Source organism: Strongylocentrotus purpuratus, unplaced genomic scaffold, assembly GCF_000002235.5.
Source record: "Strongylocentrotus purpuratus isolate Spur 01 unplaced genomic scaffold, Spur_5.0 spur5_scaffold_2, whole genome shotgun sequence".
NCBI lineage: Eukaryota > Metazoa > Echinodermata > Echinoidea > Camarodonta > Strongylocentrotidae > Strongylocentrotus > Strongylocentrotus purpuratus.
The window spans coordinates 33,530,800-33,674,978 of NW_022145605.1; the positions used below are offsets into that span (position 1 = coordinate 33,530,800).

Genomic DNA, 144,179 nt, shown 5'->3' on the forward strand with positions numbered 1-144,179 from the left:
AGCTCAATACGCTCCAAAGAAAATATGAAAGTTTGCCATGTATTACAAAAACATATAAATCAAATTTGGCTGTGGCTCATCATTTCAACGATTACGAGCCACGAACGAAAGAGAATTGTATAGTAAGGACATATTTATATTTCATTTCATTCATTTCATTCACCGTCACGAAGCTAGTATTCTCATTATAAGGATTCCATATTAGTTCGTGTGGACGGAAATTTGAGGATTGCGCGATCAGTGGAGAGACCGCGCTGTGTGTGGGATAAAAAGAACGAACGTACTGAATCTGGACTATATGGCATGGAGGTAGAGCTACAGAGCTGTGCTTTGAAATCCCCCCGGAGCGCCTGGGAAGTGCCTGGCATGGTCTGGTAGCTAATGTTCTCCAGTGCGACACATCATAGCCTGCGACGGTGTCATGACACTTCTGTCATTGTCAAGCGAGCTGCAGCTGTTGTTACAGTATAGCGGAAAATCAATACCGAACATCAACGTTTATAATGCATCATTTCGTTTGAAATTATAGAGGGAAGAAGAAGAATGTGAAGGAGATTGAGGAGGGAATAACAAAACAAAAAACATGTGAGCAGCGCTATCATTTACGCAGAGAGAAGCGTTTCTCGATCCACCTCTTTGTTTATACCTCATCCATAATAGCTTGAGTTGGAAGATGAGCAACGTCGTCGCAATTTGCATTTGCTTGAAATCACATCATCTTTAAGTCCTACTACTATGGGGACGTGATCAGGATAAACGATAATCCAACATTGCCATGCTTATAACGTTGATGAGAAAGCAGTTCATGAAGAACATTGGCGGATCCTAGGGCTTAATTATACAGCAACTGTAAGGCAGGTATTTACCACTCGTACAATAGAAGCATTAGTATACTACTATATACTGCATGTGTATTGATTCTCATTTTTTTTTCAAACACCTCTGTACAAAACACAACAGAATTCACTCAAAATCGGCACTTAAATAAAAAATGATGACACCTATATAGAGCAGTAAATTTCAATTAATTCAACTCACCGATGTTGGAAAAATATAAATTGAAAGTTTAAATCGGAAATCTAGATTGTCAATCCTGGCGGAGATCAAGCCGCTTCCATGCATTCATTGCATAATTTCCTAGACCAGATGCATTATAGGAATAGGTATTTACACGTTACATGAATTTACAGTTCGTAAAAAGCATATTTACATGCATTGATTTTGTTATACTCTGGAAACAAAGCCCTTTCAAGGGGCACTGCCCCGGCCCCCCCCACTCAGTGTTATTTAGGCATTTGTACGCATATGCGTGTTCCAACCGACCCCCCCCCCCCCTTTTCAGCAAAAGTCCGGTGTATAAAGTCAATACGGCTAGACCTTTTTCTTTTGTATACGAGCCTTTTTCAGCAACCCCCCCTTTTCAGCAAAAGTCCGGTGTGTAAAGTCAATACGGGTCGACCTTTTTCTTTTGTTACGAAAAGGACATTATGGCCACACGCATGGGGTCCGTCCGCACTGCCCTCCGTACCCTAGTCAGAGCGTTGCCCTTGACCCGGACCCCCGTCCGTGTACGCTACGCTCGTTATGCTCTCTCTGCTAACAACAACAGGAAATCCATACGACTCTCATATATGGCATCTTTTCCAGAGGTTACAAGGCGCTATCCCTTTAGTCTAAGGACAAATTAAGAATTATGGAGGTATATTTTCAGATGATTTCTGGAAGAATTCGGGTAAAAACATCAGCAAGCCTTTCTGGCAAAACCATGTAGTCTATTGATAACACGTCCAACACCATCGTTGCGGTTACCTGAAACTTGTAAAGAGCATTGTGATATAGTGATAAGGGTTATTTACTCTCACATGATAGGTTCTGTGTTCGATCCTTACTCGGTGGTAACATCTTAAGACAAGGTTATCTGCCCACATTAAAGATAAACTCCAGTACTGGTAAAAAAAAAAAAAAAATTCTCACAGAATCAAACGAAACTTACACTGAATGTTCAAGATTACAAATAAATGACATGTGCCAAACAATAATTGGAAGAAAATGTATACTGGCTGAGTAATAAGCATAGAAATACAAGGAAATCAAGGTAGTACTAGCCCCGACACCATGTGTGTTGTCCCATATATAGCTTTCTATGTGAGTGCTTGTTACTTTACCAAGATTCGGTCAAATTTATTATGATTTTGATGACTCCAGAACCTTGCAGTGCTCACCAATACTTACATGATCAACTGTTTCTGATCCTTTCCACACCTTTTTTTCACAATGCAATCGCATTACCAGTACTAAAGTTTATCTTTAACCCTATTAAATGGGCCTCGTTTAATAAACAGTCGTGATTGATATCAATCGCAAGTCGCAACTATGCACATAACAGATATAAGATTGCTAACTTGCGATTGATAAGAGGACTTGCGATTGATTTGGATCAATCCCAACTCTCTATAAGACGGGGCCAAGGTGTAATAAATGAGTACCTGGCATTGGGCTTGCAATGTACGGGTAATACAGAGGCCGCTGGAAGAGCAGATTAAAACTAATGTTGCTACCCTATGTGCGAGTAAGACCTAATTTATTATTCATTTAATATTTGAGAATATGAATGCTCCGTTATTGGTGATCATAATTATACCACTTTTTGTTTAGAATGTTCTAATTAATACGTATATTTACAATTAGTTGGTAATGTAAATCGTCATTTCAAAACAAAGTGTACCTTAACTTAACTTTTTTTTTGGTTTTAAATCGATCCTGACCGAATTAAAAAATTGAAAAACATCCAAAAGCTAAAGCCCCAGTCCCATATAAAGCCGGACCAGCACGGACGAGCACGGACCACTCCGGACCATCCCGGACCATGGTCTGGGGTGATCCGGGATGGTCCGGGATGTTTTGTTCAAAAAAGTGTGATGCTTTTAAAGCTACAGTCCCATATACGTCCCGGACCGTCCCGGACCATCCCGGACCCCATCCGGGGTGATCCGGGATTCGGTCCGTGTTGGCACCGGGGTGGTCCTGGATGGTCCTGAATGGTCCTGGATGGTCCTGGATGGTCCTGGGCTGTCAATAACTCACTCCCGGACTGCCACGGATCAACACGGACCGCCCCGGCGCCACTACGGATGACCCCGGACCCAGCACGGTGGCTACACGGATCACCCCGGATCAAACTATTGTCCCGGACCGTCCCGGACCACCCCGGCAGTTTTTGACCGTCAAAAACATCCGGGGTCGACTCCCGGACCGCCCAGGACCATCCAGGACCATCCAGGACCATCCAGGACCATCCAGGACCACCCCGGTGCCAACACGGTGTCAACACGGACCGAATCCCGGATCACCCCGGATGGGGTCCGGGATGGTCCGGGAAGGTCCGGGACGTATATGGGACTGTAGCTTTACTGGCAAGTAGGGCAACATGAGATGACAAATTATATTATTATGCGCTCCTTGTAGGTGACAGTCGACCGGAAAACAATGATTAACTCTCTCTATCTCTCTCTCTCTCTCTCCACTAAAAACCTAGAACTAGCGATTGGCAGACTTTTGAAAAAAGTAGGGTCACCACCGACTAGTTAAAGGTAAAGACCAGTTATGGTCATGCGATTGCATTGTGAAAGAAATGCAGTGGAATCGATCAGAAAATGTTGATCATCTAGCATCTAGCATCTGCAAGGTTCTGGAATCATCAAAATGATAAGAAATTTGGCCCATTCTTCGTAAAGTTACAAGCACTATACACAGAAAGATGTATATGGGACTACCATATATCTCTCACAGACCATGAGAGAAACAAATTTACCATATATGTAACACCCATAAAGTGTGACTATACTGGCCATCATTCCCTCAGCATTGATTCATTTAACTACAGTTGCCTCTCTCTCCCTCTCATCTCTCTCCGATTCCTTTCCCCTCTCTCTACTGTGTGGGGATATACACCTGTTATGCACATAACCCTATAGGCTTCTCTATCCTCCACTCTCTCTTCTCTGACCACCTCTCTCCTTGGAATGTTATCTTTAAGCTACAGTCCCATATACGTCCCGGACCGTCCCGGACCATCCCGGACTCCATCCGGGGTGATCCGGGATTCGGTCCGTGTTGACACCGTGTTGGCACCGGGGTGGTCCTGGATGGTCCTGGATGGTCCTGGATGGTCCTGGATGGTCCTGGGCGGTCCGGCAGTCGACCCCGGATGTTTTTGACGGTCAAAAACTGCCGGGGTGGTCCGGGACGGTCCGGGACAATAGTTTGATCCGGGGTGATCCGTGTAGCCACCGTGCTGGGTCCGGGGTCATCCGTAGTGGCGCCGGGGCGGTCCGTGTTGATCCGTGGCAGTCCGGGAGTGAGTTATTGACCGCCCAGGACCATCCAGGACCATCCAGGACCACCCCGGTGCCAACACGGTGTCAACACGGACCGAATCCCGGATCACCCCGGATGGGGTCCGGGATGGTCCGGGACGGTCCGGGACGTATATGGGACTGTAGCTTTTAAAGCATCACACTTTTTTGAACAAAACATCCCGGACCATCCCGGATCACCCCAGACCATGGTCCGGGATGGTCCGGAGTGGTCCGTGCTCGTCCGTGCTGGTCCGGCTTTATATGGGACTGGGGCTTTAGTCCGCTTATCTGGACATTGCAAACATGTGGTCATTCTCTTTTGCTTCTGAACATTGTGAGGGGAAGACGTATACTGGTGCTGGCTCCCTTTTATAGGTAAGAGAATGATATTCTCACTACTAATTCTCACATTCTCATTCTTGATCTAGAGTGATGTATATATATGTATTTGTTTATTGCTAGATAAATGTATTTCACTTCTTAAAACCTTGTTCACGCGATGAATATCATTTAAGTTTCCATTCTCTGTCAGATGTTTTGTCATTGCAGGGAACTTGTGATTCACTACATAGTCTTAGCATATTCTCTGAAGACCTGTTTATTACCTTGTTTATAGTCTCATGAGTGAGAGTTATGTCGGTCAATGCATAGGCATATAGTACATCTCCTGTGGAGTATATTTGTATTATACGTAAATAACTGTTTGTTAAGAGCAGCCTTGTTAATACAGTATTAGATATAATTATCCTGATTTGGAAAAGCTAGGCATAAAGGGTCTGAATGACCTAGACTAGATGCCAGTTGGTCAGTAGGACACAGAAGGAAAAGTCTGTGTAGAGAAAGGATCTGATTGTTTTAGTACACGTACATGTACTATACTACATGCTTCTGCTTGAGAGGATTTTTATATTCGTTATACATTGCTTTCTCTTATATCTTTGACTATGTTTATTAACTATGTTTCGCCTTATTATGCGATTGCCTTTGAACAATTAATGCATTGTTTGCCACTCTTGTGAAACACTGAATTGGAAAGAGATTATTTTATGTTTTGTTATATTATTATGTCTCTTTTTACATATTGTTATTATCCAAACTAATATGTGGATTCTGGCGTTGATCTGGTCAAATCGGTAGTCAGCCTGCTACTGAGGGCGTCAACGTCAATAAAGGGTATATCTCTGTCCAGTTCAGTTGTTATGTGGTTTTGTTATATATTAATGTATGCCCAGTATACTTGCTTTGTTTTATTAACCTCCCTTTTATAGCCCTTCACTGCGGAGAAACGAATCTTCGGCTTTCTTGAAAAGATCACGCAACTCCATCCCATCAACCCTGTCCATTGGATAACAGCCTCCATATTTAAATCGACTTACATGAACGCTACCCTGAATGAATTATTGTTCTCCAACAATACGCGTTTGATAGCAACGTTCCATATTCGTTGATGAGCGGACAATCTTTTTTTTCTTTATAAACGACCGGTCTTATTAATATAAATCGTAGTGGGCCCTTAAGTATATTATATTTGTTTATTTGATTATCTGTAAAAGTATATTGCCTTAGCTTTATCCACCCTTCGGATAAGCAGATTAAAGGTGAAACAGTAAATCAATTATTATTGTCTTTATTTCCCTTTGTTGACTGTATGCATGATATTGAAGCACGAACCTGGTGTTACATATATGAATTAGTAGGCTGTTTCCTGGCAAATTTTTTATCATCATGTATTAGTCAAAACATATTCTTTCACATGATTGGTAATGAGAGCTTCCATTTCATTTTTTTGAAATTGGGGCGTTTCCAATACTGGTCTTTACCTTTAAGCACTTAGGGGTTAAAAAGCATTATAGAAATCTCATTGTACCTCTCATTGCAAAGAATAAATGGTTAGATAGCGTTTTCCTAAAGCTTAATATTTCATAAGGTAGGCAATGAAGAATTTTGTTTTTCTTCCAAAGATTTGTTAAAACCGAAGGTTCGTTCTTCCTTTGCTTCTTCTTTTTTGTTAAGCAATCCTTTTGATGGCGTATGTATATGCCATAATTGTATCTATCCTTTACCTATATGTTTTGTATTGTTTACCTATATGGCTTTATTACATTATTATAAGCCTATAGGTTCCGTATACGAAATAGAGCGGTAATTGAGCGACGAACTTCTCATCAATGATTCAGTCAATTTTTCGTTTTTTAGATGTCGCTAGTATTCCAATGATCCACGTGAAACTTGTTTAATATTTATTTTTATTATTTCCTTTTCGTCCATCCCAAACCGTGAAATTTAATTATGACCACATACCGGCCACATACTCATACATGTATTGTCCCACCGGAGGATACGGGAAAGGTCGGTACCCCGGTGCCAGGTAAAAATGTCAGAGGTAAAAATGTCAGAGGAAAAAATGTCAGAGGTAAAAATGTTAGAGGTAAAAATGTCAGAGGTAAAAATGTCAGAGGTAAAAATGTCAGAGGAAAAAATGTTAGAGGTAAAAATGTCAGAGGTAAAAATGTCAGAGGTAAAAATGTCAGAGGAAAAAATGTTAGAGGTAAAAATGTCAGAGGTAAAAATGTCAGAGGTAAAAATGTCAGAGGTAAAAATGTCAGAGGTAAAAATATCAGAGGTAAAAATGTACAAGCAAAAAAAAATGAGTGCCGTTTTAATATCTTTGCACTTTTATCACACAGAATGTCGAGACGTAGAGCTGCTGCATGGGCTTGTCTATTATAGTCCTTTCTTCAATAATGTAAATTGTATAAAAGGCTGTTTGTTGTATTTCGTACATGTCCTGAGGATAATACAATGTGGAAAATAGATTTTGAATTTTTTTTTTGTGATCAAGCTTGCATATAATTATATTATGTATGAATGTCTAACATTTTTTGATATTTTGAATTGGTTGATGTGTTAATGTTTGTGAAACGGACCGGTTTGGCCGGTGGCAGCCTACAACCTAGCCCGTGTAACGTCCCAGAGACGAACAAAGTCCAAACGAAGAAATGAAAGTTCTCGACAAAAGTCAAGTGTTAAAGTGAGTAGTGCATTTAGTACAAATAATTACATATAATCACGAGGAATCACGAAAACACGAAATTTTTTATCAAAATGATAAAAACTTTGGCCCAGTCTTGGTAAAGTTACAAGCACTGTACACAGAAAGATATTGATATGGGACTACACAAACATATGGCAAATCAAATCAGGCCTCATTTTAAAGCCGTTACTTGTCATACCTGGGATATGAAGTCATTTGAAATAGATTTTCAGGGAATAACTTTTTTCTTTGATGTTCTTCCACACTTGCATAACAAGAATGATAACAAGCGCTCACAAAATATTATTCACCTTTCCCCAGAACTCAACCTTCTCTTTAATTTATGTAACATGGTCGGCTTTCTGCTTTTTATCGGAGTAACAAAGCTGCTTATTGATTTTCTCCCAGACTATTTTATACCGCAATAGTAATCGACAATATTTTATTGGAACGCGCGCACTTCGGGAATGTGATGGGTTAGCATTGATAACATGGCTTTCTGCTTTGTTTCAGAGTATCAAAATACCAAGCCCACAAGAAAGTGGAATTGTCGGAAATATGCATTTATTGGAAATTACATATAATAGTAGTCATTGCCACGCAGTTAAAATGTCCAACAATCTTCAAAAGTGAAGGAGAAGGGGGGGGGGGGGGGGGGGGGGGGGGGGAGGTTCATAGATATCTGATCCTATTTCGGGGGCTGTACTGACTTTTATTTTCATTTAATGATTACACCATGGAGCGACAACTCAGCCTATAAAACATGGCCAAACTTCTAGATTTTAGAAATCTTTTCCCCCAGAAGTTTGCTCAGTGTACTAATACCATTTGCTTTTACAAAAGCATAATATACCAGTATATAAATATTGAATAAGGCAGACTAATGGGCAGGGCTCAAATTAATTTTTTGTCCACGGGGGCTCTTCCCCCAAAAAAGAGCCCCCGTGAGCCTTCTCACGGGGGCTCTTTTAGTACTGACGGGGGCTCTTTTTTATACAAATTTCCATTGAATTGGTACCTATGATACTCCTTAATTCTTTGCTATTTCATTATAATCAGCATTTTGCCTCTTACAAATTTACAAGCTACATGTACATAGCTGTTACTGACTTTCTTCTCGTTCTGCACATTACTTCCTCCTCATTATTCTGAGCAACCTTTACATTCTTTCTTTACTGAGCGATTCTGTTTTTGGTGCTTTTTTGTACAGGCGCGGATCCACGGGCCGATTCTAACGGCCCGCCCCCCTAGCCTCCCAAACCGGTAAAAAAGTAGGATAATAACGTAAATTTAACTTAACAACCCCCTCCCCCTGACCTGCCAGTGACGTAAATGCGGCATCAAAATATTTGTGCTTCTCTGACCGTAATTAAATGCCTAAAACCCCTGAGCTTCCGGGGCTCCACCCCCTGAGCCCCCCCCCCCCACACCAATTTACGCTCGCTACCCTCTACCTGATCGTAAATACTTTAGCCCCCCCCCACTTTGATAATCAATTTTGGCACAAAAGTCGTACGGGGGCTGTTTCAGTGACATACCGTACCACACTATGACATATCTTCTTCTCCCCTTGCATTAAAGAATGGAACAGTCTGCCTGATGATATAAAAAATAGTACAACTCTTTCTAGGTTTAGAAGGTTATCTAAAACGTACCTACTTGAAAGACTGACATAGTTTTTATTTGCATCTTAGTATTTTCTTATTCTGAAATGTTTTTTGACCACTAAGGACCTACTTGTCAGTGTGTGTGTGTGTGTGTGTGGGTGTGTGCGTGTGTGTGTGAGAGAGTATTTGTATGTTCTATATTCTGTAGCTTAGTATTTTCATCCATTGTATAATCATACACATGTACGTAACATTCTTTTTACTGTAAATGTATGTACTTTGTTGACTGTAGGGCCCCGCTCACAAGCTTAGCTTCTAAAGGGGTCCTAAAACCATTCAGTTTATTATGTAATCAAGTTAGAATATGTTGATTGATGTACTATTACCAGTCTCTTTATTATGTAACAGATTATATCATGCTTTGTGTGGTTTTGAATAAAATGAACTGAACTGAACTGGAACGAGCAAGAAAACAGATCATTAAAAGGGATTAAGCGACAAATAATGATTGTGATTCAAATATTTGTTTGAATAAGCACTGCTATTCACCAGAATCTTCTTTATAAAAACAACTTTTACAAATCTCAGCCATGCTTACTGAGTTGAGACGTTCCATTCAATTTAAAATACTCATTGAAGAAATACACTTCTCCTAATGTGAAAGTGATCTTACAACACAGTGGCAGAATTGCATGGCTGAGATTTTTAAAAGTCGTTTTTACAAAGAAGATTCTGGTGAAAAGCATTGCTTAATATTAAAAAAAAAATCCTTGCATCAATTTGAATCACAATGATCGTTTTGTCCCATGATCCTTTTATTAAATAACCTTGTTTTCTTTTTTGTTTGCAGGGGGAGAAGAAACTATGTCACGTTAAGAAATCACAAAGATCAGTTGTATTATGCGTATATACATATGATAACAGAACAAAATGTTGATTATCAGAATGTCATTTTGGAATACCTCTATACAAATACCCGATCTTACTGTGCCGATACCACATTGTATTTAGCCCGTATCAGTATTAGTATGAGCCAATTTAAAGTTATTATTCTTTATTCAGTTCAGTATAATGCTTTTCCTCAAAAATTGTTCCGCTATTTTTTTAGGGTTGAGACGCTAAGAAATGGTTTCAAACGTACATTACACAAACCCTGAACCATTGCATAATGATGGTGGTTCTCTCTCTCTCTCTCTCTCTATTTATTGTAATCATGCATTATCATCTACATATAAAGCAGCAACACAAAACTTAGGGTTATCTGGGATAGGTGAAAGTGAGAGTTAAAAAAAAATAAAAAATTAGTGGTCCTCCTCTCCAGCATCCCCCCACCGCTTTAATATTCACCGGTCGCCTGAGTCTGCTCAAAAATGTTAAACCCCCTAACCCCCCCCCGTAGATCTGCCCATGTTACCATATCATTCAACAACATCTTGGTCTTCCTCTTCTTCCCAATAGGGACTTTTAGATTTGCGTGGACGTGTTACGTCCTTTTAAGGCACTGGCAGTCACAATCATGTGACGTCCTTTTAAGCACTGGCAGTGCCTTAAAAGGAGGTCACACGTTGCAGTCCACGTTCTCGTCGTGCAAATCTAAAAGTCCCTAATTTTGGTTTACTGGTCGAGGTTCACTATTTGCTGGTCATTTGAAATCACCAGATTTCAGCGGGTATACGCTTTTCACGACGAAAAACTTCTCTATGACCATGTTTCTGCCCTTGCGCGATCGCCTCCAGCTCCAGCAGATATGGGGCGGCAGCGTGAACACGTACCGTTACTAACGGCGCAGTAGGCCTATAACCACTGCTGACTGCAGCACTGCACTGCGAGCTGAATCGTTAATAAATACTCATATAGAACGAGAAATCTTGCACGCTAATCTAAGTTCCATTTCATTGGTTTAAGGTTTGAAAATTGAAACTCAATATTGTGTTAAAGTTATAACAGAAAAGATAATCTTTATTTTATAATTCCACGGGGGCGATTTTAAATTTTGCAATCGCCCCCGTGTATTTTGAGCGCTGCTAATGGGACTACTCCGAGTATGCATGGTTGCTACTCCGAGTTTCACGCCTTGCAAGCGATCATCAGACAACTGATAGCATTCTTCAAAGTACATGATTCCTCTGCACCCTTGGTACAAATACACTCAAAATAAGACTTAACTAATACAATACCTGAATAAAATATAATAAGAATTACTCATGAGTAATTCTAATTGTATTTTATTAGTTAAGTCTTATTTTAGGGGTATTTGTACCAAGGTTGTATAAGATAATCATGTACTTTTAAGAATGCTATCAATAATTGCCTGATGATTGCTTGCAAGGCGCGAAACTCGGAACAGAAACAATGTCCCATTAGTCTGCCTGCTCTGCCTAGGCATTGACCACTGTTCAGAAGGATATATAGCAAAGCATAATATAAGAGGAAGGGGAGAGCAGCCGGGTCACCGTGCCCCAGAAGAAGAATACCCCCCCCCCCCTCGTCTTCCTTCGGCAATAATCGGGCAAAAAGTCACAATTTGGGACCGAAAGGTAAATAAATTTTAACTGGGAAAGTAGAAAATAAAGCAGCGGTGAAATAACGACTGCAAAATATCCCTCGCTGTTCTTTTTCGATAAGCCTAATATATGGCCCGGGTGTAACCTTAACAAACTTGCCACATGATTTTGTTTTTATTTTATACCTCTAACATTTATACCTCTGACATTTTTACCTCTGACATTTTTACCTCTGACATTTTTACCTCTGACATTTTTACCTCTGACATTTTTTCCTCTGACATTTTTACCTCTGACATTTTTACCTCTGACATTTTTACCTCTGACATTTTTTCCTCTGACATTTTTACCTCTGACATTTTTACCTCTGACATTTTTACCTCTGACATTTTTTCCTCTGACATTTTTTCCTCTGACATTTTTACCTCTGACATTTTTACCTCTGACATTTTCTCCTCTGACATTTTTTCCTCTGACATTTTTACCTCTGACATTTTTACCTCTGACATTTTTACCTCTGACATTTTTTCCTCTGACATTTTTTCCTCTGACATTTTTACCTCTGACATTTTTACACCGAGCCGGTACCCCAGTTATGACACTTAACCTGAAATCGTGATCTTTGGATATTTCTTACTCAAATTTGCCAAGATGAGCCTATAGTGTGTGTCAAAACCAAAGACTAATGCGCTGCTCAGTTTGGGTTGACGTCCCAGCACCTGTGTTACAATAAAAAGGGACTTTTAGATTTACACGACGAGAGCGTGGGCCGTGCCCGGTAGTGCCTTAAAAGGACGTCACATTATCTTAAATGGATGTCACACGTGGCAGTCCACGTTCTCGTCGTGTAAATCTGAAAGTCCCTAATGTAGCCCAGGAATTGATTCAGGGTTGCCCAATGGAAGAGGAGTTTCAAGGGTATTTATTTTCCCGACATTGTTAATTTTACTTCTTCCCAGGAACATAACCTCTGAAAACCTGCCACCGCCTAGTCTGGGTCTCGGAGTCAGTATGGAAGGCGTGCATGAGATTGGTTATGAACAAGCAAATTTGTATATAATAAAAAGAAATATCCCATAGTGTTCTCCTCCTCCTTTGTAACAAAAAAAAACAACAAAGAGGGGGGGGGGGGGGCGGGTCCATCGCCCCCCGTATATCCGCGCCTGAGTGACACCCACACAACTAACCTTATTTATTACAGAACAAAAAATGAAGAAAGAGCCCCTCGACACCATAGGTGTAAGTATTCAGCCAGTTCCTACCCCCCACCAATATAAACTTTAAAAGTGATTTTTTTTTCTTTCTAATTTGATACCAGTGATATACAGATGTTGCTGAAATGGCCTAATTTTCCGGGATTTTTCCTCGCTTTTTAGTAAATTATACTTTTTATGCGTTTGTTGGAGAATGACATATATCACAATTTACAGTCAGGCAAGAAAATGTGCTTATTTACTATTTAGAGGCCGACATGTCAGGTCCCGCGGAACGGCGGGCTTGGGGGCTCAAGCCCCCCCTCCCCACCCCCACACTTTTGAAAAAGTATATTAAAGAGAATTAAATAGAAAGAAATGGAAAAGAAAGTATGCTCATGTAACCGTAATTAAATGCCCATACCCCTGAGCTAATTCCGGGGGCTCTGCCCCCTGGACCCCATCTTGGGCCCTAAGGCTGGCCCCTGGATGCTAATCTGACCTTAATTGTAATGCCTAAAACCCCTGCGCCTCCGGGGGCTCCGCCCCTTGGACCATACGCCAATTGGTGACCTGCCAGTGTCATGAATATGGTATTAAAATATGCTCATCTGACCGTAAGTACGAAGCCACGTACAATCGATTACAACAGTAATTGTGGGGCCAATATCACGAGTATGCCTTCATAGAATAAATGTTTTAAAGAAAATATTCACTTCTACTTTCAAAAGGACTGGCCCATTTGCTTTAAAAAATTGTAGAGAGTTATTATTATATAATTTCTAGAAAAAATGCCAACCACATTATTTACAATGAGTCTAAATACATTGATTTGCCGAGTTTCTTCCTTTTATCAAATATACACGTAAAACAATGGGGGGGGGGGGGGACAGACTGCGCGAGCAGAAAACCCGCATATTATGTCCGACGGACAAACGAAACTGGTAGGACAAACGGAGCAGTCACACCGGCACCTGAAGGTTCTCAACTATAGTCTGCAAGCACAGACCCTAATTTGACACTTTATCAAAAAATCATTGTGCCTTGAGAGAAGCCTAGCCCAACTACCTACTGGTTGTGTCATGAGCTTGCAGCTTGCAGCTTGCAGCTGTTTGTGCTTGCAGCTACAGTGCATGGCCTATGGTAGTCTTATAATGCAGACTCCATTTTACGACTGACCAGGGTTTGTGCTTGCAGACTAGTTCTTAACAGCTATCCCTAACCTTCTAAGTATTTGTTCCTGGCTTGTATACATTGTAACATTAACACATTCTTTCAAATTATTATTGACTTCCTCAGGTCTGACTCTCTTCGCAGCAGATCATGGTAGCTGCCGCTGATGGTGATCATTCACGAGATCGTTGGGTTATAAGGGGACGTCAACATGGTGGCTGTCAATGCTCGTGATCGTCCACGTTCGTTGACGACCGTCTTCAAAATCGAACGGTTCATCGCCCTCGTCTTCGCCGGCCTCGAGATCATAATCCACGCTGGGGCCATCTGGGGTTGGCCTTCCTACGTCTACGTTCTCAAGCAGGATGGATTCTTCGGTGACCTGTGCCACACTAACAATGATCCCGCAGGGTATTCGCAGAACTCTTCTCTGGAGAAATCAATTGTAACTGTCATTGATATTGATTTACCATCGCCCTCCGGTGTACCGCAGGGCGTGGGTTGCTATGACCAAGATGCCATGATACAACTGGTTTTCACAGTTTCCATGGGAACGAATCTTGTCTGCTCCTGCTGGCTATCGAACATCATCGACAGATTTGGAATACGGTTTGCAAGAATATTCATATTGTAAGTTATTTATAGTTTTCTCCTTACTGTTCTATATCCTTACAAAAATAAAATATCATTTCTATGAAGAAAAAAAAGAGTTTTGAAGATCGTTGCATCTGAATTAAAGGTATACATTACAAAGTGTATTATCATATTTATTTTTCACCTATCAAGGCATTCTTAGATTTTCCTTCATACACTATGCCATAACCAAGAAATTGAGAAAACTCTGTAACACGTTCTCACTTTCTTATTTCTTGACCATTTTACCAGATAAGAAGTAAATATACCTATTCTTAGGATGGTCAGGGCCCAAGCGAGGCACCCTTGTTTTAAGAGAAAAGAATAGGAATGGGGTTTATCGGTTTTATTTTTCAAGCATGAAGTATCTCCAAAAGTGACCTTCTGTGATGATGCCCCCTTTGTCGTGATATTCTTCCTCCCTTTTCACCGATATGTCTTTGTTTCTTTTGGTTTGTTTTCCTGTCAGCGTTGGCTGTTTAGTGAGTTATATTCTATTTGCAGTAGCCACGCCTGAGACCGCGTACATGTTATTCCCAGCTATGACTATCTTGACGTCATGCGGCACTTTACTACTCACTGTTAACTTACAGGTAAACTTGATCAATGTACTAAAGGATTAGATCTCATTTGATATTCATGGCATGACCTCTAAAACGACACATTCCTTTTTGGTCAAAAGAAATACGGGCAGGCTCAAGGTATTTGGTCAAGTGGTGTCCCATACGATACCGTAGGTAAAAATACATCAGAAGTATGATTTTGCTTTAACTTTGGTCTGATCAGTCCTCTAGCAGGACTATCAACTTTCAAAATTAATCAGAAACTGCAATATTTGTAGTTTTAACATATGGGACAAAACGTATTTTACCTGCCCTGTTGCCCACAAATCAAATAGGCTATGAAGTCCAATATGTTGCTCTGGCAAAATCGAAGCCAGAGCACACGTCGTAGATCCTACGAAAAACGTTCATTGTAAACTCTAATTGTGCCAGAATAATGAGTAAATCATGTTCTCAATGTTTAATCATTATTTCCTTAAGTTACCGAAACCTTTGAAACTGTTGATATGTGGATTCGCCAATTGATTTTAATTGTATTTGTTAGGGTGTGTTGCATCTATGACTGATGCTGTTGTTCTATAATCCATCGATCGGTCTTTTGTGTTGGCACTTCATTACCTGAGAAACATTGGTAGTTTGCAAGAGATTTTATATTTAGTTATTTACTTTTGTCTGGTATACAAATCCGGCACTTTTTTTTTTATTAAAATGGCTTGTGTTATTGACGTCTACCCTTTTCACACAGGTCGGTAATCTTTTTGGTCGAGGTAAAGCTACCGTGATGTCATGGTTAAATGGATGCCTCAGTACATCAGTCATCGTATTCTATCTCGTTAAGGTAAGGTGGCGCTCTATATTCTTACGGTTTACCGTGTCAGATGTGGACGTAGTTCTATATTTGTGAATGACGCTTCCGGTTGTATTTAAATGCATTTAGTAATGATGTATATAATTCTTTCAGCGATTCGTACCAGGGTACTTGAAACCCTAGCCAAATGGTTTCCATTTACGTTCATTGTACATTCTGAAACATATTTACGCAGAGAGTTTCATCCGAAAGGTGGTCGGCCGGATCACATCATTATATCGATACTATCATGACTGTTACTATCACATTTCGTTATTATCCCTCTTTGGTTGTTATCTCAGGTCGCTCATGAGTCGGGCATACCAGCTCGATACTCATTTATCTTCCTGGCCGGATCAACCCTCTTGATGCTCATCAACACCATCATGATGCCCAAGAAACGTATCCCATGGCCCCTCCCGGAAGGATACCGGCTCTTGACTTCCCGGAAGGAGTCTCTGCCGTCAAACAATGCGGAGGTCAGCCAATCGCCAGAGTCGAAGCCCCTGAGAGACGACACCGATCCAGGAGATACTGACGTGATCGAGAAAAGATGCCCAGAGGATGAGATAAAGACTCACACACATTTTAATGGTACTGTAATAACCTTCAATTTCTCAATTTTCAATTTCAATTTATTTGCTCATAAAAATCCAGAAAACACATGCAAACATTCATAAATCAACATGATACAAAGGGTAAAATTCACAAGACAAAATAATAACAAAGTATACATTTGGATTAAGTATGAGAGGACGCTACAAAAAATAACAAATCACTTACAACAACATAAAGGGGGGGGGTATGCCTATACATTTAAACAAACAAACTTGGTGAATACCTGTCTAAAATAAAGTGCCTAGATTTTGACCTTGGGCCAAACCCTCGTTAGTGGGAGTGTCGTGGTCGAGTGGTTTAAGGCGCTTGACTGAAGATGCGAAAGTCGAGGGTTCGAATCCCGAGAATACAATCATGATTTTGGAACTAGGGGATTAACATGGACACAATGCACTTGTTAACATGACCACATTATCTCTTATTCATTCTACCTCCAATGTTTTCAGACTGTTTTCAAAACAATATCATGTTTGTCGATCATAGTTCTATGTAGCTTGATGTCTCATGGTAATTTAATCAATCTTAGCAACAATTTTTGAATTTTAGCGACAATCGTTCGCCATTGCTGCTCTTTAATACTATTATGACGTGCAGTAACAAATTGAAATTTCAGAACTCATGATAAATTCGTTTAACAGTTGATTCTACTTGGTTGATACTATTGTTCGGATTATTTAGCAGAACGAGATAGAAATTGACATTCTCATGTTTAACGACTTTGCGTTCGTAGTTGTTCATCGTCTCTACAATGCTATTTGAACAATATTTGGTGACAAAAGAAAAAAACAGTTGATTCTACTTGGTTGATAGAAATTGACATTCTCATGGCTAACGACTTTGCGTTCGTAGTTGTTCATCGTCTCTACAATGCTATTTGAACAATATTTGGTGACAAAAGATGGCATTTCCATGTAGCGTCTAAAGCCGTCAAATAACAAAAACATTGCAGATAAAAAGATCCTCAGTACTGGGTCTAATAATTTAAAGAAAACTGAATTTGAACCCGGCCATATTCTGTCTCTCTCTCTCTCTCGCTCTCGTTTGTCATTGCCTTCATTTTCCTCGCTTACTTTATTCTTACCACGGAATATGTAATGTTTATGCACGTGTATGCCTCAATCATTGAGAATATACTCACTAATATCGCTGAAATGATTCTTCTCCTACCACTTTTTCTTCGTTTACTTCTTCTTAGTAGTTGTAGTAGTAATAATAGCAGCAGTATCATAATAATCATTATTATTATCATTGTGTTATTGTTATTATTCTTATAGTTATTTGTATGCTTCTTCTTCTTATCATTATTATCGTATACACAATATGTCATGTGCCAAGAATTTATTGCTTCGATACATCCCAGATGTCTACCAAAACTGTCAATTCGTTGCTGAAATATTATCAAGCCAAAAGAAGGAACATTAGAATTTCTATTTTAAATTGAAATAAATTATATAGGAGAAATCAATAGAGAATACAATCATGATTTTGGAACTAGGGGATTAACATGGACATAATGCACTTGTTTACATGACCACATTATCTCTTATTCATTCTACCTCCAATGTTTTCAGACTGTTTTCAAAACAATATCATGTTTGTCGATCATAGTTCTATGTAGCTTGATGTCTCATGGTAATTTAATCAATCTTAGCAACAATTTTTGAATTTTAGCGACAATCGTTCGCCATTGCTGCTCTTTAATACTATTATGACGTGCAGTAACAAATTGAAATTTCAGAACTCATGATAAATTCGTTTAACAGTTGATTCTACTTGGTTGATACTATTGTTCGGATTATTTAGCAGAACGAGATAGAAATTGACATTCTCATGTTTAACGACTTTGCGTTCGTAGTTGTTCATCGTCTCTACAATGCTATTTGAACAATATTTGGTGACAAAAGAAAAAAACAGTTGATTCTACTTGGTTGATAGAAATTGACATTCTCATGGCTAACGACTTTGCGTTCGTAGTTGTTCATCGTCTCTACAATGCTATTTGAACAATATTTGGTGACAAAAGATGGCATTTCCATGTAGCGTCTAAAGCCGTCAAATAACAAAAACATTGCAGATAAAAAGATCCTCAGTACTGGGTCTAATAATTTAAAGAAAACTGAATTTGAACCCGGCCATATTCTGTCTCTCTCTCTCTCTCGCTCTCGTTTGTCATTGCCTTCATTTTCCTCGCTTACTTTATTCTTACCACGGAATATGTAATGTTTATGCACGTGTATGCCTCAATCATTGAGAATATACTCACTAATATCGCTGAAATGATTCTTCTCCTACCACTTTTTCTTCGTTTACTTCTTCTTAGTAGTTGTAGTAGTAATAATAGCAGCAGTATCATAATAATCATTATTATTATCATTGTGTTATTGTTATTATTCTTATAGTTATTTGTATGCTTCTTCTTCTTATCATTATTATCGTATACACAATATGTCATGTGCCAAGAATTTATTGCTTCGATACATCCCAGATGTCTACCAAAACTGTCAATTCGTTGCTGAAATATTATCAAGCCAAAAGAAGGAACATTAGAATTTCTATTTTAAATTGAAATAAATTATATAGGAGAAATCAATAGAGAATACAATCATGATTTTGGAACTAGGGGATTAACATGGACATAATGCACTTGTTTACATGACCACATTATCTCTTATTCATTCTACCTCCAATGTTTTCAGACTGTTTTCAAAACAATATCATGTTTGTCGATCATAGTTCTATGTAGCTTGATGTCTCATGGTAATTTAATCAATCTTAGCAACAATTTTTGAATTTTAGCGACAATCGTTCGCCATTGCTGCTCTTTAATACTATTATGACGTACAGTAACAAATTGAAATTTCAGAACTCATGATAAATTCGTTTAACAGTTGATTCTACTTGGTTGATTCTATTGTTCGGATTATTTAGCAGAACGAGATAGAAATTGACATTCTCATGGCTAACGACTTTGCGTTCGTAGTTGTTCATCGTCTCTACAATGCTATTTGAACAATATTTGGTGACAAAAGAAAAAACAGTTGATTCTACTTGGTTGATAGAAATTGACATTCTCATGGCTAACAACTTTGCGTTCGTAGTTGTTCATCGTCTCTACAATGCTATTTGAACAATATTTGGTGACAAAAGATGGCATTTCCATGTAGCGTCTAAAGCCGTCAAATAACAAAAACATTGCAGATAAAAAGATCCTCAGTACTGGGTCTAATAATTTAAAGAAAACTGAATTTGAACCCGGCCATATTCTGTCTCTCTCTCTCTCTCTCCATCTCGCTCTCGTTTGTCATTGCCTTCATTTCCCCTCGCTTACTTCATTCTTGCCTCAATCATTGAGAATATACTCACTAACGTCGATATATATATATATGGATAGATCATAACGGGAGAAGCATTTTATATAACGATATGAAATCGTGAAAATGCATTCTTCATTGTGTAAATCATAAGCATACGTATCACCTAATTCGTCAAAGTGACGAATTAAAGTCTAGTTAGGTGATACGTAACGAGGTCTACGTTTCACCTTTTGATTCCGTCAAGATTTTTATTATCAGGTGGGCTTTATAACGTACAGACCACCTTATAATTTCGTTAGAATTGCCTTTATTATTTATTTATTTATTATATATTTTTCTTACTTCTAACCACTTTTTTGTTGGCAAGATAACTTGGAAATGGCTCAATCAAATGCCTTAAAATTGGCACACATATAGGCATATGTACAAAGCACAAGGGAAACTTTTTTTTTTTAGGTCTCGAAATTTGAAAATTTGACATTTTGTTCTGTTGTTGTTGAGGTCACCTTTTTTAGGTCAGCCATTGGCATTTTTATTTATTTATTTTTTTTTAAATTAAAAAAACAAAAACAAAAAACAAAATCACAGAAAGGGGGGGGGGGGTTGCTCCAAAATACACACATAAAAAACCGAAGGGGGGAGGGTCAACCCCCTAACCCCCTCCCCCCCCCCCTTCCGTACGTGCCTACTCGTCTCAAAATAGTTTTTCCCCTCCCGCGCAAAGCGCGGAAGCTTTTACGTTTCATTAAATCATTAGAGAAAGAAGGCGATTCGTTGTACCGTTCTCGACTCTTAATCCTCATCTGAATTCAGTTTTCCCCTCCCCCCTCCCACGCGAAGCGCGGAAGCTTTTACGTTTCATTAAATCATTAAAGAAAGAAGACGATTCGTTGTACCGTTCTCGACTCTTAATCCTTGTCTAAATTCAGTTTCCCCCCGCTTCGACGTTTCATTAAATTTTTAGAGAGTGAAGACGATTCGTTGTTCCGCTCTCGAAAATAATTTAGTTTCCCCCACCCGCGCAAAGCGCGGAAGCTTTTACTTTTCATTAAATCATTAGAGAAAGAGGAAGATTCGTCGTACCGTTCTCGACTCTTAATCCTTGTCTAAATCAATTTTCCCCCCCCCTTCCGCGCGAAGCGCGGAAGCTTCGACGTTTCATTAAATTATTATAGAAAGAAGACGATTTGTTGTAGCGTTCCCGAAAATTATCCTCGTCTGAATTAAGTTCCCCCTGCCCTACCCCGCGCGTAGCGCGGAAGCTTTGACGTTTCATTAATTCATTAAGAGAAAGAAGACGATTCGTTGTACCGTTCTCGACTCTTAATCCTTGTCTGAATTTCAAATATGTTCTTTGTCTATTCCCTTTTCTTTCTACGTCCTCTTCCTTTAAACTCCTCTCTTTTTTGGCCGGCGTTTATTGGGGGACCACCCTACCGCCCCCCTGGCTACGCGCCTGCTGTCAGATGAACATATGTTGATACCTTGTCCGCCCCGGAAGCTCAGGGATTTAAGGTTTTAATTTACGGTCAGATTAGCATTCAGGGGTCCGCCTTAGCGCCCTAGACGGGGTCCAGGGGGTAGAGCCCCGGAAGTTCAGGAGTTTAGGCATTTAATTACTGTCAGATGAGCATTATTTTGATACCTAATTGTTACAATGGCAGGTCACTAATTGGCTTAGGGTTCAGGGGGCGGAGCCCCGGAATCTCAAGGGTTTTAGGCACTCAATTACGGTCAGATGAGTATCGAGGGGCCCGCCTTAGGGCTCTTGGTTGGGTCCAGGGGGCAGAGCCCCCAGAAGCTCAGGGGTTTTAGGCGTTTAAATACGGTCAGATGAGCATTTTTGATACCTTATTATTTGTGACACTAGCAGGACACTATTTGGCGTGGGGTCCAGGGGGCAGAGCCCCCAGAAATCATGGGTTTTAGGCATTAAATGACCGTCATATGAGCATCTAAGGGCCCACCTTAGGGCCCTAGGTGGAATCCAGGGGGCAGAGCCCTTAGGATTTTAGGCATTAATTTTAATCATGGTCAGATGAGCATATTTTGATACCCCATTATAATGTGACACTGGCAGTTAACTATTTTTTCTTTCTCGCTCTCTTTCTTTCTATTTTTCTTTAACATACTTTTTCAAAGAAAGTGTGGGGGAGGGGCTCGAGGATCCCGATCCCCGCCGTTCCGCCGGCCCTGATATGTAGGCATCTCAAGAAGCATTTTCTTGCCTGGCTGTAAATTTAGGAATTTGTCATTTTCCAACAAACGCATGAAGTGAGGAAAATTATCTCATTTCAGCATTATTTGTTAACCACCGTTATGGAATTATAAATAAACCACGTTTGAATTCTATTTCTCCAACACCCCCCTCCCCTATCAGTATGCCAGTGCCCCCCCTTCCGATCTACACCTTGTTGGCGGGAAAATTGCATGTGATATCCCTTACCTTTCTTCATTCTCTTTTTTTTCCTTTCCCTTTCTCTCCTCTTTCACTTTCCCTTCCCTTCCTTATCTCTCTTTTAGGTTTGCTGGGGGGGGGGGGGGGGGGGGAGGGGCACGGTCATTTTGGTCCCCAACCCGCTCCACACATTGTGTGCGGGATTAACCGCAACTGATCTCCGCTTCTTTTCTCCCTTTTCTTTTTTTCTTCCTCTTTTTGTTCCCTTTTAGCTCTCCTCTTTTCCTTTTCCTTCCTTCTCTCTTTTTTAGCGGGGACGGGGGGGGGGGGGGGGGAGGCTAGGGTCTTTTGCCCCCCCCCTCGATCCACAACTTTCTGGCGGGAAAATTGCAACTGATATCCCCCTTCTTTTCTTTTCTTCTTCCTATTTTGTCCTTCCCTTTATCTCGTCTTTATCTTTTTTCTTTCCCTTTCGTTCCTTCTCAATTATGTTGATAATCATTCAAATTACAAATATACACAAGCGACCCAAACAGTAATCAATTTACCGACTATAACCGCATACATGTATTCATTCACATCATTCGTCTTTTATTTGTTGTTGTTGGGGACAATTAAGCTCGCAATTAAACAACCATTAATCGTACATAGTCATCTTTATTTCACATTTCATACAGTCGTCACAAAAATTAAAAGGAGGCGTATTAAACCCAACAAAAATAAATCATAATTTATTCTGATCAATATGAACGAGTGTGTTGATTGCCCCCCAAAAACAAAGACGCTCCCACCAGACAAGTTCATGCTGTGATGTAGCCTGTAGCAATGTACATCGCAAAGCTTCCACAATGATTGGAAAGATAATACCCCGCCCGTTACGACGCAAAACGGCGCGAGAAGAATAGATCGCGACGCGAGAAGAATACATCAAGTTTTTACAAACAATGAAATGTTTATCAGAACGAGAACCGGAGGACGGAAAGAAGGCTTTGGCCGACAAATACTTTCTGTATATCAAGTTTAAGCTGTACCGCGCATCACAAGCGAGAACAATGACGGGAGAGATAATCTTCCATCGCCTGGTAGGGCGCGAAAGGGCGCAAGAAGAATAGAGCGGGTTTATACAGTTTTTTTTCATATGCAAGAATCAGGTGAGGGTGACTATTGCGCCCCTTTGCGCCCCTTTGCGCCTCAATGCGCCTCTTGAGACGCGACTGTTCTATTCATGGCGCCACGACGCGTCCGGGCACAGTCGCAACTTTGGAAGGCTCCCCTAAAAACACGGATTATAATTATTATTATTAAACTGATCTTCCTGCAACTTGAATGAGTGTCGCCTTCCGATCACTAATAGTCACACTCTCCTGGTAACGCCACACTAAACTCTCTTTTACCTGTCTTTCCCCCTTCACAGATATCCAGGAGCTGGGAGAAACTCTAAAACGACAGAGGTACCCCAGCTTTCGAGTTTGTGTATTCTCCCCTCTCTTCTGGTTGGTTGTCCTCTGGTTTGGCGCACTTCAACTCAACATTATATTCTTTTTCGGTGCTTTTAATTCTATCATCACAAGACTTGCAGGTGGTGATTTGTCCATTGGTAAGTTGCTGTCGTCTTGCTGTCGTCTTCGTCGTTATCGTCTTTGTCGTCACAGTAGCAGTACAAGCAGCAGCAACACTAGTAGTAGCCTATCCGATATGCGTCGGGCTTTATGGCAAGTGTACTTATCGCGTTATGGAGACAGACATCGGCGCGGGCATCAGCCCGAGCGCCTATCATCACTGGTGGATATTAAAAAGATGAATTTCCTTTTATTTACATTGTTTCGTTCGTAGAAAATCTACGAACCCCCTGTAAAGCTCTTTCATGAATATTTATGTAACATGGACAAAAATAGGCCAATGAGCGTTGAGGAACTTAGGGATGACATTTGATTAGTTGAATAAAAGGGATCGATCACCAAATAAGGCTAGTCTAATGAATCATGCATGAATACGCGCGTCACACAGTTGATGTGAATAATGATGAGTTGACCAGTGATGATAGGCGCTCGGGCTGATGCCCGCGCCGATGTCTGTCTCCATAACACCGTTAGTACACTTGCCATAAAGCCCGACGCATATCGGATAGGCTACACTAGAAGTAGTTGTTTTTGTTGTTGTAGATGTATTAGTTGTAATGTTTCATAGTAGTAGTAGTAGTAGTCAGGGGCGGCGATCCCGGGGGGACGCGGGGGGGGGGGGGGGGCACGTCCCCCCTCGATTTTTGTAGGGGGGATCGTCCCCCCCCCCCGGAAAATTTGAAAAAGTGCAAAAAAATAATGTACAGCAAATACTGACTAAAGACTGTAACACACTATTAGGCTTTGGAGGGCCCAAGAGTGCAGCGTTTAGACAAATAAAAATGCGAAAATCTTCTGGCTCGGGAGCTTTGCTCCCTCGCATAATATCCTTCAAAATGTACAAGTAAATATTGTAGAAAAGGGAAGTGTGAAAACAGTACATTGTTTGTTTTCATACTATAGTTTTGCTAAGGAATATAATTCTGTAATACAACAAAACTTCAAAACCTATGAGGGGGTAATCACTTTCGTCACCTTCACCCCTCTCATTAATTATGCTCACTCACTCGGGCTTGGGGCAGTCCCCCCCCCCCCCCTCCCGATAAAACTCAAACGTGGTTTATTTCTAATTCGATACCAGTGACTAATGTACAAATGTTGCTGCCCCTATACCCCACCAAGGGCCCTAAGGCGGGCCCCTGGTTGCTCAGCTGACCACAATTAAATGCCTAAAACACCTGGGCTTCCGGGGGCTCCGCCCCCTGGACCCCACCAGGGCCCTCGGCGCGACACTGGATGCTCATCTGACCATATTCAAAAGCCTAAAACCGTGAGCTTCCGGAGGCTCCGCCCTTAGACCCCACCAAGGGCCCTAAGGCGGCCCCTGGATGCTCATCTGATCGTAATTTAATGCCTAAAACCGCTGAGCTCCTGGGGGCTTCGCCCCTGGACCCCACTCCGATTAGTGACCTGCATGCAAGTGTCACAAATAAGGTATCAAAATATGCTCATCTGACCCTTATTAAATGCCTAAAAACGCTGAGCTTCATGGGGCTCCGCCCCTGGACCCCACGCCAATTTACGCCCCACTTGCTTTGCTCTATCTGATTGCAAACACTTTAGCCCCCCCCCCCCACTCCCACCTTGAAAAACGTTCCGCGGGGCCTGTATGTAACATGTAAGAGCGGTGATGATGCGGATTTTTTTCTCCCCCCCAAAAAATGTTTTTGCTCATTACGTCACTCTTCCCTCGTTCCTCGCATTTCGTCCCCCCGGTCATGAAAAGAAATCGCCGCCCCTGGTAGTAGTTGTAGTAGTAGTAGTAGTAGTAGTAGTAGTAGTAGTAGAAGAAGTAGGAGTAGTAGTAGTAGTAGTAGTAGTAGTAAGAACAGCAGTAGTAATCATATAAATGAAGTAGAAGTATGAGAACTAGTTGTTGTAGAAGTAATAGTGGAAGGTGTTGTAGTTGTACTTGTACTATTCGTGTTGTAGTAGAAATATTAATGGTAGTAGTTGTAACAATAGTATTAGTAGTAGTGAAGAAAACAGTAGAAGTAGTACTCTGTAAAAAAAGAATTTGTTCATTGGTAATTTTTACGTATTTTTTCCATGTAGAATTTACTTGAAAACATTAGTTTTGCCACTTACGCACTAAATTTAAGTCTTGCTAACTCAAACTTTCAATTTAGTAGAACATACGTGGAATATTTAAGTAAAATCAAATACATAAGAACTTTAAGTAATTTCAGCTTGTATTAATTTAGTAATTTTAACTCAAAATCAGAAATTATACGTATTACTCAAACAATTTATGTTGATTATTCTTATCTTTTTAAAGTAAGGACCGATGCAGTGCGTAATAGAAATATTTACATAATTTATGAATATTCATTAAGACCAAATTAAACTCTTTTTAAATAAAACAATTCTTTTTTGTGGTTGAATGAAAATTTAAGGACTTTAAAACATTTACTAATTCATTTTACATGGCTAAGCAAAGACAAGACAATTTTTAATTGTTACCCAGTTCAAAACAAATCAAAACTTGATTTTTCATGAAATTGTCAACCAATTTTCATTTTAAGATGCTACGATCAAGTATATATAAAATTTGGAGCCTTTCAATATGTGTCGAATTGAAGCGTATGTAATAGTTTGTGATGGTGTTATATATATATATATATATATATATATATATATATACGGTTAAATCTTAAAGTAGTGATAGTGATTAGTGATTAATCTTAAATAGAAGTAGTGAATGATTAGTGGATGTTACTTGTTAGATTAGATTGGTACCAAATCGTGCATTATGTAATCCTATCATAGCTTTTTTTAATTATCTAAAATGATTACAATACTTGAATTATTTACGTTAATGTAACTCGATTTAACTGAGTAAAAATTTATTCAGCAAAATAAGTAAATTCTACTTAAGATGCCGTAGGTAATATTTACTTAATAAAAATAAGGCAATTCTTTTCCTGAATTTTATTGAGTTATTTCGACTATTATTTTTTTACAGTGTAGTAGTAGATGTAGTAGTAGTAGTAGTAGTAGTAGTAGTGGTAGATGTAGTGGTAGTAGTAGTAGTAGTAGTAGTAGCAGTAGTAGTTGTTGTTGTAGTAGTAGTATTAGTAGTACTGGAAGTAGTAGTAGTAGTAGTAGTAGTAGTAGTAGTAGTAGTAGGATAGTAGTAGAACGTCATTAGGAGCAGCTAGACACCCTCTTAATCGAGGCACCCACCCTCACTAATTCATTAGTATATTTAAAAGTATATTTAGATTGTAATATATGCAAAGAAAATCCTTTGATTTTTATAATTATATAGTTAAAGCTATAATGAAATGAACTGCTTTTTTATCATTCTTACAGTAAGTGGCTATACGGATGTGCTTCTGTTACTGCAAACCGTTACTGTGTTTTTAAGCCAACCCTTTGGTTTACTAATGGATCGCAACAAACTCAAATTCTGTCGAAAACAAGGTATAATCGTTATATTTTGTTTTTCTTTCTTTGTTTACTTATTTTTTTATTTAATCATTATAATTGTTATCATTATCATTATAATCATCCTTATCATTAATGCTGTTGTTTATATTATTATAATCATTAGTAGTAGTAGTAGTAGTAGTAGTAGTAGTAGTAGCAATAGAAGTAGTAAAAAGAATATATTTAATTATTATTCATAGCTCGCTATAAAATGAACTATTCTCTACAGGATTTACATCGAAAACATCCATGACTAAAGGATGGACTTTAATGGTTGTATCATATTTTAGTAAATTTCAGAGAAATAGGCATATGTTTATGCTTAATAAACCTACAGGCCCGAATTCACAAAGGAGGTTTGTCGACAAACCTATGTTTATGTGGTTTCTATGACGCACATAAACCTAGGTTGGTCGACAAACCTCCTTTGTGAATTCGGGCCACAGGGTGTATAAACATCATAAGGTGAAAAAGGTAACCTACATGACAGACTCAACTAAGAGTTAGAATTAAGAAAGAGCAGGGTTTACATAATTATGTATTACTTTAAACCCATCATTTAAGACTGTCACAGCTGTTATCAGTATTAATACCATAATGGCATAACATAAAAAAACACATAACAGAAATCAAAATCACCACTATGAAACTTTTTGGTTCAGGTACTAAACGCAGACTGTTTGACGACCTTAAAGATGCATGTCTCCCTCTTGCGTTGACAACCATCGCAACCATTGGTTATTCGGCCTTTCTGGCGGTGCCTCATCTACATGTGCAATATGTGACCTTTACCCTTGTTTTGATCGTCATGTCCGTCTTATGGGGGTACCTTTCAGCTACCACTGCTATCATGTGAGTATCACACGTTTCAATTAAAAATAAATGCTTTGTGTTAGGCATTTCAAGTTGACTGAAACCCTTTCGATATAGAAAAAGGCATTAGAATGTTACAGGAAGCAATTTTCTGTCAAGTATTCTTCGATATCGACCTTATTCTTAAAGACCGTCACCCAGCGAGGTCACTGACAGGTGGCTATCTCATTAACTCAGCTCTCAACTAACATAAGAAAAAGAGGATCATGGGGGACCAACAGGCACCGATCGGGAAGTTTTCTATATAGAGGGAGCAAGTAGCTACAAGTAGGACAGTAGGGGCTTTAAACTTAAGTGGTTACACAAGAAAGGCTCAGATTATCTACGTTTATAGTAATGGCAATTATAACTTGTATCCTTGTTATTTTTCTATCATACGTATTGCTAGTCATAACCATTTGTGTTCGTGTGCCCCACTATACCCCCACCCCAATCCCCCCTCCCCAAATCCCCCTAATTGGAAGCATTATGAAAACCCTGTGAGATTTAAACCAAAATTGCCCATTGAAACGAGCACGATTGTAACGTACATGTGTAAGTGAGTGTTAGAGACGTTCTTGATTCGTTGTCCCAATCCATACTACAGAATCCTAGCTCTTTCCTGACATTGTTTTGAAGTGAAGTAAAATAAAAAACATTAACCCGTTGCCTGCTGGAACCGAGTGTTTCCTGTAATAAGCCTCTGGGAATTATAGAATTTAGTAGTAAACGGGTTTAAAATCTTTACATTTTGCTCTCCGTGTCAGATTCCCGATGAAGATCTTTTCAACTCTTGCTGGGGCTTTTCGGTCGATCGGAGGAATCATCATTTTCCTGCAGTATCCTCTTTTCCGGTTAATACAGAACAGCCTACACAACGATCCTTTCTATGTAAGTATATGATCACAAGAGGGCCATTTCTAATTGAATTGTTACATAAGGAGTATCAAGAGTTTCGCATGGTCTCTGCCTTTATCTTTTCTATCTGTCCGCAAACATTTGTGCATTACTTTGAAATTCGCCTAAACATTGGTAAATAGATAGAAATTATAAATATTTCTTTCCCTTCTTCTTTTTTGTTTTTGACACGTTGGAAAAAAAGTTTTGGAACATCTGTCATCACATTTCAAAATCTGTTACCAATATTCGCACTTGTCAGTAAAAATTGATTCAACCCCCGACATTTAAAATCATCTTGCGACGCCCGTGTTCAAGTTGTTATCTTACTTCCGTGCTATGATCATATCGTTATATTACGAATTGGCTGTTTATGTGAGCACAACAAATATCCGTGTCAGATATACATATTATATAAATAAATTAAACGAAACTTCGCACATCCTATCTCTACATTTCCATCCTTCCTTGTTTTTAATGCAGGTGATAATGGGTCTGATAGTTGCTGATATCACAACGTTCTCGCTTCCGATCTACATTTGGTACTTCGTCAAGAAAGAGGCTGACATCGGCCGCATATCCGCCGTTAAACCTGTTAATGTTTAGGTCTTGAAGAAGGTAATCTCTTTTGCACAATCCATTATTGTATGGCCTCCAGATGATGATGGCTTTGATAATTGCCTTCATAACAACAATTGCTCTTCCGATCTCCATTTTTGATACTTAATCTGGAAGCAGATGAATCCGCCGATGAATCCGCCGATGAATCCGCCGATGAATCCGCCGATGAATCCGCCGATGAATCCGCCGATGAATCCGTTAATGTGTTTGGGCTGAATCCTTTAATGTGTTTGGTCTGGAGGACGTGCATGTATCGAATTTGCAGTCCTTAATGTAATTGTAAGTTGGTTTTAAATAGAGAGAGAGAGAGAGAGAGAGAGAGAAAGTGGGATGCTTGATGTTCCGAGCAGGTTGACTGTTTGTCATTCCAAAAGCAGTCCTCTGTTACTCTAATATTTGTCCACATAGTATAATTAAAAAAAAAAAATATTTAGAAAGCTCACAACTAGGTGTTTTTTCGTTTTCAGTAGGCATCCGGGTGTCTTTAAGACGGCAATTATAATGAAAGTGTTTGAAATCAGGGAAACATTTGTCTTCCTGCATACCGGAATAACTTACTGGACACGGGAACGCATCTATTGAGCTATCCAGAGCCATCGATATACAGAGTTTGGCCAACCCGGTGGTATTTCAGCTTAATATTGCGGCGACTGCTTTGTTTGGCAAGCACAATATGATATGCGCCATGTTGTGAGCAACTGAAACCAAGATGGGCAAACTCTGTGTAGGGCTTTTTCTGTATAACAAAACACGAGAACATAAAAATAATGATATATAGATATGGAAAATGGTAACAGAGTGTAAAATTTAATAGCGTATATATATATATGGGTATATATATATATATATATATATGTATATATATATATTTATTTTTTAAATATATATCTTATTACATTAAACTGAGATTAAAGAGAAGGTTGAGTTCTGGGAAGAGGTGAAAAATAATTTGTGAGCATTACTCATTCTTATTATGCAAGTGTGGAAGAACATCAGTTAAGACATGTTCCCTCAAAAGCTTGGCTCTTCAAATGCCTTCATATTATTCTAAATATGCATGTAACATCGTAAAAATCGGGGGGGGGGGGGGGTCGGCTTTTTACGCCACGTGTTCGTGTAGTCCCATATACATCTTTCTGTGCAAGTGTTTGTAACTTAACCAAGACTTAGCCACATTTCTTATCATTTTGATGATTCCAGAACCTTGCAATACACACAATTCTTATATGCTAGATGATCAACCTTTTAAGATCGATTCCACACCGTTTCTTTCACAATGCAATCGCATGACCAGAACTCAACTTCATCTTTAATGTTCATAATGAATGTTGCACAAGTACGGGAAGGAATGGTTTAATTCATATATATATATATAATTATGATAGTAGTAATTATTACTTTTGTATATATTATTATTACTAAAATTGTGATTGTTTTGAAATTTGATATCTTATTTTTTACAACATTTGCAAGACTATATATATATATATATATATATATATATATATATATACAGTTGGGAAAATTAAATGGCTGGGAGAATTTACTGTTAGAGGGTGTCGCAGGATTTTTTTCTCAGGATTTTGTGCATCTTAGTGGGTAACATTTCATACACAAATTATGCAGATTTTTCACCATCCTTCAACAATGTTACCGAGTCACTGAACGATCCATAATGAAAATTTGAGAATAAATGTCTTTCTTTTTTAAATATTTGAATTTTGCACAAGTACGGGAAGGAATGGTTTAATTCATATATATATATATATATATATATATATATATATATATATATATATATATATATAATTATAATCATGATAGTAGTAATTATTACTATTGTATATATTATTATTACTAAAATTGTGATTGTTTTGAAAATTGATATCTTATTTTTTTACAACATTTGCAAGACTATATTTCGATACACATATTTTTCGTGTACTTTTAAAATTTACAAAGCACGATTGAAAAGAGTTTTTATGCCCATGTGTATATTACTATATTTATAAATATTTGTTTTTTATCAATTCCTGAATGTGATATGATATTATTTCCATAAAATGGAAGCTTTTATTACCAATCCTGTGAAAGAATATGTTTTGACTAATACGTGATCATACAAATTTTGCCGAGAAACCGCCTACTAATATTATTGATATATTTGCTAAATTATTATATCTATTTGGACCTGATAGATATAACGCACGTGTCGCGTAGTCCCATATACATCTTTCTGTGTACAGTGCCTGTAACTTTACCAAGACTGGGCCAAATTTCTTATCATTTTGATGATTCCAGAACCTTGCAGTACACACCAATACTTATATGCTAGATAATACAATTTTCTGATCGATTCCACAACGTTTCTTCCACAATGCAATCGCATGACCATAACTGGTCTTTATCTTTGAGATATTGCTGATTTCATTCAGGCTTATATGTTGCCTTATATATTAAGAACAAGTGCAGTATAATGTCAATATATCATTGACGCTTTTGTTAGAGAGACTTGGTAACATTGTTCAGATCAGAGAAAATGGTGCCAAGGTAGTGACTTCAATGCTAGGTGTACAATTAAAGTTAATCTGAAAGTTTGAGCGAGAACAGACCTTTATTAATGATAAAAACTGAAGAAAACAGATCTGATCGGTTCCTTAATTATCCAAAATATATTAATACAATTTAATTACATTTTGGGTGAATGTAAATCGTCACAAAGCAACGAATTGGCTATATATACCATTTCTGACATAAGAGTTTCGATGGATTTTTTAAAGCCTGTCTTATGTCCCTTTTTCATGGAACTACAGTTGGGAAAATTAAATGGCTGGGAGAATTTACTGTAAGAGGGTGTCGCACAGTGACTCCTTCCAAGAAAACCAAAAATATCTTTGTGGTTTGAGATTTTTTTTCAGGATTTTGTGCATGTTAGTGGGTAACATTTCATACACATTTTACGCAGTTTCTTCATCATCCTTCAACAATGTTACCGAGTCACTGAACGATCCATAATGAAAATTTGAGAATAAATGTCTTTCTTTTTTAAATATTTGAAGGAATGAACTACTCAGGGGTTATAATTATACAGGGTCTGTGTGTATTAAGCAGAGATAATACATGTATATTTTCATCGATTGATATTAATGTATATTTAATTTTAAGTATAAACCATCAGTATACTACAGGGTAATAATCTTCGTGTGAACATGTACAACATTGATTATGCCACGTCTGAATAACTGTTACAAACGCATACCATATATATATAAGATAATGTTTTGCGACGGAGGAAATATCTGACATGGACTAAACAATACTATGAAAGGAACCGTGCAAACGAATGAACAAATATTTTGCCTATAGGGCCTCCTTATGTTATGTGGGTGTGTGTTTTTGTGTGAAACGAAGGATTTTGAGGGAAATTCAATCTTGTTGGCAAATTACTCTAGAGGAAAGCAGAAAATTCAGAAAAGTTCACAGGTGAAGGTTGGGAGGAAATCGGACACAAATTTAAAAGTTATTAAAAAAAAAAAAGTTGTAATCACCATAGGTATGGGCTCGTCAAAAGGCTGAATCAGTAAATTAATGTTTCTGTGATCTAGTGCCGGAAAACTTTCTCATTTGTTTTCAACACACACAATCACTTAAATTTCAATCTTTCAAAAATGTACGATTGAGGAGGGTTATTTTTCTTTAGAGGGAACTATAATAATATGCTATCCATAATATATTTTGAGTAGGGAGAAGGGAGAGGGTACTTGGGAGAAAAACATCAATTCATGACATTTTTGTACGGGAGAGTTATCAACGATTACGTCACATTCCACTGACCAAACTACCAATTTGAGATTAGTGATCTCATAGTTCAAGCATTCATAACCTCTCTGTTATAGAGACTTGGAAAGCGCTTTATAAGCACCGTTTTATTATTATTATTATTATAGGTCCGATTTATTTCAAACTTTCTCCATTCTGTTCGTATATTTTTCTGCTTTCATACTACTTATTACCAGGGTTGGATAGACAGTGTGTGTGTGTGTGTGTGTGTGTGTGTGTGTGTGTGTATTGGGTTTTTACAGACGTGTATCAATCAGATATGATTATTTACGTCTTGGACCGACCTTTAAACGTCACCATCCGAAAGACGTGACTCAGTTTCGAACCTGCGTCCTCGGCTGAATCAGTTTGTAACTTCCACTTTTCAGCTGGATTACAGGCGCACGCCACAACGCCTAGTGGATAGACACCAACCTTTTCTGATATTTATTGAGTAAAATTAAATATTTGCGCATGTAACCTATTTATAAAAGCGGAAATTGTTAGCCATTTGTATGTGACTTGAATGAATTTACTTCATATGCGAATGTAGCTCATATAATATAGAATTTTTCAGTAGATCACCAGGTTCAAGGCGAAGTAATAGCATTAAAGAAAATGCCGTGAGAATTTGATTAAAATCAAAAGTGATAAGGATCGATATATCTTTGGAATAATGAAATTTTTCCGATAAAGAAAGGATGTAATTACCATTAATAAAGAAAAACTATAACACAAACTTAACGTGTGTAATAAAATTAGAAAGAGAAGCAATGTATAACAGGGTCTCGGTGAATTTGTCACAAAGTACTATATAAGCCATCGATTTATAATCGAATATATTTAGATTTTACACGATTCATTTTAAATGGTCACAATATTGACGTTTGTTACGATGTTCTATTTTTTAAAAGCAATGGTTATTATGAAGTATATGAAAATTATTTGAATATATAATATTCCAATTGATTAATTATTTGTCTCTTCGTTTTTTGTGGATGTGCACTGAGTGTTTGCTTTGTAAATACATGTGTATTATGATATGATAGTAGTCGATTCCTTTCATGAAATATCATTTACAAGATAATCTTGAGGTTTGTTGGTGAGATTTTGTATTTGAATACTTGTCACCGAATCAGACGGATATAATCCTGAATGAAAGAGAATTTGAATAAACCATTAGATGATCAGGAACGAGTTATGGCTGATAAAAGAGAGAAAAAAAAGATAAAGGAAATCGAGCTTGTATAGTACGGAACAACGGGACTATTCATTTTTTATTTTTTAATAGGCAGCCTTTTAAGATGCTTCTTGAGATTTTCATTAGTTACTTGCCACATGCAACACATCTTATGCATGTCAATCAATTAAGAATTGTTTCATGCCAATTTCTGTTTTGGAACTGCATTTATTACCATAAACACCAATCTTAAGATAAGCCATTTTATTAAAAAAAGGAAAAGAAGAAAAGAAAATGAAGTACAAGCCAGCGCACAGTGGGCCAGGGAGGAACCAAAGTGTGCCAAAACTAATTTCTGGGGATTTATTTTCTATAAATCCATAGGAAATGTTTGGATGTCCAGGGATTTCCGCTTAAATGGTATTACCAACATTTTCTCTGATATCTAAGCTTTAAAGGTCCACTACACTACTTGTAGGTACTTGCGCCCTCTTACAACAAACAATGCCTAATCGGTGACCATTGGTCCCCCATGATGCTCTTTTTCTTATGTTAACTGAGAGCTGAGTTGATGAGATAACCACCTGTCCAGTGACCTTGCAGGGCGCTCTAATCCCTCCTGTAAACTATGGCAGATAAGCTTTAAGTTGATACCAGATTTGGCTGCCCGATTGTGCCCGTTATTATGTTAGAGCCGTTTTGCTTGCAACATTGCCCCGAAAAATGTGTTTATTTTGGTCCGCGGTGTCAGAACAAGTGTCACGCGCCCCTAAGCGACGTGATTTATGACCGCGAATCCTTCATGATTCAGCCGCGGACTAAAAACAAACATATTTTTCGGGACAATTTGGCAAGGGGAATCGGCTCTAACATGACAACGGGCAAGATCGGGCAGCCAAATTTGGTATCAACTTAAAGCTTAGACATCAGACAAAATAGTGGTATTAAAATATAAGCGGAACTCTGCGGAAATCAAAACGTTTCCTCTGGATTTATAAAAAACATGGATAATTAGTCCATTTTTCAGTGAATAAACCTTTAATATATCATGAAGATTGTGTTTCTATACATTTTAACCAATTCATGCAACGAAATGAACTATCAGGAATATGTGAGAGCAATTTTATATCAATAACTTAAGAACTTCATGTTAAATTGAAAGATTTATAAAATAAGTCACTTTTGCACTAAAACTGTGAATGTGTAGGATTTTGCTGTTTGAAGGACTAAATTTATACCCTTTTTGTGCTTACCGGAATTAAATATTTCACTGAGGTATTCCTCAATGTATTACCTTTCAACTGGTCAAGAAGAGAATTGAAAAAAATGAATCACCAAAAATGAGTTTTGGCGCACTTTGGTTCTTCCCTGGCCCACCGTGCGTTGCCATGGTTACGCGGACGAGCGTTGAATCGGCTGTCGCGGCGTAAACGAAAACAGTACAAATGTGTACCGATTATGCCTAATAATAATCGATGGACGTGGGGAGAAAAAGCGCCTGCACATGCAGTGTAGCAAATTCTAGCAAAAAGAAATACCATACATGGAAAGCTTAGCTTTGGGCGGACATTTTGAGATTAACATCACTGCGGGAATCGGCCGGAATCCTAATAAACATGCTACTTTTATATAAAAATTGAAATTTTTTCCTTTTTTGTGAAATTTAATGCTCATTTTTCCCAAAATGAAGCTTCCATAAATTTGGTCATTGTATTTTCTAATTGGGTTACCAATAGGCAAGAAGTGCACGCAGTATCAAGTTCATTGCTTTTCCATTCATAAATTCTCAACACCTATTGTAAAGTTGCCTCTTTTATCATTTTTGGAGCAACATATATATTTTCCCATATTCGCAGGGGTATATGACACTTTTAAAACTCAAAAAGCTAAATATTAAAATATGGGTGGAAAAATATTCTTTAGAATGTTTTCTTCCCCAAGCGAATGAAAAAAATATAAAAATTCACATTCGCCGATTTTGAATTTTGGCACACTTTGAGGCGATTCTGGCCCACTGTGCAGCGGTTCTTGATAAATAAGAGAGCAGAGAGGTCAAGAGCTAATAGATGGAGAGAGGGTAAAGAGATCGAAATAAGCGATGAGAAAAGGAGAGAAAAAAGACAAAGAAACATGGGAGAGAGAGAGGGAGGGAGGGAGAGAGAGAGAGAGAGAGAGAGAGAAATGGAACAAGTTAAACCAACAAATCAGTCGTTAAAAGTTTGAAACAAATTTTTCAACTGATATGAAAGTTGTGACTTGAAACTAGAGTTCAGATCCTAAATCTATTTGAATCTCAAATTGGCGAATTGGTCATTCTATCTTTTTTTACGTTAGATTTGTTTCGCTGAATTTTACGCTCTCATTAATCAAAACAATAACAGGCACTGTTTAAACAATAAATATTTGTAAAGCATTTCTGACACAGATAGTACAATGAAAAGGTGACGTATTTCCAAAACCGAATCCACCCAGACGTTAAATGCTTAAGCCAAAATATATTATTATCTCCCCCAAATCCGGCACCAAACTATTTCGAGATACCTCAAGCGTAACGTGTAGACCAATAGCGGTCCTTTTAGCCTCGCTTTTGAAAGTAAAGAAACAACTCATCCAAGAAGTCCACTAAAGTAAGCTGTTTTGTCAATAACATTTTGTAGGGAACCATACTTGAGTTCATGCTCATTTATTCTCGGATATTTGGAGCGGCACACCTCCGCCACTTTGGCAAAAACGCAGCATTGAAATTGTACCACGGTTATCAATTCGCAACGGCAAGGGTCATTTAGTATCTCATCGTATATTTCAGGTAAGATATTTCCTTTATATTTCATAATGTACTTATCAATAACTAGGATATTTTCCTTTTAAATTTTAAGAAAAGCTTGATTTAATATATCATTGATTTGTGCCGTATTCCTTTTTTCCCTTTTGAATCGTTATGAATATTTTTGTATATTTTCTCATTCATTAATTAACATGTTGGCGTGGTTTGCGATAACTCTAATGTCGGATGTGGGAATATTTGTGTGCGTATGTGCGTGATTAGAAATTCACTTCCCTGCATATCGAGTTGTGTTATCATAAATTCCAAAAATAAAAATTACTGTAAATGGAAGATTTGATGAACTATACAATATTTAATTTTCATTAACCGACGGCGCTGTACCGTTCTTACAACTGATAGGGGGCGAGGACAATCACCCTTTTTGATAATACACTTTGGGGATAAGTGTATATATGTATAACTTGATATTAAATTACTAGATTGTTAAAATTGTCTATCAAATCGTTATGATAGTACATCCAAACGCAGTTTACAACAAACGAAAAGGTAGATGCCTTTTTTCTTATTTTGTATATAAAACAGGTGACTTGCAGAAAGTATTACAAATGTCCCTGCCCCAAAATATGCAGATCTAGGCGCCGCATCGCCCCCTCCCACTTTAAGTAAAATACAAATTGAAGAGCCTTCTTCTTTAGGTGAAATAAAACCCACCTTCACCTTCACCTTCACGGCGTTCATTACAAAAGAAATTCGGATTTTATTAATCTTTTTCTTTTCTTTCCGTTTTTTCTTAATTTGTGTTCCTTTGCTCACACATCATTCCCTTCCAAAGATACTTAGCTTTTCTCAACTGTAAAGGGGAGGGGCCATCGCCTAAAATCGAGATTGCTGGAATGCGAACCAAATAATATAAATTTATGTAGAATTGTAAAAGAATTCCTTTGTATATTAGACGTAGATTTAGCCCCGTTTGGAATGAAACTCTTCATTTTGATGAAGTGACACGTGAATTTAAAGCAAGAAGCTGATTGAAACGCCTGCGAAGAGGAAAACAAATCTCTCTCTCTTCCTCTCACTCTATCTCTCTTTCTTTTTTTTTCTCTCTCTCTCTCTCTCTCTTGGTTTTTTATATTCATTTTGTAATCAAATTGACAAATTGTGCTTGGCTATTGCCTAACTTTCTATCGAAAGTGAGCCTTTTTGTGGGATTGTGTTGGAAATGTTAATGCGAAATCACGCAATGTAAACGATTTACAGTGTGTAAAAAGAATTTCAAACAATAACACATAAATTAACAGTTTGTTTATTCCATATGCAACCTGTTAATTCTCAGAGATCCCCCATGACCATCATCTATACGAATTTGATTTGCTTATGAAAGGTTCCCTCGTATGCCCATATCCCATAGAAAACCCACGTTGACTTTTATGACAGATTTAATCTCTTAAAGGGAGAAATAACTGGAAAAAAGAGGGGTGTGAGAATGGGATTTAATTTCTTTTTAGGACGCTATGTGATTTCAATGTGTGACTGACAAAAGAGAATAAATCGTTTTGCAAGATATTCAATGTACCGTGCCCGAGGCAATATCATCCATTGAAATCATTTTTTGTGTGTAAAGGTCATCACTCAATCTGATGAGCTAAACATTGTACATAGCAGTGATTTTTGTTTAGTGAGAAAAAGCTGTTTGTCTATAATAGGTTTTAATAAATTACAAAAAACAAACACTATTAAGTTTAGACGGATATGTAATTTGCCAATAAAAAGCAGCCTTGTGTCTGAATGTAACAATCTCGAAGCTATTATAGAGATTACAGCTCAATTATTTAACCCTGCATTCGGGTCAAGTGAATTTAACCTGGTACATGGATTAAAATTTTGACCCCAAACGTGACTAAAGTTGGGCTAAATTATGGATTGTCTTGGTTGAATATTGACCCACTAATCTATTTTGACGTTATGATGAATTCTGCCTTGATAAATACCCAACTTTATGTTTTGATCAATTTTCGGAACATTAAGTTTTTCAAGTTTAGATGTTGACTCGTACTTCTTGCAAAAGATACGATTTTTGAGTAAGATTGATGAATGTAATGATTTTTATTCCCCAAGCTTCCAACATACAACAATATACAATAATAACAGATCATAATTAAGTCAGCTTGAACGGGATAAACGAACGAAACAGATTAAACAGATTAAACAGCCCTGTGGCTTGATAGGATATCACTTTAGCAGTTCGTTGCACTTCTTTTCAAACAAGAATCTTCCCTTTTTCAACCTCATTTCCATTGAGTTCGCTATAAATGGAGCATAGCGGGAATCCAATAGATCTACAGCGCGCAGTGCTTTGAACCTTGCACTGAAAGGCAATGCAAAATATGCAGCTATGATCATGAATAGATGGACGAATCAATTATAAAATAGATTTGAACCAGAAAATAGGTTTTAACCTTTCAAATATTCACCCTACATCATTTAGCCTTGTCCATCATTTTTGGAAGCGTTCGAACATTCCAATGAGATATTATGTAATCAGCAAATGATTTTGTATGGTTATCCATTTAATTATGCTTTATTTATTTATTGAACGTTTTTATTCGGGATAAAAAATAATCAGCACAGGTTCGTTGATTTAAAAAATGAGCTTCATTTGATTGGACTAGGTTATTAAAATTCAATGCTTGGTAACATTCATAGCTCCTGAAGAACTCTCCGAACGCTGCTGAGATATGTGACGTACGTCACATGTTGAACATGATTTGCACAAGCAGACGATGTCTCATGACATCTCACACTTTTTCAGTGCCTGTTTTGTCATCTTCTCTTCAGTTATTTCTCTTACTCTACTACCGCAGGCTAAATGTCTAATCTATTGCCTCACTCTAAACCCCACACATGGTATTATTTTGATGAGAAATGCAGCGATAAAAAAAATAAAGGAATCCGTCGCTTGTAAACAAAATAAGACGCCATTGTATTTTCAGCTTCATACACCGCGGTATATGTTCGGCGTTTCAAGAGGGAACAAATGCCGCCCATGCTATCATTCCGGGGGTTTTTCAATTTGAAAGTGTGGTTCGACTGTTTATAAACCCCTATCATGTGTATTTACAAACACAATAATTTGGTTGGCGGAATCAGTTTCATATCCCTTTTTGAATGGTGTAAATTGCCATTACATTTTTATACACCAAACTCATTATAATTTGAGAAATTATAACATTGCAATTATGTTCTTTCTTTATGGGATGTCGTCTGCTTGGGCAGGATTGGTTCATACACCTGAGACATCATTAAAACGTTGTGATTTTTTCTGGCGAATCTCTCGTATATGCCAGATGCAATGGAGGTGGTTTTATTTGTATTTTTATAAATCACCTGATATGTAGTTGACCTCAAACTTGTACGATAGCCGACATATGTTAGCTTACCAGTTTCTAGTGATACGTTAATTGCCATATTTGTGATTTTCTTTGAACGGGCACTTTAAGGAAAATAAAAATTAGAGCAAAACACCGATTTATTCGAATGGCTGGATGACAATGCCCCGGGCTAGGTGCATTGAATACGGTGTCAAAAGATTCGTTCTCTCTTGTCATACAAGATCATCCCTTTGACCGCCCAAAATGGAATCTTTTTCTCTCTTCGCCTTAATGCCATTAAATCTACCATAAAATGACGTAGGAGTGGTGGATTATTTGTTCATTTGGTCTCCTGATGATAATAATATTTCGTCAACACCCCAGAGCCTCATTGGTTTTTCATATTCATTGCAGACAAAAACATTTGTATAGGCCTGCAATTATAGTTGATATATGATTGGTTGCACACTGGGTCAGTTATTATATTTGTCTCATTACATGCTCTACCGCATAAGTGCTTAATCCGGCACCATCCCGGAAAGTGCAACTATTTCGAAAGTTGAGCAAATAAACACTCCCCCCCCAAAAAAAAACACAAATTAGGCTAAATATCTTCTTTAGTATGTTCCATTAAAAGTGGTTTTAGCGCTGAAGCTATGAAAGCTATCATATATTTCATGAGGCCCACATGGCTGGTCACTGATTCTTTTCATGAGTGGTTCCGAATGTCATTGGGTTCTTTTGTCAGAATTTATTTCGTATACAATTTGAAGTGTTGATATCTGGACCTGAGTTTTTCCAGAGTTGACATCAATGATTCTCCAATATGATTCTGCTGAAGACACAACACCTCATAAGTACAATGATTTGCTAATATAAGATCAGTACTCTAAATATTATTAATATCACAAATAGTTTAGTTCACATATTAGCGTATGCTGTATTGTGATTAAATGTATGGGGACAAGTACTCCTTATCCCAAATTATCTTAGAGGATTTTGTCGGGATAGTTAACATTCCATCAACTTTCCGCAATAATGAATTTTGTATAGATTGAACATTTATGAAGAAATATAATCTTGTTTCAAACAGAACTGCCGAGGGCTTCAAGATTAGCTTGATTCCTTGTGAACCCTGAAAATTGAGTACAAGCAAAACAAGACATGATTCCTGGTGATGCAAAAGTACAACAAAAAGTAGAGAAATCGAGAGAGAGAGAGAGAGAAGAGAGAGAGAGAGAGAGAGAGAGAGAGAGAGAGAGAGAGAGAGATAGAAATAGAGGAGGTAGTGTAGTGAGGATGAGTTAACAGACGATCGTACATGTCGGTGCTAAGCAGATATAAGCATTTATGAATCATCAGTATTTTGAAGCAACAACATTCTTTTCACGGCTGCTTTAAAGGGGAAGTCCACCCTGAAATTAAGTTAGTTTTAAGGAGTAGAAAAATGAGAGAAACAAGTCAGTGAAAGTTTGAGCAAATTCCGATTAAAAATAAGGAAGTTAGGATTTTTGAAGTTGTGATCAATCAAACACAAATTGGCAACTCTATGACGTATCATGCGAGCTCAACTTCCATTTGCTCAGTACTAAAAAAATCTAAAATTTTCATTTTCCCTCAAGAAAAATTTCAACCATACATGCACCCTAAATATAATAATTGCAAATATGTTTCTATACTCCCCCTGCAAGGAACAAATATATATTCCGTCATCAATAACGAAGAAAACATGATTTTATGGAATATTATGCACAAAGCAAATGAAGGAGAGCTCGTATAATAAGTCACAGAATTGCCAATTTGTATTTGATTGATCACAACTTCAATAATTCATAACTTTCTTATTTTCATTCAGAATTTGCTCAAACTTTCACTCACCTGATTTTCTTATTATTCTGCCTCTATCGAAACAAACTTATTTTGGGGGTGGACTTTCCCTTTAATTGCATACTCTGATTGAATATTCATTTGATCCGAAGGAATATAATTCCATTATGTCAGGGCCACTATATATTATTGCGGGCAGCCGATCGTCGTCGCTTTATGATTTAACCCTTCCAGGCCAGCTCTCCCACCTTATCCTCCTCCTTCCTCCCCGAGTAAACGATGCGTGCTATGCCACTTAGTTAAAGGCACACTGTCCTACTTGTAGCTACTTGCTCCCTCTATATTGAAAACTTCCCAAATCGGTGCCTGTTGGTCCCCCATGATCCTCTTTTTCTTATGTTAAATGAGAGCTGAGTTAATGAGATAGCCACCTGTCACAGTGACCTCGATGGCTCGCTATGTGGTCTAATCCCTTCTAGCTGCAGTAGTAACGCCTACCTTTAAGCTATCAAGCAGCTTTAAAGTCAAACTTGAACCTCAAAATATAAAAAAGATCGTTAAAACTTTTGAGAAATCAGGACCCCATGGATGTATTAGGCCAATGTTGTGTTTCGCACTTGCCAGCAGATGCATGACAGAGCCATTGAAATATCAGCCTTTGCTAACGTGTATTTAATGGTTTCTCTGTTCTTCCTTTTTCTTTTCTTTTCTTTCAATTTTCAATATGCATTTTCTTGTGTAGGCTTGGGAAGTCTCAACAGAGTAGGCGCTGTTACGAACTGACTCTGGCTCATCCTAATACTCGATCATCGGGAAAATGAAGGCCGTGATTGCATTCGAACGACTGGTTGCATTGGTATTTGCTTGCTTGGAAAACCTAATACATGGCGCCGTCATCTTTGGCTGGCCCTCACTCGTCTTTGTCTACCTACAGCTTGGCTATTTCCACGACCTGTGTAGCGACAGCAGCGAAAATGCTACATCACCCGTGATTGTAAGAGTCATAAACATATCAATTCCTTTCATTACATGTTTTTAAACATAAGTTTGTGTTTGGAGGGGGTGCAATATCACAATGATAAAACAGTTCGTAGTTATCACATGGAACACATCCACCTATCTTTAAAACATGATGAAGTTTTAAACATGTTGGGCATTTTGAAATAATCACTGATAAATCCATGGTTATCCTTCAAGAATACATTTTGTTTGCCCTCGAGAGAAGAATACTCCACCTGTGTATCATAGGATGTACTATCGCATCGGTGCGAATTCAAAATGATTAATGACCTTTTATGAGAACGTATCCATTATTCGTCTCGGTTTTTTCTTCAAAAAACACATCTGAAAACGTATAATTCCTAATTGTATTCTCTGGGAAAGGCGTGGTTCGTTGGCTCTTAACCTAAGGGTTGCGGGTTCCAATCCCAGCCAGCAATAACGTCCTTTAGCAAGGCATTAATTTGTATTTGCTGTCTCCACCCAGGTCTAAATAGGGTAATAATAATAACAAGGTCCCCAGGAGGAACGGCTTCGACGCTGATGAGGATCCTTTTTTATAAATGATATTATATGATATACCATCCTAGTAACAAAAATGCCTCATCTTTCTAGCTCACTACCACCACCACTGCTCATAACCTCAGCACGGTAGAAGGTCTCGAGTCATGTCCAGAACAGGAGAGCCGTCTTCAGCTAGTCTTCTCTATCGCTGTCGCTTTACAGGCAACATGCATGTTCCCTGTTGGGTTCTTATTTGATCGGTTTGGTACCAGATTTTCTCGGCTGGTCATGAGGTAGGTTTCTATGGCAATCATGTCCAACCCAATCCATTGCAAAGCAATCCAAACCAATCCAATCCAATCTGATCCAACCCAATCCAGTCCTACCCCATCTAATCACTTCTAATCCAATCCAATCCAGTCTTCTGCACTTTATTCCAAGACATTTATCTAATGTAATTCGATCCAAAACCATTCCATCCAGTTCAGTCCAATCTCATTATATCGACAAGGCATCATGTTAATATAGCTGTACACATTTCTCAACCTGGCTGTGCCACTTGGACAAAAAAAGATTGCTCAAATAGATCAAGTGAGCCAGTATTTCCCTAAAACCTTGATCAGATATGCATTTCTTTTAAAAGACGAAGCAACGAGTGATTCATTCGCTTAACATTTCCTCTCTTTTAACATAGAATTGAGTATTTAAGTATAGTGTACGTTTACTGCAGGCAGATGAGATTTGACGTGTTCCTCTTCTTACGTGGTATCTCAATTAGACTTTAGTTTTTAGAGTTGCTTGAAATTTTCCCTAGGAGATCCAAATAATGAGACTGTAGGAGTTTCTTGAACTCATCTAAATGTACGATCTCTATGACATAGCAAAATATATGGTACTTTAAAGGAATATTTGGAACTATGTTTTTGGTTAGGAGGTATGCTAGCTGTATGGTTCCACATCTTTGCAGAAACTTAGAGTATTAAAGACAATGGGGGAATCTGGGTTGTCGAAGCATTGTCTGATTGACGTATACAACTGCCTTTTAAAACTCGACCATCAGTGTTTTAAAATACTAGTTTTTGTACTTGACAAACTTTATCCATGAAAACAACCACAACCGGTTCACGGCCCCTTTCATGGTTTTCTCTCATACCAACAGTATCCTCCTGTTGGTTGGTTACGTATTAATGGCGTTAAGCTCTCCAACGTACCCTATTCTTGTGTTTCCTGGAACCATCTGTTTTACCATTGGAGGAGTCATCATGCTCTTTTCTTCTATGCAGGTCAGTAGTATCAGAGATATAGCGATGTTGAGTACACACAGGCCCACATCCATGACCGTAAAAACCTTAACTTCACGTTTGTCAATCAGTTTTAGTTTCTGAAGCAAATTTTGTGTATTTGTTACGTGATATGTGACAAGAGGCAAACATTTTCATCCTCCATCAAATTTGGCAGCGAAGGAAAAATAGAGAATAAAGTAAATTACTTAATAAATAAATGAATAATTAAATAAACGAATAATGAATAGAACAGAAACTAAATAAATGAATAGATAAATAAATACGAATGAAATAGCCTTCGTCGAAACATATTTCGAGTTACTTTTGTGCTGTTAGTAGTCCCATTTCTAATCTAAACCACAATACCAGTTCTTATCTCATTGTCATTTCGTATTTAAATCCAAATCCAAATCTTGTTCCACTTATATATTTTTTTTTTACAGATTGGGAATCTGTTCGGAGGACAAAAGTCGACAGTTATTACGATTATCAACTCTATGTACGGAGCAGCCGTCATCATGCTCGTAGTTGCGAAGGTAAAATTAATAAAAATATATACTCTATTACACATGTTTTAAGGTTTTCGTGCAATCACTTTCACTACTTTCAAAACTCATGTGTAAAGAGATCAAATCAAAAGGGCCTGTTACAACATACTAAGAAATAATATTTGATATTTAGGGCAGCATATTATTATTAAAAAAAAGAAGATTTATACAGTACCTTTCATTTAAGACCATGAATTTGCCTACAAACTTGAGTTAGATGCAAATATCCAAGGGTCAAGAAATAAAAACAACAATTGCATTGAAAATAATTACTCTATTGCTAGTTCCTGTTTTAATGTTTCGCAGAAGAAATTTTGAAAACTGGCTGGATATAGTGATTCTTTACAATTTTGAATATTTGGATGCCCCTGTGGATGTATCATGAGCACTAGAAAATTTAGCCCCTAAAACACTTCTGCTTTCGAGAAAAATTGAATATCAAAATTTACCGGTGCTCCCGATAAATTTCGATAATCTTCAAATAGCGCCTACACGGCTATACATTGTTTTAAGCTAAATTAATATCTTGACCACGAGAGGGAGCTACACAACGAAAATAGTTTATTATTTACAATTTCATCACTTTAGACTCGATTTCAACCGCGACAATGATCACTGAATATTGTAGGATCGCATACGTTTCCAATAAGTTCAATTGAAACAAATTCATGACCCCATACCAAAACTTTGTAATACCTTTAATCAAAGTAGATCTCGTCTTATCCTCCACGCAGAGGGTGCATGATTCCGGATTTTCAATCAACATCTTCTTTTTCATCATGGCTGCGTCGGTTATCCCTCTAAACATCAACACGTTCCTCCTCTTGCCCACCAAGTACATCCCGTGGCCCCTACCTGAGGGGTACAAACTCGTTAACCTTTGCACCCCTCGGACTACTTCAGGAGCGAAGGACGAACAAGAGAGTGCATCCTACAACAGAGGTTATGTAGGGGACCTTGACTCCGATATGACAGGTGTCGATGGGCACTACAGACAAAAAGGAGTTGAGTCTATCACCAGGGACCTTGACAGAGAGGCGGTAGTTTCTCGAATAGAGACAAGCAAAGACATATCCGAATATGGTATATCTGAAGTCGAAGAGCGCAAAAATAAAGAGTATGGAAGCCTCGGTGCGTGTATCCTGTCGACGCCATTTTTTATGTTGCTTCTCTGGCAGGCGTTCCTTGAGATCGACTTGACCTTCACCATTGGTACCCTCACCTTCTTCTTGACCAGATTGTCCGATGCCGATGAAGATTTAGGTAGGAATCAACTTGAACGTAAAGACGTTTTCAAAAGGAATTCAAGTTTTTGATTTATTTCAAAGTTACTTGATAGACATACTTTAGCAACCCTGACACCTCCATTGCACGCACGAAAGAATGGCTTACGGAACGATGCACACTTTGGCGTCCCTTTGCGTGATAATGGTGGAAGTGGTCATGAAGTGGTCTCTGGGTGCGTGGTAGATGTTGAACTTTTCAATGATTAATCACAACTTAATCTTATGGTAATTTTCGTGAATATTTCATGAACTTAACAGAGTGTAATTTTGAAAGGCAGGTAAACTAGCAGGTATATATTTATATAAGTGGACGTCAGTGCTAGTAGTGATGATCGCGATGGTACAAGACTATCAGCCACATATCATAATCGTTTCCATTATCACTTTTTTTCTCCATTAGTGAGTTGGTACACAGATATTTTCTCCATCACTCGATTCTTTGTCCTCATCGTTGGTCCTCTTGGTGGTCTACTCATGGACAGGAACAAGCTCTCAACCTCCTGCTCATTAACCAGTGAGTACCATGAACATTCGGTGCAGGTCAAAATGTCAGTATGAAAGCCCGACTGTACTACTTGTAGCTACTTAATTGCTCCCTCTATATAGAAAACAATGCCTAATCGGTGACCATTGGTCCCTAATGATCCTATTTTTTATGTTAATTGACAGCTGAGTTGATGAGATAGCCACCTGTCACCGACCACCCTGGGTGGTCTAATCCCTCCTAGATACACTAGTACAGACGGCCTTTAAAATATCAGAGATACAAAATATTTGTCCATTTTACACCTGACAATTTCGTTTTGCTTCTCTATTATTTCACCTGTGACAAGATACTTAGCCAAACTTGTTGTATATTCAATTGTGTGCCGTTTGAGGGCTGTTCCTACATACAGGGCAGTGGTAACAATTGATGCAACTTTATGGTATATTGGTTCATTAATTTGGCTCTCAATTCAAGGTTGCTGGTTCGAATCCCAGCCCGGCAATAACGTCCATTAATCAACAATTGTCACTCTCGACCAAGGTGCAGATGGGTACCTGAAATTTGCTGGGGTAATGATAATCGAAGGACCCTGAGGAAGAACGGCGCTAATGCAGTTGAGGATTTCCTGTGAAAAGGAAATATTTGTTATTATTATCATAACTCAATTCTCAATTCTCAATTCTTTTTATTCATCCAAATTCACAGGAATACATGGGAATTCGTTTTGATCACACATTGTAAAAATACGTAGGATATATATATATAAAAAAAACTATATCGTTGTGTTCATACAGAAGAACCATCAAAATAAAAGATAGACAACATAGCAGTATTCTTATTACTACACATTGAAATTGATGAAAAGGATAGAACATCAGTGTGAAGGAAGGAAGGCGAACCTACCCATTACTTCTCCTATTATTATTATTATATCATAGTCCCAAAATGATTGCATATCCTCTACGTTTTTAAGAAATATTGTTGTCGCTATTGACACAGGGATTGGCGCTGTAAATGTAAAGGTTTAAGACTAAATTTTGACTCTAGCGTGAAATCTTCATATTACTGGTGAAGCGTGAACAGTTAATTAATATGAATCTGAGACTGTTGTATTGATAACCAATGAAGGAAAATAAAAGAAATATCAATTTAAGTACAGAAATTAGGGTCATCGAAGCTTTGGGGATTGGGGGTCTTGGAGTTAGACTGAAACTGTTATTTTGAGGTAAATTCATAGGATAATGAGAATCTCTTTGTCCTTTCATGTTGGACATTAGTAACTTAATTGGAATTTCATATTTGTTTCATGTTGGACATTAGTAAAATAATTGGCATTTCATATTTGTTTCGTGTATGGTTCATATTTAGAGCAACCACAAAAGAGAGGTCCATACGCAGACGTGAGAGATAGCTGTCTACCTCTGGCGATCACTACTTTCGCTTCAATCGGATACACCATTTGTCTTCTGATTCCTAGCCTTCAACTTCAGTATCTTAGTTTTATCCTTATCCTCATTGTGGGATCTCTGCTTTTCGGCGTTGGGTCTGCAGTCGTTGCCGTCGTGTAAGTCACTGTCTTACAGCCGAAGAAATAGGGGCTCAATTTGTGCACCATAAAGGGTACCCTTATTAGCGCTGGAGTGATGGTGTCGTGGTAATTTAGTTGTTCGTACACTTGACTCTTAATCCAAGGGTTGAGGGTTCGACTCTCAGCCCGGCACTAGAACGACCTTTGGCAAGACATTGATCCACATTTGCCACTCACATTCCATGTGTATGTTGGTACCTTGTAATTGATGGGGTAATAATGCTAATAAGGCTTTCCTGGATATATTACGACTACTGGAATATTAAGCGTTTTAAGGTTCAACCCTTTCGCCCTGCATCTTATATAATGTTTTGATTTGATGTTTTTTGGATGAAAGTTTGATATCGTGTCTTCTTTTTTAAAGTTTATGTATTTTTAGATTTCGTGAGTGCAAATTTGTTTCATTCGTTGATAAACACTGAAGGGGAAGAGGAATGCTAATTATTGTTTTCCTTTAGTTCGTTCGAATTGTTTTGATTTGGGGGTTCAGTGTAATATGTTTAAATCGATCATAAAAATAATTCAATCAGACATAAACATAACTTATGCTATCTTGAGATAGTCTTCAATAAATAAATACAAGCTGTAAACAAAGATCGAACGAAATGCAGTTCTAGAAATGAGAATTACAGTAAGTCTATCGATTTCTTGTTGTAGAGTAATGACTAACCAGAAGATATCATTATCGCAGAGCCCTTTTTTATTTTATGGCGTTACAGGTTTCCTATGCAATACTTTACTAGTGTATACGGTGCCATTCGAACCATCAGTGGGTTCTTCACTTTTCTTCAGTATCCAGTTTTCATCCTGCTCCAGAAATACCTCGATGATGACCCTTTCTGGGTGAGCAAAGAACTTCAAAATATCTGGTTGGACCTCATAAAAGGCATCGTTTAACAATGTTAAATATGGAATGCACGGCTCTACGTGTTATCAGTGTCTGTGATATGGTGTAATATTGAAGCCCTAAAAAAAGCGCTTTAAAATGATAAAGAAGTGCCTCAAAAAAGTAAAATATTTGAGTGACCGGTTTTACCATACTCATTTTCCCCAGTAGAATGTATAGTGTTACGAAAAATTTGATTTCGATTTCCAATCATACATATCTTGATAATCAGACAGGCGATCGGCTTGTAAAAGTCACGGGATTCATGCATGACCTAAAGGTTTATAATTATGATTGCAGCATGAACTTAGTAAATCCACGATATTCTTTAGAATCTGAGGCACACCAAGTTATATTGAAATGATATGCATTTATTTATAAAAAAAAGAAAAGCATCACGGAATTTAATCCTTGATACTTATTTCATTTGGATGATTTAAAGAATATCAAACTATGACTTGAAAATGTTGTTTCATTAGAACGAAGTCACCTACGAGAAAAGCTGGTCGAAGGGGCTGTTCATCATAATATTGGACATAAGATATGTGACTTGGGCAACACTTTTGTAATACAATTACATATGGTTATGTTGTTGTACGTTTGTAACTACGAACGCACCCTCACTCGCTCTCTCCTTACGCACCCACACGCTTCCTAGCATCCTACCATGAACAATACGCATTTCCCGAGATCCACATCCACAGCCAAACGCCCTGTGCGCGCGTGAACACACGCACACATAACGCTCGCCCACACACGCGAGCGGCTAAACAGACCGACATTGTGTAATCATATGGCCGTTCCAATATAATTCGATGTATTGAAAATACCTTCTTAATCATGTCCGTGGTGTTATAATTTTTTGTCATCCTAAATACAGGTGTTCGTTGCATTCATCGTGGCTGATGTAATAACACTGGTCTTACCTGCAGTCCTCTTCATTCGTAGTAAGACAAGATCAACGGGCAACAAAGAGAACTAATTTCTTGTCAAATACCATTGACATTCAGACATACGTACGCTAAGAGTACAAGTTGTTTTATTTTCTATAAAATATAAGTCATATTCATATACATATGTATATATATATATATATATATATATATATATATATATATATATACGGGTTACATGGTTATTTTGAACATCTGAATTGTTTTTCCGAGATAAGTGATTAGTGTCTTTCATGTCCTATTGTGTTTATATTTAAAGTGAACTCAGACGTTGTGTGTCCGAATAGTTTGTGTAACTCACAGTCGATTTAAGGCGTTGATTTGAAGAAGTTTACATACAATGATTATCAATCTTTCAAGATTTATGTTAGAAAATACAATAAAAGACAAATATTCATGATAGTTAGTAATATTTGATGCATACTTGTCGTTAAATACTGAGGCAAAATTTAGGGTTTATTTTTGTTGAGCGTCCATACACACAACCCCCTTATATAATATCAAACAATATTACCCGAAATGAATACTTGAAGATAATCTGTATTTCTGGGGCCCGTACTAAAAAGCTGAGCGATTGATCGTACAATGGGTTCTTGCTACTGAATGCACGTAGTGATCAATGCAATCAATCGAAAGAAGAAACAAATCATACGAACTTTAGACATTAGATGATAACAAATATCAGATTAATAATAATAATAATAGGCATTTCTATAGCGCCATCTATCTAGATAATTCTATTCCGAGGCACCAGTAAAATAAAATCTTGCCAAAGATTCTGGTAGAAAAATAATGATCAAAAGAAAGATTATAAGAATAGTTAAGCTAGTGGTACCAGATCATGTACACTATTGGAGGTCAGGCTTTTTTCATTCAATGTGATTCTAAGCAAGTTGTCCTTCGACCATTTATGTTTACAACTGGAAATGATGTATTAACTTTAGTGATATGTTTTTACAATTTTTAGACTGTGAATCTAGTTATTTTCTATTTCGTATTGTCGTCTATTATTGTAACTTCGATAAATCATCTTTAGACATTTTAATACCTCTGTATAATTGAAAACAACTGGCACAGGTTTTTAGAAATATCATTAATGTGAACATGAAACAAAACTAAGAACTGGAAGGAAATACAAAGTTGATAAATTAAGATATATTGAACAAATATATACAAAAGATGATGAATTATAGCCTACCTAAAGTCGTATCATAACTTAAAAGAAAGGGATTGTATCGCGTGACCTGTATGGTCATCTTTTCCCCCCTTTCTTCTATTTTTAAGATGTTCCGCATTATATGTGGAGAACGATAAACAATGAAAATTAAAGGGAGAAAATGTAATGACTTTAAATGTAAACCACCTTTCGCCATTCTCCCCCCCCCCCCAATTTTGACTTTTCGAGTGACTTTCGAAAACTGGTATTTTCTAAATTATTATTTGTATTCTTTTTAATTTGAACTGATATGGATTAGCGATGGGAAGCACAATCATTGACCTGGACCTGGTTTGTGTGGCTATTCCAGTTGGCTGTACATTGTCAATTCTGGCTCTGGGCAACGTTTCACAAAACCGTTATAAGTACAAGTTCGCTGACATCCCATTGAAACGAATGGTAACTTTTGTTTTCCTCGTTTCAATATGATGTTGGCGAACTTGTACTTTACGACGGTTACGACACTGCCCACGTCATCGTTTCATAAAACCACTATAAATTCGTTGACATTGCTTTAAAGTGTGTGGCTATTCCAATAAACACAGAATAAACAGCATGTCTCCTTCAGGTTAAAACTTCTCACATCTCCCTGTTTCACACACTCTCTCTCTCTGTTCATCTATTTTCTGTAGTATGCAGCTTTGTTTTTGTCTTCTTTTGTCCTGTCATGTCTTGTTTTGTCTTGTCCTGTTTATGTCTTGTTTATCTTGTCCTGTTATAAATTGCTTTGTCATGTCTTTTCCCCTTTGTGCCCTTTTTTGTAATTCTGTTCTTCTTGTATATTTCGATTATTTAGATACTTTAAAAAGGTTTATGAAAATGTTATTATATTATATCTATTTAACTGTGATTATTAAGACACTTTAAAATGATTTATGAAATAATGTTCATATTAGATTTATTCTTGGGAACCTACACAAAATAAGATATGCTTTCCAGTAGGTTCCTGTTTCATTTCATAATATTGAACTTACTTTGTCAACTATGTTTTTATTGTGCACACAATTGATGTATGAAATGGAATAAAATCAATCAATCGATCAATCATATAGTGACAAAGTCCATTCTCCCCGCTTCCAGTTTTGAAAGCTTTCCGTCTTCACTGTTAAAGGTAGGTGTCGTTTTGATAATGATAAATCGGTTTTATTGAACAAATAATGGTATATGTTTTGGGAGACCGATATTTCGAGGATCTCATTAGATTTTTTTATTTCATTTCCAGGAACACAAAAGAGTAGAATCAACACTAGTAAAGGATAAGAGAAAACTAAGTACGTGAACACATACAATGACATCAAGTTATCAACTAGGTACTGCGGAACAGCCAAAATATATACAGGCCTTATTTGATTCCGTGTTTATGATCATAAGTCTCCTGCGGGTGGTCATTTATCAGTATATTCAATATTGTTCAAATAAACTTATAAGTGGGTTGTTTTATTACCCGATATTTTCGATGGTCCATAAACGTATTCCTCGTCATCTTTGACAAATATTGACCATCTAACTGCGTATAGCTGGGAAATGAAGAGGGTGGAAGGGGGAGCTACAGGGAAGTTTGTCTCATAAACATTATATTCATCTTTCTCTCTTTATAATAGTATTGGTGATACAAAATAAAGACATAAATATCTGCACAAATATATTTACAGGTGTATCTATGTCCGGCAGCTTGGAGGCTGTTGGAGCGACAATAAAACGGACCTTTAGACACACGTTATGCATACCTTGCTGCCTTCAGCTTATCTACATATAATCTTAATAAATAAGTTTATCTTCGTTATTTTAGTTAATCTATGTCATGAATTTTGTCTGGGGCTGTCGTATTATCAAGCAATCTGCTTACATTGACAGTCCTTAATCTTCCGCAAATAATCTTATAACGTTTGAGGAAATTTAGAATTTATGACAGTTTATCATTTTTTGTTGAAAATAACAATTGTTTTGCTTATTTATGATGCATTGTCAGCAAAATACTTATTATACTTTATATCATTATTGTTATCGAAAAACTGTGTACTAACATAAATGCAGAAGAAAATAAAATAAAAATAGGGCAATTTGTCCCAGATTTTGAATATAATACATCAATAAACCTTTGAGGGAAGGAGAATATAAATATTAGCTCAGAAACAATTTGCACTCAATCATCTGCAACATCACGTTTACATATTTAGGCTCATCAAACATATCTTTTGCCATTGCCGACTCGCTTGATTGCTATTGTAAATACAGCGGTCCTGAAATCACTCTGTCTATATAGACCTATTTCAGATAAGGATCTAGAAATGTGTGTATGGAAAGGAAAGCCTTTTATTACAATTTTCGAAAAACAAAATATTCTTGATAAAGCGACAGCGATATGCTCAGTGAGTTCCACGAAGACGAGAGCCTGATTTTAATTTTCCTTCTTACAAGGGTTGAGATTTAAGTTAAAATTTAAATCGTTGTTGCAAACGATGAGGTTAGTACCCCTTGTGTTCATGAAATCTAAAGGCTATGTTGAATTGTATTCCCGTAGTACAGTAAATACTGTAATGTGTCCTAAAAAACTTAATTAGCCTAAATGAAACACGAGTCTTATAGCCCCTCTGCACTAGTTTAGCAAAGAGGGATTAGACCTCCCTGCAAGGTCACTGACAGGTGGTTATCTCATAAATTAAGTTCTCAATTTACTTAAGAAGAAGGGCATCATGGGGGATCAACGGGTACCGCTTAGGCATTGTTGGCTGTATGAGGGCGCAAGTAGCCATAAGTAGTGCAGTGGGGCTTTAATATAATAAACCATAATGTCATGTGAATGCTTATGCCAATGTACAAAATAAGATCGTTACATTTTTGGTAGATATCAAGTAAACAAACAACAACATATAATTTGAGGTATCCTCTTATTTCATATCTGAACTTCATGCTTGTTAGCATGCACCATATATTTTCATATCTTTGTCAAATTACGTACTAACTCCAATTTTCAATATGTAAAAAGTATGTACACCTGTAGTGTGAAAAGAATCGCAGAATGATTGTGCATGTTATAATGATAAAGCCCTTCCATGCCATGATCGGCAAACTCCAAATTTGAGTTTAAAAAATGGTTACAATTTTCTTCTTGAAACAGGAACAATCCATTCATTGTGAAACTTATCATGAATAAACTGCACGGAAGTGCGGAAAGTAAGCCATATATTTATCATTTACTACTCTTATCATGTACTGCATACTTATTAAACATGTGATAATGATGTTTGCTACGCGTTTTCCTTTATTAAAAATATTGTTAATGCTTGAAGTCTTTAGTTGTGGCGTTTTTGGTGTGATTTATAACACGTTTTCGACATGCACTGATTGCATGGCGTTCATTTTATCAAGATTCGCTGAAGCGACTATATTGACATGGTAACACCCACTGGTACCGACATCTCTAATACCAACTGTTTATTCATAATACTACGGTCGGTGTTAAAAAACAAACAAACCAAAATTCTAACGTTAACCACATGTACTGCAATCCAGGATCTCCCCAGCTAGTTATTCAGAATATCACTTCCTAATAATGATTTTCAATTCAGAATATGATTAATGGATGATAATAATATTGTTAATAAGAATGTCGTTTACACACGGGAGCCTGATCGACTTCAATGCTGTTATTTCTAAGGGCCGTGCAATTGCTTATACCGATCGATTGCCAGGTATGCATTTACAGCCGGGTGGAGATTGGCAACTGTGGATTAAAGTCTTGCAACAGGACATTAGTGCCGGACTATGAATCGAATCATCAAACATTGAATAGAGAATTCATTTAATGAACGACAATATAGTGGTGAAGTGTGACGTAATCAAAAATCTATTTTTGGAATTTCTCAATTTTTTTCTTCATTTTCCGGAAAGCATAAAAAATAACGTCCAAATGTCGAAAGCCAATTGAATATGTTAAGTATGTGCTGAGATATGACCATCTGAATAAATAGGTTTCATATAGGAACTCATTGTTATAGTGTTCTGGTTCATAACATTACGAGCCAGAGCAATAACATTGTGTCATGATGTCACAGCTTTGGCACTCCACGACAACTCCCATTAGGAGCATATGCACCCCTCAAAGCTAGTGCCCCTCCTGTTTAGGGTTCCCGTGGATACTGCTTGTAGTGGGTATACAGGGTGAATTGCCATTTAGTCCACAACAAATCCGCCTACTACCCGATTAGTCTATTTCCATATGGTCTTCACCCATCCCGTCTACTATCCAAATGGTCTAATAATCATTTCGTCTACTTATCATTTGGTCTAATGACCATGAAGGCTAATAGTCATTTGGTCTAATTTCCATATGGTCTAAGCTCCAATTATTCTCCTAACCATTTGGTATTTTGTTCATTTAGTCTTATTACCAGTTAGTCTGAATTCCCAATTTGTCTAATGCCCATTTCGTCTTTTTATGGTCTAATAACCATTCAATCATAAATAATCATATTCAAGTGATTATAAGACCTTATGGATGGTAGACGAAATGGGCATTAGACAAACCATGAATTAGACCAAATGGTTATTAGACAAAATGAACAGTATACCAAATGATAAGAAGACGAAGTGAAATTTAGACCATGAAGATAGTTGATGGGCGGGGTATAGGCCAATATGGGAATAGAACAATTGGGTATGTAGACAAAACGGAAATTAATCGGTATACAGCTGTCAGTGAGGCTCATACTAAAATAAATGCAGCAGCCCCTTGGCCAACTCTCATCATTTTCTGCATATGCCTCTGAACTTTTTTCCAGACTTCATGTGTTATTATCATTGTAAATAAGCGACAATATTGATTAAGAGATACCTGAAGCATGACTGCATACCAGACGGCGCGGGACTTTGTTCATCGCCCATGACACCAAAAGAAACAATTCATCGGGGATGGGAGCAAATATGCTGTTCGTGTCAATAAAAAGCGGGGTAGACCCAATTTGAGTTCATAGTTAGTGACTGTTACGATTATTGTCCGGCTCACACTTACATGTATATTCTGAGAGTACTTTTGCTGTGTTGGGAAGTCACCATTGACATCTGCCCTGTGCAACCGAAGATCACACAGTCTTCAAAATACTTACATTAAAATTCTGGTAAGTCATATTTTATTATGTTTCACATTTCTCCTGGTAAATTCATTCATAATAAATTACCTTACACACAAGAACTCACTTCAATTGCTCAACGCAAAAACATTTAGGCTCACACATACATGTATATTCTGAGAGTACTTTTGCTGTGTTGGGAAGTCACCATTGACATCTCACCTGTCGACCGAAGATCACACAGTCTTCAAAATACTTACATTAAAATTCTGGTAAGTCATATTTTATTATGTTTCACATTTCTCCTGGTAAATTCATTCATAATAAATTACCTTACATACAAGAACTCACTTCAATTGCTCAACGCAAAAACATTTAGGCTCACACATACATGTATATTCTGAGAGTACTTTTGCTGTGTTGGGAAGTCACCATTGACATCTCACCTGTGCAACCGAAGATCACACAGTCTTCAAAATACTTACATTAAAATTCTGGTAAGTCATATTTTATTATGTTTCACATTTCTCCTGGTAAATTCATTCATAATAAATTCCCTTACACACAAGAACTCACTTCAATTGCTCAACGCAAAAACATACAGGTATAGGCCTATACATAAGTCTTTCATTTCTATGAAATCATTGCCTTATCATTTCATTTGGTCTCTCTCTCTCAAAGTGCCATATCGTTTGACTTTGGCGATCATGCTGTTCTACAACCCTCGGCTCCTAGCCTTCTCTACTTAGAACCACTCACAGATCTGTCACTCCTCCCTCTTCCAACAATTTCTGCAGACTGTCCATCCAAAGTATCCTCCTTCTTCCCTTACTCCTTCCCTCAATTTTCCCTGTCAAAGCAAGATTCTCTAGGCCTTCTTTACGTGTAATGTGACCCATGAACTTCAACTGCCTAATCAACATCTCACGTTTCATTTTCCTTTGCACTCCAGCTCGTTTAAGAACTTCCTCATTGCTAACTTTGTCAGTCCAGGGGATTTTCATCATTCTTCTTAAAAACCACATTTCGCAACTTTCCAAACGCTTTTTAGTATCAGAGGCTAAAGTCCATGTTTCACTACCATACATAAGTACTGGGTAGATGTAACAATTTAATACTCTTATTCTGGTCCTCATACTCATTGTTTGATTTGTGAGAATTTTGCCTAACTTTAAAAATGCAGATTTAGCAAGAGCTATTTTTTTCTTGATTTCTGTCTCACATCTGGCATCCTCGGTAATGAAAATAATAAAAATCTAGATTTATAAAGCGCTTGATACGGAACACCATCTCTACTAGCGCTTTACAGATATTATTTCACGGGTCATCGGATTGATTGACGGACAATGTGCACCATCTCCACTCCCTGGGGAGTATTCCTACCACATATGGTCACCGTGAGGACATAGGCAATTACTAACACCAATGCTATCATCATCATACCGGGTCTCCATTTCTCTCTTGGGTACTGAGTTGCAAATGTAGATTAATGTCTTCCCAAGGGACAATAGTGCCGTGTCGGGGATCGAACCCACGACCTTGTGAGTGGGGGTGAAGTGGAAATGTCTAATATAACCAAGGAACGAAATATACTACTGCATTTTCACACTTTATGAGCACTTAGTATAACTTGATATTTTTAATTAACTTATAACCTTGTTTTAATTATACTTCCTTGATAATGTTACCATATTCCTTTATCAGTTTTATTAAATCATATTATTCTTGCCATAACCAGAAATCTAAATGTCATAAAAATCTAAAATATGTCATACATAATAACGGAGTAGGTACCACAATATTTAAACCCGTGTGAGTAGGGGTGAAGTGGAAATGTCTAATATAACCATGGAACGAAATATACTACCGCATTTTCACACTTTATGAGCACTTAGTATAAACTACGTTAAAATCATACAAATCGACAGTAACAACAGTTACACACAATAACAAGAGAAGGGACTGAAAATATAGACTTTGGCTTGTTTATCAATAAATTGTTTTTACGTTTTTAGAAGTTTATTTTAGTCGAATGCCTCAGTCACACCGTCAAACCAACTCCACATCGACAACACACTGATTCCACACCGACTCTTAACCGACTGTTTTTTCCATTGGGGGTAATGTAGTTTTGTTGGATTATCTGATTATGGTCTATAGTGTCGGTCTTATAAGTGAAATGGACACTATAGACGACAAGGTACGTGGATCGAATCTCTGTCAGTCACTCTGAAATCCGTCCCTGGCAATGACATTTATCTACATTATCCTATCCTGGCTCAAAGGGTGGTGGGGTACCCACTGGAAACAAATTCCTTACAGAGTTAAGCGCGTCAGATATAGAGGTTGTCTAATAAACCCGGTGGTAATAATCACGATACTCTGTGGTTGTTTCATGGATTTATGAACTAATAAGGGTACCTAAAACCAACACATATGACTGGATTAGGGCCTATATGTACTATAATCAGTGAAAGCGTTAGAACAGGCTTTCTGACAATCTAAGCCAATTCCGAGATACAGAAAAAGGTAATTTTTACAAAAATGTGAAAAACCCATCTAGACGAACGCTGTACACGAGTTCATGAAATGTAGTAATTACTATTCCTTTATGCACTAGCGGTACGCTCTATGATACACAGGTGGAAGTATCCTTTCCAAGAGGGCAATAGAATTATTCACGAAGCACCTCCATCACGTTGGCAGTAATTATTTTGAAATGCAAAAAGTGGGATCGTCTCCATGTTTAAAATATCTGTCGATATTTGAGAGTCATTTGTGCAAGTGCTATCTCCGAGGTGGCTTAAACCAAGAAGGTGTTTGGTTTGGTTTGGTTTGGTTTTATTTTCCGTATAAAAAAAAATTCAATACATACAAGAATACAATTTACAAATAATACAAATCAAGAATTAAAAAACGGCTGGAAAGCTCTATTCAGAGCCATTATTAAAATGGCTCTGTTCTTCCTAGAGGTCCAGAAATAATCAAACATAGAAATAAAACACAAAATAATACAAAAATATAATATTACAAACGCACTATCTACAACCCCCTCCCAAACCCTCTATAACACATTATGAATACGACTGTTACCATCCCCCCCTCCCCGTTTACACCAAAAGTTTATACATCAATGTTTATACATTACAATGTGATACGGCCGTCATCGAAAACATGTCATTTTTTCAACAATGCCTAGCGCGTCATTGCCTGTTTACAAAGGAACATCTTTCCATTAATTTCACAATGTAAATAGATCAAATTGAAATACGAATGTTTTGACAAGCCTAAAGTCTTGAACGCGACTTTAGCACGTACCTTCGTCGATATGACTATGCATTCAGACACTTTGTAAATAGGATGAATCATATTTAAAGTCATTTCTTCTATTGTTGAGCTAGCAGTTTACAGGAGGAAAAATCACTATAGCTCAGGGGTGACATTTGCACATTTCCTTCAGTGAAATACAAGTGGCGTAGTTACAGAAAAAAAAAACGAGGGCAAGGGCACCCCACTCCCTCCTCTTCTTCTCAATTGTGTGGTGGAAAATTATTTTTGTTTAAAGCTAGAAAAGAAAGAAGGGAACATTTGATATTGAGGGGGAAGGGACCAGGAAGGAAGGCACCTGGCAGGACCACCTTCGTTACCCCCACCCCTCCTAATCAGTAGCCTTATACATTCGCGTTTCATTTTCTATCCAAGTTCGATGCCCCCTCCTAATCTTTCAATTGCCCCACTCAACGCCAATGGGGCTACCTTCTCTATCCCAAATAAACTATTATCAAATGTATTATTGGCTAGTGAAGTGAATACACACATAAGATTGTTATGCATTAACAGTGACTGTCGTCATAGATCACCAATCTGTCCGAAAATGAGGGGTCGATTGCCCCAAAATGAGGCAGCAGTTGCCTGAAGTTGTAACTTCTAAGGCTGCAGCACCGGGCTCCAACCCATTTCTTACGCGTTTATAAGCAGTATGACTGTGGAAGAGCAACCGGTACGTTCCCTTGAGTAACAAAAGAAACTTTGCCACCAAACATCCCCACCCCCCAAAAAAAAATGGCCCCTGTTTTTATTCTTTTTATAACCCAATTTTAATGTAATTGTTGTGTGATTTACCTTAGTGTACTTACTATACTTCCAAGACTTGTGAAAGGTGATGTCATCCATTTACAAATTCATTAAACTTCGTGATCGAGTACATTCCATCGTGAAAATTATGTTTTTGGAGTTTTGAGAATATGCATTTGTCATGAAGATGGTTGTTGTTTTAATAAAAGAGCTTTAATATTGTCTATGATCTAATTTTTCACTTCAATGACTCTTTGTAGATCTTTAACGTTGTTGGTAAACTTTTTTAGTGGAATTAATGATATTCACTCACTTTTGCCTCGTTCAATAAGTATATATTATTCGAACAACGCACGTCGGTGATCATGGAAATATGCAAAGAAATTATAAGATTGAACCGTGCTAAAATTACCAAAACAATTGTATGAGGGATAATTTAAAAAATGGTATAAAATCGACATACCTACATAAGCCTTCATACATAAACCAAACCACCACTTATAAATATCCGGATCATGTTAAGTGAACCTTGAACAGTGAAAAACATAATTCCGCAATTTTCATCCGGAATCATCATGACAAGATTAATCAATTCAATTAAGGTATGTGGGATAGAAAAAAGACACAATGATACAAATCTACGTCATGCTTGGGGTGTATATATGGTCCAATTATTTGTGCATTGTGTAAGTTGGAACCAGGATTCCAAAATACCGTGTGTCGTCATAAATATAGTGACAATTTAAGTTCATTCTCCTTAAGCTGTCTATCTCTCTATTTAAAGGTTACTGTCTTCAAAAAATATGCTGCCATGATGATATTGTAAAAAAATGTAATGCGTCAAACAATCGTTTCAAGGATGTCATTATAAGAATATGTATCAATCGAAAATAACGGTTAGGTGCCTCACTGAGTAAATAAGTGCAGAAATGATTGTCGCCGCGTTCTGTGCTAGCGCTCCCCTTCCCTCTGTTCTCGATGCAGGCTCGGGTTTAGGGGAAAACACTCTGTTCCTCGGACTAAACGTTGATACTCCGGTCACACATAGCACATAGCACTGCGATGGAAAACTGGCAAAGAGCGTGGCCAATAGGGGTCAATCGTGGGCCGGGCAAACGTGGGAGGACCTCCATGACCGTGGTTTGGTCGGGATTGGATCTCATAGGACGGGAAGCTACAGGCTCTCCCCACGCTTATTTTGAACGAGCACAAAATATGCTTAGCCGGTTCGTGGCCAACATGTTATAAGCGGGGCAAAGTTTTATTAAGAACGTAGTGGGAACGCTTTTATCGTAGAAACAGCGTGGTAGCAGAGTGGTAACATCGTGGTGAGATGTCTGTGTAAATATCTCGTTAATTTCGAGCCGCTTTAGGTCGTTCATCTTAGGTCGATTCTGAAGAACTACTTAAACACCCCCGATTATTATTGACATTGCCACAAATCGTAGTAGAAGCGTACTAGAAGCGTACTAGAAGCGTAATATGGTAAGCACAAGCGTAGCGACATCGTTCTTCAGTTTCTAGGTCTGTATACAAATGTAGTAGCGACAACGTAGTAGAAACGACCACGTGGTCGGCATTGGTCTAGGTGTCATCGTAGTGGCAGCGAGTCAGCAGCGCTTTGATGGGGGTATAATTAATAGCCAGGTCACACATTGACCATGGCGACCACTCCGATCTGAAAAAAATATCGAATCGGAGCATTATCGCCGTCTAAATCAAGCAAATTGGGAAATTGAAGACTACATCACGACTGTACTGCGATGCTTCTACGTCAAAGCGCTGCTGACTCGCTGCCATAAGTTCATTAACCAGGGTCGCCCCGTACCCTTTTTTTTTCTGGAAAGAGCCTTACCCTAATCATATGGTTGTGTCAATTGTTTTGGTACTCAAAGTGAAGCAAATGTCTCCATTGGTCTTTTTATTACCGACGGGGCTACAATGTTCTCCCTTTTCCCCAGTAAAATATACACCAGTCTAACCGCCGAATCGACTCTAAACCGGGAGGTATCACTCGTGGGTATTCGTGGGCATAATGGCAATACAATATTATGAAGATTACATATTTTCACTATTCTTTCAAAGGTATGATAGTAGCCCACGCAATGGAGTGGAATTTGTGCACATTTCTTCTGAAGATTGTTATTTTTTTTAATATAAGTTTAAAGTTACTAAACAATTAGTCACTGGACTTATAAAATATCAGACCATTATTATGTCTTTTTCAAAATCATGTGCGCCTTACATCATATCCGCAACTTCGTTATTCCGATCGGTGGGTGTACTGTTGACCTTACATACCGCAATTATTAAAACCTGAATAGCGTTGATCTCTCACAAGGAGATTATAATATGCCCGAGGCAAGGTCTATTGAAAACCTTACAAAACGACGTATTATCTCTTGTCATACATGATCATCCTTTAACCCTCGGTAAATAATACAATCCCTTTTCTCTTTATGCAAGATAATCCAGCGAAAATATGAAGGTGGAATACATACTGTGCATCGGGGGCCCTCTATGTCGACTATTCCATCAACAACTTGAGCGAGGCCTTTTATAATTCTATTCAATATACACAGTGCAATGATATTGTTGGTTGTTTTTGGATCGGTAGATATAACCGGGTTACAGTTTTCGTTTTGCTACGTGAACTTGAATATACCAGGTTTCATGTTATATTAAAAATTCACTGAATTGGCAAAGGAAAATGCCCACTAGTTTACTCCGTAACAATTACCTAAGTATAACCTTGAACTAAAAGAGCATTTTACTCATACAGTATAGATTTCGGTTATTCTCCTAGCGTAGCATTATTATTTTTCGATCCAAAAACTACAAACTTATCTTATGATATAAATACAGGTTATGTGACCAAAATGTGATATTGTTGCCTTCCAAAATTAGTAATATCATATACGCGAGAGTTCAAATGTGTTAAGCGTTGATTTATGTTTGTTTCTTTGTTTTCTTGCTATTATCGTTTTCATTTGTAGGTCTCTCGTTACCTTTATCTGTTCAACTGGCATTAGCTGAAACGGGCTCGAATTAAACCAACATGACGATGAAGACTGTCCAAATTATCGAGCGGCTCCTTGCTCTCCTATATGCATGTTTTGAGAATCTGATACACGGTGGCATCATCTTTGGCTGGCCCTCACTGGTCTTTGTCTTCATCCAGCTTGGCTATTTCAGTGAATTATGCGGTGACACCAATGCAAATGCGACATCTTCTTTACAGGTAAGAGGCACATACCTGTGTAAATAATTTCACTTTGGGCCCAGAGTTTAGTAACCCTTTGGGATGCGCATTCAATAACTGAACTCTTCTTGTCAATTAATTATGACCAATTATTTTATATATAATGGTCCTTTTATAAAAGTATTTTTCTCGATATCCTCTGGAAGATGTTTCCTACGACACTGTGCAAATTCATTCCTTCTCAAGTTTGTATTACCAGAGCAGTGCCAGTATCTGCCGTCCTAGAATCGGACTATTTGGTTATACAACTGGGGCGGATCCATGATTTTTAAATAGAGAGGGCACAATGTTCTGGAAATTGTTGATAAGCCCCCTCCCTCCCCCAAGAAAACCCCCAAAACACGAAAACTATTAGGATTGAGAGTCTCTGACAAGCAAACTGAAAGTCTTAGACTTGTGAACTAAAGGCATGATCTCTCTAGGTTCCAAATGTGGAGCATGGGTCAGTTGTGTCCCCTCCCCCAATCCGTCAGTGCATCAAAGGTCACGCTAGCAAAGACTATTTTGATCCCCTGATCCGAGGTAGAATAGACTTTGACCTAGCGGCTTCGATTTTTACCCTAAATCGCTCGAGGACGAACGCTCGATTAGGACGGTGCCTGGGCGGCTACCGCCCGGGCGCCGAGGATTTTTCAGCGGCGACCAAGCGATACCCTGAAAACAAGCAGGGGCCGGTCACCCGCCGCCTCCGTGCCCGGGCGAAATCGGCTGAAAACTCACCGCCCGGCCGCCGAGCAGGCTACTTTTGGGGGTTGTGACCATAACTTAAACGCCTTGCAGATATACAAGTACCAAGGTCATGTGAGTCATTAAGTTTGCCCACACCTGGGTGGAGAGTTGCAAATATGGATCTATACTTCACCAAAACACGTTATAACCGGGCTGGGATTCGAACCCACAACCTATTTGATTGAAAGTCAAGTGAAATTAACTGCTTTAATACCACGACACCTCTCATCGTTTTGTTTTTTGTGTGTGAATTTTTAGGATCATCTACCTATACGTTGCTGTACATTTTTAATGATCCAACCACTTTGTCATTTCCTTTAGTGTTTTTCCATTTTATTGGCTTATCTATGTTTGCAAGAAATATTGAATTGTATTCTTTGCCTTTGTATGTTTTTATGAAAGAGGTGAATAAATTCAATTCAATTTGATTCAATATATCTTGCATGTATTTTAATAGCTCAACAATATTACGGATGCTCAAAATCTCAGCAAGCCAGGCGGTGTTGAATCTTGTCCAGAACAGGAGAGTCGTCTACAACTCATCTTCTCTGTCACTGTGGCTGTGCAAGCTTTATGCATGTTTCCTGTTGGGTTCATGTTCGATTACTATGGTACCCGAATATCCCGCGTGGTCATGAGGTAGGTTTCCAACACAACAGTTGAACAGTGTAGTCAGGGTTCGAAGCATAAACTGCTAATTAGGAAAGAAATATAGGCCTACAGTCGGCTCATTGTCAAAATAATTTGGTATTTTTTCCAAAAGGTAGCAACATGTATAGTAATATTGCACTTTCCTGCGATCCTTGTATTGCTGCAGGTCCCCATTGAATACACCTTGAAGGAGATCGAGAGACAAATATGGGCAAAACACCTTTGTAAACGTCGAGCAATAGTTGAACTATATGAGTCAAGAGCCTCCGCCATACAGTACTATTAAACACATATCGCTTTCCATTGACAAAATACTCCTTGCTTTTTACGAAGTGAAATACTAACAACATTTTAATTCATTTCGAACAAGAGACTGGAAATTTTCTAATGATTGCCACTGCATTAAATAAAAAGTCTAATACTGATGCGTTCTAAATCCATCAACTACCATTTTGCGCTCCTTTAAGTTTCTTGTTATTTTAGTTTGCTTTTTTAATTGATTGATTGTTTAAGCTATTTACAGCTATTTTATACTAACTATCTTTGAATTATTTCTTTGAATCTTACCAATAGTATCATTATGCTCATTGGCTACGTATTAATGGCATTCAGTTCTCCAACTTACCCTATTCTGGTGTTTCCCGGAACCATCTGTTTTACCATTGGAGGAGTCATCATGCTCTTTTCTTCTATGCAGGTTTGTTATCCAATCTCTTACGATCACCAAATTTCGCATTTGATTACCAAACACTTTACCACCCAAACGCACGTTCACGCCCACACACACGCAAGCAAACACGCACAAACATACGCACCCACACATTTCAAACCCCAGTTGGCACCGCAATTTGACGGGTATATTTTGTCGGAAGTCGTGCCATCTGTGTGGGATGCATGTAATGCCTGCGTATCGTAGTACGATGACATAGAGATGGGACCAGGGTGTCGGTAGCTTGGCATGCTAATATGTATCTATGAATAATTCATGCGGAGCAGTGAAACCCACTTTGCAAAAGGCCTCGTGACATTCGTCACTCGGTCGCGCGTTCACCCGGGGTATCTAGACTCATCTCAGTCGCTTAGCCAGAGTCACGAGGCCTTGTCAAAAGGCTAGGGTGTCGGCGAAGACAGCCAAATTTGAATATCTCAAGCGTTTTCCATGTGGCAAGAAATAAAGTTGAAATGTACTGTGTGTTCTGGTCAGCTTGTTCTGGTCCCCAAAATCATCAATAAGCAATTGAATTTTCCACGGTCGGCCGAAGGTTTTTACCATCGGGAGGTCACGTGACGCCTTCGTGACCTAGTTCGAACGCATTGTACTCTCAATACGACGTCGTGTAGCCATCGTGTGGCTTTCGCGTGGACTGCGGGTAAACTACTTTAATACAAGTGCATTTCTTCGTGTGACCTTTTGCAGGCATCGTACTTGCTTCGGCTGTTGGGGACAGTGTGACGCCTGCATAATTTAGGAATACATACATGATTGAAAAATGAAAAATATAAATAGACCGACACAATCTAGACTCTAACCACTAGATCTCTAACCACGGACGTATCAAAGGGTTTGTTGGCCTAGTGTAGGTATACAGATTCAACGGAACTGGCGCACGTAAGCCGCATAATAATCTTAAAACACGATGCGAGCGCACATAAACATTTGTGGTAAAACCCTGACGCAGCAGTCATTTACTTTAGGAGCCCTTTTGTTTTGACTTTTTACTTTGGGCATGAGTTATTTTACTAAGAATCGAACAATCATTTGGCGTTCCTTGATTGGTTAATACCAGATACAAAGTACAATTTCTTTTTAAAAGTCTTTCATAACGTGCTCATCTTGCTTCAAATGGCTTCAAACACTTGGAACCTTTAGACATTACTTTTCATTTGATGATTTTTCTTCAAACAGATTGGGAATCTTTTCGGAGGGCAGAAGTCTACCATTATAACATTAATCAACTCTATGTATGGTGGATCTGTCATTCTGTTATTCATTGCCAAGGTGGGATTATATTATTAACATTCAAGTACTTTTCCGAAATTATGTTAATTTGCATGGATCTCTAATCATTTCATTATTATTTTTTTATTTCATCAGTTACCAAAGAACCCACATAATTAACGTCATAATTGTTTATTGATTACATTGAACTAAGACTTAATTGTCATATATATATAAGACCACACTATTATTATTATTATTATTATTATTATCATTGGTTGTGGCATAATTATTATAATTATTAATATCATCATTAATGTGATCATTATACTTGCTGTTATTGTTGTTGTTGTCGTTGACGTCGTTATCGCTGTTAAAAAACTTATCCTTCGGTCATAGTCTATAACCAAAGATTAAATCACCTTTACTGTCTAGCTAGTGCACGATGCCGGGTTTTCGATCAACCTTCTCTTCTTCATCTTGGCCGGTTCCGTTGTCTTTCTCAACATCAACACCTTCCTCGTCCTTCCTACCAAGTATATTCCCTGGCCTCTTCCAGAAGGGTACAGACTTATCACCTGTTGCACCCCCAGGACCCCTACAGAGGCGACAGAAGATTGCGCATACGACAACCAAGGGTACGCAGAGGACCCATTTAGCGAGGTGATGGGTGTCAATGAGTACTCCAGGCGGACTAGCGTGGGTTCGGCACGCAGGAAAAGTAGTAGTTATGAAGGTCGGAGAATGAGCCTGTCAATTGCAATGGATACAAAAAGTGAGACGGTCAACGGTGGCATCTCCGAGGCTGAGGAAAGAAAGAAGAAGGAGTATGGAAGCCTCGGGTCGTGCCTCCTGTCGATGCCATTTTGGCTGATACTTCTCTGGCAGGCATTTCTGGAGATGGACGTTCTCTTTACGTTTGGAACCCTAAACTTCTTCTTGACAAGACTGTCCAACGGTGATGAGGATCTCGGTAGGCAAATCAAGTATGGTTACGGTCAATGGCGAATTAAGGTGGCACAGAGTGGCCAGTGCCCCATTTCAAACCTTAATGTGCCATACCTTATGCTCAGCAAAGAAAATATGAACCTGTTATAGGTCCCCCCCCCCTTCCCTCCAAATTTAGTCCCCCTAAATCAGAGATCTTTTTTCTTGCTTGCTTGCTTGCTTCTCAGTGATAAATTGCAACTGGGTCCAATGTATCAGATCCGCTCCTGCTAGGGTTACCTTTACATTTCAAGCTGCATCCTGGTTGAAAACAATGATTTTGTTATTTCATTCTTCATTTGGAACACTTTGGATCAGGAAGTGGGAATTATATATCAATGTATTAAGTACAATTACCGGAGCAGGTAACGTAGGTAGAAATATTGGCAGTAGAATTAGAAGTAGTAGTAATAGTAGTAGAAAAAGTACACGTGATAGTCCCTGCTTTCGTCCTTGTTTTAATACAGAATATATATGATAGAAGAGCACTCATTTGTCGCATTTGTTTATCAATGCTTATCTAATTTCTCACACCAACCCTGAACAAAACTCTATTTACCTAATCCCAATTACAACTCTAACGCTAAATCTAACATCAAACCCAATGGAAATACAAAACTTGCAACCCAAGCCCAAACTTTTTGTGACAAAATGAAGGCCCGGGCCGACTGTGGGATCACCTTTAATAGCCATATTCGTCGTCATTATAATCACCGTTCTCGTTTGGGGTTATTAGTTTATCATTTCTTTGTATTATCCAGTGAGCTGGTACACAAACGTCTTCGCTATCACACAGTTCTTCACCATCATCGTTGGTCCTCTTGGTGGTCTTCTCATGGATAGGAATAGCATCTCGATGTCGTGTTCGAAATCCAGTAAGTATATAGTGTACCATCCAACGTCAAATTATGCACTTCAAATTGATAGTACAGTCAGTTCACTATGTGTAGGTGAGCACAACGAGCAAAGAGGGTGTGTGTGCATTTAGGTTTACCTGACATAGTGGTGGTGATAAGCTTTGTGAATCGTGGATGTCATTAATATTTATTTTTGATTGGTCCCATGGAAGAAATCATATGTTAATGTTCATTGCGCCTTTGAACTCGCCTGATATTGCCTTTTTATGCCCCTTTTCTCGATCCTTTTTTGACTTCCCATCACATCAACTTAGACTGATGATCTTTTTTCATATACATTCCATTACTCTGATGATTTGTTTCCATGATTTGTGTTCTTACTCTTCATTAACTATTTTGGCTGTCTTAATTCATATTTTGACCGTCTTATTTTTATATTATCGTATCTGGCATTGTACATGTAGTTATATTGAATGTATCCTCATCATGTAAATTGTGAACAGTTCAGCGAATCATTGGCCGCCATTCGCTCATTGCAATAAACCAGTAATAGATAAAAAGGTAGATAGGTAAACCAGTCAATAAAATATATAAATTAATAAATAAATAAAGATGTGAGGTTGTATTAGTGTGGCTGTTAATTAGTGTGATTAGAGGAAAATGCGAAAAGATGTGGGTGCCGGCCGTCTGATGTGTGTGAGTGCTTGTGGCGTTTGTGTGCGCGCGTGTGTGTGTGTTGTGTGTGGGTGTGTGGGTGTGCGTGAATTTTAGTGTCGTGTGTGGGTGAGTGTCCGAAATTGGTGTTTTACTTGCATATTAGTATATGAGACCATCGATATAGAAGATCATTTTCAGTATTTCTGTTTAATGCGCAATTAAAAAAAAATCTTTTAGCATTAGTTATATTAAAATATTAGTAAATCTTTGCACTTTATCCGTTAATGATGTACCTTCTAAATACTAATGTGTTGGAAGCCAGAAGGGCGTTAACTCAACCTACGTTTTCATAAATTCTTGTTACAGAAATAGAACACGAATAAAAACCACTTCATGACTAATGCTCAATTTTCTATGACATTTCGCAGAGAAACCAAAGGATAGAGGCCCGTACGCCGAGATGCGAGATAGCTGTCTTCCTCTGGCCATAACCACTGTAGCTTCAATTGGCTACTCCATCTGTCTTCTGATTCCAAACCTTCGACTCCAGTATCTGACTTTCATCTTCATTCTCGTAATGAAGTCTCTACTCTTCGGAGTCGGGTCGGCGGTTGTAGCGGTGGTGTAAGTCGTGATCTGATCGATTATTGCATATTTCCTAGAAGTATCATGTTGACATGGTATAGCCTTTTAAAGGATGAATCTGTGGAAGTGGCCACAAACAAACGGTCATCAAAATATGCGTTAAGTGTCGTATCGGACATGACGTGACGCTGTAATAGATGGTAGGAGCATAGAGTGTCACGTATAAAGGCTTTGTTCAGAAAGTTTCTTAAAACATAATAATAATAAAAATAGCAACTTTTAATTATAGGATGATTTTTATAGTACACATACCCAACACGCAAAGTGCTCAAGGTGCCTGGCCCTGCTAGGTTACCGACGGTGCTCATAGTAATCCCCTCTTACCAGTATACCTATTTAACACGTGGGTGGAGAGAACGTGGCAAATGTCGGTTAATATCTTGCAAAGTGTTAAACACCTGTCAAAGAACAAGCAGTTTCGCGCCGGAGCTCGAACCCATGAACCCATGAACCCATGAACCCATGGAACAAGCCCCTATTAAACACTGTGAATCAAATTCTCTTTCTTTTTATCCTTTTTTGACGTCGCAGATTTCCAATGAAGTATTTCACAAGTGTATACGGTGCCCTTCGAACCATCAGTGGATTATTCACGTTTCTTCAGTACCCAATCTTCATCCTTCTCCGGAGATATCTCGATGATGACCCTTTCTGGGTAAGCAAAAATGGTTATTATTTAACCCAGTGAGACTGCTAACGACTTAAAGTTGCAATTGTTACCAGTGTCGAAGGAACTAGAGGGCACATGCATGTCTCATCACACAGCGTTTCACAAAACTCGTCATCAGTGACAAATGACAGTTTTTGTTATAAGCTACTGAAATCCTTGCTTCTGATTGGTTATCAGCGGAGTTGTCACTGATGTTTGTTATTTGTCATTGAAAAAAGGCTTTGTGAAAAGGGCCCCAGGTCTTCGCCAGTTGTCATGTTATAACCAGATGTACATGATATAAGAAGTGTATTTTATATCACATATATTATCTTTTTATTCTAATAATTTCACATTAACATACTGAAAATGATTTACGACCTGATATTTTTTTAATACAATTCCTAATATTACCATCCCATGCAGGTTACCATTGCATTCATAATTGGTGATGTATTCACGTTCACCTTACCTGCTGCCCTCTACGTTCTCAGTAAACGGAAAACTTCAACGGACAACAAGTAGTGAGCTGTCATCAACATCAGTCACGAAGTTTGGAGTTATGGGGGGCACGTCCCCCAGTCGAATAGCGAAAAGGGTGGGATAGAGAGGGAGAGAGAGAGAGAGAGGGAGAGAGAGAGAGAGAGAGAGAATAGAGAAAGGGGAGCAAAATATACCGCACCGTCCTACTAACCTATTGCCTTCTTAATTCGCAAAGTGCCCCCCCCCCCGGCTAGAAACTCGCTTTGTCGCTAAGAAACACATACTGAGCTATAAAATGCACAGATATGTCCATGTATGTGGTTTTAAAGTTAGTTTGGGTGTCTTAAAACTATTTCGAAGTATACTTATTCATAATTATTCATTTAAATACCATCTATCTTAAGCACTTATATTGAATATATTTAATGATGCAGTTGATTTTTAAATTATAGATTTACTTTCATATAATTTGGCCCCATTCTACGTTCAAGTATGGTGCCTTTATTCCCAAATAACAATTTTTAGTGACGAATGAATATTTGGGAAGTATAATAGTCGTCTATTCTTCTCAGTACATAAATATCACGATGATATAAATGTTCAGGTTAAAAAGAAACAAAATGTGGAAAATTGGCTTTGTCACGGCATTATGCATAGAATATAACTTTACAGAGTGGTTTACTTGTCTATTCAAACAAAATAATTCGGAACATTATATAAAAAGGTGATTTACATCCTAATCAATGAGTCTTTTCGAAACAGTTTTGTCGTTCTAAAGGTCTTAAACATGTCTTTCCCCCTTTTTTCTATCTTTTAAAAAAGTTTGTTTAAAAACAAAGAGGGTTTCACAATTATTCAGAATTTGTTGTTCTCTTCTTTTGGTGACTAATGTCATGATTCAACATTCGGTACGTACAACATTTTAAAATAACGCCGTGAGGTTCGTCAACTGCTCGTAAGAGAGTCGTAAGATTCACGTATTATCAACTATCGCAGCCGACGATAAGTGGTATCAAAGTTAATGCACACATTTTTGTGAAGTGCCTCGTCACAAATCAATTCATTCACCTCTAATGAATAATTATCATTCAATAGTCAGAATGCGAATTGCATGAATTAATTGTTGCTAGGTAGGACACACATCATGGACTGTACCTGACAACACGTAATGCATGCAATTTGCGTTGTGACGCTTGAATTCGTAACAGCCTACAGTTGAATTAATTTGTTTGGTAACATTGCACTTAACAAAGATTTGTGCGTTAAATTTGATTACATTGCGATAATTTTCTATTCTTGATCAATGTGATTACATGTCTCTTGCAAATAAATTATATTGCTGCTATATATTACTTTGTAGATTTCTATTAAATCTTGTTCATACTCAAATAACATTCACATCATTAAAGATTGATTGATTGGTTATTGTTATTTACATTCCATGCAAAATAACAGTGCAAAGTAGTATACATTTTACCAAACATTTACATTATTTTCTCTAAATTATATGGAAATAATTAATCCTGAATCATAGTAATTAAAAATGTGAAAGAATGTTCCGTAAATTATGAAACACGGGAGTGTTAATTTCATGATCATTAGCAGAAGTATAGAATAAATAAAACTTATTCCAAATTGACACAGTTTATTGTAAACTTATTCCTTGTTTGATTGAACTAGGATATTCATGCAAAGATTGATCGGGGCTTATACCACAGTCACGTCATTGAGACCGACACAAGACCGATACTAGACCAAAACGAAGATTTACATCACCCCCAAAGGGCCCAGACTCTGTTGGTTTGGAGTCGGTGATGAGTCGGTTTAACGGTGTGACTGAGGTGTGGGACAGCATGAACGGCAAACTCTAATGATACGGCACCAAACATTCCGAGAGAGCGAGAGAGAAAGAAGAGGAGAGAGAGAGAGAGAAAAAAAAAACAGAGATAGAGATAGAGAGGGAGAAAACTATAGCTGACACAGTGGCGGATCCAGGGGGAGGGGGGGGGGGGGGGGGGGGGGGGGGGGGGGGGGGGGGGGGGGTCCCCCCCCCCTTGAGAAAAAAATCATGTAAAAACACGTGATTTTTTACCTTTGGGGAGGGGGGAGGGTAGGCCCCCCTGGTGATCAAGGGGGGGGGGGCGGCAAATTTTTAAATTTTCGAGAACCCAACAAAAAATGTACTCACTACATGAGTTCGTTGATAACGCCATCTTCGGCGGCTTGAATCAAGTGCAGCGCCTATAAAGAACCCGTCAGATTCTGGCAGACGATTATAAAATGCGCATACTATTATTAAATGGAAGACCTCCATAACCTTTTACTTCACCAATAACAAAGGCCAAGGTAAATCTTTATCTCACACACCGGGCAAGTAAGAGCAAGACGCCCTCACACACAGCCTGGCGGAAATCATCGGATTCGGTGGATAGCGCCGATAAACCCAACAACATCAACAACAACTGGTCTATGCCAAATGGTACAGTGACCCTCACTATGAATATGACTGACAAAGAAAGCGGACAAAATATACAGTTCCTCAGGTAGACAAAGGAACATCCCTTCACTGCTATATTGTAAAATTGTGTAGAACGGGTGAATATGCATATGACACATTTTTACATAATAGCAGTGAAGGGATGTTCCTTTGTCTACCTGAGGAACTGTATATTTTGTCCACTTTCTTTGTCAGTCATGTTCATAGTGCCTTTTCATTACAAGAATTTCTTTTTCCTAATGACAATACACAGAATGTAGGTAACACAATATACCTCTTTCCCAATGTATTGCAATAGGGCATTTTTGGAATGTAACCAAATTTATGCATATGCTATTGTGAAGCCTCTCGATACAAACTATTTCAGTCACCTGTTTTATATAATGCCTCTGGCTGGCCCTTTATTTATCAAGAGAAACGTTTGGTAAGAAAGTAAGCATAAATTAGTAAGCCGGTTTATTTGAATGCAGTTTAAGCGGATTCTTGCGAACGGCATTAGTGAGCATACAGTGATCATCCATGGAGGGCCTTCAATGTTGTAATTTTTATACTATGACCATGTTGACTTCCTCCTGTGTGTATTTTGAAACATCATAGAAGGTTAATTAATAACTCTTAGATCCAAACCTGATTTATCAAGCATCTAACACACCGCCTATGATATCTTCAAAAGAGAAGGACCAAAACGTTGACGGCGACGAAACTGGCTTGTAAGATCGTTGGATAAATTTGTCGGCGTAGCCTTAAATTATCTGCAGAAGAATAAAATGGCGAGATGTCTATCTCCATACTTTGCCATCGCATTCCTTCTCGGGGCATTCGTCAACTATTTCATCGCCATGGATTTCGGGTTCTTCGCAGCCGATGAGGTGCTTGAGGACAGACACAGGAGAGGTAAACAGTTATTTAATATTACAAGGTCCCAAATGAATTCAAACCGAAATTTCATGATTTAATCTATCCGATAGTTTTTCCCACGTAGTGACCAAATGTCATGATTTTTAAGTTGTGCATGTCTATTAACATTTTACGAGTTTTTGCATTGATTTGTATATGTTTAGTAAGTATTGTCATCCCATTTTCAAAATGGCGGCTAGGGAGAATAAATTTCCCTTACGTGGTATTTCTACACTCCGCTTGTCTGGCATTGCAGACATGTCCAAACTGGTTAGTCTGGCTCGTTAATATCTTCTATTGTTATGTAGATTTATCATTGTGATGCACAGCACGTATACGTGTATATTAATTTTGTGCGCGTGTTTCAGCCAATCACGCTGCAGTGGCGATTGGGGATTTGCCTTGATTTTTCATGTGGAAATCAGAGGGATTATTTGTATCTGTACACACAGGTCGTTACTGGCATGTCGAATGTTCGTCCGACGAGGGCTTTTTCTTTCCCGGACCTCATCCGGTGTACCTGCTGACCAAACGTTTTGTGGGATTAAATTTCGACTCTCTTTATATTACTTTGTGGAGAGACTTGTTTATCGCCCTTACCAGCATATTTTAGCATCTGTCTTTTCCAACCACACCATTCGTTGTGTTGACACGTTGATTGCCGTCATCGTCATCATCTCGCTATTATCCGTTGTGTTCTGTTGACACGCTGGTTATCGTCATCGTCATCACCTCGCCATCATCCGTTGTGTTGTGTTGACACACTGATTATCGTCATAGTCATCACCTCGCCATCACCTGTTGTGTTGACACGCTGATCATCGTCATCGTCATCACCTCACCATCATCGACTCATTATCTTTCATCGACCACTGCATGTTTCTTCGATCGCTGTTATCCGTTGTGCTGTGCTGACTCGCTGATTACCGTCATCGTCATCACCACATCGTTGACATTATCTGCATCATCATCACATTCATTGATTGTCTAATCACCATCATCAACGAGACCATCGATAACCACATCGTCAACCAGTTGGACGCTTTAACACCTCATGTTACACTACCTTTAAGACTGAAAATTGATTTAAGGCATTACACGTATAGCTCGTATAACCTCATAACCTGATTTATAATATCTCAATTAGGTTTATTTCTTGAATGTCTTACTTAGGCTATAATTTCATGAGATCAACGTTATTATATCTATAATATCATTTTTCATAACAGATGGGGAAACAAGTCCTGATATGATGAAATCAATAATGGATGACATTCCGACCAAACCCATCGTGAACACGCGTACGACTCAAGCCAGGACAAGCAGCTGGACGGGTCCAAGATTCGGCCAGACTGTTAAAGGAATGGTAAACTTTAGATGGAGACTGTGAACACAGTGGCGGATCCAGGGTTCTCTGTCAGGGGTGGGGGCAACTGCAAAAAATGCAATTAAATCTTTTTGCTCGAAAATAATTCCTGAGGATGGTTCGACACACGTACATAATTTGATATGCGCACTCTTGTGTACTTAGGAATGTCGGAGTTAGATTTGCCCAGTGTATGTGTGTCTAGTGTCCTACAGCCCCTCCCCTCCCCACCCCCTCTCTTCTCTGTCTGTCTGTCTGTCTCTCTCTCTCTTCTCTGTCTGTCTCTCTTTCTCTGATCAACCATCGGAACAGTTTAACTATACATATATTTAGACAATACCTATTTCTAAGGTGTTGATAAAGTTTTTTGAATTTGTGTTTGTCCTCTATGCATTTAACTTTTATACATGTATTATAGACTACATCTTACTGCTTTTTTCCCTATTTTTCCCCCTATTTTTTTCTGGTGAAAACCAGATATAAATATGATAATATCAAAGACTTTTATCCCAGCAACACATAATACTAATGCTATAATAGTCGATTGTTATAATAAAATTGATATCCATGATTTTTTTTTCTTCTTCATTTTCTTTTATTTTACTTCCTCCTTTTTGTTCCTTAGAAACACGTTATTATCAATGAAGTTTTTCATTTCGTGTTTTTTTGTTTGTTTTTGTTCCTCAGAAACACGTAATCATAATGAATGATGTGCCCCGTACTGGTAGTCGATTGCTTTACCGAGCTGCCCTAAATGCTTTTGATTATAACTGGACATCCGTGACTGATCATCTTGTACGAATTGAATACGAAAAGGTGATACTTTTACCCATATGTTGCATTTCAGTATAAGATTTTATTATCCGAGATATTGGAAAGTAATGTTTTGTGAAGATTGTACAATTTCTACGGCTAGCCGAAAAAAAATATACATGTACAGTTGGCCGAATATTGGTAGCTAAGAATTCGAGAGGGGTAAGGAGGATTGGGGGATGGCAACACTAGCTCCTCCGGCCAGCTAATATTCATTGTGAGCATTGTGCTTTAATAAGTAAATTATTGACATGAAAGAATAGGAATGGTCTTATCTGTAGAAGGGATATTCAAATCGCGACCCAGTGCAGATTAAATTTCGAATTTTTTTACGAATTCATTACGAAATTCATCAGATTATATTTATCATTAGGATGTTCCTTTCTTAGGGTATCAGAGAACATGCTGAGACATCAACGGTGTCGATGTTTAGTTGAATGGTACCCTGACATTTTTTAGATGGTCGTGCTTTTTTCCGACTTCAAGCCTTACACAAATTTTACAATCAGTTTGATTATTTAATATGATCAAGTATCAACCGTCATAATGGACAAAAATGCCATTATTTCAAACATACGTATGTTTCAGAGACTGAAACAAATTTCAGTAAAATTGTAAAACGACCTTCTTTTTTTCAGAAAAATATCGAAGAAGTTCAGCAGTTGAAACCACCGGCTTTTGTACATGGACACACAAGCTTTTACCCGTATACTGATATCTGGTAAGATCTGTATTTTGTACTTCATATTCAGTCATACTGCACTGGAAGCACTTCTGAAATCTCCTCCTGCCTCTAGCACCATATTAGTCAGCTGTAGCAGTATTGGGTTATGCACTCCTGGGAAGTTGACCATGGTATGGCGCTGTGCAATAAACAGTACGCTAGGACAGAAAGTTCATCTGTTCAGTATCGCTTTAAAACTTATGATGCTTACAATTCATTTCTCTTTATGTCTATAAAAAGTATGTATGGGAAGGTAAAAAGTATTTGGTCTCTCTGTGACCACGTTAAGAATCGCGGAATTGACAAAATTAAAAACATTGCGACCATCCTTGGTGTTTGGTCTGGTCCCAGCTATAATAATAAGGCAGTGAAAGTATTCAATACTAAAATCCTCGATTTGATCGAAAACGTAGTCCTAATATTAAAGCTAGACTTATGTGTATTCATGTTTGGGCCCACTAAAGTATTTTGTGTATACATTCTGCAGTGGTGATTTGGATTTACAGTGTCAGTTGACTTGCATTTCATTTACTAAATAATTTCCCCTTGGTTGAAAAGCCGTCAGTAGCCGTTTCGATTTCGACTGCCGATTAATTTTCGGATCATTTTCTTTTACATGTATCAGAGAGAGAAGGAATTTATTTCACTTGCTTCATCGATTTTAGGAGGGCACTAATTTCATTTTATCTTTATTTTTTTGTACACATTTAATTAAGGGAAAATCCACCGATCTACATCAATTTTATGCGAGAGCCTATCGCTCGAATGGAATCGAATTTCTACTATGAAAGATTCGGCGATTATGCGCAAGATCCTTCGATTCACCATAACGACAACCTGGTAAGATTCCAATTACTATTAGAATGTGTCCTCGCCGTTGCATGATAAACAGGGACTTTTAGATTCGCACGAAGACAATGGGGATTGCTACGACCGACGTCATTTTAATGCACTGCCTTGAATGGACGTCACACGTATCAGTCCACGCAAATCTAAAAGTCCCTAATAAGACGCGGCGGACGGGAATGGGTAGAGTTAAAGCCCCACTGCACTACTTGTAGCTACTTGCGTCCTCTATATAGCAAACAATGTCTAAGCGGTACCCGTTGGTCCCCCATGGTCGCCTTTTTCGTATGTTACTTCAGAGCTGATTTGATGAGATAACCACCTGTCGGTGACCATGCAGAAAGGTCTAATCACTCCTGACCAAACTAGTGCAGATAGGCTGTAAAGGCAGGCATTACTACTTCAGCTAGAAGGGATTAGACCACCATCTCATTGACTCAGCTCTCATTTAACATAAGAAAAAGAGGATCATGGGGGACTAACAGGCACCGATTGAGGAAGTTTTCTATATAGAGGGAGCAAGTAGCTACAAGTAGGACAGTGTGCCTTTAAAGAAATAAATAATATCAATATCAAAATATTCATCTCTACACACATATCATTCTTTGGAATCATCCACATCTTCTTCTGTCACCTGGCATGACTGTATTCTTTAAAATGATGTAATGACAGCCGTGATTCCGGTGTAACAATGCATGAGCGCCATGAGTGTCAAAAGTGACACACACACACTATACAAGAACCCGTATTATAAAATTCCGGTAAGTATTTCAAAGAATGATATGCGTTATCAACAAACTCATAATTATGCTCACCAGCCCAGTTTTTCGTCGGGCGTCCTAATTTAATGATCACGCCATCTTCGGCTAGTAGAAAGTAAGTAGGGGTGGTAGCGTTGTTGTGGTGGAGATCGAAATTAAATAGGCTAAATTCTGGACTACCTTGATGTAAGCCTTGATGTAAGCCTTGATGTTACTTTTTGTAGAAACTGATACGTTATACAATAAACAGTTTATACAGTCTTGCATTATAACACAGTACATTACGTTCGGATCGTATTTGGTAGAAAATAAATGAACATATAAAATCTATTGATCTGCAGACTCTAGAACAGTGCGTTAACAAAGGCCTGGTCTGGTGCGGCCCCTGGTGGAATTGGCACATACTTTTCTGTGGTTATGAATCAAGATGCCAGTGAGTACTTAAATAATATCGGACGGCTTTGAGTGTGATACAAGAATGTTTTGCTCTCACTATGACAATGTTTTCGCTATGACAAAATTGACATAGCGAGAGCAATATGTTCTTGTATCACACGAAAACAAATATCATCATTATTAATATCTTTATCGGGCTGACTAGCAAAACAACAAAATTTGACACACGGTAATTAATTCTATTCGTCTAATACCTGTTATAATCATGAAGATATATTCTTCGAATAGCTGATATGAATCAATTCTTGCTTTTATTTGTTTATGGCCTCAAAACCATTTAGATGATCGTATACTATCATGATGATACTGATATAGTCAACTCAATATAGCTGTATAACCCCCTACTCTCTTTGTCCCAACCCTTGATCTTTATGGATCAAACTTTTCCTTTTGTAACCATTAATTCTGAATGCACCTGCATACCTACTCTACCGATTACCCTTTCCTCATCGATTGTTCACCTAAGGAGATATATCTTTGTCCACCGTATTAATTCACTTACGGTAGATCCCCACGTTTTATTTCATTGCATTACTTTGTAGGACGGATCACGCTTGGTCACTTGAGAAAGCCAAGGAAAACATCGACCGGCACTACACTTTTATAGGGATAACTGAGGAATTCGAGACTTCCCTTCAAATTATTGAGCGACTTGTGCCAGATTTGTTAGGAGGACTGTTAAAGGCTTACAAGGAATTAAATGACGATGGCAGTAAGTTTGTTTTCAGATTTTGCAAAATAACAGTTACATTCACTCAAATCGTCATTTCCATATCGTTATGATTTTTAGGGCAATGTCTTAATTGGTAAAGGATATAACAAACGGAAAACATACATATTCTCATTAACTGTGTAACCGATAGCCAAATCAAGAGTGGATGCCGGGGTTTTATACACCATGCCATCGAGGCATCCACTAAATGTTCTAATAATTTTCTATTGCTTTTTCTCTTGCTCGCATGCACATAGCTAACTGGAATGAACTCTTCCGGACGAGGGACAAGAAAAGACTGTCGCCGCGGCTGGTTGATAAAGCTCGGGAAATCATGAAAGAAGATGTGGAATTGTATGAATATGCCTACGAAAAATTCAGGCAACTCAAAACCAGATTCGGACTGGAATGAGATGCCGAATGGATGGACACCAGACGTACAGATCAACAATATTCGTAAATCTGACGATGAGTAAAGGAAGATTTTATGTATACAGGAGAGACCTATAGATTTAATTTACCATATTCCAAATCAATGTTGTTGTTTTGGTTTTTTTTATAGGTCGGATTCAACTAATAATTTTTTTGTTTTGTTCTCATATAAGAAATGACGTTGGCCTTCGGTCAACTTAGTGTAACATGTACTTACTATTGGCATTAAGCAATTCTGGTTTGATAATAAGGAAATACATGTATTGACAATACGTGAGCCAAACAATTCGTAGAATAACTAATCACATAGTTGTAGTTACAAATAGAAACTGTTTAAATTGATAACAGTTTCTTTAGCACTTTGCTTTTCCTTCGTGCTAATGCCGAGTCATGTCCTATAAATCCGACTTGGATACGCAATTGTAATAGGAACAAGTCACCATAATAGTGCCAGATAGTGCTTAGTATTCTGTTTCGATACAAAATGACACATGAAGCTGTACACCATGTAGCTCTCAATGGTGTCATCCATAATAAGCAATATATATATTAGTAATACAAACATGTTCAACACTTTCAAGCTGAATCTTTTCGACCATATATAAGCATGAGTTTCCTACAACGATGTACTCTTGAAATTACACGAAGAGTATTTCACGGCTAATACATTACTACAAGGTGTGGTTATTCTTCTTCCTTTTCTTGTTGTTTTCGTATTATTCTTCCTTTTATTCTTCTCTCTCTCTCTCTCTTTCTCTTTATGGGTACGGTGTTAAACACCTGTTTCTGACATTTGTTTTTCCTATCTTTTAAAAAATCTAAGGAGAACATTTGATTTCCGTAGCCAATTGTCATTTCTTTATTTTATTTGAACAATCTTACTGCTTTTGTTAGCTTTTTATTTTGTATAACATTTGCTTTAAAAAATATATATTCATTGTGATTGAATGAAAAAAAGTAATTTTGACTTTCGAGTCGGTTTTTTTTATTTTTAATTATTTTTTTTGGCGTAAGGTATTAAATTAAAAAAGCAATTTAAATGAACGTATTGTGTCGAAGAACAAAAACTAAAAATGTACAATATTTGGGGCTTTAATTAGGCTTTTCCCAAGTACGCTTTGAGTCAAAGAATAAATATCTGCGTCTTAAGATGTTTTTCAATATTGGATATGGGCTTTAATGTGTATTTATTCACTGTCTGCATGTATCTTTTGGACTACCCTGAATTATATCATCAAATTTTGCCGAGGCATTTTTGTTTATCAAAGCAAATTCATGAAATCTTTTCATCGGATGATTACATTCAATGAATGAAAATAGTACACAATGCAAACGTTCGAGCTTGGCCTATGTGGACTGTACGTGGAGACAGAGAGAGAGAGAGAGAGACCCGCATACAGACATAATGGCCCGAATTCACAAAGCAAGGTTTGAGCTCAAACCTCCTTTTGTTTCGCCAAACCTCCTTTTGTTCTTTACAAACCAAGGTTTGTCGACAAACCTAGCTCTGTGTACGTCATATGACGCGTTTTTTTTTACAATCCTGGTTTGTAAAAACGCGTCGAAACGCGTCATATGACGCACGAAAACCAAGATTTGTCGACAAACATCCTTTGTGAATTCGGGCCACAGAGGGGGAGGGAGAGGAACATCGTGATACGCAACGAGAGGGGGTGCCGACGGCTCTGCTCCTTGATATGATAGGTCCATGATAATGATGGCGAACGCTAGTTATAGCAGTCTCCTCTCCCTGGCGGCGTATTTTTCTTTTACACGCTAGCGAGGGGAATTTTACGATTAATTCCAATGAAACTACTCGCTAAGAGTCTAGACTATATGGGTGTTGCTGGTAACAGGGGGTCGTGGGCAATGTTCCGACTCGCACAAACACATGCTAACAAAACTTTTGCGGTATTGGAAGTCACCGCTGTCATCGCACCTTTGCAACCGAAGATCACAGAGTCTTCAAAATACTTACATTACAATTCTGGTAAGTCTTATTTTGTTATGTTTACATTTCTCATTTCTGCTAAAATGATATTCATAATAAATCCCCCTTGCACAAGAACTCACTTTAATTGCTCAACGCAAGCACATTCAGGCATAATATACTTAAGTCTTTCTTTTCTATGAAATCATTGCCCTTTCATTTCCTTTGGTAATAATAATCTGGATATGTATATAGCGCTTAAAATGGAACACCGTGTCTAAGCGCTTTACAGATATATTTCTACCCCTGTCATTGGATTCATTCACGCATAATGTGCACCATCTCCACTCCCTGGGAAGTATTCCTACGATATATGGTCACCGTGAGGGCATAGATAATCACTAACACAAATGCTTTCGTCATCTCCCGGTTCCCCATTTCTCTTGTGGGTATTAAGTGCAAAGTGTATGTTAATGTCGTGTCGGAGATAGAAAGGTTGTTAATACTATAACTTTGGTATTATCTGTGTCAGTGATGTAATTTTTACTTCAATAGAATCTCAAAAAAAAATCTTTGACATTACCAGTACATATTTGTTCATGAAATCAATGTTAACATATTTGTTCCTTTCCTCGTTCAATAAGTTTTATTATTCCAATGATGCACGTCAGTAATCATGGCAATATACAAAGGAATTATGAGATTATTGTTAAAACCGTGATGAAATTACAAAAAAAAATTAGAAGGGGATAATTTTAAAAAATGAGATGAATTTGACATGACTACACAAGCCTGCACACATACACCATGGGGTAGGTCCATGCATACACCAACCCACACTATTGAATATCCGTATCATGTAAGACTGATCCAAATAAGTGAACCTTGGATAGTCAAAACCAGAATTCCAAAATTCTCATCTGGAATCGTCATGAACAAAAATCAATTCAATTGAAAAGTATGGGATAGAAAAAAAAAATTCAATTCTATGTCATGCTTGGGTTTGGTGTATGATCCGATTTTGTGTGCATTGTAACAACCTGTGCATCAGACTATGAAAAGTCATTGTTTTCATGGTCTAGTGCACGAGTTTGCTTTGGTTTTGTCCTCCATCATGACGTCGCCGTTGTTGTTTATTAGGGACTTTTAGATTTGCACGACGGAGAACGTGGACTGTCCTTTTAAGGCACTGGCAGTGACGTCACATCGCCTTAAAAGGTCAGTCCACGTTCTCCGTCGTGCAAATCTAAAAGTCCCTACTATAGAAAAGTCAGTCAGTTTATGACCATTATTGCTAAATACTATAACAAATTATTTTGAATTCAAATGTACGTATAATACATTCACATAATTTGCGTATATAAATGTAGGTTTATTTTTTCTTCTTAAACATCCCCCCCCAAAAAAGGGGGTAGATAATGGTATCATGTTAGATTACTAATCATTAGGGAACCCTCTATAATGAAGGCAGAATATGTGCATTATGTTTGCCTTGGGGCCCTCTCTGTCAAGTATTAACAATTCACTGAATTGGCAAAGGAAGTTTCCCACAAGTTTAATCCCTAATGAGAGGATTCATTTTAGAAACATAATCTTGAACTGAAAGAGCATTTTACTCATAGAGTAGGTTTCGCTTATTCTCTTATCTCGATCCACATGCTATCAATTTATTACCCGATATAATTACAAGTCATGTGACTAAAATGTGATATTCCTTGCCTTCAAAAATCTGTAAATCATATTTCGTTCCTTGGTCAAAGTAAACCATAAATCAGTTCATATATTTATATACAAAATTATATATATAAACACATGTATATAGCTCAGTGATTTCATGTGCGTGAGAGTCCAAACGTGTTGAGCGTTGATTTGCGTTTGTTTCTTTGTTTTTGTGTGTTTGTTTTCTTGCTATTTTCGTTTTCATTTGTAGGTCTCCAAATACCTTTGTCTGCTCATATGACGATAGTGATGTCTATTATCTGAAACGGGCTCGAATTCAATCAACGTGACGATGAAGACTGTCCTAATTATCGAGCGGCTCCTTGCTCTCCTATTTGCATGTTTTGAGAATCTGATACACGGATGCATTATCTTTGGCTGGCCCTCTCTGGTCTTTGTCTTGATCCAGCTTGGCTATTTCAGTGAATTATGTAGCGACACCAGGGAAAATGCGACATCTTCCTTACAAGTAAGAGGCACATAGTTATACCTGTGTCAATAATTGCAGTTTGGGCCTATATTTTATTAACCCTTTGGGGCACACATTCAATAACTTTCAATCATGCAATCGTTAAACTTTTGCTTGTCATTTAATTGTGACGAATGATTTGATGTTTAGTCGTACTTTCATATTAATATTCTTCCTATCCTGATCTTCCCGACATAACTGTGAAAATTCATCCCTTCTCAAAGTTTGCATTTCCTGAGCAATGCCAGGATCTGCCGTCCTAGAATCTTACTATTTGTTCACAAAACAGGGGTGGATCCATGATTTTCTAATAGAGAGGGCACAATATTCTTGAAATTGTTGACAAGCCCCACCCCCCCCCCTCCAACAAATAAAGACCCTTCCCCTATTTTTTCAACAATTTTTTTTTGGGTCTCTGACAGGCAAATAAGAAAATCATCACCTCATGGAGCACATTTTAAGATTAAAGATATGATCTCAAACCTGGTTTGTTAAAACGCGTCGAAACGCGTCATATGACGCACGAAAACCTAGGTTTGTCGACAAACCTCCTTTATGAATTCGGGCCTTTAGGTTTCGAACGTGGAGCATGGTTCGGTTGTGACCCCCCCCCCCCCCCCATAAAAATCCGCCGGTACATCAAAGGTCGCACTGGCAAAGACTGGCTTCATATTGATCCTTTTGTAGGTTTTACGACACAGGCTCATGTGATGAGCATTATTAATCTTCACTATCCGAATTCCTAACTACAACTCTGGACCAAAATATCCCAACCTTAAAGGGAAAGTCCACCCCAAAAATAAGTTTGTTTCGATAGAGGCAGAATAATAAGAAAATCAGGTGAGTGAAAGTTTGAGCAAATTCTGAATGAAAATAAGAAAGTTATGAATTATTGAAGTTGTGATCAATCAAATACAAATTGGCAACTCTGTGACTTATTATACGAGCTCTCCTTCATTTGCTTTGTGCATAATATTCCATAAAATCATGTTTTCTTCGTTATTGATGACGGAATATATATTTGTTCCTTGCAGGGGGAGTATAGAAACATATTTGCAATTATTATATTTAGGGTGCATGTATGGTTGAAAGTTTTCTTGAGGGAAAATGAAAATTTTAGATTTTTTTAGTACTGAGCAAATGGAAGTTGAGCTCGCATGATACGTCATAGAGTTGCCAATTTGTGTTTGATTGATCACATCTTCAAAAATTCTAACTTCCTTATTTTTAATCGGAATTTGCTCAAACTTTCACTGACTTGTTTCTCTCATTTTTCTACTCCTATTAAAACTAACTTAATTTCAGGGTGGACTTCCCCTTTAACCATAACCGCAAATCATTAATAAAATAAAATTTGGAGAGCAATTGGCGCCAGAGTCAATGTCGGAAAACCAGTGTGCCATCTGAATATAAGTAGACTCTATTACTCTAATAGCAATATTCTTCGTCTTTTAAATCGCACTTGATTTATTGGCGATGTCTCTTAAGCGCCCTACAGATATACTTCTATCAAGGTCATGTGATTCGATCATCACGCTTGCCCGCACCAAAGTATGCATATTCCCAGCTCCATGGGGACCATTCCATCAAGGCGCCATTTTACGGATACTCACAATCCTGAGAAAACTTCAATGGGTTTCAATCCTACCGGATGCTAATACACTCCTGGGTGGAGAGTTGCAAAATAAATGTGGATCTATATTTTCCAAAAGCACGTTATGACCGGGTTGAGATTCGGGCCCAAACCCCTTTGATTGATATTCGATTGAAAGGAATCGCTTTACCACGACACCTCCAATCTTTATATCTTCCATGCATTTCAATAGCTCAACAATATTACCGATGCTCAAAATCTCAGCAAATCAGGCGTTGTTGAATCTTGTCCAGAACAGGAGAGTCGCCTACAACTCGTCTTCTCTATCAGTGCAGCCGTGCAAGCTACATGCATGTTTCCTGTTGGGTTCATGTTCGATTACTTTGGTACCCGATTATCCCGCGTCGTCATGAGGTACGTTTCCAACGCAACAGTTGAACAGTGTAGTCAGGGTTCGAAGCATAAACTTTCCATTAGGAAATGAATTTAGGCTTACAGTCGGCTCATTGTTTAACATAATTTTGTATTTTTTCCCAAAGGGTTAACGGTAGCCACATGTGTAATAATATTGCATTCTCCTGCGATCATTGTATTACCAAGTATCCATTTAATACACCTGGAAGATCGAGAGACAAATATGGGCAAAACACATTACTCAAGAGTGTTAGGACCAAGCAGTAGTCGAACTGCGAGTCCAGAGTCTCCACTATACAGTGCTATTACAGACACATCGCTTTTCATTGATAAAATATTCCTTGCTTTTTTACCAAGCGAAATTTAAAAGATATTTTAATTCATTTGGAACACGTTACAGTTAGTTTTCTTATAATTACTATTGCATTTAACAAACGTCTACTTCTGATGCGTTCTCATTCCGTCAACTACCATTTTGCAATCACTTAAGTTACTTGTTTGCTTTGTGTTTGCTTGTCTTTTTACAGCTGTGTCATACTTCATATCTTTTATTTTTTTAAATCTTACCAATAGTATCCTTCTACTCATTGGCTACGTATTGATGGCATTCAGTTCTCCAACGTACTCTATTTTGGTGTTTCCCGGAACCATCTGTTTTACCATTGGAGGAGTCATCGTGCTATTTTCTTCTATGCAGGTCAGTTATCCAATTACTTACGATCACCAAATTTTGCATTTTATTAACACTTTATCACCCACACGCGCTTTAACGCCCACACACACTCGCACATACACGCACATACATACGTGTGTAACTGTGTACATACATACGATTTCAAACCCCACCTGCACCAAGTGGCAGCGCAGTCATGAGTCAGCGAATGGCGCTTCGTGTGCAGGGGATATCAGACTAGTTGCACCCGGGACGCTTTTTCCATTATCGTCATTCAAGAAACTTTTCAAGATCTTTCATAACGTGTTAATTATCTTGCTTCAAATGGCTTAAAATTCTTTGAACCTTTAAAACATTTCTGTTCATTTGATGATTCTTTTTTTCTACAAACAGATTGCGAATCTTTTCGGAGGGCAGAAGTCCACCGTTATAACATTGATCAACGCTATGTATGGTGGATCTGTTACTCTGTTTTTTTTCATTGCCAAGGTGGGATTTCATTATTAACATTTTAGTACTTTCACGAATTGATATTAATTTGCATAACTCTCTAATTATTTCATAATTGTTCCTATTTCATCAATTGCCAAAGTACCCTCATAATCACCGTCAGCATTTTCCATTGAATTGATTAAACTGAGGCTGACTTGTCAGATATATACACAATTTTCTGAGAAAAGTTCTGATACCACTTGGTCCTGGCATGAACATTTTGTATATTTCTGCTTGTACGGAGATTCATGGTATGACTTGTATCATTTACTGGGAACAATTCGGAGCACCTTTGCGGCTGCACACATGCGACGGCAAACTTTGTACTAAGGTCATGCCTTCTTTCTTCCAAAGTTTCCATCGTGGTTTTCCTGAGAGCATTTTAATAGGTCTCATAATGAGGGCCAAGAACGATCCTCATCGCTCTCTTCTATATCTTTTCCAGGTCACTAGTCTGTTGCTTGGTGAGTTCATAGTGTCACACCGGTCGGTGTCGCGTATTCAAGAGCTGGCCGCACGTAGGACTTACAATGTGTGCTCTTTGCTTGCTCTTTGACATCATCTCTTTAACCTGCTTTTCCCATTTCAGGTCATCTTGAATCCAGAAACCGAGAATCTTTGTCTCAGTTACCACATCCAAAACTTCCGGGCCTAAGGTTATGACAGGTGGCTCTGCATGGTTGTGATCGCTTGAAGCAAATCTGGAATTGTTTGCACTTGGCCGCATTCAGGTGTATATTTTGGTCAGCCCATTGCCCAAGCTCATTGGCGACCTCTTGCAGACGTGGCTCATTCACAATTATTGTTTCTCCAATGCTAAGGTCGTCCACATACTTCCAAGTATGTAACTCAGTTGATCCTAGCGCATCGTTGGTAAGTGTGAGAAAAGCCAGCGGGCCGATCTGTGTTCCCTGAGGGACACCACAGGATAGACCCTTCCAGGCAGGAACAGCATTCTGGTACTTCACTCTCTGTTGCATGTTAGTCAGAAAATCACCAATCCATGAAATGATTTCACGGCGAACTCCAATTTCTAGAAGTTTGGTAACAACCATGGTGTCGTCAACTGAGTCAAAGGCTTTTGAGAAGTCCGTTACTAAAAGATTTCCAACAAAGTTGGGTTTATCCGACCCCTTGTAAACAGCGAATGGTAGAGGAGCCTGCAAGCTCCCATACTGATGACGATCAGTATTTGATCCATTTAGCTTCAAATCCCTCACAGACTTTGGCACACTTTGATGTATGCGACATAGGTCTGAATTTTTGTGACGACCGGAAGTTTCAAGACTGTAAACCACGTACGCCGGGGTTCGAATCCCTGTCGCAGCACTAATGTCATTTGGCAAGACATGAATCTACATTCAATCCACCCAGGTGAAGTAAATGGGTACCTGGCAGGAACTATTCCTTAAAAATGCTCGAGCGTTGTAATGGCAGCTGGCGTGCTAAAGCCAGGGCAATAGTATTGGAGGAGTACCAATGCGCCAGACATGAGTGCTATAACACTCCACTATTATTATTATCATCATTTGTATTTTGTTATTATTATCATTATCATTAATTGTATTACTTTCTTGATAATGACTATTATTATTGTTATCATTATAATGGCCGTTGTTATAAAAAATAATCATTCGGTCATAGTCTGTAACCAAAGATTAATTCACCTTTACTGTCTAGATAGTGCACGATGCCGGGTTTTCGATCAACCTTATCTTCTTCGTCATGGCCGGTTCCGTTGTCTTTTTCAACATCAACACCTTCCTCGTCCTTCCTACCAAGTATATCCCCTGGCCTCTTCCAGAGGGGTACAGACTAATCACCTGTTGTACCCCTAGGACCCCTCCAGAGGCGACAGAAGATTGCGCATACGATAACCAAGGGTACCAAGAGAACCAATCTGGCGAGGTGATGGGTGTAAATGAGTACTCCAGGCAGACCAACACTGGTTCTGAACGCAGGAAAAGTAGTATTTATGAAGGTCGGAGAATGAGCCTGCTAATTGCAATGGATACAAAAAGTGAGACGGTCGACGGTGGCATCTCCGAGGCTGAGGAACGAAAGGAGGAGGAGTATGGAAGCCTCAGGTCATGCCTCCTTTCGATGCCATTTTGGCTGATACTTCTCTGGCAGGTATTCCTGCAGTTGGACGTTTACTTTACCTTTGGAACCCTGAACTTCTTCTTGACAAGACTGTCCAACGGTGATGAGGATCTCGGTAGGTATATCAAGTATGGTTACGGTCAATGACGAATTTAGGGGGCACAGAGTGACCCGTGCTACATTTCAAAACTTATTTTGGCATACCTTAGGCACAGAAAAGAAAATGTGACTCTATTATATGCCCCCCCACCCATCTTTCGAATTGAGTTCCCCCCCCCCTTTTTTTTTTTTACTTCTTGCTTGCTTGCTAGTCAGGGATAGATTGCAAGCGGGTCCACTGTATCAGAATCCGGGATCCGCTCATTTTAATCTTAAGTTTTCATTTTAAGCTGCATAGAAGTAATGTCATCGAGGTTTAAATGGTTATTTAGTTTTAAACACTTACAACCAAGAAGTGGGATATGTAAATCAATGTATTCAGTACAAGTACAGAAACAGAAATAAGAAGGCATATATATATATATATATATATAGAATTACAGTAATGAAGGTAGATAATTATATCGGCAGTAGTAGTTGTAAGAGTAGTAGCAGGCGCGGATCCACGAGGGGGGGGGGGGGGGGCGACGGTCCCGGCCCCCTGGCCTTTTTTAAAATTAATTAAAAAACAAAAAACAAATGTTTTTATATAACTAGGTTAGTAGTTAGTGCTCACACTACCCCCCCCCCCCCCCCCCAAAAAAAAAAAAAAAAAAAAAAAAAAAAAAACTGAGCGGAAGACGGTCAGCGCGAATTTCAAATTCCCGGGGGCAAAAACGAAAATAAAATATTGCCCACTACCCCCCCCCCCCCCCCCCACTGAGCGAAATATTGGTCGGCGCGATTTTCACATTTTAGCCCCCCCCCCCCCCCCCCCCTTATCGGCAAATCCTGGATCCGCCACTGAGTAGTAGTAGTAGTAGTAGTTGCTGTAGTAGTAGAAGTACTAGTCCACGTTGTCGTCCTTATTTTAGTACAGACTATGTTGGATATATGAGCTACAATCATTAGTCGCATTTTGTTCCAATGCTCATCGAATTTCTCACCTCAATCCTAAACAAAACCTTATTTACCTTATCCTAACCATCTCTCTAACCCAAATCTAAAATCAAACCCAATGGAACATACAAAACTTGCAACCCAAGCCAAGACTATAATTGTTGACAAAATAAAGCCCGTGATCACCTTAACTATATTCGTCGTCATTATTGTCACCGTTGTCTTTTGTCATTATGAGTTTAATTTCTTTGTATAATCTAGTGAGTTGGTACACAAACGTCTTCGCTATTACACAGTTCTTCACCATCATCGTTGGTCCTCTTGGTGGTCTTCTCATGGATAGGAATAGCATCTCGATGTTGTGTTCGAAATCCAGTAAGTATAATAGTTTACCATCCAACGTCAAAACATTCACACCAAATTGATAGTACAGTAAGATCACTCTGTGTAGGTGTGTGTGTCTGTGGTGGTGTGCGTGTGCGTCTGTTTGTGTATGTGGGTGTGGGTGAATTTCAGTGTCGTGGGTTTTTATTTTAGCATCAGTCATATTAGGATTATATCTTCGCACGTTTTCTGTTAATGTTTTCCGACTGACCTAAAGGTTTATAATTATCATTGAGGCATAAGCTAAGTCCAGAATTTTGTTACAGAATCTGAGACAAAGTTACCCAGTCCCTTTTATTCTAATCTGTTACGAGCCAGAAGTACCTTAACCCATCAGACGTTTTCATAAATTCTTGTTACAGGGATCAGATAGGGAATAAAAACCACTTCATGGCTAATGTTCAATTTTCCATGACATTTCGCAGAGAAACCAAAGGACAAAGGTCCTTACGCCGAGATGCGAGATAGCTGTCTCCCTCTGGCGTTAACCACAGTAGCTTCAATTGGCTACTCCATCTGTCTCTTGATTCCAAACCTTCAGCTCCAGTATCTAACTTTCAACCTCATTCTCGTAGCGACTTCTCTACTCTACGGAGTAGGGTTGGCCGTTGTAACAGTGGTGTAAGTCGGGATCTGATTATTGCTAATTCCGAGAAGTAACATGTTGACATGCTACTGTAACATGCTTTTAATAGAAGATACATTTTTAGAAGAGGCCACAAAACAAAGAGGTCATCAGCATATGCGTTAAAGATAAAGTTGAGTTCTGGTCATGGGATTGCATTGTAAAAGAAACGTTGTGGAGTCGATCAGAAAAGGTTGATCACCAAGCATGTACATTAAGGATTGGTGTGTACTGCAAGAAATTTGGCCCAGTCTTGGTAAAGTTACAAGCACTGTACACAGAAAGGTGTATATGGGACTACGCGATATCTATCCAAGCCGGATAGATATGATAATTTACCCAATATATCAATTAAAAGGCGGTTTTCCGGCAAAATTTGTATCATTACGTTTAAGTCAAAATAATTTTTTTTCACATGATTGGCAATAAGAGCATCCATTTCATTTTTTCTATAATTATGTTTAACACTGCATGTGACTGTGAATCGAATTCTTTTTTTTTTTGTGACGTCGCAGATTTCCAATGAAGTATTTTGTCAGTGTTTACGGAGCCCTTCGAACCATCAGTGGATTCTTCACGTTACTCCAGTACCCAATCTTCATCCTGCTCCAGAAATATCTCGATGATGACCCTTTCTGGGTGAGCAAAAACAGTTGTTATTTACCCCAGTGAGACTGCATGTAAACAACTTAAAATTGCAATTATTACCAGTGGCGAAGTAACTGGGGGCGCATGTCTCATCAACTTGACCTGACATCGGGGCCCTGTATTACAAAGAGTTGATATCAATCGCACGTTATTTGTGATTGATATCAATCACAACTATGTACATATAAGAGATGGGAAACTGCAAATTTGTAATTGATTTAGGATCAATATCAACCACTGGCGTACCTATGGGGGGGGGGGGCAGGGGGGCAGAGTGCCCCCCCCCCCCCTGACGGGCTCCAGGGGGAAAAAAGAAAAAGGGGAAAGAAAAGAAAAGAAAGGGAAAGGAAAGAAAAAGAAAAAAGGAAAAGGAAAGAAAAAAGGAAAGAAAGAGAAAAAAGGAAAAAAAGGAAAGAAAAAAGGAAGAAGAAGAGAAAAGGAACAAAAAGGGAAAAGAAAAGGAAAGGAATAAAAATGGGGGAAAAAAATAAAGAACATGGCCGTAAGCACCAGGGGGGGGGGCAGTTGACCCCAAATATTTTGAAATCGTACAGTTTTTTTCCTGAAAATGTAGTGTAGGCCTATACCAAATCCTTCAATTCTACTTTTGAAAATGCAAAAGTACCCTCATGACCAGTTCGGTCGCTCGAACTCCCTTCACTCCTTTTGCTTTTGAGATTCTTCGAAAACTTTTAACGCATCTTTCCCCCTTCCCCATCAGAAAAATATTCCGCATACGGCCCTGAAAAATTAAAACAAATGAAAATAGGAAAATATAAGTGATATAACAAATTTGAAACTCTTCGCTGGCGCGAACTGCTTGCTAGCCTATTTTGTATTAAATGTTTTCACTTCCTCGTCCCTCTGAAAAAAGAAAAGGATTAGTATTGCCTAGAATACAATTGTGCCTGCCCTGACGGGCCCCGACCTGCAACCATGGCAACAATAACACACAATATATGTACCAAATGTTACTAAAAGAGACTAATTAATTTTTCTCGCTCGCTACACTCGCTCGCGAATAAAATGAATAGACATTGCTTTGTAAACAATTGTGCCCACCCTTGACCTGCAACAATATCATTAAAAATGGAAGAGTTTTTTCGCCCTCTCGCCAAAAAGGAATTGAATCGCGTTAAACGCGATTGCGTCCATCCTGACCTGCACCAATAAAAACAAGTTTATTTATTAATTTCTATTAAATGAGAATTTATTTTTTTTGCTTGCTCGCTATGCTCGCTCGCCAAAATGGAATTGACACCGCTAACGTGCCCGCCCCAACCTGCAACAACCAGTTAATAATTATGTACGAAACGTTATTCAAAGAAGTTTTGGTGTGCTCGTGCTCGCCAAAACGGAATTAACATCACCTTAGACATGATTGTGTAAGCCCTGCCCTGCAACAAAAAAATCTGAAATTTATGAACCAATTATCATTACAAAATTTTGCTCGCTCGCTACGCTCGCTCTCCAAAATAGAAATAACACCGCTTTTAATAATCACGTCCCTGACATGGAACGATTAAACCAAGTTTATATACCATATTTTGCCTATAAAGAGAAGTGATTTTTTTTTGCTCGCTCGCTACGCTCGCTCGCCAAAATAGAATTAACACCGCTTTTAATAATCACGTCCCTGACATGGAACAATGAACCCAAGTTTTATGTACCATATTTTCCCTATAAAAGAAAAGTGATTTTTTTTTTCGCTCGCTACGCTCGCTAGCTCGTGGAATTATGTGCCCACCACTAACCTGCTACAATATCATTTAAAAGAGAAATGTAGGGGGTTGCCTGCCCGCCAAAATGGGATTGACATTGCCTTAAACACGATTGTGCCCGCCCCCTACCTGCAACAATGAAACAAATTTTATATAGCAATTCATTGAGAGAAAGATGTATTTTCGCTCGCTAGCTAAAATGGGTATAAAATCACCCTAAACACAATATTGTTCCCACGCCCTGCATGGGACAATTGAACCAAGTTTAAGTGGCAATTATTAAAAAAGAAGTGATTTTTTTCTTGCTCGCTACAATAGTTTGCAAAAAAATGAAATTAACGTCGCTAACAAGTGAATGTTCCCACCCCCAACTTGCAACAATACCAGTTTATATACCAAACGTTACTTAAAGATTTTTTTTTGCTCGCTCGCTCGCTCGCCAGAAGTGAAAATTAGCATCGCCTTTTTTGTTTGTTTCGGTCGCTTGCCCCCCCTGACGGAGTACCCCAGGTACGCCACTGATATCAACTCTTTGTAAGACGGGGCCCTGGTCTTTGCCAGTTGTCATATGTTATAACCAGAAGTAGCCTACATGATAATTATGTGGATTTTGACCAATAATGTCACGATTATATATTCGAAATAACTTACGAATTCATTCCTAATATCATCATCCCATGCAGGTGACCATTGCATTCATAATTGGTGATATCTTCACGTTCACCAAAGAGATTCGATCATACACAGTATGTCCTCCGTAGGAGGACTAGAGGGCCAACTAAAATCGTGACCTTTGACATTTCATAGGTTTTGTATTGGATGCATTATGGGGGTTTTGTCCGATTTGAACGACGGTTTTGGAGGGTCAATGAATATTCATGAGCAATGACGTAAAAAATACGCCAACTTCTGTTTGTTGATTGGCCATCGACAAAATGTTTTATGTACTAGGTCATGCATAAAACATTTTTTGCATTCCCAGAATTCCCTACGATTTGACCACGAAAATGGCGGTTGTATGAACTGCAACTTTCAAGTTATTCAATTACGAACAATGAAACATTTTTCTTTTAAGTGTATTTCTATTATAATAGAAGTTTGTCAAGTACATCTCAGTGAAGCAGAAAATCTTCAGGCGAACATTGACATCGAAGTGATACCCTATGATATCAAGAAAAGTAAGTAAAGATCCATTTTGTGTGAAGGTCTCTGAAATGATTGTGATGTGTTCGTCATTGCAGTGAGGGGCTCTCCGCATTGTCACAACGTCTTACCCGGTTAACCCCCTACCCCATCCTCTTTTCTTTCTTCTGACTAAAGAATATTAACTGATTGAATGAACTCTAATATAAGTCATCGACGGTAATATTTTTAGAAACAATCAGGATTTTACCGTAGGTTATTTCATTAGAGCACATCTCATAATTTTAAGTTCAGTTCATAGCTTGATTACCGATAGTAATCGGTCGTAGATGTGGACCTGTTGTAGACTGCGCAAATGGCTCATTGCTAGTCCAAGCCGACGAGATCTCGTCGAGCGGTTTATGATTTTCAATTCGCCGGTGCTAGCCGGCTGTAACACTCCACCAAGAAGCGACTGCGTTTCCTGAGCTGGCGTGGCTATAACTTTACAGTGTGTTACTGTAAAGCCTAGACCTCTAGCTCTAGACTATTCATAGCATAGTCTAGCCTGAATTTTCTGTCTCTTTCGTTCGTTAGCCTCTGATTTGGGTAGGGTCGGCTCCTCTCTTTAGCTGACCCTACCCAAATCAGAGGCTAACGAACGAAAGAGACAGAAAAATTCGGGCTAAGGCTAAGCAGAGCCTAGGCTAGGCTAGGTCTACCGTCTAGTCTAGATCTAGCACTTAACTAAGTATAAACAGCATTTAACCCCGCATCTATAGACCTAGGTCTATATCTAGGGCTAGATTCTAGGCCTAATGCATTCTAATAAATAAAAAAAAAAGACTAAATAGACCTAAATGCCTGGTTTAGGTGGGTCAATGTGGAAGTTATGGAGGGGGGGGGGGGGGGTGTGCACAATCATTCTGTGCCCCCTTATTCAGATGTGGCATAGGGACGGGTCTAGATGTAGGTCGCCCCCTACTAGTAGGGTCTACTAATAATATTAAAAATAGGCAATTAGATCTAGATCTATAGCTTGTGTTATGCCATAGCTTTTAGCAAAGACTTCCATAGCCATGGGTCTAGATTCTAGGCTCGTTTTGCTCCACTACTAGACTAGTCGTGCGCATGTGTCATTATTGTGATCAAGGTCCAGATTCAGCTTAGTTTGAATGTAGATCTAGGCTAGATCTACCAACAACAACAAAAACAAAACAAAAAAGGTATTTCCTCCCCCCCCCCCCCCCCCCTCCCACTTCCCCTGATTTCGCTCTTAGTTATGTCATTGTGCCTTGTTTGAAATAATTGGTCTATTTTCAGGATTTTATGCCACCCCTTTTATGTTGGTGAGAATTCTGGATCCAACCCTACATATGACATGGATATTTCTTTCTCTACGACATGAACAAAGTTATAAACTGATAACTAATGCATGCATTTGATATTAGCAGGAACCTTACTAAGTTTCTGTTTTCTTTTAATTGTAGATCCTATGGAACAAAGAAGCAGATAATGATCACAGAAGTGCAACAAAGAGCACCAGGACCTGATCATCAAATGTTATGGTGTAGATCTAATCAGGAACAAGACACCTAAGTTGAACTCTGGCAAGGTATGTTTGTATGAAGTTCGAAAATATTCAGGCTGTATAATCTAAGCCCATGCGAACACCGCACTCGACTTGGACTATATACAAAGATTTGGGGAACTGTCATCTTGTGTTGCATTATATCTGGTAATTCTCATTTATTCTCTAGCTTTATTTAGGTGACAAACTATGGTGTTGCTACAGTTTATTCTCTCAGCATATTAAAAGACATACTCAAAGGCATTTTTTCCTAAATATTACATTATATCTAACAAACTTTTGTTCACAAAAGTCTAGCAAATAATAACTTAAAATAAATTGGAAATTACTTTTAAAATAATTGGAAATACATCTAAACATTTACTCTTCTCTTAAAAAAGGCCCTATCAGATAGACATAAGTTTATCATTTTTTAGTAAAATTAAAATGCAAGACCTAAACAAAAGTGGGGAGGTACTATTTTTGAAAATCCAATATAATGCAGCAGTTTTAATCTTATTTGATTTCTCCTCTCTTTTTGTTTTTATTATTCAGGTTGTCCCATGCAGAAGGTTTGATACCCAGGCTTCTTTTGTACAAGTCCCTAGTCCACCCTCATCTTGAGAACTGTTCCGGTGTCTGGGATCCCTACAACATCTCAGATGTCCAGGACGCTACTTCACAATGGGGACCACAAGAGAAGCAGCAGTTTGACTGAGATGATCAGCACCTTTTAGTTGCCTACTATATCTACAACTACAAGGCACTCTGCAAGAAGACTGGGAATGGTGCACAAGATAGTCAATGGTCTCTCTGCTCTTCCTTGAAAATTTTCCCACTGCACTACTTATAGCTACTTGCGCCCTCTATATAGCAAACAATGCCTAATCTGTGCCTGTTGGTCCCCCATGATCCTCTTTTTCTTATATTAATTGAGAGCTGATTTGATGAGATAACCACCTGTCAGTGACCTTGCAGGGTGGTCTTATCCCCCTGGCCAAACTAGTACAGACGGGCTTTAACAAATCACGAGCAGGAAGTACCATGACATGACCCTCCAGTTGCACCAAGCCAGAAGCGACATAGGTAGACAAGTTTGTATTTGCCCAACACTCTGTCCCAAAGTTAATGGAACTGACTTCCAGCAAATATAGTGCATGCTGACAGTCCAGAGAACTGCCAGGGACTACTTCTGAGGCATCTATTCTCCTTATCCCACTTAGAAACAATCTGTCTTCCTCACACCACTTGTAATCTTTAGTATTAGTTCATCTTCATGATAGGCTACAACGCCTTTTGAAGATTACCAGAAGAAGAAGAAGAAGAAGATATATCGAGGATCATGAAAGTAATCATTTGTTCTTTTAAATGCGTGTACATGTAACATAGTTTTTTGATATTTAATCTTAAGTCAAGTTCTGACAAAAATATGAGGGATGCTGAACTGGATAGTAAATTGTAGGGGGGGGGGGATAAAATGATATAGTTCAATAGTAAGACTGTATTAATATAATTAATATTAATAATAATAACAATATTAAAAATAGTAACAATAATGACAATGATCATGATAATAGCAGTAATAATAATGATAATACAGGTAGTAGTAAAAACAACAACAATAATGTCCAATGTAAGATAAAGTACTCATAAAACTCAGTATATACCTGTGCTTTACATAATAAAATAGCATGTTGATATTATTGGAATATTTTTTTTCTTCAAAATCTACAATAAATTTTTACAACTGAAAGATTTGAATTCAAGAGACAGCACCCCCTCCCCCCATCCATTTGTCATCATTTTGTTGATGTCATGTTGGATTTAAAAAGACTTTATAGAAACTATGTTGATAAATGAGTTCATAAATGTTAATAAATCAGTTAATACTGCTGAATTCTGTTCTTTTCATTTTCTTATTTTGTGAAATATATGTGATGATGCTGGTGATTATGATGATGTAGGCACTCTGTAATGATAATGCTGTATGACTGAGGTGAGATGGGGGCTGATGCAGTCTTGTGTAGAATTGAGTATGGTGTTCGACCTTTTGATGTTTGTTTATATCTGGCATCAGCGAGATAGATTTAACCATCTTTCCTAATGAGAGAGAAAGCGGAAATGTAACAAGAGAGTGGGCAAGACTTATGTATAAATGCAGTATAAAAAATGGTTTACAATAAAGATGAGGGGGGGGGGGTTAAATAAAGAATAAGTCGATGCCGAAATGATGAAAGCATAGGTAATTGGGGTAATAGAGCCTATGGAAATGTCACTATTAGAAGGGGTCTCTGTATTGAAAATGTTACTGTTGGGGGGGAGGGGGAATTAAAAAAAAATCAGTGGCGACGAATGCAAGAATGAAAAGAACGAGACAAAATTGAAATTTCATTGGGGATGGGGCACAATATGAAGATCATTGAAGTCGAGGTGAGAATGATTCATTAATTGGACACTAAAAATATGAAAATATCACTTGTAAAGTGGGCTAAATGATCAGTGCAATTTGTCTGATTTTAAAAATATTTAAGTTAATAAAGGAACAAAAAAAAAAGAGGTAACAAATGAATTGAGTGAAATGGGGTCATTATTTTTGCCTTTTAACTGAACTGAATTTTTTTTAATGTACTTTCCATCCTGGTGACAGTGAAGTTTGTGGCCCCACCTAAGTCAACCATTTAAAAGTCCCCCCCCCCCCTCCTCCCCACACACCTCCCCAACTCTGACCTTTGTTCTACATTTATCAGGATTCTGTCGATATAGTAACGCATGCGCATTGTCTTTTTTTCATTGCGATAATATGCTAATAAGTGGAAAAGAGCTCATGAATATTCAAAATTTTAATTTAAATATTTTGCGCGCTGCGCGCAGTCCAAAATCCCCATTTCGCTGGTGCACTAAAAACTTGTCGTCTTCATAGGCTAATACACGATAAATGGAAGCAGTGTGCACTTTTGACCCTCCAAAATTTCCCCATGGCTAGACGGATGCAGAAGCGGAGTTGAACCCCCCTGACGTTCACCTTACCTGCTGCCCTCTACGTTCTCAGTAAACGGAAACGTTAAACGGACGACAACAAGTTGTGAGCTGTCGGCACCATCAGTCACGACGTTTGGAGTTATGGGGGCACGCCCCCCCCCCCCCCCCCCCCCCCGCAGTCGAATAGTAAAATAGGGAGAGATAGATAGAGAGATAGATAGATATATAGATAGAGAGAGAGAGGGAAAGAGAGAGATAGAGAGAGGGAGAATAGAGCATGGGAAAAAGAGAGGGGAGCGACCCCAACCGCACTGTGCCCCTAAGCTATTGCCTTCTTAATTCGCAAAGTGCCCCCCCCCCCCCCATGGCTGGAAACTCGCTATGTCGCTAAAAAAACACAGGCTGAGCTATAAACTGCACATTGATATAACACTCTCCTTAAGAAATGTCTTATGTCCATGTAAACATGTAAATACTAACCCGTTTTTATAATCTTATAAATAATTATATCGAAACATACTTATTCAGAATCATTCATTTACCGTCTTTCACAAACACTTATATTGAAAATGTTTAGTGATGCAGTTTGTTTTTATAGTATAGTTTTCATTTCATATAATTCGGCCCCATTCTACTTTCTAGTATTGTGCCCTGATTCCCAAATTACAATGTTTAGTGACGAATGAATATTTTGGGCAGTACAATAATGGTTTATCCCTCTCAGTGAGAGTACATAAATATGATATACATTCAAATTTTCAGGTTAAAAAGAAACAAAATGTGGAAAATTGGCCTTGTCACGGCATTATGCATGTAAATAACTTTACAGAGTGATATATGATTCGTCTTTTCAAAATAAATAATTCAGAACATTAAATAAAACGGTGATTTAAATCCTAGTCAGTCAATGAGTCTTTTCGAAACAGCGTCATTTAAGAGGCCCTACAATTTCCTTTTCTCCTTTTTTGTCTCTCTCTCTCTCTTTTCTTTTTTTTAAATAAAAAAAATGAAGATTTCAAATTTATTCAGAATTTGTTCTCACTTCTTTTGGTGACTAACGTCATGATTCAACATTTAGTACGCTACGGCATATTGAAATAACGTCACGAGGTTTCGTCGACCCGTAACAAGGCCGTAAGATGTATTGTCAACTATAGCAGCCGACGATAATTTGTATAAATAGGCCATTTTCGCGATGTTATCAAGGTTAATGCCCAAATCTTTGTGAAGTGCCTCGTTACAAATTAATTATTTCACCTGTTACGAATAATTATTATTTCAAAGGTCAGAACGCGCATTGCTTAAAGAGAAGGTTGAGTTCTGGGAAGAGGTAAAAAACAATTTGTGAGCGTTATCATTGTTATTATGCAAGGGTGGATAAACATCACATTAAACATGTTCCCTGAAAAGCATGGCTCTTCAAATGCCTTCATATTCTAAATATGACATGAAACATCGTAAAAGTCGGGGGGGGGGTAGGTTTTTTTCACCATGTGCTCGTGTAGTCCCATAAACATCATTCTGTGTACAGTGCTTGTAACTTTGCCAAGATTTGGCAAAATTTCTTATCATTTTGATGATTCCAGAACCTTGCAATACACACGAATACTTATATACTAGATGATCAACCTTTTCTGATAGATTGCACACCGTTTCTTTCACAATGCAATCACATGACCAGAACTCAACTTTATCTTTAAATTAATTGTTGCTAGGTAGGAAAAACATCTTTGGTTGTCCTACCTGACAAAACGTAATATATGCAATTCGTATTCTGACCCTTGAAATAAAATTATTCGTAATTGTTTATAACATGGCACTTAGAGACTAAGTCCGTTTTGCAGCCAACATCACATTCTGTAGAATTCTGCAAGAATTAAGAATATGTCATGTAAGTCCTATCTGTGAAATTTAAACATTAGTAGTGTCCTAGTAATGAAATTATGCAAGGACACCCGTTCACCTTCTATACTTCACTGTCAGACACTATTGAGTGACTGACTTTTTTTATTTGGTAATACCATAAAATGAGCTGTAACAGGTACATGAGCATTTGTCTACATCAATTACCCACTACTTTAAATGGCCAAAATTAAACTGATTGAATCTTTGCGCAGCACAAAACGTACGACCATTCGGTATAAGGCTCTGAAAATCAGATCATTACTTAGGTGATTGCAATCACTAGAGTTGATTCAACTAATGGTCGTTAGTTTCCCACTAAAAGCCATATTCAAGTCCTTTCGTTTTGACGGACGTTCTAAATTAGTATTGTATTTCAAATGACTTTGGAATTTTACCATTTCTTTTGTTTGGCCTGCAAATGGGACATAGTACCTTTAACAAAGTGTTGTGCATTAAATTTGATTACAGTACGATAATTGTCTAGTCACTCTATAACACTGCTAAATTCCGAGAGAGAGAGAGAGAGAGAGAGAGAGAGAGAGAGGAGGCCTGGGGAAATGAACAGACTGTTAGGATAGGATATAACAGACAGAATAGAGAGAAAGATAGAGAGAGAGAGAGAGAGAGGAGTGAAAAGGAAAAAGAGAGGATGAGAGATAAAGATATCACTATGAACACGACTGACAAAGAAAGCGGACAAAATATACAGTTCCTCAGGTAGACAAAGGAACATCCCTTTACTGCTATTATGTAAAAATGTGTAGAACAGGTGTCACATGCATATTCACCTTTTTACATAATAGCAGTGAAGGGATGTTCCTTTGTCTACCCGAGGAACTGTATATTTTGTCCGCTTTCTTTGTCTGTCATGTTCATAGTGTATACAGTGTGAGTCAAAACAAGTTTACACCTAGAAAATTGCTAATTATTTTAAAAATCTTCTATGCACAGTAAATTATCATACATCTATGAAAGGGTGTTTTATCCCGAATCATTTAGTATCATTTTGTGTGGAATGTGTTCACGCTTTGATGAACAGGTGGCATTGTTCGCGAGAGTGCAAAAATGGACTTGCGCCAAAGTTGCTTATGTGATGTTTGAATAAAACAATTGGGATTTGGGTATAAAACCGGTCTTTGCAGATCCATATAACATCCCTCACAAAATGAATCATGATACAGGTACCAGCCTAGCGTATAGTGTTACGTTGATTATGTAATACTCATTTGAGTACTACACTGTATGACCAGGCTGTGGACCATGTTCATGATGAATTCTGCTTTATACACATTTTCCTATTGGCGAAATGTTACGAAGAGCATGAATAGGGCTATATTGGTACTGTTGCGGGTAGATTTCTCGCATTAGTTGTTGCTACCTAAGACGAAAATCCAATTGAAACCAATTGAACACCAATTGAAATTTCAATTGGTATCAATTGGTTTCAATTGGTATCAATTCGTTTCAATTGGTTTCAATTGGTCTCAATAGGTTTTAACAGGTTTCAATGGGACTTTAATAGGACTTCAGATGGTTTCAATTGGTCCAGATTGGCCCCATTGGACAAATTGGCCCCATTGGCCCCATTGGCCTAGGTCCCATTAGACTTTAATGGGTCCCCAATTGGTTTCAATTGGTCCAGATTGGCCCCATTGGACAAATTGGCCCCATTGGCCCCATTGGCCTAGGCCCCATTAGACTTTAATGGGTCCCCAATTGGTTTCAATTGGACCAATTGGCCTTCATTTGGACTTCAATTGGTCCAATTGAAACCAATTGAAATTCCATTAAAGTCTAATAGGGCCAATTGAAATCAATAGAAACCAATAGGACCAATGCTAAATAGAAACCAGTTGGACCAATAGAAACCATTAGGACCAATAAGACCAATAAAAAACAATATGACCAATAGGTCCAATAGAAACCAACAGAAACCAATAGAAACCAACAAATCTAGGCATCTCATGAATATTCATTATCACTTTACACGTGTCACAGAAAAATAAATTTATCATGATTTGTTAAGCAAATTATGACAATGCACATCAATTTTGTGATTTCTATTTTCCTCTGGCAATTATTAACCAATAGATTATTTTGTCTGATCATGTTACAATTACATTCACGTTTTAGCAATAGATATATTGATTATAGATCTATGATTAGGCTACTAACCAAGAAACAACATGCATATTTAGTATATATAGTCTATATGTGTCCGAGCCTGTGTCACTGTAAATGTAACTCTTGAATTCACTTCAAATAATCTATGTGATGAAGTTAATGCAAATGAGATTGGAATATACCGAATTGGTGGACAGTTGCCAATATCGATTATGAAGTATCAGTAATTTATCACTGGTTCTTCTAACTGGATCGAATTACCAATTGAATCCCCATTGAATGCCCCCATTGAATCCCAATTCAATACCAATTGGCAATTTGGAGTACATGGAAAGTGAAACAATGGGTTTCCATTTACTCCAAATTGCCAATTGGGATTCAATGGGGACATTCAATGGGGATTCAATTGGATTTTCGTCTTGGGTAGGACACGCAAACATTATGCATCGTCTCACCTTCAATTACGTTCGAACTGTCATTTGTTCGATTGTCATTAATGTAACTAAACTATTACAATTTTTATAATATTGTTTCTTGATGTAATATCCTCCATTTCGTTATGTTGCTTGTTTTCTTATACATTCGTTCATGTGAAATAAATAAATTCACATAAGAAAAGAAAAATATGGTGAACTAGCATAATTCGACAAATTCTGAATTTGTCGCTTCATATATTATTCTATATTAAATGCCGGAGCATACAATATTTGTACAATATTCATTAATTGTATTATAAAAAGTACAGGGCAATACGCCCATCCTATAAGTTACATGCCTCTCTCCCCCTAATGTTCCTGAATACAAAGGTTCATTAATCCGAAGATTTTTTTTAATTTTGAAGGTTCATAATTTCTAAAAAATAAAATAGGGGTTATTATAATTCATCAATTCTAAATTATGAAAATTAAATGCGATTTTACATTATTCCCGGAATTATGTACCCTACTTCATTATCAGATTATTAGCCCTCGGAATACTGAAGGCTAAATTTCGGCTTTAATTTATGAACGTTTAAATAAAAAAGAACTTTCGGAATAACGAACCTTTGAATGTACATGTACGAATGCCCCCCCCCCCTCCCATCTCATTATGTTGCCACGAAGGTCAACATGTCAAAGAAAAACATACATTTGATCTAAGATTTTGGCAGATCCTCTGAATCTGCCACTGATAATGAGTAGTATTCGTTCGTTCGTGTCTCCTTAGATTAAGATTAATGTCTTGATCTTCGGAGTAGTTGCTACAACCGGCCGTGTCAGACACGTTGCCCCGGGGTGCGAGATATGACTCTTGTAGCGTGCCCCCATTTAAAACAATTATACAATAACAATTAACATCACCTCAAAAATGATTATCCTAATGTACAGAGTTATTCGCATTGATGATGAACGCACTCTCAATTGCATCCCAAACTGTCTTCATTTTAGCACTCGATAATTGTATCATGAAGTAGTCATTGTGAGGAACTAGCATATTCGGTATTGCCGTTTTGACAGGGTGTCGTTCTCTATACCAGGGTAACTTATCTGTTATGGATATCCTAGTTTTCTGGAGCAGAGCACCCATGTAGACATCCTCCCACGGTACAGGAGGGGGTATTTCCTTGGAAGCTTGGAAAACCCGAGGTACGACGTCCCATGAAATGATGTACCCATACCCCTGCGGGTATGTCGGGTACCTGGCCTGAGGATACAGTGTCTTTGGAGTGTAGAACTTCTTAAAGTTGCCATTTGGGTCTCTGAAGGGAATGGCATTGTACGTTGCCTCACCTAGTACAAATTCCGAGTGATGTTTTGGGTATGCCTTTGACAGATCTTCGACGAGGGTCAAGATGTCAAACATGACATCGTCGTCCGTCAGCATCACGAAGTGACTGTTACCGCAGAATGTCATGGCCCATTTGATTCCCATGATGACCTTGATGGTAAGGTTGTGGTAAGAGTCTTCGAAGTCTTCTTGGATGATGTCCCCATTGGTCTCAGCCTCCTTGACGATATCCGTTTGGTGCACTTCACCATGTGCTTGGAATCCAAGGAGAAACAAGATCCTAGCGGACACATTGTACTTTATGGCTCCCTGAATGTAGGTATTCCTGATGGCATCCCTCAGTTCGGAGTTACCGGGTGCTGATTTCACCAGGACAAGCAATGTCAAGTTTCCGGAAATATCCACCACCAGGCCACTGGAGTTGCACTTATCCTTGGGATTAATTAGATAGTGATACATGTGGTAATCAATCTTAGACTCCCAGTGTGTACGTTCTAGCCAACTTCTAGTGTCCTCATTCTGTGTAGTGTTCTGAGGTGAGCGGTCTAAAGACCGCATGTATTTTGTGAGAATAGTAGATAAACTCATTTTGTCAGTTGGTAATGTCCCATTCCGAGTCAAGCCTTTTGGAATTTGACTGGTCTGACGAGCGCCGATGAGACAGTAACATAACGCCACCAAACAGATCAACACGATAACGACACTTTTTCTTTTAAGGGCCCGGTATACAAGAGCCATGATAAATGCAGGTTATTGTAAGTTATGCTAGTTTTTAAGGTAGAAGTGCTCCGATGCGTAGGGAAATCCAGTCCTTTCCTCCACAATGTGTTGTAATAAAAACAGACAAATTACACGTATTTATAATCGACTGTATTCAAAGTAAGGCTCGAACAGGGCGGGGCGGCACAATCGGGAGCCACTGTGTCACTTCTGCACTTCAAAGACCGCACAAAATGCCTTTTCAAATAAAGAGGGAGAGGGAAAAATAGAGAGAGAGAGAGGACAGAGAGAAAGAGAGAGGGAGTGAGAGAGATAGAGAGAGATCTGAGAAAAGGTGCGGGTACCTGGTATTTTATACCGATTATGACATGTTCTTATACTGTCTGGTTATTTGTGGGCTCAATTATTGAGACATAACAGATTCGATTACAAGCTTCACCTTAATCAAAGGAAACTAGAAGGAGACCAGCCTGTAGGTCCCGTGACCAATCTCTGGGAACAAAGGTTTGAAAGTGTTTTTGTGTTCCCTGATGAATACCGCCATTTTGACTTGGGCTGCCCCCTTGAAAATCCCGGGCATTTTCGTGAGGGGTCAACAAAGGTCACACAGGGATAAAAAATCAAATAGTCCCAATCGTGTCAATATGCATAACAAATTACTCGTCTGGTCATGAGGATTCCAAAAATGTATAGTTTGCTATACCTCCAACCTTAAATGAGGGCGCTATGGTCAAAACTATTGAAAGGTCAACACACTTTCGGCTGGTGGTCAAATTCACCAACACATTTAACCTTATCAAATTGCATATCAAATTACTCGTCTGGTCATAAGGTTTCCAAAAATGTATAGTTTGCTATACCTCCGACTTTAAATGAGGGCGCTATGGTCAAAAACGTCAATGCACTTTAGAAATTGACCAACACAGTTAACACTGTCCGATTCTAATGATTTTAGGGTCTAATAATATGTTTTCTGACATGGTAAATTCAACTATACAACCTTCAAAAGTAAAAGTGCTTACCTTGACCATGTACATTCAAAATGGCTGCCGTTTCGTAGACAAACATCTAACAACTTTTTATCCATGGGTTTGGGGGAAATATCAAGGTTATGGCAACCACTTTTGATTTTAAAAGTTGCTTATTTCAATTTGTTATGTCAGAAAACATATTTTAAGCAGATTTATGCACGACGCTACTCGCAAAAACTCAGGAGATTTAGTTCCCTGAGAATGGGTGAGTAATTGATTGAAATATGAGAAGATTAAGTGAATTTAGTCATTAATTTTGTAAAAGCTGTAATAGTCTTCGTCATCTACGGTAATTTTGTTACATTTTGAGACAGGCTAGGAAAAATATTGCTCTTGAAATTGCACTTTGATTTTCATCGTTATGAAGTAGTTTGACTGCGGTTTGCCGTCATTAGGGACTTTTAGATTGACACGACGTGAACGGCTCGGTGTAAAAATGTCAGAGGAAAAAATGTCAGAGGTAAAAATGTCAGAGGAAAAAATGTCAGAGGTAAAAATGTCAGAGGTAAAAGTGTCAGAGGTAAAAATGTCAAAGGAAAAAATGTCAGAGGTAAAAATGTCAGAGGAAAAAATGTCAAAGGTAAAAATGTCAGAGGAAAAAATGTCAGAGGAAAAAATGTCAGAGGTAAAAATGTCAGAGGAAAAAATGTCAGAGGTAAAAATGTCAGAGGTAAAAATGTCAGATGTAAAAATGTCAGAGGAAATAATGTCAGAGGTAAAAATGTCAGAGGAAAAAATGTCAGAGGTAAAAATGTCAGAGATATAAATGATAGAGGTATAAAATAAAAACAAAATCATGTGGCAAGTTTGTTATGGTTACACCCGGGTTATATATTAGGCTTATCGAAAAAGAACAGCGAGGGATATTCTGCAGTCGTTATTTCACCGCTGCTTTATTTTCCACTTTCCCAGTTTAAATTTATTTACCTTTCGGCCCCAAATTGTGACTTTTTGCCCGATTATTGCCGAAGGAAGACGACGGGGGGGGGGGGGGGTATTCTTCTTCTGGGGCACGGTGACCCGGCTGCTCTCCCCTTTCTCTTATATATATATATGCTTTGCTTTATACAAGGGCGTACGCAGGATTTTTTTAAGGGGGGGGGGGTTTAAAATCGGGCCCAATATATTTTGCTCCCGAAAAATTTAAAATCGCGCCGGCCGAAAAGTCGGTCGGTGGGGGGGGGGGGGGGGGGGGGGGGGGGGGGGGGGGGGGGGGGTGGGTAAGCGGACACTTTTTTTTTTTTGGAGTCCAAAAAAAATCGCAACGACTCAGCCAGCCGAAAAGTCGCTCAGTGGGGGGGGGGGGGGGGGGGGGGGGGGGGGGTAAGCGGACACTTTTTTTTTTGGGGGGGGGGGGTCTCGAAATTTGAAAATTTGACATTTTTCTTCGTTGGGGGGGGGGGTAAGGTCACCTTTTTAGGTTAGCCGTGGGTATATATTTTTTTTTTTTTTTTTTTTAAATAATAAAAAAAAGCGGACACTTTTTTTTTTTTTTTGGGGGGGGGGTCTCGAATTTGAAAATTTGACATTTTTCTTCGTTGGGGGGGGGGGGGTAAGGTCACCTTTTTTAGGTTAGCCGTGGGTATATATATATATATATTTTTTTTTTTTTTTTTTTTTTAAATAATAAAAAAAAAAAATTAAAAAAAAAATCTAAAGGGGGGGGGGGGTTTAGGTTTTTTTTAGGGGGGTTTACACACATAAAAATACCAAAGGGGGTGGGTTTGAACCCCCAAACCCCCCCCCCCCTGCGTACGCCCCTGGCTTTATATATCCTTCCGAACAGTGGTCAATGCCTAGGCAGAGCAGGCAGGTAATGACTACTATTATGTAATTTCCAATAAAAGTATATTTCCGACAATTCCCCTTTCTTGTGGGCTTGGTATTTTGATACTCTGAAACAAAGCAGAAAGCCATGTTATCAATGCTAAACCCATCACATTCCCGAAGTGCGCGCGTTGCAATAAAATATTGTCGATTACTATTGCGGTATAAAATAGTCTGGGAGAAAATCAATAAGCAGCTTTGTTACTCGATACAAAGCAGAAAGCCGCCCATGTTACATCAATTAAAGAGAAGGTTGAGTTCTGGGGAAAGGTGAACAATAATTTGTGAGCGTTTGTTATCATTCTTATTATGCAAGTGTGGAAGAACATCAAAGAAAAAAGTTATTCCCTAAAAATCTATTTCAAAGGACTTCATATCCAATATATGACAAGTAACAGCTTTAAAATGAGGCCCGATTTGTATGCCATTATGTTTGTGTAGTCCCATATCAATATCTTTCTGTGTACAGTGCTTGTTACTTTACGAAGACTGGGCCAAAGTTGTTATCATTTTGATGACTCCAAAACCTTGCACTACACACCAATACTTACATGTTTATGCTAGATGATCAACCTTTTCTGATTGCTTCCACACCGTTTCTTTCATGACTACACTCAATGGATACATAATAATACAAATATGGAGGAAACAATATTGGCAAAAGGGAAACAAGAAAGAGGGGTGTACATTGGGTTATATTGAACGGAATAGTTAATGGAGTAAACAACTTTTTTTTTTTTTTAGGGGGGGGGGGGTAGCTTGTTGTTAAGGTTCATCGTTACTATAGGACTGTTGTGCTCTAGTTCAGAATGTTTCTGTGCGAGTTCGTTAGTGGTGACACGACATTTGCTCCTGCGACGATTGCTTCGTCTAAGATGTAGGGTTAGGGTTAGGGTTTTCAATAGGGTTTTATGTTAGGTTTAGGGTTAGGTTTAGGGTAGGGTATAGTGTTGAATCCAGGGTTGAAGTTAGCCATTCGATTAGTGTATGAAATTTACAGCGGAGCAATTGTCGCCGGAGCAAATGTCATGGAATCTCGTTAGTTTGTCAATGCATGCTCCGATTATCATTCAAATAATTGCCTCCAGGATTTTTATATTTCCGGCCCTTTGCGTTCTTCGGATTTAATAAAGATGTCGAGTGAAAGAGTTAAAGATGGAAAGACCACAAATGTGAGAGTTATGTACGTTACGAGGCCGATGGGTATTGCCGGAAAGCTCAACTCTGGAGGTTAATTAAGTTCGCAAAATTAATAAAGTTCCTTTCGACATGGGTGTGTATGGTGCCGGGGATTATTTTGACGCAATGCGTCGTAGTGACACGCCCGTATAAGGGGTCACACGTGTCGGAGGGTTTAAAATGGGGATGAGCTTCTGAATCGAGCCCGCTCCCCCCCCCCCCCCCCCCAACTCGGTGTTATTTAGGGTACGCATATGCTTGTTCCCTCTTTTTGAAAGCACCCCCTATCTGAGGACTGCCATTTCCGAACCCCCTTTCGCGGGCTTTTCGCGGGCTTTTCCTGCCTTGGAGACCCCCCTAAATCATGAGAAATGCTCAATGTACCCCCCTAAATTCGGAATAATTTCTCAGGAGTCCAAAGAGATGAGAGAAAAAAAAAAAAAACAACACCCCCTTTTTAAAGAAATATCCGGGTGAAAAGTTAATACACCCCTTTTCTTTTACAAATCTCGGGCCGGACTTTGTCGCACCAAAAATACCCCTTCTGGCCTTGGCTTTAGATTACCGGACATTTGGTAACATGCATGGGGTCTGTCCGTTCTCGGAGTGGGGGGCCGGGGAATCGAGACGGTCTTTTACTTTTTGGAGCGGGTTTTTAGTTTTCGGAGCGAGTTTTCACTTTTCGGGCGACTTCTTGGTTTTTCTCATTCTTACTCCACTTCCTTTGCCGCCATGAGGTGTTAAAGCTTTAGCAGAGTTCGGGGCGCCCAGCCTATATAACTTTTCGTGATTCCTCGTGATTATATGTAATTATTTGTACTGAATGCACTACTCACTTTAACACTTGACTTTTGTCGAGAACTTTCATTTCTTCGTTTGGACTTTGTTCGTCTCTGGAACGTTACACGGGCTAGGTTGTAGGCTGCCACCGACCAAACCGGTCCGTTTCACACCAACCAATTCAAAATATCAAAAAATGTTAGACATTCATACATTATATGCAAGCCTGATCACACAAAAAAATAAATTTCAAAATCTATTTATCCTCAGGACATGAACGAAATACAACACACAGCCATTAATAAAATGTACATTATGGAAGAAAGGAATATAATAGACTATCCCATGCAGTAGCTGTACGTCTCGACATTCTGTGTGATAAAAGTGCTGAGATATTATGACGGCACTCATTTTTTTTTGCTTGTACCTCTAACATTTTTACCTCTGACATTTTTACCTCTGACATTTTTACCTCTGACATTTTTACCTCTGACATTTTTTCCTCTGACATTTTAACCTCTGACATTTTTACCTCTGACATTTTTTCCTCTGACATTTTTACCTGTGACATTTTTTCCTCTGACATTTTTACCTCTGACATTTTTACCTCTGACATTTTTTCCTCTGACATTTTTTCCTCTGACATTTTTTCCTCTGACATTTTTACCTCTGACATTTTTACCTCTGACATTTTTACCTCTGACATTTTTTCCTCTGACATTTTTTCCTCTGACATTTTTACCTCTGACATTTTTACCTCTGACATTTTTACCTCTGACATTTTTGGCTCTGACATTTTTTCCTCTGACATTTTTACCTGGCACCCACGGCCCAGTCACGCGGCAGTCCACGCTCTCGTCGTCTACTCTCTAACAAAAATCTAGTGAGTACAGACGTCACTCCTCTGGAGAGTGAAAATGTAGTGGAAATAGAGTGAACATTCACTCTTTTCTTCTTAGAGAGCACTCTAAAATCAATTGATTTTCACTCTTAAACAAGTGATCACGGACGTCACTCCCAAGAAAGTGAAAATAGAGTGAAAATTCACTCTTTTTTTTTTTTAAGAGAGTAAGTCCCGATTTCACCCTAGTACTCCAGATAGGGCCCCAGGGGTTCCTGGTTGGTTGGTTGGTTGGTTTTATTTTATATATTATTTTATTTTTATATAATACATACAAGAATACAATTTACAAATAAATACAAATCAAGAATTAAAAACGGCTGGAATGCTCTATTCAGAGCCATTATCAAAATGACTCTGTTCTTCCTAGAGGTCAAGAAATAATTAAACATAAAAAGAAAACACAAAATATCTTTATAAAAACTCCCAAACCCCCTACATCACATTATGAATACCAGTATACGACTGTTACCATCCCTTCCCCCTCCCCATTCACACCAAAAGTTTATACATCAAAATCTAGTATCCATTCATTTAGGCAATGCCGAAATAGATTGAGTGTGTTCAGTCTACGTAAGTTAATCGGTATTAAATTCATTATACAATTTAAATCCGCGATAAAAGAATGTTCATTTACAATAATTAGTTTAAGGTTTGGGCAAGACTAAGTTATCGACAAGCTTTGGAGTTGAATTGAGTTGAAGGTTCGATTCTCAGTTTAGTTTTTTGCCTTTATAAAAAGTGAGGCAAAGCAATAAATAATCTAAAAAAGTCTACTTGCTTGTAACCTCTTTGTAAGCTTATGGAGCTTGTTATGTATGAAAATGAGTTCATACTGGAATGGGCTCGCCATGGTACGAAAAAATAAGACGTAGCCGGGACCGGGGCCTAAATTATATTTCCTACGAAGTATCTTTTGTCGTAGACGCGGAAACTGCGTCCCCCCCCCCCAAAAAAAAAAAAAAAATCTATGAAATCAACTGTATATTCAAGGAGCGTGGCCGTATTGTGGGCGTGGTTACTCGACCGGAAACGCCCACAATACCAGGATTCGTTTGTCATAGCAAGGAGGTCTGTCTCGGCAGAGCAGTTGCGAGATATCCACTTGAAAGTTGAAATTATGAAATTTCAGCCTCAGGAAATCAGAGCCCTCTAAATTCGTCTGAAATTTACAGGTATTATATGTTTTAAATTTATTCACACATGGAATGTTAATGTTATTCGCTATTATTCAGCGGTAACATCAGAGCACAATTTCTTTACATTGCCCCATTTGCTCAAATTGGTGTAGGGGTATATATATATATATATTCTTGGTCATTAGTTTATTGAAAAAAAAAAAATCTGTTCATTGTGTCATAGGTCTAGTCAACATCAATGACTGTACATGCATTTGAGTCGTGGTAATTGTACCAGGGAGGTGTTTCATGGCCTAGTAACTTCATTTAGGTGTTCATAATTTTGCATTATATTATTTGTTGTGAGAAATTTAAGATTATAAGATTAAACAGGAAATTGATTGGTTGATTGATTTTTATTTGTGAAGCTTACAACATACAACAATTAATATACAATTCAATTCAATTCAATTCAATTCAAAAGACTTTATTTCCGTTAAAAAATATACAAATATATACATGTGATAAAGTACAGACAGTTTAAAATATACAAATCATGAGCATTACATTAAATTAATTTAAACAAACTGTGAAAATGAGTAAAAGGAAAAGGGAGCACCTGTAGGAAGCTTATGTTAGCTTGTTGATTCAGGCGTCCAAATGAATAAAATAATTACACAGATATAATAACATAATAATGAGTATTGCGCATGTATTTGTTCTACCCCCCCCCTCCCTCCCTCCCACCCCCCCCCCACCATGCACCTCCCCCCTCCCCCTTCTTTCTCTCTTATAGTAATTTACAAATTATATTTTATTTTAATATAGGTGTTAAACTAAAACAAATTATAGGGATAATAGATATATTTTAAGATTTTTCTTGAATGAGTTTAAGTAAACATATTGAGTGAGAGAGGATGGAAGAGAATTCCATACTATGGGCCCTGTATACCTTACCGATTGTTGCATGTACTGTTTATCAATATTCCAAATGTGTAACTTAACTATTTCGAGTATTATATTTATGAATTTTAGAGTTAGTTTGGAACATAGTGGCAAAAGATGATGGTGCATTACCTTTAATACATTTGAATACAAACACAGCATTTTGATATTTATTTAGGCTATAAATATTGAGGGTATTTAACTTTCTAAATAAAGGTTTAGAATGGGCCAAATAATGAAAGTTTGTACAATATCGTAGACAACGCTTCTGAAGTAAAAAATAAGGGTTTCAACTTAGAATGACTTGTATTTGCCCACACGATGTTACCATATGACAAATAAGAGAGAATGAGTGAATTATAAATCATAAACAATACATTTCCTGGTAAATAATACTTCAGCTTTGACAATAATCCTGTAGTTTTACTAATCTTTGTAGAGATCATGGCAATATGGGATTTCCAAGACAATGTTTCATCTATGAGAATACCTAAAAATTGAATATTTGAGACTTTTTCAATAATTGTTTGATCAATATATGGTGGAACTTGATTTTTCAATTCTTTTTTGTTGCACTGAGCTGTTCTAAAAAGAATACATTTGGTTTTGTCTAAATTAAGCGATAGTTTATTTACCTTTAACCACAGAGATACATTCTTCATGTGTTCATTAAACTGGTCTATCAGTGAGTATAAGTTATTATGGCTTAAGAACAAAGAAGTGTCATCAGCAAATTGTACAAATTTTAAGGAATGAGAGGAGTTGCATATGTCATTTATATATAAAAGAATATACAATATATATACAAGAATAACAGATACAAAAATTAAGTCAAAGGTTTACTCATAACTTGCGTATGATGGAATAAAGCGAGGCTGGTGCTGGAGTACATTAGCGCTATCACATTTGCCACTCCTTGCCCAGGAGAAAATGGGATTACGAAGGTAGTATAATGAAAGCCTTTGGCTTTGTGATAAAATTTGCCATTTTCCCTCACAGTGGCCATATATGGTAGGACTAGGAGTACCAATTGTGCGTGAATGAATTCGATGACCAGGGTAATAATAATATTTGCATGTACATGTTTGTATATTCCATATTATACAACACCTACGTGGATCCTTGTCATTTGATTGGACGATTGTTGGTCACATGATATTCAATAGATGGTATATTGCACGGTCGTGCATTTTTGGTTATATGCGCCGTGCATTTTTGGTTATATGCAGACTGCGTATCTCTCTGCTGCATGTGCGCGCGCTTATCCCTGCGTGTATCTGACGCAAAGGCAATCTGCATGTAATTGAGAAGGCTTGACTCGAACTGTAATTTATCTTTATAAGGAGTAAAGCATAATTTGTTGATTAACGTTCTATTAGGTCTTCTTCGATGTTGTATAAAACAAATAATGAATGTTTTTCATTCGTTTAATAGTGCAAATATTTTCATTCGTTGAAAGATTAACGTTAATTCGTACTCGGCTGACGCCTCGTTGAATAGAATGTTAATCTTTCAACTCATGAACATATTCGCACTATTGAACTCATAACCATTCATTATTTGTATATTATAAGTGCTTTATTAATCCATACTTATTAACAAATACAGATGGTGGAGATCAATATAGTTGTATGAGACCTTCATATCTTTTCTTTCTTTCTTTCTTCTTCTTCTTCTACTTCTTCTACTTCTTCTCTACTTTTGTTTCATATAGTTCAGGGAGATGATTCATACCTGCTTGACATTTTGTCAATGTTATAATTAACCAAAGTATAACTACTGTATACAGGCCTATATACAGGGGGTTCTCATATGCACTGAGGCTTCAAGTGGCAATTAACTTTGCTTACAAATTACAGGCTTTATTTTTTCCTCTGTTAGTTGAATATGTGTATCTATTATTTTTAGACCAATAATTAATTAGGTCTTTTTCATGAAGAGAAAACACAAGTTGACCAAAACAGATCTAATTTTACAAGTCTGTAAAAAGAAATGTGCAGTATTTTGTGGTATAGTGTACCTAATTTGTAGGTATGTAAACGGCCCAGGTAATTATTGTAATTGTAGTGCCTGTTATTATTTGTGTTATTTTCGAAATAAACCTGGAAGTAGAAGGCCTGTTTTTTCAAGCAGTGTTATTTTCCTCTAATAGTAATGAAGACTGATCAGATATGGCACAAATCTAGTTGTAGCAGCAGTATTAGTACATACAACAAAAAAAGAACCAAAAATATTAACTTCACCTTCTGTTCAAGTGTGCCAATACAGTGCAATGACATTCTCTTTTCGTTTTCTATGTTTTTTTCAGAAAAGAGATATTTAAATTTTAAAGACAATGGAAAATGTTAACCTGAATGCGATTGAGGAAGCAGCACAGAGGGTCAAAGGTCATATTCATGTGACACCGGTAATGACCTGTGGAATGCTCAACAACATGGCTCCAGGAAGAAATCTCTTTTTCAAATGTGAGCTACTCCAGAAGACCGGTTCTTTTAAGGCAAGTATATTGCTTTAAAAGTTGTTCAGTTGTTTAATAAAGTATACAAACAGACAAAATATTAGAAAAATGTCAGGAAAACTAAAGGAAATCTTTGGGAAATACATTTGTGCAAGGTGTCTCATCTTCCTGCACACCACTTTATGGAATTTCCATAACGCCTGATCCCGCATATTTATTACCTCTTGGTATAACCATGTGATTCATGTGTTAAGCTTAGAGGAATGAGGAAATTCAGTTGCAAATCGGTCGATGGAAAGTTCAGTCTAGCTTCTGGGTCAGACATCATATCTACACAGTTTTCATGCAGCACGGCCTAGTAGAGATCAGAAAGAATTCAAAGCGGTTCAGGAGAAGGATGGAAGTAATAATATGTACAATAATCCCGGGGAGGGGTACGTAGGGAGGTGGGGGTGATGTCACTGCTTTTAGTAATAAGTTATGCATGATTATCCTTTTATATCCATTCCAACTTGGTTTATGATAATCCTTTGTTGTAAAATGATTTTACCTGTGATAGCAATATACCAACGTAGCCATAACCCCATTCCTTGGTGGTTCCAGGATTTTGTAAGAATGGGGGCACAAAATTCCTTCTCTTTTTTTCTGACAAGCAAACACAGGTCATAAGGTAATCTCTCGAGGAACAAAAATAAAAACAAACAATCTTTGGTTCTTGGGTGCAAATCTGCACTAGTTTGGCTTGGATGGACTAGACCTCCCTGCATGGTCACTGGCAGGTGGTTATCTCATCAAATCAGCTTTCAATTAACGTAAGAAAAAGGGGACTTTAGGGGATCAACGGGTACCGCTTAGGCATTGTTGGCTGTATAGAGGGCACAAGTAGCTACATGTACAAGTAGTGCAGTCCTGCTTCAAAAGACATGCAAATTGATGAATAAAGTGCCGCTTATAGTCGTTGAAAAATTGAAAAATTCTCTTATTTGTTTAAAATGTTTTACTTCAGATTCGTGGTGCTTTGAACGCAGTAACCAAGCTTGTCGAGGGCTTACCTGAGGGACACGAGAAGCCAAAAGTAGTTACTCATAGCTCAGGAAACTTTGGTCAAGCTTTGGCCTATGCTGCCCAGCTCAGGGACCTGGGGGCGTATGTGGTGATGCCGGAGACCGCTCCAAAGTGTAAGGTCAATGCTGTGAAGGGGTATGGAGCTGAAGTCATCACATGTAAACCTACAGAAGAGGTATATCTTATAATGCTGTAGTCTAATTATGATCAGTGACAGATGAGGGGGTGGGGGGGGGGGGGTACGTGGTGACAGGGACATCCCCTCCTTTTTCCAATGCAGTAATTGACTGATGTGGTGTGAAGAAATCTATCATAACAGATATTGATTGTTCTCTTATTGGCTTGGGGGGAGATTAATTTTACAGGGACCTCCATATATCCGTACAAATTTCCATGCATTTTTTTTCTCTTCAGAAGAATTTATTTTTATTTTGCTCTCCCTCCTAATGCAAGTTTTGGTTAAATTCTCTTTTTCAAGTTTTTTTCTCGAATAGAATAACAAGAGATCTTATTTGCCCTCTTTTGCCTCCCCCCCCCCCCATCAAGATTCTGTTGCTGCTTTAGGTTGTGGGTCTGTCTTCACAATCTAGGCTCGATCGATGCATTGTCATTCAGAAAGGACTCTTAAATTAACTTTGCCTGGAAAGTAAGGTTTCAGGTGGACATTTATGTCTGGTTTTTGTTGTTATTGTTGTTTTAGTCGAGAAGAACAACAGGTGAGGAAGTCCAGAGGAGAACAGGTGCTCATTTCTTTTCACCATCACAGACATATGACGTCATAGCAGGGCAAGGTACCATCGGTCTAGAGCTACTTGATCAGGTCAGTCGAACATATCTCACTTCAATCCAAGGCTGGATTGAGTCCAGGGGGGGGGGGGGGCGGGGTACTCAGATTTGGTTTGGACGGGGGTGTGCAGCTCAAGCCTCAAAACCCCTACCCATTTTTATGGGTCATTTTGGGGGATCCTTTCTTGAAGTAAAGACCATTTTTCACAAAGTTTGCCATGCAGTCACCCCCAAATTTTTTTTAAAATTTAAACAAAAAACAGACCCATTTTTAGGAATATTTTGTGAAAAAGTGACCTATTAGAGCGGCACACCCCTCTATGTCTTAATATGTGAGTACCCCTCCCCCCCCCCCAATTAAATATTCAATTAAAAGCCAATTTTTAAAAATATTTTTTGATGGCAGGAGAATGAAATAAATGAAATATACACACATTTTGTAAGCTTCAGATTTGGAAAGAGCTCAGATTTAGTTTATCATATACCTGGTACATGTTTACATACAAGGTCTTACATACAGTGTTTATGAATACTTGATTTATGTTTTCTAAAATGGATTTCTTGTTGTTCTCAGATACCAGATCTGGATGCTGTCATTGTACCAGTGGGAGGAGGAGGAATGATTTCTGGTATTGCAACTGCCTTGAAGGTATGTCGATCATCATGGAAAAATAAGTTTTATTATGTTTTTTTAGAAAGAAAGTAGAAACATCAGACAGTTTTGATCAGTAATACGTCCCTTGATCTCTTCAAAAACATCTAAAAAACATACTTCTACATTTATTCTCAATTTGATATTATTATTATTTTTTTTTTTTTTGTATGTACATGTATTGTGCAATTACAAACAATAGCCAGTTCAGGTATCAGCTGGTCAGACGAGGGCCCTGTTTCATAAAACTTATTATCAATAACAAATGCTAAATTTCTATGGCAAATTTGCCATCAGCCAATCGAATGCCACGATTTCAGTAGCTTATAACAGATATGGTGACTTGTTATTGATAACAAGTTTTATGAAACAGGGCCTGCAGCAGTCCCTGCAGTGAGAGCCCAAATAGGCTAATCAAATGGGTTCACTGCTGCTCAGATGATGGTATCTATAAAAAAAAAAAAAAAGTAACTAGACACTTGAAACATATGTTACATGAACGATTTGTGGAACACACAAGGTAATGGTGTTTACCTGGGTGTGTATCAGACACACCATGAAAAATAATACGTCAGAATATTGAAGCCCAATACCAGTATAAAGGCCCTGTTTTCATCCAGTTCAAATTAAAGGTCATCTGTTTGCAAGGTGTCCCTGTATTTGGGAAGTCTAGGTCGCAATGACTATATATATTATGTTCTTCACTTTTGAGATGTGCCCATCTTTGCCTCTATCGCATGATAGCATGTAGAAAAGGACATGTCATTGATTCAGAACCAGTGTAGTTCTTGTTGAATATTTTATGTGTAACAAAATGCTGTCGCCAAACTTGGTACAGGTTCATCCAAGTTCAGTCACGTCAAACCCATTCTTCGATCGTCAACTGAACCATTTGGTCCCGGATTCACTACAAAACACTCCTTCTCACCTTCAAATGCATCCACGGTTTTACTCTTCCCTACCTATCTGAACTCTATCAGGCAGTCATATCACTCCCTCCGCTCCTCCCAAGGCATCATGCCGAACCATTCATCACCCAAGATGATACCCACACTACAGAGCACAACTACTTCATCCAAACTTTGGAATAACCTGCCCAGATTCCTTCTCAACCAGCAGCCTCTCGATACCTTTCATTTTACAACATTTGAGCACTGCATTATTACAGACAAAGCTCGTTCGGTGAACTATGTTGCTGTGTACCGTCCACCACCATCCAGCACGAATGGTCTGAAAACATCTACGTTCCTCGAAGAATTTGACAGCTTCATCGATGACATGAATCAGACTCCTGGGAAGCTACTGCTTTTAGGTGATTTGAATGTCCATTATGACTGTCCCGAGAGACCTGATGTCGCACGCGTTGTAGATACGCTGAAATCCGCAGGACTCAAGCAGTACATATCAAAGCCAACTCATCGACACGGCCATACATTGGATGTAGTGATTGCGAGGGAAGATGAGAATCTTCTCTGTTCCATACGTACAGATCCGAGCCTCATGTCCGACCATGTAGCCGTGAGCTGCATGATCCGTGGTGAAAGACCATCTACAGATGAACGGCCACAGGAATATCGCAAATTCAGCAACATTGATCACACGTTGTTTGCCGATGATCTTGCCAGTTTCCTTGACATTCAACCCTTGGCGGAGGATGTAAACAGTTGCGTGCTCAATCTTGACAGAGACATGGAGCGTGTCCTGGATATCCATGCGCCTGTATGTCTCCGCACCACGCAAGTTCGTCACAGGCCAAAGTGGTACAACGAAGAAGTTGATGCTGCAAGACGTGAACGCAGAAGACAGGAGCGGAAATGGCGTAAATCCCTTAAAGTCAATCCCGATAGCGATCGATCGGCCTACTGTGAAGCTAAAGCTGCTGCAGCTGAAGCTCTGTCAAGGGCTAAACGGTTCTACTACAATGACCTGTTTTCTGAAAGTACTCCAAAGGACATGTATAGAGAACTGAAGCATCTTCTGAATAAGAGTAAACGATTTCTCCCAGATGCTGATTCATCAGTTGAGCTTGCCTCTACATTCTGCACATTCTTCAGTGAGAAGATCAGAGACTTGCGGAGATGTATAGATGACTTAAACGTTGACGAATTGGACAATCCAAATGGTATGGCAATCTCAGCCCCTTCATTCGTGGAGTTCCAGTTGGTCACATCAGAGGAGGTTCAGAGGCTGATCAAACGCTCACCCAACAAGACATGTCCTTTGGATCCTCTTCCAACGTGGCTCCTGAAGCGTCACCTTCCTGTTTTGCTGCCAAAGCTGACGCATATCATCAACGCATCGTTGGCATCAGGCGATTTTCCATCATCTCTAGGTGTTGCATCTGTGACACCAGTCTTGAAGAAGCCAGGACTTGACAAAGAAAGAATGAAAAACTACAGGCCCATTTCGAACATAAGGTTTGTAGCCAAGCTTATGGAAAGAGTCGTCTCATCACAGTTAGCCAACTACTTGGAAGACAACAGCCTTGGTGATCCTAAACAGTCTGCATATAGGAAAAATCACAGTACTGAGACTGCATTGGTGAGTCTTCAGAATGATATCCTATGTGCTCTGGATGATCGGAAATGCGTCATTCTACTGTCGCTAGATATGTCATCTGCATTTGACACTCTTGACCACACGATCTTGCTGACAAGGCTTCGGGATGAATATGGTGTCTCTGGCACAGCACTGCACTGGTTTAGATCATACCTGAGCAACCGACTATCACATGTGCGAATCAGAGGAGTGAAATCACTAGACACCAGGTTGGAGTTCGGTGTCCCGCAAGGATCGGTGATGGGCCCGCTGCTCTTTACGCTCTACTCGAAACCTGTATCTGATATCCTTTACAGTCATGGCATAGGCTATCATGTATACGCCGACGATATACAGGTGTATATACAATGCGACCCTTCTAGCCAGGACTCTGTTGATCATGCTGCATGCAGACTACGGGATGCAATGAGAGATGTCTACAGGTGGATGACATCCAACAAATTGAAACTTAATCAAGACAAAACTGAGTTAGTAGTCTTTGCTTCGAAAGTCCATCAACGATTGCTCCAGAACTTCACTCTAACTCTTCATGATGGGACTGTGATTAAACCGTCAAAGAAGCTGCGTATTCTTGGCGTCGTCTTTGACAACCTCATGCTGCCAGATGTTCACGTCTCAAATGTAGTCAGGACTGTCAAATATCATATCCGGAACTTATGCAGGATTAGAAAATATCTTGACGAAAGTACCACTCATGCTGCAGTCCGTGCCTTAGTTTTATCTCGTCTTGATTACTGTAACAGTTTGTTGAGTGGCACAACAGCAAAGAACATTCACCGTCTTCAGCTTCTCCAGAACCAGTCTGCACGCCTCATCTTCAAACAACCAAAGAGCACACACACCACGCCCTTGTTGAACTCTCTGCATTGGCTTCCTATTCAACAGCGAGTGCTCTTCAAGACCTCCACCCTTGTCTTTAAGTCGTTACACTATCTCTCTCCCTCATATCTTACTGATCTCGTTCATGTTAGGCACTCCAGTTACAACCTAAGATCCAACACTCGTACAGTTTTAGATACCCCAAGGTGTCGAACCAATGCTGGTAAGCGGGCATTCATAGCCACTGCTCCAAAATCATGGAACAATCTCCCCAATTTTGTACAAACTGCTGATTCTCTAATGACTTTCAAAAAACACCTCAAAACACACTTGTTTAACTAATGCCCGCTTACCAGCACTTGTTCTTGCTCTTCTATTACCTGTCTTACCCTTTATTTTGTTCATTCCTATATTGTTACATACATGTCTGTTGTTAAGCATCTTTCTATTTTGTTAATTGTTCATTGTATATGTTAATTAAGCGCTTTGTATCTACTTGTAGAAAAGGCGCTATACAAATGTTCATTATTATTATTATTATTATTATTACCTTAAAAAAAAGTCTCCAAAATCACCTCTTCTGTTAAATTGCAAAGTGCAATTGGCCAATATTGATAATGCTTTATATAAATAAATTATTACAGTCAAACCTGCTTCAGTGACCACCTGTCTACAAAGACCACCTGTCTACAGAGACCACATTTTGTTTTTCCCTTGAAAATGGTTTCTCATTGAAACATGTACTAAAGGAACCTGTCTACAAAGACCACCTGTCTACAAAGACCACTTTTTGTGTTTCCCTTGGGTGGCCGTCGCTATAGACAGGTTTGACTGTATTATCATTATTATCTTTATTATTGACAGAGCAAGAATCCAGCAATCAAAGTCTATGCAGCTGAACCAGAAAATGCAGATGACTGTTTCCAATCATTCCAAGCAAAGAAACTCATCCCTCTACCGCCGGGTCCTGTGCATACGGTAGCTGATGGTTTGAGAGTTTCCATCGGAGAGTCCACTTGGCCAATCATTGAGAAGCATGTTGATGATGTCATCACAGTCACAGAAAATGAGATTAAGGTGGGTCCTGATTGTGTTTTGATGTTCAGGATTCATGTAGCACAGGGGATAGACTCGTACTTTCTGAATATGGTACAATATTTGTAAGGGTGTAAACTTGTGTATAAAAACATAGTGATCCAACATTTCTTTTATATATTCTGTCCATGGCTTGTAATAGAGTGCACAAATGGATAGAAACCTTCAAATTCCTACTTGTACCCAATGTTGACTATTGGACATAAATGTGTCATTTTGACAGCAACTCTACGTGTGCCAATAGTATTTTTTTCAAATTTTTATAATATCACATTACACTGTGTATGATTTAATATAATGTCGTAGCATAGAAATGTAGTACCGGTAGTCATGATTTAGTTATAATTGAACATAAGAATATGAAATAAATGCAGAATACTCCAACAAACGGCCCTGACCCTATAACCCTGACCCCAAAGTCCTGAAAGTGCCCTGACCCTTATCCTAATACATTGTATGATACTATTCTTTTATATGTCCTTTATGTGATGTTTACAACATGTATAACGCTGTATTTGTTAATCATTGTGATGCATTTTACCTTGTAAATGACCATGCAATTCAGCTTCGGCTGCAAGAACGTCATTTTGAATAAACCCTTATTGAATTGAATTGAATTGAATAAAACGTTGTGTGGTATCCTGCAGTTAAGCCTGAAAAGTATTTCCAAATATTTTCAAAATATATTGCACTTTTCTCTTTTCCATTCTACCTTTTATTCAGGATGCAACTCGTCATATATGGCAGCTGATGAAGCTCTTCATCGAGCCGTCTGCTGGGGTGGGCATCGCTGCAGCTCTCAGTCAAAAGTTCTCTCTCAAGTCTCAGGATTTAAAGAATGTTGCTGTAATCCTATGCGGTGGCAATGTGGACATAGACTCGGTTAAACATTGGTTATGACTTATGAGAACTACAATGCCTCGTGGGCTGAGAGAAATTCAGGAAAATGATAGTGGAATTAATCAGAATTAACATTGGAAACATGTTTAATTCTCATGCAGGGAAGAATGGAACATGATTTTATGATCAAGGAAAGTCCTGAAAATGAGGGCAGCTGTTTATTTCCATGGTGAGGTTGTCTCAAGAATCCTTTGTGGAATGAAGGCAACATAAGAGAAGCGTTATGAAATTTGGATCACAATGAAGGAGTTTGCAAGAATCTTAAGTCAATTTAAAGGAGACTTAAACAGAATTAAAAAGAAGAAGAAGAAGAGTGCAGGGTCTAAGAGGTACAGCAAAGAGGACTTTGGGCACAAAGAACCTCCTACCATGCTGCTCGTGTTGTTCTTCGAGCTAGGAGACAGGATCATGCATCACCCCACTTAGACAACTTCATTGGCTACCGGTCGAAAAAAGAATAATATACAAAACCGCACTGTTTGTTTACAAATGTACACATAATGTTGCACCTGAATATTTGTCTTCCTTGTTACAATCTTCTCGTCACTTCTCATATAATCTTCGCTCAACTACAGACACAACGGCTCTCCATGTGCCTAGACTAAAATCGAAGATAGGTGAGCGAAGTTTTCACTACAGTGGTCCGGTTACATGGAATAGGTTACCTTGTGAATTACACTGTAGTATGTCAATGAAAGTATTTAAGAAACATCTCAAAACACACCTATATTTACATTGTAATTAACTGCATTACATTTTCTAGCATATTTTTGTTGAGTTTTAATTCATTGATGTATTTGTTTTGTAAAGCGATTTGATCAGTTGTAAACTGGATATAGTGCTATAAAAGAAACAATTTATTATTATTATTATTACCAGGAAGTCTCTTGGACAGTGTCGTGGTTGAGTGGATATGTCACCGGACTGTCGATCACAAGGTCCGCGATTCGAGTCCCACCGCGGCACTAACGTCCTTTGGCAAGACATTTATCTTCATTTGCCACAGTCAACCCAGGTGAGGTAAATGGGTACCTGGTAGGATTATTTCTTGACATGCACTGTGTGCTGATAACTGCTGCCGGAGCTAGAGCTAGGGTAATCATCTTGAAAGCTCTTTGGAAGCGCATAGAGACGTTATATAATGTGATATGCGCTATAAAAGAACCAAATATTATTAGTATTAACAGTGTGTCATGCCGGACCATGTAAAGTGGACCCTCATTATGAAGAAATCTTGAAGACAATCACAAAGAATTTTGAGAAATTAACTTTAGTGCAATTTGAATAGACTATTGTCATCATCGTCGTCATTGGCAGTCATGGCCCTCCATTTCAGTCTATTATCTGATACTCTTAAATTAAACAATATTATTGTTAATTTTATTTTTGGTTGCCCATTTTTTCAGGCTTTGTAAATATGTGAGGTGTTGCCTTAATTTATGTGCTTCAGCTCTTTCCAGCAGTCTTCCCTCTGAATATTGTTATTTCTAGAATATACCTTCCTGTATAATTATGTGACCGACAAAGTTAAACTGCAGTTGCCTCTTATCGTGTTGATGAGTGATGGAAATTTACTGCTACTTTTCTGAACACTTTGTCATTTGTATATTGTATACAATTGTACGTACTGCCTGTATAAGTCATGTTCAGGTTATGTGTTATGTTGTTATTGTCACATTCACAAATTACAGTAAGTGATGCACAATTACCGATAGGCAATTGAAATTGTCTTCATCATCATCGTTTTTAGCATCCCTTTTCCCAGATCACCTTGTATTAGCTTTTGTTGTAGCAAGGTAATTTGGCATGGCCGTTATCGTTATCTATCCTTTTGTTTGATTTTTATAATAAAGAACTGTCATTTTCTTAATCCCAAGGAAGTATACTATAACCCTCTACTAATTTTGATTTGAATAATCATGCCACGAAAGGTTCTTTAAAGAACACAAGTCCAATAGACCTGTTTATGTATTTTAATCTATGCATGTTTCCATCCCAGTTGTAACTATTTGATTCACCTCCTATAGATGTTTTTGGATGTAAGTCACTTTGCATACATTAGTTGTTGGCTTGGGCAAGCCCTCTAGCAAACTTTTCAGTCATTACACAAAAAATCTTTAAGCATTCAAAACTTGAGTAAACAGGTCTTTTGATTTGCAGCTATGTTATTTTCATGTGTGATCAAATTTGTCCATTGATCTTGGCATAAATAGCATGTTTATAATTATATTCATCTGTCTAATAATTGCAGAGACTTCAGAACATTATATGAACATTATGTTATTCTATTATTTTGTTGACTTTATTTATTTCAGTCATTGTCTGAGTTAAAAGAACAAGTGCAAAGGTACAAGTGTCTTTCTTTTTATCAGGATTTAAGCCCCAAAACCCCTAACACCTTCCCCCCCCCCCCCGAATCCGCATTCAGCTGAGGAGAGACAAGAAAGACACCAAGTAAATCCATTTTTTTTCTTTTTGCTTAAACTTTAATCCATTAATTATTTCTGGGTCTTGTGATGTAGTTTGTTTGGAGAGACAGTGAGAGAGAGAGAGAGAGAGAGAGAGAGAGAGAGAGAGAGAGAAAGCAACAGGGAGAGAGGCTGAGGTGGTCATTTAATTTCTGTTAAAACTTTTAGTATTTAGTGTATCATTTATTTCGGTCTATGAGAACTAACCCCATCATCTCACCATACAGACAAGGTGGTAGCTATATATAGCCAAACCAGTCGCGCCGGTTTCTCAAATCAGAAACCGAGGCGGCATGCAGCTACGTTGTTCTAGCTAGAACTGCTCCATAGAGGGTTCACCATGATGTGCTTTTATAGAGCTCCCCTTCTCCCATATATTAATTTCTTTTCGTTAGTTTCTTTATCTTTTTCATCTGCATGCTTCTATTATTATTTTCAACATATCATAATGGTAGGCCTATATAATTATAATTTTTACTATCATGATTATTATTATCATCATTTTTTATTTTTATTACTATTATTATTATTATTTTTCATTATCATCATTAATATTATCATCTTCATTGTGATAATACTATATAAAAAACAGAGACAAAAAAAAAAGTATTTAAAATATTCCCACAGTGGCGTATCATACCACAAGTTGGCGCTCCATAAACTAGATACGAATATTTGTCGCGCGAATATTAAATCTGTGTTGCTGAGCTGCGCTGCCTAGGATTTTCTGGTCTTTTTTTTTTACTGTTTCCTTAAACTTCTAAAGATGGTAAGTAGTTTTGAACGAATTTTTTATATGATTATTGAATTATGCAAGCTTTTTAGAATGTGTTTTTACCAATAAACCGAATTGAAGAGCTTTAACTTAGCATTTCTAAGAGAGTCGGACTCGGAGCCGGAGATAACTCCAGGGAGCTGGTCCGTCGAAGGCCTCCCCGCTCTTCGGCGGCGGAGCTCGAGCTCCCTGCAGTTAAGACGGCCGTCGGAGACGGAGTTCAACGCACGTTCATTACAATACTCAATAGCGTGCGCGTGTTAAGTTGGGACTTTAAATGGAGAAACGTGCAAACTTGTAACTGTGGTGTGTAGCGACGTTCAACGTGGTCGGGACTGACGATAATTAATGGGGAGAATTTGCCCCTCTGGGGCCCGTTCCTACAAACCGTCATAAGTCTAACTTCTTGACTAAATCAGCGTTAGTGAACAACTTGTCCGCTACGTGTTTCACCAAGCCCTCTTTGCCAAGATCAACGACAACATCCTGACTAAGGAGTTATGACACCTCTGACACCGTCGTATCTCTGGCATAACTATTTAGTCGATGGGCAGCGCCATCACATGTCATTTATTGGGTAGACTATGGCTGGCAAAAAAGGACAATAAATCCTCCAACTATGATTTTTCTACACATTCACTTAAACAGTGAATTATCGTTTTTTGTATTTGATAATCTCATGAAAATATGCCATGTTTGTATTTAAGGATTTCCGAACTTAAATAAACTGATTATACGCCTTTATTTCCACATTGTAAACTCGTCGAAGGGATATGTATTTTGCCACGGCAGGCAAGCCATAGTTTGAAGTGTATTCTTTAGTTTTCAGACCCATATTAATTTCGAGATGAATTCTATTTTCAATTATGTAAAGTGAATGGTTTAAACATATGTTTTAACGTTTGAAATATTGAAGTTTTGTAATTTTTATATTGTGCTGACGCCAAAAACATTGAACACAAATTTCATTACATCGTATTTTTTCAAAGAATAATATAAGGGTGTATTTTTATAAACTATCAAATGAAAATATTCGGGGGGTGCCCATCTCAACAACAAAACTGATTCACTGGTCATGTAATGAAAAACTCACATTTATATTTTACAAGTACTTCAATTGTTTAATCTACACAAATTTGGAAGTATATTGGATCTCTTATTTCTTGGTATAATTTTCAATCTTTTTTATTACTAATTTATTTAAATAATTGCATTTTCCCTAATATTAATTTTGTAATAATCTGGTAGTATTGCTACTAAGGCTAATTCTCGGCTCCTCTTCTCGCCGATAATATCGATCTCACGAGATACTAGCTAGTAAGCTCTTCGTGAAACGGTTTAGGAAGATCAGAGACATCTCCGTAGTTGGCGGATAAAGTTATGACTGTCTTGTCGTTGGTTTCTAGGAACGAGCCCCTGAGTCTGAGCTCTGCCTCTGCTCTGGTTACAAGATCTGTGGCAATTAATGGCTTGCTTCCTTCTTTAATTTCTTATCGTCTTTTGTTCCTTCCTTTGTTTGTTTTCCTTCTTTCCATCCTTTTCCTTGTTTTGGTTTTCTTTCCTAGACCCTTCTCTTCTTTTCTTTACTTCTAGGCTAAACCCACACATAGGAGCATCACTATACTGGCTGTGTAGTAAAAGCTGTGCTTTTGATTCTCAACATTTCAAACACCACTGTACAAAACTCAACAGATTTCACTAAAAATCGGTACTTTAGTGACAATTGATGACACCTAAAGCAGTAAAATACATTTTTTTTTTAACTTATTGATGTTAAAAAGAATAATTTAAAAATTCTAATTGAAAGTCTAGTGTCAAACTTTGCTCACAGCTGCATCGACATGATTGTGTAGAGTCCATGTGATATTGTGTGGTGTGTATATTTGTGTATGGGTCCGAAATACCTGCCTCACAGCAAGCATGCAGTGCTAGAGGTCAATACGCATTTAAGCATTGACTCTCTATGCTTTGCTGGAGTGGCTAAACACTTCTTCCTTCTTTAACTTGAGTTGAAAGTTAAATGGTGAAGGTTCATTATCTTTTCATTTTTATTTATCTGTCTGCCTATCTCTTCTTCAGATACATTTATCTTTCTTCTGTCTACTCTCGAGTTGTTCAGTACTCCGTGGTCTTGGTCTGGACCCCCCCCCCCCCCCCCCCCCCCCCCCCATTTCATCAGAATGTCTTTTTCTTCTTCATCATCATGTCCATAAATCATACTCTGGTTTTCGTACCTTTCGTAACTTCATCTTGGTTCAACTTTAATACATGTAGGCCTAGGCCTACCTGTTTTTAAAATGATGAGAAACTTATCAGAGCTGATGAATGGCTTAAAGGGATAGTTGAGTTCTGTTGCAGAGGGCGCTACACAAAATAATTTTTTTTGAGATAATGAAAAACTGAGTGTCAAATTTGAAAGAACATAATATTTAAATGACAAAATCATCTTTGATCAAAATCGGTTCAGAGACGGCTAAAATATAATGATTTCTAATAGCGTACTTGTGTACCACCACAAATATTATTATATATATTTTGAAAAAAACGTTAAAAAAAAACGAAAACGCCTTTTACGTCGTACATGTATTTCAGCCAATGCGGATGTTGGCTTTTTTGTTTGCATTTTCGTGTTGCTTATTTTACCCACAATGAGCCGGCTCATGTATTGTTATTTTTAATCAAATAATTAATTAACAATCACCATGTTTTTGTTAAAGTGGAGCTGAATTGGTATGATCGTATTGGCTAAATTTGACATATAGATCTATCGTATGTGCGTTTACATAATTAAATACATTATTGGGTACATATTTGGTGACACTGACAGTAAACAAGAAATGTGTTAAATTACATTTTTCTGTTTCCTTTTCTCCATTTTCACTGTAAAGTCTAGGAAACGTGGACTAAGTTTGGACGAGAAACGGCAGAGGATGCAAGAGATATTCTTTGAAAAGGTATGTGTCTTGTTTTAGGCAATGTGATATCGATCTATCTCTTATTCTTTGTCTTTCGTGTCCATTATCTGAGCTCAAATGTTCTGCCAGGCTCTTGCACACTGAAGAGCCTTCTCATATGCTGCCACTAGGTCTTCCAGGCAGCATTGGTCATCTAGGAGTGGGCATCTTAATAAGTGTGACATAGATTGCACGGATGTTTCACACTAGCAGTTGGTGTGTGTGTCATCTGTGTATCCCCAATTATGCATTGTATTTGCATCACCCCACCCCTGTGCAAAGCCTATTGAGGGGCTTCCACGTCTTTCTTATCACTATGAATATGACTGACAAAGAAAGCGGACAAAATATACAGTTTCTCAGGTAGCCAAAGGAACATCCCTTCACTGCTATTATGTAAAAATGTGTCACATGCATATTCACCTGTTCTACACATTTTTACATAATAGCAGTGAAGGGATGTTCCTTTGTCTACCTGATGAACTGTATATTTTGTCCCTTTTCTTTGTCAGTCTTGTCATAGTGTGTGTGGATATGTGCATGTGTGTGTTCTTTGTTAGTTTGTTTGTTCACAAGTACAAGTAGTGTAGAAAAAGAAAGAAAGAAATTGAAAAGAAAAAAAATTAATAGTCTTACTTAATTGATAAGGTCTTTTCTACATATTTTGAGTCTACATATTTTTTCTTTTTAATGTTTTGAACTGTTATTTACATTGGTATTTTATTCTCTTCTTTATTATTAATTTTTTTCATAATGAAATTTATTTTCAGTCATAATTTGTTTAGAATAAGTAGCAATAGACTTAAGTTAACATTTTTGAATTTTTGAATGCTTAAAAAACATATTTGATTTGTCACCACAAAACCAAGATGACCCAGTCATGAATTTAGCATTGATTAAAAAAAATGATAATCAATACAGATTTTTCAATACATATTTCAGAAATTGCTCATTCAACTTTTGAAAGTCAATAAATTGGATAGTGCTCAGCAAATGTTCCTAATTTTAAAAAGGATTATTATGGCAACTCATATGTCATCAGAACTTGATTATAAACCTTTGTTTAATTAACCCATAGCATATTGCCGAAGTTCAAATCAAATTCTCTCCTGATTTCTTTCTTTCAGAAAGGTGTTTTCCAGCTAAAAGAAATTGAGAAAATAGCTCCCAAGGAAAAGGGTATAAGTAAGTAGTAATCGTCTTTTTGTTTTTTAAATCTAATTTTGGGTGCATGCTGCAGATCTTATATTCAGACAAAGTATTTCCGGGATTTTAGTATTATATTTTGATTCAGGGAATAGATTGCATTTCTGATCTTGCCCCTAGATACATGCAGATGCTTCTTTTGAACAGTAAAAATGATGAAAAAAGGGAGAAAAAAATCAAGCTCACATTTTCCTTGATAACCTAATTACCTAAACATTTACATACAAAGTGCATTCTTTAGAACTTTGTATATTTTTACAGATCTATCTACTTTAAGAGTTAGATATTTGAATTGAATTATGAACATATTAAATGTATTAGCAAAATCTTTGTCAAATGTGTGTGTGTGCATAACCATGACCACCCCTCCCCCTTCCTCTCCTGCAAGAGAATCTATAAGCCACCATTGCACAACTATATCTAAGTCCTCTTGTAAAAAAATTGTAATAAGAGATTGAATTTGACCATCAACACTTGTTTATTTATAGTTACTTTATTTTTACTTTGCTTGCAGCACCTATGGCAGTCAAAGATGTGCTTCAGAGTCTTGTAGATGATGGATTGGTGGACTCAGATAGGATAGGAACCTCTAATTACTACTGGGCCTTCCCAAGTAAGGCCAGTCAAGTGGTAAGTGTGGTCGCCTGCCTTCTTACTGAAATGACGACACATTCTCCGCCAACAATAATTGCATGGTCATCTTCCTAAAACCAAAGTCCTAATTTTGGTTTTGGACCAGTTCAATTCAATTCAATTCAATTTTATTACATTCAGTTTAAAAGACAACATTTCATATAACAATCAGCTATATAAGATGAAATACACATCAAGAACATATAAAATAAACTGAATAGGTTACAACCTGAAAGGAAACATAATCCTTATATAAAGGTTGACCCTTTTAGATATGAAATATATTCATTACTAAACATTAAACAATATACAAATCAAGACAACAGACAAACAATAAAATATGTCTTGAATTCAAATGATTATTGCAATTTACCCCCCCCCCCCCCAATTCTTATACCTACGTTTAAATACATTTACACTAGCAGAATTATGAATATAATGCGGAAGAGTGTTCCACAGAAACGGTCCTTGGAAGAAAAAAAAATGTTAGCATTTCCAGTATTATAACTATGAATATTACAGTTTAATATAAACAATTTGGAAAAGGAATCAGGAAAACACTATACCTAATCCTAAAACTAATCGTAAAATCAACTTTAGACTCAACCCTAACCTTGAATCTACTTGCACATCAAATTTTGCCCATTATTGATTTTATTTATTTTTTTCCATATAAAAAGACAACATGCATTCAGTAAAACAATAAAATAGAATAATGAATTACAAGATAAAATAAATGACTTGATAGCCCATATTCAGCAGTATGATGCCGCTGGTCTTCCATGGGGATCAGAAATGGTACAGTAAAACAATACAATATGCATAAACAAACAACAAAGAATAATGGCGAAACATCAATTTCCCAGGCAAATTATAATTTCATAACATGTGATCAACCAAAAAGGCGCAGCTGTTGTTATTCTTGTACATCAGCCATATTGATCTGGTTCAAACAATATATATCATTGATTTGATTAGATTTCTTGGTTGCCCCTTCTAACAGGGTTTTCAAAGTATTACAATTGACATCACCCATAACAATAAAACAGAAATCAATCCCGTTGGCATATACTAAGATGTCTTTATAGTCAGTGAGTATTTCAGCTTTAGAATTTGGAGGCCTGTACCAATTCAAAAATGCAATGGGACTCATGTTTCCTTTTCCGTATCAATAATGCAATTGCTTCCATTCACAATAACAAACTATGTTTCAACACTTCATAGCCCAAGCTTTCATGAATATAAGTCAGTACACCTCCACCGTTTTTATTACTGTCCTTACATTGTATGAATAACATTGTAGTGAGCATTCTGGATTTCACAACCTAATATATTGCCATCCAGTCTGGTATCATTCAGAGCAAAAACATGGATCACATTTTCACACGCAATAGCCTTGATTTCATCATAGTATTTCAAAAGACTAACAACATTCAGTTGTACAAATTTCAAATCTTTACCACAGAATTCATTTTATTTCATACTTTTAAATACTTGAAACATGAGGACAAACGTTTGCCATACATCAAAACAAAGAAATACTTATATAAATTATAAATACACTTATAAAAGATAAAAGATATTAAAAATTATTCTGTATTGTGCACACCGCAACAAGACGCATGAAATTTAAACAACTTTCATCATAAGAAGCAAATGATAAAGTACCCGAATCGGGAAACTGCGCATGGAATAGAGAGTCGCACTGCAGTGCAAAATAAGAAAATCATAAATTTCTTCTAAATATGTATGTAATGTGTATCCATCGTCTGCCAAGGGAAGTGACCTGTAAACAAAGAGTGCCTGAATTCTTCTGTACTTTCGCCTTCCAGCACTCTTTTCCCACTATGTGTCAATGGACATGAAGAAATACCAAGTTCTTTAGCTAATGGTTCTCCATTGGTGATCTAATAGTTGAACCTTATCATGTCTCTGAAGCTCTAGAGTTTTGGTCTTCATTGTGCGATCTAGGTTACCCTCTTATGGCTGAAAAGGATCGCAGAGTAACTTTACACTGCTAACCTGTTGTGAGCTTCCGACTATTCCAAAGTTACCTCGTATTACAATAGGTAGGCACACAGAGATATAGAAAATCGTAATTCATGCATTATCATTTAATCTAAGCTCAAGATCTTAAACCAAATATTGACTAGTATATTTCTATCTTTTGTTATTTATCTACTTATTCATTTATTTATCAAATTTTTAAAATTTATTCATTCATTCTTTCTTTCTCCATTCATTACTTTATTTCTTGATTTACTTATTTATAGAGGAAGAGGAAAATTCAAGATCTAACCAAAGCCTTAGATGAAAGTGAAAAGAAGCGGATAGCTTTAGAGAAAACTGCAGCCAAGTCAACAGTCGGTAAAGAGGAATCAGTGAGTTTTTGTGTACCTTATTCTTGTAGCTATTAAAGAATTTTTTTTTTCTCATGTAAAATTTGAAGCAGTTTTGCTACTTATTCCAAAAAAAACTTTGACTTGAAATTACAAGTATTTGTCTGAAACTGGAAAATTTGAATGCACTACTATAAAAATGTTCATCAGTAAAAAAAAAAAAAAAATTCCATTATAAGGCTTAAAGATGGAAAAGCTCTGAATTTTATAATGGAAAGTATATAGACCCAATCAAAATAGAGCAGAAATAATAGACTGGGTGCAGATCCTGATACAAGATAGTAATTTCAAGAACTTTTCTCTGTCTTTAATTTTGCCTTTTCCTCTGATTAGGAAGAGAGGGTGGAGCTCCTAAAGGTCTTATCAGAAAAAAGACAGAGAACGGCAGGTTAGATGCAGAGCTACAAGTCAATAACTTCAAAAATGTTGCTCTCTTTCTTTAATTTTCCTCTCCTCTGATTAGGATAAGAGGGAGGAGCTCCTAAAGGTCTTATCAGAATAAGAGACAGGGAACGGCACGCTAAAATACAGTAACTTCCAATAATTTTCTCTCTTTCTTCTTTTTTTATCTCCTCTGATTAGGATGAGAGGGGGGAGCTTCTAAAGGTCTTATCCGAAAAGGAGACAGATAACGGCAGGTTAGATGCAGAGCTAGAGCGATTCAGAGAATGTGACCCGGAAGTAATCGAGGAGGTCAAGGCAGAGGCAGCGGTTGCCAAGGAAGCAACAAACAGATGGACAGGTAAGGCTGTCATGAAGTTTTTAGTTAAAATTAGGCAAGGCAGATATTTTTATTGTAAGATATTTTATGAATAGTACCTTGGGCTACTATTCTAAAGGAAAAATGTCATATGCAAGCTATAAGAGCATCTCCAGGTTTGTCATACTGTCTTGTTAAACATTGGCTTTGTTTTGCTGGGATCCCTTGTTTAAGGACTATTTAAATGTAGTACAGAGAAATCACCAATCTCGACCAATATAAAGTAATAGGCCATATACATGTACGTAATATAACAAATTTTAGTGCACAGGTCTTTGTGAGGTGCCTCAATAATTATGTCGTTCATCTGTCATAAATAATTGTATTTCAATAGTCAAAATGTGAATTGAATATATTAGCTTTTTGCTAGGTCAGAAAAACATTATTGCTTGCCCTACCTAACAACAATAATATGCAATTATTTGTGACAGATGAATGACATAATATGTATTGATGCACTTGAAGAAGACGTATGCATTAAAATATTTGGTAACATTACGAAAATGGCCTATTCGATAGAGAAGAAGTGAAATTGGTACGATTTCAGTCGGTGATATTTAGTGTTGATGCTTACTGGAGTCACTGAGCAATTATCAGTGCAATATGATTGGAAATTAGACTCTGTCTGTATATAACCCATTCATCATCAATAGTGATCTGTCAATTTATGACAGGTTCGGTGACCCAATTAGAATTCTATATCAAGCGTCTCTCCAAGTACCTTGGTATTGAGCCATCCGTTTTAGCATTTCATACCCTGTTGCTCCACATTCTGTGATTACATCGTCTAGAAAGCCTTTACGAGGTCTTCCCCTCTTCTTCTTTCCATGTATACGACCTTATATGACTCTGATCATCAAGCCATTATCGTACCGCTTTATGTGTCCAAGCCATTTCTTCCGTCTCTCTCTGATCGTTTGAAGCAGCACCCGCTTTTCTTGAGCTCGATGCAATACCTCTTCATTCAAAACTCTGTCCCTCCAGGACACACCTAGTAGTTTGCGCCAGCAACACATTTTGACCGCCTCCAATCGCTGCATGTCCTTCCTGGCGAGTGCCCCATTAGGATGGTGAAAATAAAGTCATTTTAACATTTGCATAATTTATATAACCATGTCTCTTTGTTTTCTTGATTATCTGGCCGATTGGCAATGATGTGCATGATCCATTTCTCACTTCTTGTAACTTGTCATTCTCATTGCAGACAATGTATTCTCTATCAAGTCGTGGTGCAAGAAGAAATTCAGTTTGGAGGAGAAATTACTTGACAAACAGTTTGGAATCCCTGAAGACTTTGATTACTTGGACTGAGTAAGATCTTTATCAGGTGACAATGCTGGACTGAGCATTGTACATAATCCGTTTCGGAACCCCAGAGGAGTATGGACCGAGTATGATGATCATTGAGTGAACAGACTGTACTTTGTAAGAACAATTTGGAACCCTTGAACCCTCAGATATGGTGCATAAGCAGCCTCCCCCAAAAAAAGCCTTGGCAGTTTTGTACGTGTAAATAAATGGCAACTGCATTTAACAAAGTTCCAAAGCGTATTCACTGAGCTCTGCGTTATAAGATACAGAAATGTGAAATATTTTACAGCTTAATTCATGAAAAGAAAGATGATACAGTTTCGCCATGTCATATCTGAACGAGATTGCCTCTCAGTGTGTACCTCATCAGGTAACCTAGTAGATGGGCCACTCTACAAAGATTTTGGAATCCCCGATGACCTTGAGTCGTTTGACCAAGTATGATGATCATCATCAGGACACAAGGGACTCACCATCAAACAGTGTGGATACATGAAGATTAATATTATTATCTGGATTAAATCTTCGCCATGTCACATGGGGCAGGCCATTTTACAAACAGTTTGAAATCCCTAAACAACTGTGATAGTTTGGACTCGGTACGATTCTCACAGGCTAATGATTGCCTCATCAATGTACAGATTGTTTGGAAAAATAAAATAAAATGATCATCGTGTCGCTAGATGTGGACTGTCCATTGTACAGTTTGAAATCCATGCAACAATATGGAAAGTAATGTCATTTTCTAGACAAAATGAAAATTGTTCTGGTTAGCAGCTCAAATGAAATACCTGTCAACTGCTTGATGTTATCAGTCCATGTTCTTGTTGGTCTACCCCTCTTTCTTCTTCCATCAGTTCCTTCTTGCAAGATGATGTTTGTCAAACAAATCTTCCATCTAGTTATTACATTCCCAAAACACTGTAGCTATCTTCGTTTCACAATTGTGTTGAAGTGATCATGTTCACTTATATAACTTTCCATTATCTCTCTCACTTTCTTGTTGTCACACTAGGAATGTCTATACAGTGTTCTTATTCTGATGTTTGTTTAAGTACAGTAATTCCGTCACCTCCGTGGATGTACAATTAGAGTATGTACCTGTGTTATCATGAAATGTTTGTATGTTTATATCGGCATGCCAGTCAGAGTCTATCCATCTAACTTCATGGAGATTCGATACACGAAATTATCTACTAAATGTGAATATGTAAATGTTACAAATGTATTCTAGAATAAATCTATATGCCATCCCGGTATACAAAATGGCATTTGTCTCTTGCAATGGGTCTATGTAGGTTCTGGTGCATCTCTATTCCATTCATGATGGGGATGGGGTGTTAATGCCACATTTTCTAACTAGTTAGTTTTCTAACAATTTTCTATATATTCATAGAAAAAAAAAGTACTCAGATTTTAACAATCGCCGAGAATGAAGTCAAGAAGAGAAAAATTATTTCTCTTTTTTTTAAAATCAAGATTTAGAAGGAAAAAAAATCCAACAAGGGAAAAACAAAAGGCAGTGTCATAACTGTCATTTTTTCAGATGTGTACACATTAAACAGGGGGTAATATTACGGTGGTGTCACACCGACTTCAGGTCACTATTTCCTTTTTTTGAGTCCCCTGTCTAAGTTGAAAAATGTTGACACTGACTACTAATGTTTGTGCTTGAATTCTTTTGATGACGATCATGGAGAAAAGTCGGATGCGACGCCACAATCTCCTAGGAATCAGGATTTTTCTGTTTTGACAAATATTTGACAAATCTAACAAGAAAGAAGCTAAAACAAGTTCAACTAATATAATCACACACACCCGCACTCACCCACTTACATAAAAGACCCACATTGTTTTTCTCTCTAACACACACACACACATGTCCATAAAATCCCCCACACCCACTAAGTCTTCCAATTTCTTTGTCTTATTCTATTTCAACCATTCCTCCTTCTCTTTCTTCCTCGATAAAAGCATATGAGTTTGAGTTTGAGTTTGAAGTTTATTATCCAAAACAAAAAGTACATCAATATAACAATCAAATGTGAATGATTAATTAACATTGAAAGGATAAATGGGACCTGAAAATAGCATTTAATGCTAATCGTGTCTAGTACCACTAACACACAAAAAGTATCACAGCAATAAATGAGAATGTAATGAATAAATATGAATAACTATTGAATACATACTTAAGCTACAAACTATTCTACATCTAGGGTAAATATTTTCTGTGCTTATATACAACGCTTTGGTATTTTACACTAAATAAAAGATGAAGAATTATATAACATAATATTTACAAAAAGGCAAGAGCCTTGGTTATAAGTTATAAACAACTATTCTATTAACATTTGTGATATAAGAGTTCTACGAAAGCAAGACACTGATATATTTCCTTCAGTCTATCTTTTTAAGTCTACATCATCTATGTTCCTCAAATTCTCCTTTATATTTTTGTCGTAATTATATTTCTTTATCCCTCTATTTGGTTTTACAAGCTGTACAAGATGAACTTATTTAATAGTTCTTATGATATTCCATAAGTTTGCTAGCCTTAAATCATTTCCAACATGACTCTATATGTTATTAGTTAGTCCAAAACCACATGCAAGTTAAAGGGCAATCCAACCTTAATAGCAAACTACTGTAAAAGAAAGTAGAAGAATCAGAGAACAGACTGATGAAAGTTTAATTGAAATCTAACCAAAAGAAATTCATGATTATTTCATTTCAAGTTGTAATTACGTTACGTAGGGCTTTGACGTAGCGCCGGACAATTTTTGAATTTCTTTGAACACAAAAAAATTGTAAAGACATTAATTTGTCAAAATCCGAGATCGGGGTCTGTGTTTTTTTTATTGGATAGCCCTTTAATGCGACTCTCTTGCATAACAGCTCTTTCAACTGCCATATATAACATCGGTGTAAAATTCAGACTTGAATTCGATGAGAAACTCGAAATTTATTTGGTTAGCAAAATTAAAGTACAAACACCACAAAACTTATATTATTGTAAATAAATTTCATCAACGAATATTTGTACTATATAAAATATATCAATAACTATAGTTTTGTTGCAATTCAATTCAATTGACAAAGAATAACAAACAAACGTGTACATGAAATAACATTTTGTAAAATGAAAATAATAGAAAACATGTTTATACACCGGTACCAAGATATCAAAGTTGCTTGTAAGGTGGCAGCCATAAAGGAAGTAACCCTTAAAGGTTGCCGACATAAAAAAAGATATAATCAAAAGTGAAATGTATATATTTGTAACAGATTACAATAAAATGACAAATCGCAACATTCCTACCACGGAAATATATATCATAGTGTATGACATAATATTACAAATCCATGAAACAACAAAGGTTCAAATTAGACTAATGTGTTGCAAGAAAAACTGTAAGTTAATTGTTTTATATACTTTTTGTGTTTATATAGTTTGTAATCTTCGTTCATCATTATCGTGGTCCGAAGCCGAGTTAGTTAGTAAACCCTCGGAAATATCTTTCTTTAACATACTTCTTCGCTTGCTGTTGATAAAAAAAAACAAAAAAACGATCGAAGCTATTACTCCACATACACAGACTCCTCCTACTCCTTGCAGTGCACAGACGTAAGGAAACATGTGTCAGTCAAGCGTTTTACGAAACCGTCATATCGTTATAGCAACCTTTATATTTTAGATTCTGTTACGTTGAGTATGAGCAGGATGGATACTAATGTACATGAAAGGGCCTTTCTCTTATAAAAATAAGGATACATATTACAAGGGGAAGTCCACCTGAAATCACGTTAATGAGAAGAAATTAAGAAACTGGGGAAAATATATTTTCAAAAACTAAGAAATTAATATTGTTGTAACATTGTAATTAAGTCCCCTATAGATCAGCACCCCTAAATAAGATCAACTCTCAATTTTTTCAGTTTTTTTTTTTTTTACATTTGTATGGAAAATGTCCCCCAATTTTCTTTTCTTTTTGTCTTCAAAATAATTTTTTGATGATAGTGTATTTGTGAAAATTTGTTTACAATTTTATATGACAAAGAAAATGCAGTGATAAATTTTAATGAAATCTTTAGTACAAAGTAAACAGAAAGTATGCCTAGCTGTAAAATTACAAATGTTCTGATTTTTCTAAAACTTGTTAAACCAATTTTTCTCATTCCTCTTCTTTAATTGAAATTAGTGAGATTCATTTATAATACGTACTTTATATTTTTTGTGAGTTAAGATAGGACTAACACTTATGTATATCAACAATATATGAAAAAGAGAAACTGAGACAAAAGGAAACACACACAAAATGAAATATGTACAAAAAGTGAATTATACGAATCGGGTTTTGAGACAAGTTCAATGCCATTTCTCCCATGAACTTTGCCAGACGGAAAGAAAACAGAAAACAAGATATCACAGTCCATCAAATGAAAACATAAACCCTTATTTTCACAGTTGCTTTTACAATACTTTGGCAACATACATGATACAATCAAAATGTCGACTTTCAAAAATCATTAAATCTTAAGTATACACAACTAGAGAAATTATAAGAAGTAGAAGTTATTTTGACAAAGTGGCATTTCCTATCATGATTCTGGGTAAATTTTAAAAACTAGAATAGTCGGACATTGATCTGAAATTCATTTTAGAACATGAAGGAGAAATATTCATTGTATTAAACGGTATTACATATAGATTCCGTTACTATGATGATTATCTCTCCTACTGTAAAACAATCTTTTACTCCACAATTAAATTGTGTCTAAATCATTTATAACAGCTACCAAAAAGTCAGATTCACATGTAGAGTATTCATCAACAACAACATTTTGAAAGATAAACACAATAGAATTTCGAAGAATATTAGCAGAAATTTTACTTTTTAGAAAGGTTCAAAGTGATCTACATTATCTTGGAATGTGATTTCTAAAACAGTCACCAAAACTCCATTTCACCTTCTTCAAGATATAACTGTTTGAAGCTTTTTGAAGAAAGAAAGAGGCGGAGATGGGTTTTTTTCAACGGAATAATCATGTTACTCTTAAAATGTCAGCTTGCATGTTTTTACCACATAAAAGGAGTCCGGTCGCACAAATCGCCCCCCCCCCCTCACTCTTCATACGAGCCTGAAGACAGTGATATCATACAGTGTAAGAAATGGGAAATCATCTGTTATATTCAGTGGAATATATAGAGTCTATCACGAGTACAGAAAGCGATCTCTCCTGATCGGTATTGCTGGAGATAGTACCACTCTCTCTTGGGCTTCTCAATCTTGTAATCAGTGACGAGGTTCTGAACATGCTTCAGCTCGTTAGTGTACTCATCAATGCTGACCAGACCTACGTCGTGCTTTAACTTGGCTATCAGGATTGTATTCTCTTGAGACACAGCAGCGTATGTGAAACAACCCAATTCCGTTAATTTAAAGTTTACTATACCTTGTTTGTCAACCAATTGTATCGTAAACCAAGATCTTGTGATCAGGTGATTATTATAACTAGTAATCTGCATTATACCCACATCATATGGTATCTCCCTGATCACCTTCCCACCTGCTGGTGAGAATACCTGGATCTTCTTGGCTTTCATGTAGCTAACATAGATCTTATCATCGCCGTCTACAGTGAGGCTAGCCCATCCACCA

The 144,179-nt window shown here is 37.9% G+C and overlaps 8 protein-coding genes and 1 long non-coding RNA gene across 10 annotated transcripts in view; 7 read left to right on the forward strand and 2 right to left on the reverse strand.

The window, feature by feature from the left end:
* The first annotated feature begins 519 nt into the window (after positions 1–519).
* On the forward strand, positions 520–30,389 carry LOC105443553 (solute carrier family 43 member 3-like). The gene is made up of 10 exons (XM_030992249.1): positions 520–858; positions 13,996–14,499; positions 14,972–15,095; positions 15,811–15,903; positions 16,215–16,506; positions 23,657–23,839; positions 27,177–27,287; positions 27,956–28,145; positions 28,913–29,036; positions 29,526–30,389. The coding sequence occupies exons 2-10, from the start codon at positions 14,081–14,083 to the stop codon at positions 29,646–29,648; spliced, it is 1,659 nt and encodes a 552-aa protein (XP_030848109.1). The 5' UTR covers positions 520–858; positions 13,996–14,080; the 3' UTR covers positions 29,649–30,389.
* A 13,070-nt stretch (positions 30,390–43,459) lies between these two features.
* Positions 43,460–49,317, forward strand: LOC105440907 (solute carrier family 43 member 3-like). The gene is made up of 7 exons (XM_011671512.2): positions 43,460–43,636; positions 44,257–44,438; positions 45,305–45,428; positions 45,872–45,964; positions 46,711–47,239; positions 47,663–47,776; positions 49,118–49,317. The coding sequence occupies exons 1-7, from the start codon at positions 43,460–43,462 to the stop codon at positions 49,315–49,317; spliced, it is 1,419 nt and encodes a 472-aa protein (XP_011669814.2).
* Positions 49,318–57,845: 8,528 nt separating this feature from the next.
* LOC115918841 (solute carrier family 43 member 3-like) lies at positions 57,846–93,500 on the forward strand. The gene is made up of 8 exons (XM_030992250.1): positions 57,846–57,958; positions 64,532–64,776; positions 65,984–66,165; positions 66,751–66,874; positions 68,084–68,176; positions 90,870–91,407; positions 92,592–92,705; positions 93,140–93,500. The coding sequence occupies exons 2-8, from the start codon at positions 64,594–64,596 to the stop codon at positions 93,337–93,339; spliced, it is 1,434 nt and encodes a 477-aa protein (XP_030848110.1). The 5' UTR covers positions 57,846–57,958; positions 64,532–64,593; the 3' UTR covers positions 93,340–93,500.
* On the forward strand, positions 75,265–82,791 carry LOC100890566 (heparan sulfate 2-O-sulfotransferase 1). The gene is made up of 8 exons (XM_003730889.3): positions 75,265–75,785; positions 77,018–77,154; positions 77,842–77,970; positions 78,606–78,688; positions 79,408–79,531; positions 80,640–80,731; positions 81,297–81,466; positions 81,724–82,791. Exons 1-8 carry the CDS (start codon positions 75,659–75,661, stop codon positions 81,876–81,878), a joined length of 1,017 nt encoding a protein of 338 aa, XP_003730937.1. The 5' UTR covers positions 75,265–75,658; the 3' UTR covers positions 81,879–82,791.
* A 3,336-nt stretch (positions 93,501–96,836) lies between the features above and the next one.
* Positions 96,837–99,962, forward strand: LOC115926828. The gene is made up of 3 exons (XR_004065285.1): positions 96,837–96,886; positions 98,321–98,445; positions 98,956–99,962. It is a non-coding gene; the product is annotated as an uncharacterized LOC115926828 (long non-coding RNA).
* A 6,520-nt stretch (positions 99,963–106,482) lies between these two features.
* On the reverse strand, positions 106,483–108,171 carry LOC115926829 (beta-1,3-galactosyltransferase 5-like). Its single transcript, XM_030992251.1, has one exon. The coding sequence runs from the start codon at positions 107,911–107,913 to the stop codon at positions 106,765–106,767; it is 1,149 nt and encodes a 382-aa protein (XP_030848111.1). The 5' UTR covers positions 107,914–108,171; the 3' UTR covers positions 106,483–106,764.
* A 6,482-nt stretch (positions 108,172–114,653) lies between these two features.
* Positions 114,654–126,524, forward strand: LOC586391 (serine racemase). The gene is made up of 7 exons (XM_003725895.3): positions 114,654–114,788; positions 117,985–118,173; positions 119,141–119,374; positions 119,900–120,019; positions 120,560–120,634; positions 124,880–125,092; positions 125,834–126,524. Exons 2-7 carry the CDS (start codon positions 118,012–118,014, stop codon positions 126,008–126,010), a joined length of 981 nt encoding a protein of 326 aa, XP_003725943.2. The 5' UTR covers positions 114,654–114,788; positions 117,985–118,011; the 3' UTR covers positions 126,011–126,524.
* Positions 126,525–129,157: 2,633 nt separating this feature from the next.
* LOC586414 (meiotic nuclear division protein 1 homolog) lies at positions 129,158–139,785 on the forward strand. Of its 2 annotated transcripts, XM_786198.4 has the most exons (7): positions 129,158–129,247; positions 132,142–132,207; positions 133,335–133,392; positions 133,928–134,043; positions 136,320–136,427; positions 137,028–137,187; positions 138,410–139,785. In XM_786198.4, exons 1-7 carry the CDS (start codon positions 129,245–129,247, stop codon positions 138,514–138,516), a joined length of 618 nt encoding a protein of 205 aa, XP_791291.2. In that variant the 5' UTR covers positions 129,158–129,244; the 3' UTR covers positions 138,517–139,785. The 2 variants fall into 2 exon arrangements, with proteins under 2 accessions (XP_791291.2, XP_030848113.1); XM_030992253.1 differs by lacking the exon at positions 136,320–136,427.
* A 3,925-nt stretch (positions 139,786–143,710) lies between these two features.
* Positions 143,711–144,179, reverse strand: part of LOC105445764 (RING finger protein 207-like) — a 1,821-nt gene continuing 1,352 nt past the window's right edge. Inside the window, exon 1 of the mRNA XM_011681727.2 lies at positions 143,711–144,179. This exon is cut by the window's right edge and continues 1,352 nt beyond it. Within this exon, the coding sequence (XP_011680029.2) occupies positions 143,711–144,179 (469 nt within the window).

Coding starts and splice junctions, on each gene's coding strand:
- LOC105443553 (XM_030992249.1), top strand. CDS start 14,081: ATGGTGGCTGTCAATGCTCGTGATCGTCCACGTTCGTTGACGACCGTC. Junction 16,507..23,656: donor GACTCACACACATTTTAATG/GTACTGTAATAA, acceptor CCCCCTTCACAG/ATATCCAGGAGCTGGGAGAA. Junction 23,840..27,176: donor AGGTGGTGATTTGTCCATTG/GTAAGTTGCTGT, acceptor TCATTCTTACAG/TAAGTGGCTATACGGATGTG.
- LOC105440907 (XM_011671512.2), top strand. CDS start 43,460: ATGAAGGCCGTGATTGCATTCGAACGACTGGTTGCATTGGTATTTGCT. Junction 45,429..45,871: donor TGCTCTTTTCTTCTATGCAG/GTCAGTAGTATC, acceptor TTTTTTTTACAG/ATTGGGAATCTGTTCGGAGG. Junction 45,965..46,710: donor TCATGCTCGTAGTTGCGAAG/GTAAAATTAATA, acceptor TCCTCCACGCAG/AGGGTGCATGATTCCGGATT.
- LOC115918841 (XM_030992250.1), top strand. CDS start 64,594: ATGACGATGAAGACTGTCCAAATTATCGAGCGGCTCCTTGCTCTCCTA. Junction 66,166..66,750: donor ATATCCCGCGTGGTCATGAG/GTAGGTTTCCAA, acceptor TCTTACCAATAG/TATCATTATGCTCATTGGCT. Junction 91,408..92,591: donor CAACGGTGATGAGGATCTCG/GTAGGTATATCA, acceptor TGTATAATCTAG/TGAGTTGGTACACAAACGTC.
- LOC100890566 (XM_003730889.3), top strand. CDS start 75,659: ATGGCGAGATGTCTATCTCCATACTTTGCCATCGCATTCCTTCTCGGG. Junction 78,689..79,407: donor TACCCGTATACTGATATCTG/GTAAGATCTGTA, acceptor CATTTAATTAAG/GGAAAATCCACCGATCTACA. Junction 79,532..80,639: donor TTCACCATAACGACAACCTG/GTAAGATTCCAA, acceptor ATTGATCTGCAG/ACTCTAGAACAGTGCGTTAA.
- LOC115926829 (XM_030992251.1), bottom strand. CDS start 107,913: ATGGCTCTTGTATACCGGGCCCTTAAAAGAAAAAGTGTCGTTATCGTG.
- LOC586391 (XM_003725895.3), top strand. CDS start 118,012: ATGGAAAATGTTAACCTGAATGCGATTGAGGAAGCAGCACAGAGGGTC. Junction 118,174..119,140: donor AGAAGACCGGTTCTTTTAAG/GCAAGTATATTG, acceptor GTTTTACTTCAG/ATTCGTGGTGCTTTGAACGC. Junction 120,020..120,559: donor GTCTAGAGCTACTTGATCAG/GTCAGTCGAACA, acceptor TGTTGTTCTCAG/ATACCAGATCTGGATGCTGT.
- LOC586414 (XM_786198.4), top strand. Junction 132,208..133,334: donor AAGAGATATTCTTTGAAAAG/GTATGTGTCTTG, acceptor TCTTTCTTTCAG/AAAGGTGTTTTCCAGCTAAA. Junction 136,428..137,027: donor CAGTCGGTAAAGAGGAATCA/GTGAGTTTTTGT, acceptor TCCTCTGATTAG/GATGAGAGGGGGGAGCTTCT.